Source organism: Gossypium hirsutum, chromosome A02 (genome assembly GCF_007990345.1).
Source record: "Gossypium hirsutum isolate 1008001.06 chromosome A02, Gossypium_hirsutum_v2.1, whole genome shotgun sequence".
NCBI classification, from domain to species: domain Eukaryota; kingdom Viridiplantae; phylum Streptophyta; class Magnoliopsida; order Malvales; family Malvaceae; genus Gossypium; species Gossypium hirsutum.
Window position 1 is genome coordinate 105,439,454 of NC_053425.1, and position 127,860 is coordinate 105,567,313.

At 31.4% G+C, this 127,860-nt stretch overlaps 12 protein-coding genes, 1 long non-coding RNA gene and 1 pseudogene across 19 annotated transcripts; 8 read left to right on the top strand and 6 right to left on the bottom strand.

Annotated features, from left to right (window-relative positions):
- Positions 1-820: 820 nt before the first annotated feature.
- Positions 821-4,683, bottom strand: LOC107931644 (aspartic proteinase 36). Its single transcript, XM_041084427.1, has 13 exons — positions 4,651-4,683; positions 4,497-4,558; positions 4,246-4,309; positions 3,752-4,171; positions 3,479-3,652; positions 3,120-3,202; positions 2,889-2,991; positions 2,631-2,703; positions 2,251-2,448; positions 1,916-2,040; positions 1,671-1,772; positions 1,493-1,590; positions 821-1,084 (listed from the first exon to the last, which is right to left on the bottom strand). Exons 1-13 carry the CDS (start codon positions 4,681-4,683, stop codon positions 907-909), a joined length of 1,713 nt encoding a protein of 570 aa, XP_040940361.1. The 3' UTR covers positions 821-906.
- Positions 4,684-26,468: 21,785 nt separating this feature from the next.
- Positions 26,469-27,910, top strand: LOC121209510 (uncharacterized). The gene is made up of 2 exons (XR_005904633.1): positions 26,469-27,145; positions 27,219-27,910. It is a non-coding gene; the product is annotated as an uncharacterized lncRNA (long non-coding RNA).
- A 4,308-nt stretch (positions 27,911-32,218) lies between these two features.
- LOC107931677 (metal transporter Nramp3) lies at positions 32,219-35,361 on the bottom strand. Its single transcript, XM_016863613.2, has 4 exons — positions 34,593-35,361; positions 34,318-34,454; positions 33,572-34,224; positions 32,219-32,784 (listed from the first exon to the last, which is right to left on the bottom strand). The coding sequence occupies exons 1-4, from the start codon at positions 35,114-35,116 to the stop codon at positions 32,584-32,586; spliced, it is 1,515 nt and encodes a 504-aa protein (XP_016719102.1). The 5' UTR covers positions 35,117-35,361; the 3' UTR covers positions 32,219-32,583.
- A 7,021-nt stretch (positions 35,362-42,382) lies between these two features.
- On the bottom strand, positions 42,383-45,791 carry LOC107931635 (E3 ubiquitin-protein ligase APD2). Its single transcript, XM_016863573.2, has 5 exons — positions 45,507-45,791; positions 44,131-44,259; positions 43,975-44,047; positions 43,249-43,543; positions 42,383-43,097 (listed from the first exon to the last, which is right to left on the bottom strand). Exons 2-5 carry the CDS (start codon positions 44,206-44,208, stop codon positions 43,019-43,021), a joined length of 525 nt encoding a protein of 174 aa, XP_016719062.2. The 5' UTR covers positions 44,209-44,259; positions 45,507-45,791; the 3' UTR covers positions 42,383-43,018.
- Positions 45,792-46,793: 1,002 nt separating this feature from the next.
- On the bottom strand, positions 46,794-53,771 carry LOC107931684 (WD40 repeat-containing protein HOS15). 2 transcript variants are annotated; one of them, XM_016863620.2, is made up of 14 exons: positions 53,505-53,771; positions 52,223-52,368; positions 51,718-52,099; positions 51,423-51,526; positions 51,277-51,323; positions 50,462-50,612; positions 49,556-49,619; positions 49,067-49,225; positions 48,861-48,982; positions 48,219-48,293; positions 47,976-48,029; positions 47,797-47,870; positions 47,481-47,555; positions 46,794-47,330 (listed from the first exon to the last, which is right to left on the bottom strand). In XM_016863620.2, exons 1-14 carry the CDS (start codon positions 53,563-53,565, stop codon positions 47,111-47,113), a joined length of 1,734 nt encoding a protein of 577 aa, XP_016719109.2. In that variant the 5' UTR covers positions 53,566-53,771; the 3' UTR covers positions 46,794-47,110. The 2 variants fall into 2 exon arrangements, with proteins under 2 accessions (XP_016719109.2, XP_016719110.1); XM_016863621.2 differs by lacking the exon at positions 53,505-53,771 and having other exon boundaries at positions 52,228-52,368.
- Positions 53,772-55,105: 1,334 nt separating this feature from the next.
- LOC107931645 (cytochrome P450 81Q32) lies at positions 55,106-58,537 on the top strand. Its single transcript, XM_016863583.2, has 2 exons — positions 55,106-56,014; positions 57,923-58,537. The coding sequence occupies exons 1-2, from the start codon at positions 55,106-55,108 to the stop codon at positions 58,535-58,537; spliced, it is 1,524 nt and encodes a 507-aa protein (XP_016719072.2).
- Positions 58,538-60,674: 2,137 nt separating this feature from the next.
- On the top strand, positions 60,675-63,290 carry LOC107931680 (probable receptor-like protein kinase At2g23200). Its single transcript, XM_016863616.2, has one exon. It carries the CDS (start codon positions 60,788-60,790, stop codon positions 63,197-63,199), a length of 2,412 nt encoding a protein of 803 aa, XP_016719105.2. The 5' UTR covers positions 60,675-60,787; the 3' UTR covers positions 63,200-63,290.
- A 4,253-nt stretch (positions 63,291-67,543) lies between these two features.
- On the top strand, positions 67,544-70,165 carry LOC107931681 (probable receptor-like protein kinase At2g23200; annotated as a pseudogene).
- An 11,858-nt stretch (positions 70,166-82,023) lies between these two features.
- On the top strand, positions 82,024-85,272 carry LOC107931691 (probable LRR receptor-like serine/threonine-protein kinase At4g37250). Its single transcript, XM_016863631.2, has 2 exons — positions 82,024-83,798; positions 84,423-85,272. Exons 1-2 carry the CDS (start codon positions 82,178-82,180, stop codon positions 85,097-85,099), a joined length of 2,298 nt encoding a protein of 765 aa, XP_016719120.2. The 5' UTR covers positions 82,024-82,177; the 3' UTR covers positions 85,100-85,272.
- Positions 85,273-87,113: 1,841 nt separating this feature from the next.
- On the top strand, positions 87,114-89,382 carry LOC107931631 (microtubule-associated protein RP/EB family member 1C). The gene is made up of 6 exons (XM_041080316.1): positions 87,114-87,396; positions 87,493-87,648; positions 87,751-87,857; positions 88,225-88,450; positions 88,537-88,650; positions 88,756-89,382. Exons 1-6 carry the CDS (start codon positions 87,289-87,291, stop codon positions 89,032-89,034), a joined length of 990 nt encoding a protein of 329 aa, XP_040936250.1. The 5' UTR covers positions 87,114-87,288; the 3' UTR covers positions 89,035-89,382.
- Positions 89,383-94,511: 5,129 nt separating this feature from the next.
- On the bottom strand, positions 94,512-96,403 carry LOC107931636 (cyclin-D3-2). Its single transcript, XM_016863574.2, has 4 exons — positions 95,653-96,403; positions 95,353-95,554; positions 95,146-95,276; positions 94,512-95,067 (listed from the first exon to the last, which is right to left on the bottom strand). Exons 1-4 carry the CDS (start codon positions 96,127-96,129, stop codon positions 94,792-94,794), a joined length of 1,086 nt encoding a protein of 361 aa, XP_016719063.1. The 5' UTR covers positions 96,130-96,403; the 3' UTR covers positions 94,512-94,791.
- Positions 96,404-109,472: 13,069 nt separating this feature from the next.
- On the top strand, positions 109,473-112,159 carry LOC107931670 (F-box protein SKIP2). 5 transcript variants are annotated; one of them, XM_016863605.2, is made up of 3 exons: positions 109,473-111,124; positions 111,744-111,873; positions 111,952-112,159. In XM_016863605.2, exons 1-2 carry the CDS (start codon positions 109,603-109,605, stop codon positions 111,755-111,757), a joined length of 1,536 nt encoding a protein of 511 aa, XP_016719094.1. In that variant the 5' UTR covers positions 109,473-109,602; the 3' UTR covers positions 111,758-111,873; positions 111,952-112,159. The 5 variants fall into 5 exon arrangements, with proteins under 5 accessions (XP_016719094.1, XP_016719095.1, XP_016719090.1 ...); XM_016863606.2 differs by having other exon boundaries at positions 112,002-112,159; XM_016863601.2 differs by lacking the exon at positions 111,952-112,159 and adding an exon at positions 111,605-111,665 and having other exon boundaries at positions 109,473-111,197; positions 111,744-111,871.
- Positions 112,160-112,888: 729 nt separating this feature from the next.
- Positions 112,889-115,884, top strand: LOC107931673 (protein RER1A). The gene is made up of 4 exons (XM_016863608.2): positions 112,889-113,419; positions 114,668-114,848; positions 114,951-115,016; positions 115,609-115,884. Exons 1-3 carry the CDS (start codon positions 112,902-112,904, stop codon positions 115,005-115,007), a joined length of 756 nt encoding a protein of 251 aa, XP_016719097.2. The 5' UTR covers positions 112,889-112,901; the 3' UTR covers positions 115,008-115,016; positions 115,609-115,884.
- A 1,133-nt stretch (positions 115,885-117,017) lies between these two features.
- LOC107931672 (beta-1,4-xylosyltransferase IRX14) lies at positions 117,018-119,951 on the bottom strand. Of its 2 annotated transcripts, XR_001693283.2 has the most exons (4): positions 118,853-119,902; positions 118,216-118,755; positions 117,364-117,698; positions 117,018-117,239 (listed from the first exon to the last, which is right to left on the bottom strand). XR_001693283.2 is itself a non-coding variant. In XM_016863607.2 (3 exons), the coding sequence occupies exons 1-3, from the start codon at positions 119,581-119,583 to the stop codon at positions 117,464-117,466; spliced, it is 1,506 nt and encodes a 501-aa protein (XP_016719096.1). In that variant the 5' UTR covers positions 119,584-119,951; the 3' UTR covers positions 117,018-117,463. The 2 variants fall into 2 exon arrangements, 1 of the variants encoding a protein (XP_016719096.1); XM_016863607.2 differs by having other exon boundaries at positions 117,018-117,698; positions 118,853-119,951.
- Between the last annotated feature and the right edge of the window lie 7,909 nt (positions 119,952-127,860).

The window sequence follows — 127,860 nt, forward strand, 5'->3', positions numbered from 1 at the left end:
TCAGGTGTATAGTGGTATACACAACAAATCAGACATGAACCTAAATGCATATATCAAAATTAAAAGTGAAATGAACTCAGTAGTAAGCAAATATTCCACAGTAAAGAAAAAATGAAAAAGTAAACATAAAGCAAAGAAGAAAGGGTACCTAAATGCAGCTTTGAATTCTGGGATTTTGGATGTTTTTCTTTTTGGTCTCTAAATCTAAATAAGAAGAAAAATAAATAAATAATAACCAGTGTTGACTATTCTGAGGCTGGGACTTACCGTCTTTTTATTCGAGTGTTCCTTTTTTTTTCTTAGTTTTTTATTTGACTACTCTGATGCTGGGTCCCTTTTTTTTTTTTGCCTTTTAGGATTAAATATTTGGGGATTTAGTTAAATAAATTTGTTATTTTATTGTTTGCTGAGGATGTTGCTTAGTAGGAGAGCGGAAATTTCTCGTCATCTTGGAATTTGTTCTACAGAAGTAAATGTCTATACATTTTCATTTATCCACTAAAAAAATTCAATAAAATATTCAAAGACAAATTTCATTTGAACATGATATAACACTAAACCGCTTATAACAATGCATTTAACAACTATAAGTTTATAAATAATAAACAATATTCAGAAAAATATATATGAATTTAAAGCAAAATTGGCTAAAACTTTTAACTTAAAAAGTACCCAAATTTCATTTTTAACTATAACCAAGACTATAATTACTGAATGGGGAGTTTTTTTTTTTTTGTTCACTTTGCATGTTAGAATATTATTAACATGCGAACTTTTCAATGCAGAACTTCCCTGTAATCGAACAAAACTTCAGACCAATGAATTATGCTGCTGCAGAACACAGAGCTTAAACCTGTCTGAAAAAAAAATCTTATTTCAGAATAAAAACCAAGCAAAAATGGGTTTTCAAGACTCTAGTGGCTGGAGTTCTTGCTCTGGAACAGCTACATGAACAGGTTTATATGAATTGATATTTCGTTGTCTGTGTCTCCAGATAACCCATGCTGCAGAAGCTGATAATCCGACAATTATTACGATGATAATAGATAAAATAACCGTTGAATAATGTTTCTGCCGCCATGGTCTGTATCATTTCAGACGAAAAAATCACGTTAGAGCTTATAACATGTCATGAAATGCTAAGTTTTTTAATAAAAGTTCACCAAAGACATCACAGTAAAATGAAATTCTCAACAAATACGACATTTGAGGTAGCACAGGCCGTGGCTATGACTGTAGTAACTCAAAAGAGAGATTGGATCATGAAGTGGATTAGACGTTCGTATTTAGTCTTTATTTATGTATCTTGCATGCATATACTGTAACAAAGTGTTCTTAGAGAACGGCATTCTCAGTTCAACAATGTTAGAATAGACCATTTTTATGAGTAACATTTTGTTACAAAAGACTCTTCATTTTTTCAATGATATTTATGCTCATCTTATACCACGAGACAAAGTAAGAACCAGGCCTCTAGAAAACGGAAACTTACTGTTGAGAATTTGGCTTAACTTTCCATTGCACCAACTTATAATTTCCAAAGGTAACAGGAAACTTCACACGATGTTCAGCAAGCAGGGAAATTATACTCTGTAAGCAGAAACTCGTCAAGAAAACAACTATACTTTTGTATGTTAGAAGGAATTGCAATTATCTAAACAAACACTTACGATTGCAGTAACATTAGAAATGTAGGTTGATGATTCTGAAGGGACTATAGCCCATCTGACGAGAGAACTGTTTCCTTCTGATGTAAAATTCAATAAACGAACCTGAAATCATCCAAAACATTTCCTTAAGTCCATGAAGGTAGAAAACTTAAAAATTCTTTCAGTAGTTAACATGTTCTGCATTAATAGTTCACCAATGACTGCCATCAAATGCTTCTGAATTTTGAGTCGGCATTAGTTTTAACCTGTGAAGCATTAATTTCTAGCTCTATAGCAATGAAGTCAGTAAGTTCGTTGATGCGAGGCTTTAGATATGAATTGTTGATGCTCAGTGACATATCCAATCTAATTTCACCAATTTGAATTTCCCCTGTTCAATAATAAAGAAATGTCATCAGAAATACATGATAAATCCTGATTTTACACCAGAATGTCGATTAGAAAGCACAATTAATAAAAGCATTGATCATACGTGTTATTTTTTCAGTAAAATAAACAGAGGGAATGGAGTCGTAATCCTATAATGAGTTCAAATACAACGAGACCAAATAAGGTCCTCTGATAACCATGGTTACTGTACCTGGAAGAGCATAGCGTGATGATCCACCAGCAGCTGATGTAGTTGGCGATTCTACAGTTGAATTATCCTTCCCACTAGAAGAAGAAGATCCACCGGTTCTGTGAAGCCTTTCCGATATCTCAGAACAATTAGTCTTCCAAAATCCAATCTTTGAATGCTCACGGTCGTATGTAACAAGAGTATTACGAACAATGATTCCTATTAGAGAACCAATTACAAACAAGAAAATAACAAAATCAATCCCACATTTTTTATGGCATCACACTGAAACTTTTGAATTGAAATCGGAGATATCTGCCAATGTTTGCGAAAGAGTCATGTTAAAGCTTAAAAGGAATGACATCAAAACACAAGTTATCTGAAACTTAAGCTTAACATACCTCCCAGAAGGGTAGTCAGGTCCTTTTCATTTTGGAAGATCCCAAGGCAATATGAGCCACGAACCTTTGAATGCTTTATCAATAGAACATGTAGAAAATTGCTAGTCACATAGTGAACATTGAGGACAGAACAAAATTCTCAGTTGAACTCAAACCTAATGCTTCCTAAACTAACTTCAAGTACAACCTCAAGAAGGAGCTGTTTAGAAATAAAGTTGTTCAATCAACAGAAAAGCAATCGCAGAGTGAAAAGCTTACCCGAAATAAATAATTCTCAGGTGATAGCAATAACTTTTTCTGATCGCCAAATACCAATTCAACCGTTGGAAATATTTTTGAGAGCTCTGACACATTGACATTACTGAAAGCAGAAAACAGATTCTAACAGTTAAAAGTTAATAGCATTGCAAAGATAATCAATCAATTTTCACAATAAGTTAACTAAAAACCGCTCAATTTTTGTGTTGTGGAACTTAGTACATGTAATACCTGCTACCAGTGGAAAAGCATATATCAATGTAATTTGGATCAGGGCCGCGGATCTGCTTTAAGCTATCAAGTTCCTTTATAATCTGAAGAAAAAAAGGTTGCAAATATGAGATACAAGGCAAGAAGAATCAACACAATAAAATGCCAAGTTTTAAGGTTTGACTGTTAAAAGGTCAACCTGTAAGCATTTTCACGCCTTTAAAACCTTGCATTTCAGTTGAATATGTAGAATTGTTAGAATAAAACTCCAAAGATCCCCCATAAATTAATGCAAGGAGATAAAGAGGGTCCAGTAAGAACACACATAGGCCGAGCTACAACTTTAACAACTATAATTATTTATGGGAGTTGAATCTTACAGCATTCTTGAATGCCACAAATGCTGCTTCCGGTAGATATGCATATGTTGTACCACTATCCAAAACAGTTCCGTGTTTTTCATCAAAGATGCTAGGGTCCAAAGGTAGCTGCTTCCCGGCAACATGTATCTCTTTCAAATCAATGTTGTAATATGGACTGTTGCCATCCCGAAACTAGAGTAAATGCGTCAGACATATCGAATATATTTGTTAGGAAGTTGATGACGTATTCTATCTCTAAGATAAATTGTTTACAAAAACATACCTACGTACAGGATCTGAATGAGTAAAGAACATGTCCGACGGGGCAGATATACCACCAAGAACCATAGCACCCACGCCAATATCCATCCCACCATAACATAATGAGAACGAATCACTAATCACACCTTTTTCAACAAGTTGGTCAACTACACTGAGATCGCCACGGCCCAATCCCATAATGCCATCAGCACGTTGACTGTAAAGGTCACCGGTTTCCTCATTTTCACAACCAAAAACTGCACGCTGGGGCACAAGTTCACTTTGATTCCCAAACGACAAGATATCCTCCCCAAGGACACCTCTACTGCTACTCATTTCAGCATACTGTCTCTCGTATATGCATTGCACCCTGCTCTTGTCACAATTGCAATCCGAATTGCACTTTACAGATTGGTAAGTAATGGACGACTCGGGCTGGAACTTTGGATCCTGATTAAAAGAAATCAGGGAACCTATTAGCTTAACCACCTATAAGTTTTTAAAGAATCAACATAATGAAAAACCATTCCACTGAAAACTGCTACGAGTATCCTGAAAAAGGCTGCATAGCTACTTGCTTCTTGTATCCTAAAACAAAATTGCTATAAAACAAATAGTATAATATTTAACTAAAAAGCAAACAGCTGACTAACATGTAAGCAAATTCAAAAGGTAATTATTATATAACTAAAAAAAAATCCATGCAATGTTCCATCATATTAGTGAAGTAACTTTTTACATTTAAATTCTTTTAAATGCATCATTTGCTTTTTACATCTTAACAAAACTTTCAATTTTGCTACTGAAAGCAGAAGCAACCACCGGGTAAAGCCTAAACTATTTCAAAGAGTAGAGTAATGCTTAAGAAACCAAAGAGGAGCTTTCTAGTAAGATCTAATCTAGTATGTTTCGAATATGCTAAAAAGCACATAAAATGTTGAAAAAAGAGAAGCAATATCCATTAATGTAATTCGAATGGGAAGAAGAGGCAAAGCGAATGAAATGATCACATCACATCACAAGAGATCACCTGGTGTCTACCACATTGTTCGCACGTAGCACAAGGAACGTAAGTAACAGTACTTCCAGTATCCACTATAAGCGCAAATCTCTGCGGAGGTGTCCCGATCCATAGCCGAGTAGTGTAATACCTTTGGGAATTTCAGTCCTCGAAAATCTCGGTTAAAAAGAAAAGAGGAAACAAAACGATTTAAAATGAAATACTAGTATTGATGATAATCATAACATTATATAATAATACTAGTACCCGTTGAGGAGGAGATCATCGTAGAGTCGCATGCGAGCGTTTGGATTGGAAGACTTAGAGTCGGATCTCAGGAGGTGGCGACGAGTGTTCTGAAATGAGCTAGAGTGATACGGGGTTGCGCGCGGGGACCAAGATCGAGTTGCCAAGTCACGGGAAACTCCTACGAAAACCCTAAACAATCAGATCCGAAACGAAACAGAAAAATTAAAAGATTAGAACTTTGAATTTCCAGATCTGAAATAAAATCCCCAAATCAGCAAAGAATCAAATTGAGAATAGAAATAAGTGTTAGGGTTCTTGAAACCCTCAAGGAGATTGTGATTCTGCCCAATTGAACACCAAGATAGTTTTCCCCAAATTTCGACAATCTAATTTCACCCAAAAAGAGTATGGAAAAACCCTAGAAATTGGGGATTTTTGGGCTGATTCCTTAAGATAGAAAAAGGCTGAAAACACAATAAGAACAGAAAATAGATTAGATAATGATTCAACACAAGTAGAAATAAAGAAAGAATTGACAGTAAGAAATTAAAAGATAAGTCCTAAGAAGCCTTAAAATCTCGAAAGATCTCACAACTCCCTTCAAACGGCTCTAATCTCCCCTCCAAAGAATATCAATGGCAAGAAGAAGGTTGAAGATGGCTCCCACAATCACAAGATTGTTAAAACAACTTCTAAAGAAAACTCAAGAGAGAAATCTTGGAGAAAACTCAAAGAAAATTTTGCTCTCAACAAATCTGAAATTTTAATAATAATGATAAGTGTTTAACAAGGTGGACAGCCATGTCTTTAAATAGGCCTTATAACTAGTCCTAATCTAATTAGAAAACTAAAATAAAAAAAACTCCTAATTATTTTAATATGGAAATTCGGTCAAAGGTCATTTTATCTGGGACTCTTGGACTGAATATTGACATAAAAATTTAAACTAAGTAAATAAATAAATAAATAAATAAAAATAAAACTTTACAACTTGGGCCACTTTGACAATTTGGCCTGATTTTCAACTAAGTATGGATGGATTTCTTGATTGGGCTGGGAATTTGCTTATTGGGCCTCGCCTTCAAGAATTTGGGCTTTTGTGACTCGTATCATTCCCCCCTTCCTCAAAAAGATTCGTCCTCGAATCTGAAAAATCAAATGAACTCGACTTTCCTCTATCGAACGGGACTAATGGCAATTGAGTCCACTGAGAAGAATAGCCATGAGATAGTAAATAGCAACGGAAATAAGCTTGTAGTCCAATCATAAGCATAATAGAACAGGTATAACGCATGTGAATGGACAGATTCAGATTACCATGCAAACAATCTAATTTACTCACCACTACCTCGTCAAATATTTGAAACAAAGATGGACATGTTTTAAGGCATTCAGTCGTCTCACATTGTTCCCACAAACCATTAATAAATTGCGAGTAATAAATCAAATGGTAAACATAATCGTCACAAGTAGGTATTTGAAAAGATTCACATGGTTCACAGAGTTGCATAATCATACCATGCATTAATCGACGGTCTATAGATTCACTCACACATGCATTATCAAAAACAAGAATCTTTTTATCAACCATCAAAACAGATAGATCATCAATAAATAAAATAGGACAGTCAAGCACGTTTCGATCTAAGTGTTCATCAACACGATCTTTATCACTATCCGAGGAGTACAAAAGTGTTTCAAAGGTTTCAAGCATCTTACCTCGATAAGCAGAAGAATAAGGATCGATTTTACCTTTTTCATTTAAAACAAACCTTCGCTCATCGGGGGCATAGTGTAGTCGAATATTCGTTGTTGAGTTAACGTTTGTCAAATGGAACTCAAACTTCATGTACAACCACATAAATTGTTTAAGGCACGAATATAAATTGAAAATAAATTTGGAAAATTTCGTTACCTTATTCTCCAAAACAGATTTGGACAAATTCAAGGATTTTACACAAGGTAAATCAAGAGAATAACAAATCACGCTTCTTTTCGTAATGACTTTATCAACCACAATCGAAGAGTAACAATTAATCGGATCAAAATGAGAGGATCTTTTAAGAACTAAGTCACCAAAATTTTTATCAATAATTTTCAAATCTGCACTGGACTCGGTTTCTAAAATTTCCTTACCTCGCTTACCTTCGGGATCATGTAGTGTGATTTCATCTTTGCCTAAGTTGATCGTATGAAAGCGTCTTTCATTTGAGAGGTATTGAAGTTGAAAGTTATCTTTCGATCTTTCGGGAACCTGAAAAGTAGCAACACAAGAAAAATTCATATCTTGGTTAGTGGAAACATTCCTCACTACCCTTTCCACGTCTTTTTCTTTTGTTTCTTTTTCTAATTCATTTTCTCTTCTTTCTTCAATTTCTTTTTCACTCTCAATCTCTTTTTGCTCTTTTTCATTCTCTTTTTCTTTTTCCTCACTTGTTTTAACAGAATTTTTCAGTTTGATTTGGTCCTCATGGACTTGTTCCGGAGTGAGCGGCACTAAGGTGAGTTTCTTTCCTTGATGCTTGAAAGAATACCTATTGGTACGACCATCGTGAGTGACTTTTCGATCCAGTTGCCATGGTTCTCCTAGCAACAAATGGCAGGCTTGAATAGGCATTACGTCGCACACAACTTCGTCTTGATACTTACCGAAAGAAAAGGCGATGCGCACTTGTTGAGTGACCCTAAATTGGCCTTTGTTGCTAAGCCCTTGTAGTTGATAAGGTTGTGGATGCTTGGTAGTGGTTAAGCAAAGCCTTTCCACCATCGTCGTGCTGGCTATGTTCGAGCAACTTTCACCATCAATAATAACTCTACAAAGCTTACCTTGTACATGGCAGCGAGTATGAAAGAGATGTTCTCGTTGCTGCTCGCTCTTTGGTTTTACCAAAGATGATTGTCCACGATCATGAAAATCATCATCCATTCTAGGGACACGTTGAGGGCTGCACCTATAGGGCTGGTTATCCCTATCTTCCTTAATTGGATCTCGATATTGATGTTTTTGATTCACTCGTACCTCATTCAAAGTAGTATTCAATGCTTGAAGTGTAGCATTTATTTGTGTGATTGCAGCAGTATGTTCGTCTAACTGTTGTTGGACTTTCATAAGTGCATCATTATTATCACCTTTAGACATCTTCAAAACCTGTAAAAAATAAACACTCAACACTCAAAAATAAAAGTTAGCAAACCTCACCATTAATCACTCAAAAAGAAAAATCAAATTCTCAATGAGGTCGAATTCAATCTTGTGAGTTCTTTATCAGAGTTTATATCAACCAATTAGAGAGTGTGAACCAAACTACCAAAGAATCCTAATTTGCACTAGGATGCCAAAAACTGACGAGACACCAATTGATTCGTGTTGCACCGAGGAAGAAGTTGTGCACACGTTTAAATCCTACTAACACAAGAAACAAGAAGGTGTTAGATAACGTAAAAGAAGAATAAAGGTAAACAAATGAAAACCTACAGCTAAGAATCAATAAAAATTGCTGAAAACAGAAAACCCGAAAAACTGCGGAGTAACTTGACAACTTCGTTCGAGGTGTTCCCGATCTCCAAAAATCACAAAATTAAATCTGGAGTGTCCTTATATATTGAATTTTTGATCTGGAAATTTTGGGCACCAAATTCAACCCGCTGAATCTTTTTTAAAATTTTTATTGAATTTCATCTTTTTTGATTTTTTTGACTTTTTTGACTGATTTTTTTGCTGGAATAATTTTTTTATATTCAATCGCAGTGCCAAAAACATGTATGTAAAATTTCAGATCAATCGGACAACGTTTACCCACTCAAATGAATTTTTTTTGAACAATTTTTCTGGGTAAAACTGCTGTTTATGCTTTAAAAAATAAAGATCAGTTTAGAAATCAACCAAGAACACCCAAAACTCCCAAAATCTGATACCAAATGATACGGGGTTGCGCGCGGACCAAGATCGAGTTGCCAAGTCACGAGAAACTCCTACGAAAACCCTAAACAATCAGATCCGAAATGAAACAGAAAAATTGAAAGATTAGAACTTTGAATTTCCAGATCTGAAATAAAATCCTCAAATCAGCAAAGAATCAAATTGAGAATAGAAATAAGTGTTAGGGTTCTTGAAACCCTCAAGGAGATTGTGATTCTGTCCAATTGAACACCAAGATAGTTTTCCCTAAATTTCGACAATCTAATTTCACCCAAAAAGAGTATGGAAAAATCCTAGAAATTGGGGATTTTTGGGCTGATTCCTTAAGATAGAAAAATGCTGAAAACACAATAAGAATAGAAAATAGATTAGATAATGATTCAGCACAAGTAGAAATAAAGAAAGAATTGACAGTAAGAAATTAAAAGATAAGTCCTAAGAAGCCTTGAAATCTCGAAAGATCTCACAACTCCCTTCAAACGGCTCTAATCTCCCCTCCAAAGAATATCAATGGCAAGAAGAAGGTTGAAGATGGCTCCCACAATCACAAGATTGTTAAAACAACTTCTAAAGAAAACTCAAGAGAGAAATCTTGGAGAAAACTCAAAGAAAATTTTGCTCTCAACAAATCTGAAATTTTAATAATAATGATAAGTGTTTAACAAGGTGGACAGCCATGCCTTTAAATAGGCCTTATAATTAGTCCTAATCTAATTAGAAAACTAAAATAAAAAAACTCCTAATTATTTTAATATGGAAATTCGGTCAAAGGTCATTTTATCTGGGACTCTTGGACTGAATATTGACATAAAAATTTAAACTAAGTAAATAAATAAATAAATAAATAAAAATAAAAATAAAACTTTACAACTTGGGCCACTTTGACAATTTGACCTGATTTTCAACTAAGTATGGATGGATTTCTTGATTGGGCTGGGAATTTGCTTATTGGGCCTCGCCTTCAAGAATTTGGGCTTTTGTGACTCGTATCATAGAGGGATTCTTGGGAGAAGGAAATAGGGGGAGGATCATGGAAGGACGGGCGCCGCGGTGAGGAGAAAGGAGGAGGAGTGGTGGTGGTGGTGGTGGTGAAGTGGGAGGATTCGATTGGGAGAGAAGAAAGAGGAGGGAGAAAGCGACGGTGGCGGCGGTGAGGTTAACGAGCGCTGGTTCCATGACAGCGAGTACAGTGGCTCGTGGCTGAGGAGAAAGGATTTGAATTTGAAGGAAGATCGAGAGCGGAAAAGAGAAGATGGGAAGAGTCAGTGTGGTTCGTACCAAAAATAAAGTTTGTAACTTCGCTCCGAAATGATAAAGTAGCCAAAAAGAAAATGTTAAAATATTCAATAAGTCCTTAATACTTTTCATAAATTAAAATTGTAGTTTTTATACTTTTATTTTTAGGAATTTAATTTCTCCACTTTTCAAAGATGTTGTAATAAATTTAAATCTAAAAAAATAAATTTAACAGTGCTAAAAATTTAATCTGAATTTTGAAATTTGAAAAATAATACTAAATTACTATGAATAGAAGTACAGAGAATAATTTACAACAAAAAAAAGTACAGAGAATAATTCCTAAAATACAGGGACTCCTAGCATATTTTAACCAAAAGAAAATGTGTGCATAGATCATAATAACGATGTCGTTTATTTATTTGGTTTATAAAAAGTGAAGTTCAATTTTGATCCGTTTTGGGATCCGGGTCTATTTGTTATGTAATATTGGACTCTAACTTTTCCTAAACTCCTAAGCCTATTTTTCATTTTCTTTGTTTCTTTTCACTTTATTATTTATTTATTTAGGTTCTTGTGTTACATGCTAGAACTTTAGTCTAGCAAATCACACGACTTTATGTGAGAACTTAACTTTATGTGAGAACTTAACTTTAAATTCGTCTAAGTTAGCTTTACTCTTAGAAAAATGAGAATTCATAAAAGAAATTCTCTAAGACACTGAAACTTAGCGAAAGCAAACAAAAAGAGAAGAAGCAACAAACGAACAAAAAAGGCCACAAAAAGTAATGCACAAAGTTTTTGAGTAAATGCTCTCAAAAGTATTTGATTACTCAGTAATTGGATGATTATGAATGAGCGGGAAAATCTCTACTTATAATTAAGTTCCCCCATATACAATGGTACGATTTAAATTACATCGACGACTAAGATCAATTCCTATCTACAAGATAAGAGTCTTAAGGGATTTAAACTTTATACAATCTTATCTAAGTAGAAGGGTTTTTCCATTTGTTCTAAGAATTGGACTAGTTCAAGTGGGTTAAATGAACCTTGTTTAACCAATTGACCTCCAAGGGTTGTTTTGTATGCTTTGGTGTAACGGCCTAATTTTCAGTGGTGTTTGAAATGGTGATTTGAGATCACTAAATCCGACAAGTAAGATTGAACAAGATAGTAATTTAACATTTATGAGTCAAGCAAGAATTTAGAAGAATTTTTGAATTGATGAATTTAGTGAATTAAAAGAATTTATTAGGTCAAACGGGTCAAAAAAAGAGGTATCAAGACCTTGAATTTGAAAACCGAGTATGGAGTGTCATTTAGTTAGTATTAAAGTTTGGTTGAGAAATTTTAACGTTTGGGTACTCAATTAATTAAAAAAGACTAAATTGTAACAAATGCAAAATTTGCCAGAAGAATTAAATAGCTCAAGTGTTAAAATAAAGAGGATTTAAAGGGCAATTAAGCCTAAAAGTAAATAGGCTGGACGGCAAGGGCAAGAAAATCAGCAGAAAAATAAGGGAAATAAGGGTAAAATTGGAAATTTTACAATTTTAACATATAAAATAAGGACAAAATTGAAAAATCTAGAGATCTCTTCATATTTTCTCAGCCAAAACGCAATATAAGGTCTGGAGAAAGCTGGTTTTAAGGTCTGGAGAAAGCTTGTTTTTCATATTTTTAAATCATGTGAGTTTAATTCTTGCTTTTTCTTGATAATTTTTATGTTTTTATGACTTTTACAATTAGGTCCACTTATAGAATTCATTAGTTTTTGATTTTATGGGTGAAATTGGAAGTTACCCTGGATGGGTAAGGGAATTTTATGATGAATATTATGAAATTTAAGTTCTAATTTCATATTAAGGTGGTTTTATTAAGTGATTTTGATAGAAAATGGTATTTAGGACCTAATTGTGAAAAAGTTGTGAATTGAAGGTTGGTGTTGAAATTCAGAATATCAAAGGTTTTGAAATAGTTTATAATGATAAAATAAAGTGTTAATTGATAAAAATTAGTTCAATTGATAGGTGAATTGAGTAGGGACTAAATTGTAAAAATTATAAATTTTGGGGCAAAAGTGCAATTTCAAAATTTGAAGAGCATAAATTGTGAAGTGAAATAGAAATCAAATAAATGCTAATGAGTCGAAATATTTTATATTATAGATCAAGAATCCAAAGAAGAACGTGGAAAAGAAAAAGTTGCGGAATAGTCCCTAATTTCAATATATTCTACAAATCAGCCGAGTAAGTTCATATGATTGAATTTAGATGTTTATTTGTGAATGATTGAATGATATAATGTGTTATTAAATATGAATTTGATGTGGGATTGTGAAAATTTTGTTAATGAAAGAATAAATGTGGAAATGCAAATTAGAAAAAACGCAGGATTGAGTACGTTCATATCGTGACATGTGATGAATTGACGGATAAGACCATGGTTGTTTCATGACACAGTGTGAAATGTAGGTATGGTATCATCCATACTGAGTTGTGAAATGTAGGTATGGTATTATCAAATCTATACTGAGTTAAGAAACGTAGGTATGGCATTTCCCATACCGAGTTGTAAAATGTAGGTATGGCATTTCAATGAGAAAAACCATACTGAGTTATGAATCGTGGCACTGAAGAACGGCGTACTCAATTTCGTAAGTCGTTTCCTAATTTGATAATAAGTAATACAAGAGAAGTGAACCAAATGAAAGAGATTGAGTAGTTGTTAATGTTGAGCTCAACTATGTGAAGTATTATAACAGTGGTTGTGAATGGAAGGAAACTTAGTAAATGTTTCGGTATTGTTTGGAAATATTATGTTTGGTAAACATTACTTTTAAACCTATGAACTTACTAAGCTTCAGTAAGCTTACTTGTATGTGTTTGATATTTTTATGTAGATTGAATTGAAGTGAAGTTGGTAGATCGGATCAACACAACAAGGCACACTATCCAGATCAATTCCGGTAGCTTTGTTTTATGTTAAAGATTTATATGGCATGTATACAGTTTAAATGAATTGAAGTAAAGATGTTATAAACTAGTTAACAATATTTTGTACTAAAACAGTTTTTGGTTAGTAACAGTAGTTTGATTTTGAAAATTCACCATAAATTATGAAAATCTAATTATAGGTTTAATAAGATATGAAATTAAAGCCTATTGAATCTAGCTTCACATAGAAGAAACGGTGTAAGCAAAAGACGTTCATATCAGGAGATATTTGAATTTTTGTGAGATAAGGTCAGAGTGATTTTGAGCTCCCCTGTTCTGACTTGTAAAAATCATTAAAAATTGTAAAAAAATAATTATGGGACATAATTTATATGGTTAGATTACTTAATGAGTCTATTTTTAGGAGAAACAACCAATAACATTGTTTGAATTCTATACAGAAATATAATTAAAATTTAGTGAAGAGTGGTCAGAACTGTCAAGCAGTGAAACAGGGGAGATTTTAAAGAATAAACTGTACTTATTTGCTATACCAAAAATTTTGAAAATTTTATGGTAGGAAGATACGTGAGTCTAGTTTCAGGTAAAATTAACGGATCTTAATTTGGAGTTTCGTAGCTCTAGATATAAATAATTTAGTGACTATAACTTGAGTGGACAACTTTGATGTGAATATAGGTAAATAATGAGATTTTTGTATAATTATTTCGTAAACTTTGGTAACATCTTATAACCCTATTCCGATGACGGATGAGGTTTAGGGGTGTTACATTTGGTCACGGGCTTTAATATGTTACCTGTGACATTTTGCCCCACCCATTCTCATAACATGCTCATTGCGTCCTTGGAATGTCATTGGTCTAACTTGTCTCGAAACTAGCACAACACCTTGATCTATTCCCAACTGGTTTCTTTATCGAGTAATTCCCTCCCTTGGAACGCTTATCTTGGTTTATGTCTCCATCATCGTCTCATTCAAACTATATTACCTTCTTGAACATCTCAATTGTAAAAGACCACGGATTTTACTTGTCCTTATTCCGACTTACCTAAATGGAATCCCCCGGTCCTCACAAATAGGCTTTGACATGCCCACGTTGAACATTAGGTTAATCTTGAGTATTGTCGCCAACTTAGGTTTGTAAGCTCCTCGGCTTACCCATTTTAGAACTCTAAAAGAGCCTTTGTGTCATTGTCAAGTCACTGGTAAGTCATAATGTAAAACACTAGAAAAGTGTTTGTGGTGTACCTCACTTGTAGCATTCACTCAATTTGCACCACTTATTTACTCACAAAGTTAGATGTACAACCCACCTCTCTCGTAGATGATATCCCTACTAATAATGCAACAGGCTTTATGTTGATTTAATGTACCTTTAGCACAACGGGGTCTCTTTAGCACTCTGATTTACCAAATCAATGTTCCCACCATACAGAACATCCTTGGCTAGCTAGATTATTGACAATACCTTGGTTCCACTCATCATGTCTCAACTCACCAACACAATGCATTATTTTTGTCGAGTATCCAAGATACATATACAATCGAAAAAAGGAATCAACAGAGCATTATGTTGGAAAAAATCAAGTTTGAAAACAGTTGTACAAAAAAAATTAAAAACCAAGCTAGTTTGTGATATTTGCAACAATAAACTTTTCCCAAAATCGCACTTACGTTTTGAGCTAGACATGTGAGACCCAGACGTAGCGGGTTCTGGATCTGACGGATTCTAATATTGGTAAGTAAACTAACAAGTACACCGAAAGGTGTAGTATTATCTGCCCAACTGAGTACTCTTGGCGGGTAAGAGTGAACACATAGCTAACATTGGAATTTTGTGAGTTATTGTCTTAGGGAATGATGAAATGTTAAGAAGAGGAGTTTGGTAATATATTAAGGGATTTTAGGTAATTAGGTTATCGTCGAAAAGTATTGTATGTCGAATTCGATTAGTTATGGTACTGGTTACGTTCTAATGTAATGGTTAGGAACGAACGATGGAATTTCTTATATATATATAATGTTGGATGTTTGTACACGTTTCCTCACAGTTGTAAACCACTTATCTGGAAGATTAAAGAAGATTATGACACATGTCAAATGTTCATAAGGACAAAGATGTATATATAGATAGTTAGGTTAAGAAAGGGAGAGTTTTTCTTCGTTCTTCAAAAAGTATTTTCTAGTTTAGATCAAAAGAAACCTAGAGTATTTCCCCTTTTTCACTGAAGCTAAGTTGTAGATCTGGATCTCTACTTGTGAATGCTCCATGACAAGGGAAGATGTATACCTTTATAAATTATGTTGCGAAAGAGAAAATATGTTTAATCGGGTAAGGTGGGTGATATAAGGCCTTTTGGGATTTCTAATGCTAGAGATAACAAAAAGAAAAAGTATATGAATAGATCTTGATGAGTTTCTATGTCTTGTAGCAGTAATTGTTGTTGATTATTCGATGGAGGCCTAGATCTAGAGTTTGGAGCTACAGAATGTGTAATACCTCCTAACCCCTATCCGTAGCCGGAATAGTATTACGGAGCATTACTGAGCTTTTCAAATCAAATACGAATATTACATAATTATCCACACGTAAACATCATAATTCAATCATATCGTCCCTTTTATGAGCCATCGAAACCCAAAATACGTGTTAGAAACAAAACGAGACTTAATCTGGTACTTCGAAAATTTTTCATGAAATTTTAAAAATTTTCCTAGATGCAAGGCACACACGCCTGTGTGGTCAAAGGATACGCCCGTGTGACCATAGGATACTCCCGTGCCGCAAGCCGTGCCCGACCTCGTGTAACTCTCTGACTTAGAACACACGGCCAACCACACGCCTATGTACTAGGTCGTGTGCCTCACACAGTTAAGAAACACGCCCGCGTCTCTGTTTGTGTGAAATTACTTAGGCATTATATTTTGAAATTTTAAAGTTGCAGGGAACACATGGATAAACCACACTAGCCTTGTGTCTCACACGGTCTAGTCAGAAGCCCGTGTGCCTGGCCGTGTGGACTCACAACGAACCTTAAGTATCAAGTATACCATACCTTGCAATCTTTAGCAATAAGCAACTCGAAAACCAATCATGCAATCAATCCAAAACACATTTAAATACATATAAAACATATAAAAACAATCAATCTAATAACCTAACCAATTTACCCTCATAGGTACTTCACATATATTATCTAATACAATTCAATAAAATACCATTCAAGCCAATTCTATTTGTATACCAATTTCAACTAAAAACACACCACTTAATAGATTCAACACATTACATATGTTCATGTATTCAACCAACCAATATCAACTTATTATTTTACAATCACTCCATAAAACAGTATACAATTAGACATCCTAGGTACATGCCATTACCAAAAAGAAATATACATCACCACGTTTTGAGATCGGGATTGTTGTGCATGCCGAATCGACTATCAACTTTAGCACCTAACCTCTGAACAGAAAGTAAACCATACGCTAAGTATGAACTCAATGGTATTTCTATAATCTGAATGCTTAAAAGTAAATTAATATAACATATACATTAAATCATACAATAACCATAGTTATATAATTAATCAATTCATAGAGATGCATTTATAACATATTCAATTCTTATCAATTGATATCCCAGATATCTTTTCACAATGTAAACTCAATTCATTTGAACAACAATGTTGTTCATTTGTGACCAATTCATAATTTCACAATTCATATGTTTCTATCCATATCTCAATTCATCATTCAATATCAATCATGTCGCCGTTTAATTCAATTACCCCTATTAACACGACTTGGACTCGGACGGATACACGGATCTAACCAAAACACACCAATTTGGCACCCGTGCCTTATCGGATAATTCGAAGTAATAGTTGACACCCAGTGTCTCAACAGCCTTACCGAAGTAAAATGGTACCCACTACCTCATCTAATTTATCTGAAGTAATATTGTGACACCCAGTGTCTCATCGACTCAAATTCGAAGTATCCCTGAACTCTTTCAATCCTATGGCATGCCATCTATATCTGACTCAGCGCGATATAGTTAATGGGGTTTCAATTTTACAATTCAATAACAATCAATATCAAATATCAATTTTCCATATAATCACATGTATAATGAATTCAATTCAATTCAATATCAAAATGTCATATACTCACCTCAATCACTTACCATAAACAATAAATCAAAATACAACAATTAGTAATCAGATTCAAATTATAGAAATACAAACCGTAATTTCCGAGTTACTCCTCGTTGACCTTTTCTGTTCCCTTCTTAGCCAAGATTTCCAGCACAATGTTAGCTACGGAAATTAAACAATTAAAAATCATCAATACAACACAAATTTCACATTGAATGTCTTAATTTTTACTCAACTTTTTCCTAATTTCCAATTTAGTCCCTAAACCGAGACTAACTTTATTTCTCTAAACAAATTTCATATTTTCATTCAATTTCCACTTTAGACTAAATTCAACTCTCTAATTTCACTTAAATCTCTAAATTTCAAAATTTTCTCAATTTAGTCCCTATAACTCAAAACTTATACTTTATTTTACAATTCAATCCCTTTTTCATTTCTAACTTAAAATTCTATTAATTGAACCCCAAATACTTAAATTATCCAACATGAACATCATCTAAAAAATCAATATTTTCTAAAATTTCAACATAGATTAAGTAATATTTAACTCTAGAATTCTAAAAACATAAAAATTACAAGAAAATGGACTAAATTGACTTACCAGTTAAGCTTTGAACCTTAAAACCCTAATTTTCTCCTTCTTTTCTTTCTCTTTTTCTTTTCTCCCTTTTTCTCCCCTATTTCGTTTTCTATTCTACTTGTTCTTTCCTTTTCTTTTGTTTCTTTTATTTCATTTCTTTTATTTACTTTATAATATAATATAATATAATAATATTAATATTAATATATTTACTTAAATAATAAGTAAGTGCAATGGCCTAAATTCAAGGTTATCGGAATAGTGAAATTCGATTTAAAGAGAAATTTATTTCAATATTTTTGCATGAAAATTGATATGATAGGAAAATTGTATGAAAATATTGATAGAAAAATTTTACCAATTTAGTGGTTAATTAGAAAAGGAAATTATTGAAGAAATTGGGTAAAAACAAGGTATCGAGACCTCTATCTTGTAAAACCGAGTTGAAAATAATTTTATAAATTTTATGAAATGTTAGTAATATGGTATTAAAATTTCGTTAGGAAATTTTAATGTTTGGGTAGTTAATTAAATGAAAAGGACTAAATTGTAAAAGGTGTAAAAGTGGATGGGATGATTAAATAGCTTAAGTGTCTAATGGGAGAGGATTTAAAAGGTAATTAGACCCAAAATTTATTTGAGCTGGACGGCAAGGGCATTAAATCAGTAGGAAAATTGATAAATTAAGGGAAAAATTAGAATATTGCAAAATTAACTAAATAAAGCTAGGACTAAATAGGAAATATCTAGATTTCTCTTCATTTCTCTTCAATTCCAGCAGCTAAAAACGCCATAGGAGGGTTCTCTAAGCTGGTATTCCATAATTTTTTCACCAAGTGAGTTATTGCTTGCCTTTTCTTGTAATTTTTACAACTAGGTCCTACTATTAAATTCATTAGTTTTTGATTTCATGGATGAAATTGAAAGTCACCATGGTTGAGTGCTGTAAGTTTATGATGAAATAGAATGAAATTAAAGCTTTAATTTGTTTATGATATGATTTTATTAGGTAATTTCAATGGAAATTGATTTTTTGGACCAAATTATGAAAATATTTGGAATTAAAGTCTATTGCTGAAATTTTGATTCCTAAAGGCTATAAACTAGTTTAAGGTGATATAATAAAGTGTTAATTGAGAAAAAAACAGCTCAATTGAGAGGCTAATTGAGTAGGGACGAAATTATTATTTATTAAAAGCTTAGGGGAAAAATGGTAATAAACAGCTTGCACTAAAACAATATTGGACAGCAGCAGTAGACTAACTTTGAAAAATCACCATATATTTTAGGAATCAAATTATAAGATGAAAAAAATATGAAATTAAAGCTTATTGAGTCTAGTTTCTCATAAAAGAAACGGTGTAAGCAATGGATCTGTAAATCATGAGATATAATAAATTTTGTGAGATAAGGTCAGAATGAATTCGAGTTCCCCTGTTCTGACTTTGAAAAAATCATAAAAAATTGAATAAAAATAATTTGGGGCTTAAATTTATATTTCTAGAATCATTAATGAGTATACTTTCAAGAGAAATAAATGATAACATCATCTAAATCTTGTATGAAGAGATAATTAATTTTTAGTGAAGAAGGGTCAGAACTGTCAGACAACAGAACAGGGGTGAATTTAAAGAATAAACTGTACTTATTGGCTAAACTAAAAATTCTGAAAATTTTATGGTAATAATATATGTGAGTCTAGTTTTAGAGAAAATTAGATCCTAATTTGGGGTTCTGTAGCTTAAGATAAAAATAATTTAGCGACTATGACTCAAGTAGACAGCTTTGAATAAACTATAAATAATAATAATGAAATTATAGAAAATGTTGCATATGACATGAAATGTATTAAATTGATAATTAAATTTATTTATTTAGATCCAGAAGATTCAAATAAGAAGCTAGATCAAGGAAAGGAAAAAGTTCGGGATTAATAAATTTTTGTACACGAACAAGTATCAAGGTAAGTTCATGTAGCTTGAATTATATTCTTAAATGCTTGAAATGTTTGTTATTGATGTGAATATGATTTGACTATTTATTGTATGAAAATTGATAAAACATTGATATATTTGATAAAAAGAAGAAGAAATCCCAGTTGAATAAAAGGAAATTTCGATGGATCTCTGAGAAGGAATTGACGGTAAAAAGGATTTAGCCCAGACGGGTGATCCTATCCTGATATAGCCCTCCCGAAGAATATGTGTAAAACGGATTTAGCCCGGATGGGTAATCCGAATTAGGGTCTAAATTTAGCCTGGACTGGTAATTCAGATCCAAGCTCATTAGAGTAATTGTCGTTGCAGGGGATTTAGCTTGGACTGGTAATCCCGACAATACTCTATGAGTTTAGATTTCAGGGGATTTATCCTGGACTGGTAATCCCGCTGTAAGGATGAGGTTCGCGGGAGTGTGCTCTCTGAAATGGAAATGTGCGCACACGAATATGAATTGACGGACCCGGAAATGTACACTGAAAGTGTACCTTTGAAAAATCCATCGAAATTCTGATAAATTCAACAGGATAAATATGGAAAAATAACAAGGAAATGGAAATCATGGTATTGATGAGCTCATCAATCATGGTATATATTATTGGTACATGGAAATTATTGTACTAACTTGAATGTTGAGTTTGTGCATGTTAGGGTAATAATGCATTGGATGGATATAGGAATGTTTATTGTATTGTCTTGAAAATATTAGGTAAGTAAAATTCCTGTTACATGAGCTTACTAAGCACAAAGTGCTTACCCTGTTTCCTTTTCCCCAGTTTTGTAGTGTTAAGAGCTTAGAGGTCGGATTTGGTCGGAGACACATCACACTATCAACCTCAAGATTTCAGTATATAAAGAAACTTTATTTTGAAAATCAATGGCATGTATAAGCTAATAAAGTAAATGATTCTGTGAAATAAATGTAAGGTCAGCCAATGGTATGGCTAACAAATCTTGGTTTTGATGTGTGATGAGGTTATCATATAAATATGCATGAATCAATCTTGAAAATATGTTGAATTGGATTGGTTTATTTGGATGAGTCTCGGTTTAATATTGCAAGGAAGGTTAGATATTTATAAAGGGGCTATATTGAATATAAAAAAGAAAATCGTAAACTCCGATAATGCCTCGCACCCTATTCCGGCAATGAGTACGGGTAGGGGGTGTTACAGTAAGTTTATTATTATTAAATATATGTATATTATTTACACACATAGATTTATATTTTACCATACACTTGTTATATAATGATTAATTACTTATTTAATCCTTCACTTTTTCTTTAATTAATAATTAAACTTTCACATTTTATTCAATTTAATCCTTATAGCTAATTACCCTTAACTCAAGCTAATTCATCTAATCAAAACCTAATTAACCACACAACTAACTTTGTGAATATTTTTAATAAATATTTACGAATCCGTTTTACAAAAATGGAGACCTGAAAACACACTTTCCAATGTCCGTGACTATCGGGTCGTTACAAAAGGTGAAAGTCAAGTGAGTTATTAAGTTGACTCTTGCATGTGACTTGTGCATTCTAGAAACTTCTGTGCAAGGTGGCTAAAACTAGAGAAATATGACTTGACGATTCTATTGTGAAATAAATGTTTGAAGAACCTTGTACGTTAGTCTGTATAAGATCTGATGGCCTAAGCATGTGATGTGAATCTTAAGGATGAAGAATGCTCGTATGTGAATGATTGAAATGTATATGCGTATCTTGAAAGCATGTTAGGCATCATGTTTGCTAAGAGTAAGTCAATCTATGATAAGTCTGTGTTTGTCTCTGTGGAGTCGTCTAAAGGGGTTCATCGGGACTACAAACACAATTTTTTAAAAGAAAAAGCTCATGACTATCGCACCATATTGTGTAAGACCATAGCTGGTGGGCTATGGCATCATATGGAAAGACCATATTGTATAAGACCACAACTGGTAGGTTATGACATAATATGGAAAGGACTAAAGGAAGGTTATTACCTAATGGGTTTTTTGCGCAACCCAAAACGACAAGGGGCAAACTTCACAAAAGGTGAGTCTAGGCAAATCCCTATCGTGAGAATGCTAGAGATGAAAGCCTTTGTAGAAATCTAACAAAAGGAAGCCTTTGTGGCAATCTAAAGAACAGAAGTTTTTGTGGATATCTATGAAAAGGAAGCATTTGTAGTGGTCTATGAAAAGGAACACCTTCATGGCATATTCTAAAGAAAAACCCTTCTGGCAATCTTCTGAAGAAAATGGCTTTGTAGACGACCCTGAAGGAAAGAAATTGTGAAAATAAAAAATCCTGAAAGAATGATATGAATGGCGAACTTTGAAGAAATTGTGTAAAGGGAAATATCTAGAATTAAGGTTGTAATAACATCATGGGAAGGAAATGCCCTTGCGGCAGATTGTGAAGAAACAGCCTCTATGGCGAATCTTACAAGGAAAACATTATGGCGTATACATGATGAGCTACTCTTATGGCGTAATCTAGAAAGGCTCCCAATGGTGAACCATGAAAGACGCTCTTAAGGTAGACTTTGTGTTGTGTAACCAGGTATTTTATAATATCTTTACATGAAAACAGCGGGATTAGTAAGTATGTGTCGTATTTACGAATCGTATTTACGAATACAATGGTGAAGTATTTGATATGAGTGATACTTTTACCAAGATAGAGAATCACGGAAACACAGTGAAGAATTGAAAATGTATTCTGAAGATGAATGCAAGTATCGTTCACCGAGATGTAGTATCAATGACCTGTGTATAGGGCTCTTTTCAAAACTTAATGGAGTTATGTTTTAGAGATTGAGGAATGTAGGTAAGGTTTCGAATGTACTAAAGAAAGGGAAAAAGACTTTGGGGTGAGGTATGGAAATGAAAACGAGTTAAAGAATGGAAACTAAGGAAATAACCGTTAGAGGCAAACGAAGAATAAACAGTGATGAGATGCTCATTGAAACATTAAAAGCAATATATAAGTATGATTCAGGTAAATGAGGGTTGACTCACTAAGTTCTTTCGAACTTACCTTTGTATGTTATGTTTTAGGTGGGTCCTTAAAGGTCTTCGCTTGGAGGGACGATGCTAGGGCTACGGCAAAGGAGTGGCAAGATGGGTTAGTATTCATATAGAGCGGGCATTAGATGCGAAATCAAGTATGGTTAATACATAGAGATCCTTAATTGGGCGAAATTGTGTTAGATTAAGACTTCAATTCAAATAAATTTGTTACTTAGCCTTTCTGTAATGTATTTTTCCTTACGTATTATGTTTATGTATCTTAAATTAAGGGTTTCGTAATTAAGTAAGCTATAATTGATTGAAAGTTGTATAAACAGATTAAGTTCACATTTGCTTTAGTATAGTAATACCCAAGATTTGGATCCGACGTATCGGATCGGGTTAAAGGCATGAGAAGACAAATCCTTGTCATTCTTGACTTTCAATCGAACGACATTCTTCGTTATTCTCGCACCACGAATTGCTTCGAGTGTGGGCTCAAATGAATTTGAATCAAACACAGAACCAGAAATTATTTATTTTACTTTTATTGGGAAAGTAAAATTTTCTCTCAAATAGAAACTGGTAGAATTGTTATTCCCGAAAAATAGAATTTATACTTTGAAATAAAATCTTACTATTTTCGGGTAGAATAACAATATCTCAAAGTTGTGTATAACTAATTGTATCTTTAGCTTTACAAATGCTATCTATCTGTAAGGAGAAGAAATGGAAGCCTTGTTGAATTAGTAGAAGTCTATTTAATAGAAAAACTTCCTAGTGAAGGGCTTTTTAGGTCTCTTTCTTATTGGGTCCAATTATAAATGCTTCTTGGACCTTTAACCCAACAATTTATAATTCAATCCAACCCAATACATTTTCTTTTATTTTCCGAAATAAACATAATAAATTCATTTCTCACTTAAATGATTTTCTCAACCCAATTTTGATTATGTTAAAATCATCACAACTTTACCATAAAAAATCTATGATAAAACATATTTAATTTTTCTACATTCAATGAATTCACAACTACATTCAATGAAAATAAACTTTTAATGAAATAAATTTAATTTGGGCTACGATGTAGGACATCCAAGTTGGCATTTAAAACCCTTTTGGACTATCACATAGGACTATCATTAGTAACAGAGCTTCCTGATAGAGTGACTACTTCGTAACAAAACAATAACGTAAGTAACTAAAACACAACATTTCGAGCATAAGTGATGTCGAAACCATCCTTCGAATTAAAAATTTTATATTTTTTTTAAAAAAATGGGGGGAAATCGACTTTTGAAAAACAAAACATATGGAGTCGCCACCGATCTTTTTGTTTTGGGTGTGATCGGATCACCTAAAAATTTAGTTATTTTAATAAAGGATTTGCAATTTACTAAAACAATGACTCTGGTCTTACGAAAATTTTAGAAAAATGGACTCGGGAGTCGGTTACGCATGAGGAAGGATTAGCACCCTCACTACGTCCAAAATTGGTACCAAATCAATTAAATACTGTCCTTATGTATGAAAAATGTTTTTTGGAATGTGGCTCTTTTTAATAAAAGTTGAATAACCCGAGTTGATTGTCAAAAATCTTTTTGTTTCGATGTCCGAAAAATTTATAATTTGAAAATCACAAAAGGATGCTCAACTATTTAGTCCAACGAAAAATCGAAACCCAGCACAGTAGGGTACGATTTCTCGAATTTCCAAACATTGACCATTGCCTTACCTTATAAAATACGTACGAAATTCCGATGAGATATTCGATTATTTTGGACAAATGAAAAAGCGCAACCCAGCACGATAGGGCACGATTCTCAAATCGCCAAACATTGAACATCGTCTTCGTTTTTAAGAATGTTTTCAAAAAGTGAGTGAAAACCTAAAGGAATATTCTATTGTTTTGACTAAACGAGAAATCACAACCCAGCGCGATAGAGCATGATTCCCGAATCGTCAAACACCGAGTATTGCCTTCGTTTTAAAGGATTTTTAGAAGAGCCAAGTGAAATTTTGAAGGGATATTTGATTATTTTAAACAATCGGGAAATTGCTACCCAACACGTTAGGGCACGATCCCGCGAATTGCCAAATATCACATATCGCCTTCGTTTTAGAGATTTTAAAAGACACGCAAAATTTTAAAATGATATTCGATTATTTTGAACAAATGCGAAATTGCAACCCAACACGTTAGGGCACAATTCCGCGAATTGCCAAACATCAAATCTCATCTTCATTTAAGGAACTTTAAAAATATGAATGAAGTTACGAAGGGAAATTTGATTATTTTGAGCAAATACGAAATTGCAACCCAACACGTTAGGGTACGATTCCGCGAATCGCCGAACATCAAATTTCGCCTTCATTTTGAAGAATTTTTGGATGAATACTTAAAAACATATTAGTTTGATTTGAAATAAGATGACATTAGTCGTAGAAATTGGATTTTATAAAACCACATTTCGAAAAACGAAATGAAAACGATGAGACGGGATAATAGGTGTATATGAGATACCATACTTGATGAATAATAATATTAATGGACTAGTAGAATATGCAATTAAGTATAATTAATCTAAAAATCGTGATCAAATCTCAATCACAAAGAGCAATTAACAAATCATTAAAGCGAACACCAAGCAATGATTATATATTCATGCCATAAGATATAAAGAAAACAACAAGATATGTGCGAAGCAAATGGAATGTGGAAATCAAAATGGTATAAGATTAATACGCTTGAGATATATATGGGTTGACAAGCTTAAATAAAAAATAGGGATATATATATTTTTGAAGTAGATATTAAGGAATGAAAATTTGAATCAAGTTATATATATAAAATGTTTTTTAAACAGAAGCACATTTAAAAGTTGACAAACTACGTGATGATTTAAAAAATATATAATACAAAAGAATAACGAAGATATATGACAAAACATAATATTCAAAATACATTCATAAAACATATGTACATATAAATAATTTTGAAAATAATCATTAGATTAATAATAATATATAAAAACTTTAAGTTAGTCTAAAATTATATACGTACCTTTTTATCAAAACATTTAAATGAGGGGCTATATAAAACACGAAGTAATTTAATATAAAGAAACATTCAAAAATAATAATTTTATAATTACAAGAAGGAGGTTTCTAAAAATAATTTCATATATGTATAGAGAAAGTACATGATAAACCACAAGGCAGAGAGCGTTTTAAATAAATAAAAAAAACTATTAAAGCGACAATTGTATTAATATATATATGGCGATTTTAAAAGCAAGTACATGCAAGATAACATTGAAATATGCATAGGGCTAAATTAATTTAGTATATTTAAGAACATATTTGAATATGTAAGAAAAGTATACGTAAGAAATGTATAGATTTAATATCATATATATATCAAGGATATGTACTAATATAAGTAAGTATAAAAATAATTTAAATTTTACACGAAATATATAAAACATATTAGGATAACAAAATATAGGTTAAAATGCATGGATAAAGTCAACACATCATTAGGTGTATGAAATAATATTAACTTTATTATAATAATACAAAGGAAGTAAATGTTTAAAATGTACAAAATGTGATAATAATATTACAAAAAAACCCTTTAAAATAATGAAGAAACAATTGTTAAAGTGATTTAAAAAGTAAAAATAATTGATTAAGAATCAAAAATGGGTATAAAACAAAGAAAAACTTAATTAAAATTAAACTAAAACAGCAGGGACAATCCGAAAATAAAACAATAGCAATAGAAGGACCAATAACCAATACGCGAAGACAGCTAGGGGCTAAAACCGGTAAAATACCAGATCCTAAAATGCAGTGCTCAAGTGCGGATCCATTTGTAAACGAGTGTAAATTACAAGGCCAAATTAAAAGAGTAAATAAGACGAATGGAATGTAATTGACTGCGCATACGAAAGGGGGAGGGTCTGGCGAGCAAATATCCCCTCACCCCGAAAACACGCGGATCCCAGAGGCACTCGGGCCGGATCCAATCGGGCATAAACACAAGGCACCGTTTTGGAGCCATTGGAACGGGCCCAAACGGTGCCGTTTTTGGTTCTATAAAAGCCTCAAACAAGGCCACATTCGGCCGATTCAAGAACCCCAGCCCCGTTTTGCTTCTCCAACCGACCTATAACCCTCCTTCTCAGGCACCGATTCGTCTCCCTAAACGGCGATCGGTACCTTCATGCCTTGAGGGACATTTCTTAGCCTCATGACTCCATTTTGACTCCGATATCGACGAAACCAAAAGAAGTCTATGGCATATTCGCAAGGTATTTTCTTATCCTTATGCTTTTATACCCTTTTTTGTGACGATGATGGATTTGAATCAATGCTAAATAACAGGAAGAAGGAAGAAAAAAAGAAGAAAGGTATATAAAAACGAGAGCCAAAATCACCTCTCTGTTTTCTGATCGATCCTTGTTATCTCTTTGCTTGTACACTATGCTTTTTTTGTATTTTTTCTGTGAACCCCCATACAATATCAAATCATCGGCTTTATAGCCGAATGTTCAAAAAAAGGAAATAAAGAATACAATTTTGTTCTTTTTTCATATTGGCCACTATTACTGTTGTCGTTTTGTCCATTTTTTTGCAGGTACAACTGCGTGGCGTGTACGAGGGCGTGTGCTGGCGTACGAGGGCTGTGGCGTGGCCGCTGGAGGGTACGGAGGCCAGGGCTGCCGAAACGCTGGAAGTTGTACGGTGCTGGACCTAGGGTTTCAACTTTCGAAGCTGAAATTTGGGCCATCTGGGCCATTTCAGGATTGGACCATATTGTAAAATGAGTTTAAAATTTGGGCTTCGATTTGTATTTGGATTAATTGGGTATTCTATTAGGCTAAAACTGGGTTTGGGTCTGATAGGGTTATTTAATGGACTGAGGTTTATTTATTTATTTATTTATTGTATATTTGGATTTCTAGTGGGTCTAGGTAAATTTGGCCCACTACAAGTGACTAAAATGTAGTCTAAGGCAAACAAAAGTGATTATTTTTGTTTACCCATTAATTTGAAAAACCACAAATTAATTCTCATGTCATTTTCATATTTAGTGAGAAAACCACGTTCATTTCCTAATGTTTTCCATTTCTTTAACTCTATCATTTCTATCCATAAATGTTCATTTGATTTAACATATAATTAAGTTATGGTTTCCATGAGCTTGCAGAGAGATCAATTGAACATGCGTGATTAGGACTCAAATGATTTATAATTAAGTATAACATCTCTCACTCGAACCGGTCACTAAACCCAAAGTCACAGGGCATTACCAACATTATCGGAACCATTTTTTTACACACGTTGGCACCACTCATACTTTAAGGTGAACAGATAAAGTAAAAATACGAATAGTCACCGTGAACAGTTACGTGGCAAACTATCATGCAGACTGTCCTATAGCAGGCTAAACAGTGGACTGTCCTACAAACACCTATTTTACGGAATGTCCCGCAAACACCTATATGGTGGACTGTCCCACGAAACTTATAATTCGAAACATAACAGAAATCGAGTCCATTTTATTTACATACATCAAGAGAGTCCAAGGTAACCACCTTTAAATTTTAACATACTTGTTTACAAAATAAACAACCGTCTATTTACATGCCACTTAAATCTGATCAAACAAAGTCAAAGTCTATCGCAACTTTGGGCGGATAGTTTGAACTTCTTGCTGATCTGATAAACACGTTCTAAACGTTCAAAATCTACAAGATAAAAGCAATTGAGGCGTAAGTATTAAGAATACTTAGTAAGATTATACAAATTCAATAATTAACCTATCTCACATAATAATTATGTGTTAATTTAATATGAGAACATAATTTGCCTATCAACCAACACGATTTGTCAACAAAGTAAGCGCGTATACTTCATCAACATACAATATATCAAGTACACAACATGATATGTTAACACTTAGGGCTGTAAATGAATCGAACTTGAATGAACAAACATCTATTCATGTTCATTTGTTTATTTTTAAGCTTATTCGTGTTCAGTTTGTGTTTATTAAGAATTTTAATTTTCTATTCATGTTCGTTTATTTAAAATTATATGTGTTCATGTTCACGAACAATGTTAATAAATAATAAACAAACAATAGATAAATACATATACACACATATATTGTTTAGATATAAAAAAGTCAAATATAAATAATAATAATTATATTATAAATGAAAAAATACAGAGCAAGATAATTTTATTAATATATACTAATGTAACAATAAATAAGTTTTAAGATAATGTTATTAATATATAATAATAGAATTTTATAAGAAAATATCATTAATAAATAAACGAGCCAATAAACAAGCTTTTAAATGAGTTTGTTCGTGAACATAAACGAACCAAACACACCTCTGTTCATGTTCGTTCGTTTATTAAACGAACATGAAAATTTTATTCATACTCATTTATTTAGCTTAATAAACGAACATAATTGAACGTTATACGAAAGGGTTACGAATAGTTCATCAAACATTCTGTTCATTTATACCCCTATTAACGCTTTTCAAATATGATTCGTTCTCATTCCTTTCACTGGTGCTAACTTCAAATTTAATAGTCAAGTCTTTCATTACTCATTCTTTAATTCACCAATTTCACATCTCACATGTTTTATATTACTCGAAGAAACATCGTAAAAGAACTCAAAATACAGATATCTTTCGCATCAAATAACTCCCCATTCTTCTTTTATGTGTATAAACCTGTTCATACCAGAGATTAAATTATTTAGACTCTGATATAATTAGTTGAATACATATAAAAGGAGAACTGAGAAAGGGAATTTTTTTCATAACAGACTTTTTCATAATTTTTTATTGTAAGTATTACAAATAAACGGGCTAATAGCAGAAAAACAGTATATATAGATGGTATTGAATGCTTATTTTCTACTCACATTTTCCTTTCTCTCACTAGTTACCAAGATCACCACCAAACACTATAACCTCAACTACCAAATCACTCCCAATTTTCTTTCTCTTCTTTGAAAGATATCATTCTCATTCCACCCGCATTCTACTTTTCACCCTTCACCAATATTTCATATTTATTATAATAGGTTGTGCAGACGGTTGGTAAAGATGCTGCTTATAGTCGTCTCCTCTTACCTTCTATAGATCAACTCTATAAAATGTAATTACCCCTAAAGAAGATAAGAACAAATGACTAAAACAAAGATTTTTACCAGCAATCTCCACAACCTCTTACAACAAACACGAAGCATTGATGAAAGGTGAAAAGTTAAATGTGGAGTGGAATCAGAGTGACGTCCTTCAAAGAAGAGGAAAATAAATGCATGGGAGGGTGATTAGGGAGTGAAGGTTGCAGAGTTTGGCGATCTTAGTAGCCACTTTGAGAATGAAGAATATGAGTAGAAAAGAAGCTTGCATGACAATCTATATATAATGTTGTTCTGCAATTAACTTCTTTATTTATAATACTTAATATGAAAAATTATGAAAAAAAAAAAGCCCTTTCTAAGTTTTTTTATATGTATCGACCTATTTATATATAGATTGTCATGCATGCTTATTTTCTACTCACATCGCCCATTTTCTCACTGGCTACTAAGATCACCACCAAACACTATAACCTCAACTACCAAATCACCCTCCCATTTATCTCCCTCTTCTTTGAAGGACATCACTCTAATTCCACCCCACATTCTACTTTTCACCTTTCACAAATGTTTAATATTTACTGTAAGACCTTGAAAATCTTAAAATTCAGATTCTAAACTGAAAACAATTGTCAAATTTAGAAATTAATTTGAACAAAAAATCATTCTAAGTCTCAATATAGGAAAAATTGTCAAGTTCATGTCCAAATAGTGATCTAACTAACATATTTAAAGGAACCAGTAAATTTAAGACAATAATACACTTGAATTGAATTTCCTAAATTGTACAAAATTATCTCCGCTTAGATTTCACACCCGAAAATTAAGTGAGAGTGGAATAGATCCCATTGATTTAACCATATCAATGATTTGATTTGCCATTATATCTTTTAGTTTTGAACCCCCAAAGAAATAAACACACATGAAAGAAACTCGAAACACTGTGCTCAAAAGTTTCTCGTTGCAATGGAACTGTTGCCACAGCTTCTGGTTTAAAACCATAGAATAACTTTGGTTAGTGAAACCAGAGAGGTTTTGATGTGAGGTTTTTAGCCTTTAAAAAAAAACAAAAACCATCTACAGAATTAGTGTCTGCTTCATAACTAAAAATCACCAAAGAATCATCTTTGAGTCCTCTGCACAAGGAACTTTTAATTCAAGAAAGGGGCTTTACCACTTGTGCTCTTTTTTACTCCCATTTCAATACAAATCCCAGACTTCCAGTCTAACATTCATTCACATTATTCACAATCAAACTTGGTGCTTTATCACTTTGACCTAATAGTCATTGAAACAAACACAAAATACATTATGTCAACTGATAAGTCGAAAAGTTACCTGATTTATTTTTCTGTTGTTCTTCAGACGTCTTCAAAGTGTGCAAGCACTACCTTATATCCATGGAGTGAACCCCACTCCTCCAAACCTCGGTTTCCTTATCTTCGATTGCCCTTAACTTTATCAACCTTTCATTCAACTCCTGCAATGAAAACCCACCCTCCTTCTCCGGCGGCCGTAATTCCTTCAACCTCTGCCCTAACTCTGCATAACCATACATCCTAACAAACTCTGTCTTCATTGCAGTCTCTTCTCCTTTAGCCGTACCTTTCATCTCCCTCCCGAAAACCGAGGTCAGTAGTTCACTCGAAGACCACTCTGTCAGCTGAAGGCTTCAACTTTAAATGATTCTTAAATGCCGATGAAGACATTAACTTATTTACTTTTTAAATCATTTGCTTGTTTTTCCGAAAAATTGTAGTGAGTTTCTCTGCGTTATGACTTAACCAGTTTTATGGATAATACGTGCAAAATACTAAAATAACTCAAATATCGAAACCATGCCACAATCCGTATAAAAATTATTACAGTCCCGAATAATAATAATAATAATATTTATAATATTAAATTAAAAATTCGAGACGTGCCAAATCCGATCCTAGGCTCAAGTACCAATAATTGGGTGATTAATAGTTTTCATCAATTTTTTGTTACTCCACTTTCAATAGACAAACTTTTTTTTCATTTTTAATTCAAACTCGAGTACAAATAATCATGTTTAAAATCAAGTTTAGTTTGAAACTCCTTACAACTTAAGCTTAACTCAGCTCAATTACACCCTAAGGATAAAATTCAAGACTAGAAGAATGGCAAAACAGCAAAACAATTGAATTACATATTTGTTCAAAGCTGGTTCACATATATAGCTAGCTTGAACCAAAATTATGGCTGCATTATTTATAATAATAAAAAGAGTTACATAGTTTTGGTACCTTCAAATATTTTCAAATGAATGTTTAGTGTTATAGCATTGAGCAGGATATGATCAGTACATTCTTTAACACCATAACATGGAACCTACAAGCTTTTTTTTTTTTAAGAATACTCCAGAAAAATGCAAAGCTTACTAAACTGAACTTTGTACATAAAAGTCCCTATATGAGTATGCATTTCCAAAAAGGAACATACGCTTTTAACTGGAGAAATTCATCTATGAAAGCGAAGTTTGATTGATCCTAACTCGATAGGCTGATCTCGTGGCTTGAGAAGGGTAAGATTGATCACTGGATTCCCTGCCTATTTCGAGGGTGACAAGCGGCGCCAAGCGGATGAAGCAAAACCCCAAGAAACAAGGTAGAAAATAAATGCGATATATGCGCCGGTAAATGCAAACACTATACTTGTGAACATTACGCCAGTGACTTCGTTAGAGAAGAAGTCAAATAAAAGGTACCCGTTGATCACTATCACCAGTACAGCCACGAGCCATGCAATTGTCTGCAAAGGAGACAGGAAAGTTAAAGGAATATGTTGGTACATCATTGAAAATGGTGGCATGATATAATATGATGGAAACCGAATGATAGGCATCGTTTTTGGTTTTAAAAGAGGTTAAGGCTTGTAAATCAACAATAACAAGAATCGATATACTATAGAAGTAAAAATACCCACTAATCGACATAGCTTCAATGTTGGTATGCCAATGGTTTCACTGTATTTCCTTTTCTACATTACCCTAAATCTCTAGGAAAGCAGAAAAGACCGAGTACAAGCCCAAATCTTAGACATGGGCTCATTGGAAGCTCGAGAATAGGGAAATCAACCAGCCAAAATATTGGAAAATCGATGAAATCGAAGATCATGCATGGACCGTATAAACTAAGCATAAATCAATAGTGTGCAAAATTGGGTACAGTCACCTAGTTCATATGACTAATATATAAAAACCAGATACACACTCGTGCACACACAAAAACAAATTTTCGAAGTTCTAACTACTATCATGTTGCCATACCAATATCAGTGAAATAACTTAACATTTTTATCAATAAACAAGCAATAAGCTATTCTTAAATACGAGCTGATTATGACCTCTAGATCGGAAAGACAAACACGAAGCCCATCGCACAGTCGATGCAAGTACAAAAGCAAAATCACTTAAGGCAGCATGTGGAGACAAATGCATTCAAATCAAACTCATCGTTTAGTGTGTACATTAGAATTCCGATATGCAAGATATGTTAATATATCAGCAAGGCACAAAACATGGAGATTAGCAGCTTACCTTGAGCACAGAGCCAATCTTGAAAGTACCCATGATTTGCTCCTTAGAAACCAAACAAAGTAGTGGGATAAGAGCAAAAGGGATTTGAATCGATTGAAGCACATTAAGCCATTCATTTAAGACATCTAGCGCTGCCTCAGAAGTATCGAAAACAAGAGCAACTATCATAGTAGGAACAATAGCAAAACTCCTAGTGATCAATGCTCTTAGCCATTTTTTCAACTTCAAGTTCAAGAACCCTCCCATGATAAACTGCCCAGCATAAGTGCCGGTAATGGTGCTACTTTGACCGGCTGCTAACAACCCGATAGCCCAAATGTATAAAATCGGGAACAACCCGCCTCCATATTTGTCTTGAAGATACTGCCCTGCATTCACAAGACCAATAGTACTGGCTACTTCGGTGCCATAAAATGCCTTGGCAAAGACAGTAGTGACAAACAGATTGATTATAAACGAAATTAAAAGCGCAGCAGCAGATTCTATCGAGTAATAATTGAGAGCTTCTTGAACTCGGCCTTTCTTCGTGTGATCGATTTCTCGTGATTGGACAAGAGCAGAGTGCAAGAACACATTGTGAGGCATAATAATGCAACCCACAACTCCCACAGCTTGTTTGATTGTTTTGGAGCTGAGTTTTGGAATCAAAACACCTGCAAATACACCAAAACCATTTATAATCAATCAAATCCAATACAGAACATGAAAGAAATTGCTACAGCCAACAATGGAGGTCAGTGCCTTACCAAGAAGAAGCTCAGTGCCACTGGGCTTTGTTTCACCAAACATCCAAGCAAATGAGACTGCCATAGTTGCAATAAGCACTGCAAAAAATGCTTCCAGCTTCCTTACTCCATAGTTTTCCAGGAACAAGAAGATGAAACTGTAACAAAGCAAAGAAAACTCATTTTCACCATTTGCTCAGATAAACAGAGATCATAAATCAAAAAATAAATAAATAAAGTTTAGGGAACACAAAATCCCAGAAAATTTATTAATAAAAAAGAACAAAGATACTGACCAATCACAAGCTGTAATAATAACACCAGCCCATAAAGGTATGGCACCATTACTCAAAATCTTAATAGCAATAGCACTTCCAATAACTTCTTGTATATCAGCTCCAATTAAAGCCAACTCCGCCATTACCCACAAAACCATCCTAGCCCAAGTCGGATACTCTTCCCTACAAAGCTCAGCCAAGTGTCTCCCCGTCGCTACACCAAGTCTAGCCGACAACAACTGAACCAACAAACCAATAACCGTAGCCCACATCAACAACCACAGCAAAGAGTAACCGGCTATAGCTCCGGCTTGAAGATCCCCTTCCAAATTCCCAGGATCCAAAAACGCTATCGACATTAAAAAACCGGGTCCGGTGAAAAGCCATAGCTTTTTCCAAGAAAAAGGTGGGGTACCCAACAAGCCTTCATCCTCCGGTTCGTCGATTCCTACGATGTGAACCTTTTCGCCTGACTCGTACGCTACATCTTGGTCCGATTCCTCGTCGGACAATAGTGGAACCTGGTTGTCTTCCGGTGGCATGTTCCCGGTCCCGTTAGCGTCCACCGATGATTTGCTTTTGGATTTAGTTTTTACCTACGAAAACAAGGAAAAATTGCCAGTCTTTCCCACTCTCTTTGCTCAATGTTCCTATCTTTGCTGTTTTATCTTATCCGTGGCCTTTTTCATTTCCATTTTTTATAGTAATTTATAGCAAATTTTCCGAATTTTTCGCCACGTGATGGTGCTCCGGCACGTGTGAACTTTGTATTGGGATTATTTGAGAGTTACTAATGGGATTATTTTGAGTTTTTTCTTAGAATCTAGAGTCAATTTTGAGTTCAACCAACATATAGGTTAAAATTTGTTATGGGTCCTTGTACTTTTCACAGATTTGGAATTTAGTTCTTATACTTTTATTTTCCAAAATTTAGTCTTTTTACTTCTCATTTTTTAAAATTTAAATCTAACTATTAGCACCTTTAAATTTATTTTGTTAAATTAGTTTGTGCAACATTTTGAAATATTTTTTTCACTTGATTACAATGTAACTAAAAATAATATTATAATCAACTTAGATTTAACAAAATAATTATAACAATATAAATAATTAAACCTAAAATTTAAAACCTAAAAATAGAAAAATTGAATTCCTAAAAATAAAAATGCACAAACTAAATTGATTGGGAAAATCACTGGGAATGATAGCATATAATAATAATAATAATAATAATTCAGAACTTCATTCTCTTTGGTATATATATATATATTTCTTATATTTCTAAAAAGCATTAACAAAATATAAAAGAATTAACTAAGCTCCTATATTAAATTCACACTTAATTAAGTTCCTGTTGTTAGTTAAAATAATTTGTTAAGCCTCTTCGTTAATAGTTTTCATACATTGATTGTTAAAATAAGTTGATGGACCAATCAGATGGTGACACATGGTAACCCATGATTTAATTTAATCTTTTTTTGGGGAAAATATTAGATTAAATCAAAAGCTGCTACATGTCACTGTCTGATTAGTCTATCAATTTATTTTGATGGTAAATATAGTCAATAACAAAAACTGTTAACGAAGGGACTTAATTAGTTATTTTAGTTAATAACAGAGATTCAATTGGGTGTGAATTTAATACAATGACTTAATTGAATTTTTTGCATTTTCTTAAGGGCTTTCTTGACATATAAACCTATTTTCTTTACCATCTTATTTATCAGTCAAATAAAAAACTAAAAAAAAAAGACTTTTATGAACAAATACAAGTGGTGATATTTATGATAACTAGATAATGTTATGACAGACTATCTATTAGATTCTAATAAAATATCATGGAACACTACTTTTTACTTGTATAACTCCAAATTCTTATTCAATTTTGTCAAATATTGTTCAATTTAAACATTCATGCCGTCATAAAATATATATATATTTAATTTCCTATCAATTTTCTTAGCTTGATTAGCATCGATATTATTGTCAATGTAAGAGAACGTGGGTTCAAGTACGCTAAAATACAGTATCCTCTTATTTAAGGGTTAGAGATGGGCTATGGATAGAGGGGCTATAGATAGTTCCAGACATTATATAAAAAAACTCATATATGATAAGAACCTATAACGAGATTAATATTCGAAAGAAATCAATTTCTGAACAATTTAAATTTCTCACCGTTGTATTTGTTCTTTTTTATATAATGCCTAGAGCTATCCATAGCCTTTTCCCAACCCACAAATAGGAGGATAATGTGCTTCAGCATACTCGAACTCATATCCTCCTACATTGATAATAATATACATGCCAATTGAGCTAAGATTCAATCGACATATTTATTAAATAGTTAACATTTCTATATCATGTCGAAATTATAAGATTAAAAGTTATTGATTGGACTATCAGATTTTTATTGAAGTGGGATTTGAGTACAAGGAGGAGAGTGATAATTTCCCCATTTTACAATGTTATCTAAAAGCTAGAAGGTAAAAACAAAAAAAAATGTGGCAAAACGACGTGGCATTAATAAAATTATAAAGAGATGGCGGCTAGTAAAGGGTAACGAGTAGAGGGACGAAAGCACGACGAATGACGAGTGGAGATACCGCCAAGTGTGTGGCGACGACAATCGAGCGTAGGTTTGGCCGTGGATGGCTTGTGGTTGCACGAGTTTTCGTCATGCTTATTGGCAACCTATTTTAAATTTCCTTCTTCAACATTTCTCTACGAACTTTTTTTTTATCCTGTGGCATAATTAGAAAATAAAAATAAGATGCATAAATAATAAGTTTAGCCCTTAACTTTTAACTCTTTTATCAATTTGGTCTTAATTATTTTTCTATCCTTTGGCCTTCCCCTTTTTATATAAATTATTGACACTATTATACATAATTTTAATACATTAGATGAAAATACTAATGAGGTTACCGATCATACGATTAAATGTGTTGTAATCGAAAATTCAAGTTTATAGTTATTTAAAAAATCCCTAATTTTAGTACAAAATGTATTACTTGTTGATCGTAATGTGTCGATACCGGAATAATTTTAACCGATTGATATTTTTTTTTTGTTTTTTTACGGAAAAAAGAATAATGATTAAATGATATAAATGTGATGGTTATGGTAGGTTTTTGTCTGTTCTTTATTAATTTCCTTTAAATGTTCAGAGGTCCATTTTTCATATATTTTGATATGGATTGATAGAAAAAAAAAGTTCACTCAAACACTAGTCGTTTGTGGAATTTGAAGACTACACGTTTTTACAACTTATAATGTCAAATTTTCATTAATAATATCTTCTTTCTTTTCGTGTTTATACACGATTAAAACTTAAACTTGAGATATTCGAAGTCTTCAATACCTTCAATCAATAATTTAATAAAATAAATTTACTAATGTTAATAATTGGACTGAATTTTAAAATTTAAAAAATAGAGATTAAATTTTAAAATTAGGAAAAGTATTGGGAGTGATGGTGTATTTTAAAATAATAATAAAAATTTATTAATTTATAAGAGTTGTGAATATGCATAATTAAAATTTATAAAAAATAATATTATTTTTTGGTGAAAAAATTCCCCAAGTCTCTATATTTGTAGTTACTTTATTTTTATATCGAGGAATTTAATTTCTCTATTATGGAAATAATTTTCAAATTTAGAATTTAATTTGGTTGAAAAAAAATTCAGATCCTAAAATGAGAATATTTGTCAAATTCGGACCTTTAAAGAGTTATTTAACCCTTTTTGAAAGTAACTACTGAAAATTACGAAAACGTCAAAGTCGTGGTTTTTGAAAATTACCAAAATTGTTGAGAATTTTTCTTTGGATTATCCACAATGTCGACATAGTTTTTCGTCGTATATTGCAAAATGTCGACATTAAGATTCCAACAAAAAATGGGATTTTTTTTTACTGTGTTTTCTTTTTCTAAAAGTAAATTGCTTAGAGTTCACAGATTGACTACGTAATAAAACAATAGTTGTAAATTATGGTTTATATTTTAAAATTATTATTAAACCGTGAATTGAGTCTCACCTTGATTAATATGGATGTTATTGTCAATATAAGAGGACGTGAATTCGAGTACACTAAAACACATAGGTTGGAGAGAAGTTATACGTAATTTTAAGTATTATATAAAAAAACAGATATGGTTGCATACTTATTTCATGAACAATTTAGATTTGATATGTTAAAAAAAATCCAAATTATTCAATGTGGATTAATTTGTAACTTTGTGTGTAGTTAATACATGAATAACTTGAATTTGATATGTTAAATAAAAAAGAAATAGTCATTTGGATTTTACCGTGACTTCCTTTTCTTTTTTAACATGTTGTATCAAGATATCCATATGATAGGTATATACATATTTACAGTTTAATCCACGCGTTTGTAAATATGCTTCACTCCATATTTGAATTGAGATTTAATGCCTAATTTGACAACAAAATTAATATAAGAACTTGATTAATATAATTATGATATTTTAAAAAAACTCAATAAGAACATTTTGAAATTTAGAGATCATTTGAGAATATGGATGAGTTTGGGAGTTTTATTGCAATTAACCCGATAATATTTAAATAAAATAAGGGATAAATACCAAAATTATACATAAATTTTGATACAATTTACAAAATTATACATCAAACTTTAATTTTGGTTCATTTTTCACATTCACTAACTCCATTATTTATATAAAATAATTTTTCGTCAAATCATGTGTAAATTGCTAACATTGCTTTTTATTAAGTTAAAAAACAGACAAACAAATTTAAATTATTTTCACCTAGATTAAAAAAAATAAACACACTCAGAATAAGTTATTTTCTAATAAATATTTTTTTAATCTAAGTTGAAATAATTTAAATTAAAATAGTGAAAATTATGCCCAATTAATAAAATTTAAAAATTAAATTAAAATTAAACTTTATACAAATATACTAAATTAAAATTAATATAACCATTTTAAATTATATCAAAATTCATATATTTATTCAATAAATAAACATGCACATTTCTTTTATTGTAATAGGAATATCACATGACAAAGATTGCTCTGTTTGGTCGTGGTGGTTGGTTGCCCAAATTTCAAGAAATGGGTAACGTTTGAATTTAAAAAACAAAATACTTGTTTAAATAAATATAATAAACATTAAAGAAAGAAAGAAATTATTAAAATAATGATGTTTACAATGAGAAGCAAAAGCTAAAAAAAATAAAAAAAAATAAATTTATTAACTAAATTCAATTGAAAAATATACAAAAAAAAAAAATAGAAACACCCAAAAATCTAAAATAACAATTGTTATATTTTCTCATTCTTTTAAAATTAACTCTCAATGTCACAAAAAAATTCCAAAAAAAAGAGACTAAATTACATAATATATAAATGTTGAGGGTTAATTTAAAAAAAATCAAAACTAATTTGACATAATTTATAAATGTTGAAGACTAAAATTGGTATTATACTAATTTTAAAAGTTATCAAAAGAAGATAATTAAATAATTAGATAACCAATTTTATAATTTTTAATAATTTAACAACTAAATTTTTTTATTAATAATTAAATACCTATCAATATAATTTACTCTTAAGATTTGAAGTATCCTTGTGGGTTAATCAAAAGATGATAAAAGAAAAGAGAAAAGGCCTGGTGGACCTATGATAAACTAAAGAGAAAAAATGGGAAAGATGGCAGGAGTGGTGACCATCCATGGTGCTTGTCTCCATCACATTCCTCCTCGAGGCTGCTTATCATTTTTCATTTTCTTTTTTTCCGTATCCACGTGATAACATTCATCTTTTCAAAACTTTAACAGTTTTATTGTACGAAGAATTCAATTCAAAATGTTAATAATTATAATTATTTTTTAAAAAATAGATTACTAAAATTTTATAAATTTAAACATAATTATAAAAGAATATTAATGATATTAAAAATAAATAATAAAAATCGATTCAACCTTAGCTTGATTAATATGGACATTGTTATCAATACAAAAAAATATGAGTTTAAATACACTAAAACGCATTATACTCTTATTTATGCGTTGGAGTGAATTAATCACCTATTTAAATAAAACCTTAGTATAATTGAAATTTCCTTTTGAATTTTAGGGACTGTTAAAAAACAAATAACCCTGAATCTATATGTATATATCGTTTTCAAATAATGCAGGCATTGCATGGATGGATGGTGCTGGCAGCAGCTTTATTGTTTAGGTGGTACCATTTCTTTGGCATAATAATAAATAATAGTGCATGTCGGGTTTGGCCAAGAGACACACGCAGCCTGGAAAAGGAAATTTATCAATATTCCACCCATGTTCTTTCTTATACATATATTCCGTTCATATTTGTTTTCTATGATTATTAGAACAATGTTTGGGGCCATTACAACTGATTATGAGTTGGTTCGTTCAGTTCGAAGATTCGTTCGAAAAGTGAAAAAATTTGAATAAAAATATATGTTTAAAAAATAGATTTTGGACAAAAATAGACCTGTTTTAAAAATGAGTTGGGCTTCGGGTAAGTTTCTTTGGTCCGAGCTTGAGCCCGGCCCAAATTTACAAAAAAAATATTGTTGTTTTCCCACTATTTTGTCACTATTTCACTATTATATTACTATTATTTTATTATTATTATTTGAATATTATATAAATATTATTTTATTGTTAATTTTATTATTATTTGCTTGTTAAGTTGCAACTATCTTAGTGTTATTTAAGTATAAAGACTTTTTTAATTTATTTTTAATTTTTTGGGAAATATTTATTTTAATGTTTTTAGTGTATTTGATGTATTATTATTTTTTAAATTTATTTTTATATAAAAAATAATATAAAAAACTTTAATGTGGGTGGCCAAGCCGGCTTGGGTTTTAATTTCTATTTGCGTCGAGTTTGAATAAAATTTTAAGCCCATTTTCAGGTCCGGCCCAGACCTATCAAACAAGCCTAAAATTTAATTATGACCCGACCCGACACATAATCATCTCTAGGCATCACTTAGCATGGTAAAATGGATTTTGAATTTAGTGTTTTTTTTTAATTGAAAAGTAGATGTAAGGGAGCTTAATTATAGTAATTGTTTGTATCACTCTTATTACTATTAGATTTATCTATGGATCAAGTCAAGTCATGGCCCGATTTCAAAAAATTCAAGTCTAAATTTATTTTGGGCTTGATTTGTCCCGTTCAAAAAGTTTGTTTCATTATTTAAAGTTATTATAACTTTAAAATATTTTTATATTAATATTTTATATTTTTTTATAATTAAATCTAAAATTTAAAAATATTTTATTATTTAAATTGAATTTGCGTTGAGTCGGGTCAGTTTAAGATTTAAAATATCCTATTCAAACATAGCCTAAGTCAAGCTGGGCCTATCAAGCTTCTCAACCCATGAATAGGTTTACTTACTAGTTACTATATGAAATTATCATTTTATCTTTAAGTAAATATATATGTGTGTAAGTATTAAAAGAGTAAAAATGTGTTGTAGAAAAAAAAGGTTAAATTATGATATTGGTTCTTGTATTATGCGTAAGATGTAGATTTAATTTTTATATTTTAACTTAGTCATTTTTAAGTATTGTACTTTTCAATTTTTAAAATTCCATTCATGACCAAATGGTAGTTGTTAAATTTATTAGATTAAGTTTTGTTATTTCCAAAATCTGATGTCGTAAACATATTATTACATGTGTAATGCTATGCCAACTTACTATCTTCACATATTACTAAAAAAAAAATAACTAATGGATTTAACGGTTGTCGTTGCATCAAGACTGAAATTTCGAAATTTGAAAAGTACAAGAACTAAGAATGATCCACTTGAAGAATATAGATTAAATTTACAACTTTACTCATTACAATATAATACAATACAAGTTCAAACTCACTCACCTACACACGCTCACATAGACAAATCTGCAGATTGAACTTTAATATCGGACATGGATGAACTCACTTCAGCTGATTGGTCTACTGTTTAATTTCCTTAAGTCTTTTTAATCCTAATTTTAATAGCAAAAGTAATTTTATTTTTTAAAAAAGAATATTTGGTTTTGGGGTTTTGCAATGAGAAAACAATTTTTTTTTTATATTTCTCAATGAATTTATCGGAGCTAGTTCAGTAATTAATCTTTTGCATTCTCTAGGCCTATTAAGGAGGTATATGCGGTATATGCTAGTCACGAGTTTTAAAGTTGCTCTATACCCAAAGTAAGAACCAAACTCTCAATTAATATTATCAATTAATACAACTATTAGAGCTATTAGGCTGGGAAAATTTTGAACTTCATTTTTTATAAATTTACTTTGCCATGGATGCAGTCAAAAATCACTTAATAAAAAAAAATCTTGCTGAAAATAAATTTCTTCAACATGGAAAATTTTAAAATGAAAAAAAAAGGCAATAATTAATGGGATTATGGAGCAAAAAGTTTTCTAACTTTGCCAATAATCCTTCTGCATACTGGGCACACCTTATTTTCCTCATCATAAATCCTGCAAAACATACATACATACACACATACATATATACATTCATAGATGCATATATATATATGATGTATGTATATCACTTTATTAGATTTCTAAAGCCATAATTGAGTAATGAAAAAAAGGGGTTTAAAAAATAAATTGTTTTAAAGGGTACCTTAGAGCACATTCATAGCATGTAGCACAATGTCCACATGGAACAAAGAAACAATTCCTTTGTTCATCATAGCAAATCACACAAATCCTTGCGTCATATAAATCCTCACCACTACTACAACTTCCTGTTTCTATGTCGTCTTCGCACGTACCGTACGTTATCGATTCTGTCTTTTCGGGCCATAAACGATCCGTTTCAGAGACAGTCACCGATCTAATAACCTCTAAATTACCACTTTCATTATCGAGCTCAGTTATGTACTTAAGTATCATCAAAACTACCAACACCATCACAGCTGCAATAACATAAAAGAATTTGAATACATGAAGATTTTAGGTAAAAGTATTATGGAGGCCATCGTATTAAGAGTTGGATAGCATTTTATCTCCTTTACTCAAAAAATGGGTAAATTAGTCTTTATATATCATATTAAAGAGCAAAATTTCATCCAATTCTACGGTTAAAAATTGCCTTGGCTGACAGAATAGCCAAACGATTACACGTGATGTGCCACGTATACCTCATTTTGACATATGGAGACCTATTTTTAATAGTAGAAATGAATAAAATTCTTAACAAGATTAGTTTGTTCTTTGTTCTAATGTACAGGGACTAACTTGCACATGTTTTAAATAGAGAAGACAAAATACAATCCAACTCTTACTACACGGGGTCTCCATGATATTTTTATCGATATTTTACAATCTTATTATTAAGAGAACTCACCTAAAATTGCAATATATGCTGCTAAACGTGCAAAGAAATTAAGAGCATCACACCATTCAACTAGATCTTCGTCCTGTGTGATCGGTGTCATCGAGTCATACATTGTTTTAATCGTAAGATTATCGAATCGATCGAAAACTGGGGATCGGGACTCACCTTGCTCGATAAAGATATGGATTGAGAGTTGTCATGGTGGAGATTGAGTTGACTCATTGCATTTAGAATGGAGCACATGGTTATGGATTTTTTTGCCTGTTGGCTACTTGTCTTTGTTCCTATTAGTATCTGTAGATTAAAAACTTCGAAGCTTAGAATTGAACATAAATTTATGGAAGCTTTAGAGTTTTTGTTTAATGTAATGCAGCTTAAGACCTATGATTTGGTAGGTGTTGTTAAGGTTGAGCAAGAAAAATTGAAAATCGACCTAATTTGAGGTGTTCGGACAATTCATGAAATGTAAATTTAAAAAAGGCAACTATTTAAAATTAAATTGAATTCTATATTCATTTAATATATAATTAATTTCAATTTTTTATGATATAAAAATAAGTATTTTATATTTAAAATAGTGAAAATAATTAAAAAGTTACTAAAAATTATTATTTTTTAGAAATATTTATGAAAAAAGCTTAAAGTTATAAAATAAAATTTATTTTGTCAAAATAAATTAGAACCCAAAAAAATTTAATATGAAAAAATCGAGAACCAAACGAGTAAAATTGAATTGTTATGACAGTTCAGAAAATCTAAAAAACTCAATCGAATTGAACCAATATCAGCCTAGGTATTCTCTGAAGGAAAAGAAAAAAAAAAGAAACTTTCATTATAAAAAGTTTAAAAAAGCATCTTTAAAGTACGATAAATTACAGTCGATGTCTTTTAACTATGATACAAATACTAAACTAATCTCTAAATTTCAAAATGTTCTAATTGAGTTTTAAAAATATATCGTATCAATAAGTTCGTTTTATCAAGCTAGTCATTAAATGCTAGCTCAAATATAACGTAAAGCATATTTAAAACACATGAATCGAATTGTAAACATATGTATATCTACTGCACTAATAGCTCGAGTTTGACAAAAATACTAAATTTTAAATATTTTTCTTAAGTGATAAAACACACCAATCTAAGCTATCTATATAGTAGGTATAGACATGTTTACAATTCAATCTACTTGTTTTAAATATACTTTACACCAGATACAAGTTGACATTTAATAGCTATATAGTTGATACGATACTAATATTTCAAGAAATTTAAATTTAAGGACTAATTTAAAATTTGGGGTATAGTTTGAAAACTTTCAGCTAATTAACCCTTAAAAGTATTAAAAGACCGATACTTAATATTTCTAACATTTCCATAGAATTCAAAATGTTCCTTGAACAGGAAAAGAAAAAAAAAGAAGTGCATGCTGCTGATTGCTCAATGATGAATCATCAATGAACATAAATAAATAAATAAATGAAGTGGTCAAAAATGGTGTAAAAAGCATTATCTCATTGACAGAGAAAATGTTGGTACGTTACCTCAAAAACACCATTAAAACAGAGCTCAAAAACTCCAGCTTTTGCTCCTTTTTTTAGCAGAGGATGTCTCCAAGCAAGTGAAAGAACATAATTTCAATGTAAAAGAGTGAGGAAGAAACTGTGGGGAAATTTACTACAAAAAAGCACCTCCATTTTCCATATTCATCTATAAAAGCCGGTACAAGTCCTGGAAGAAGAAGAAGAACAATGGGACTGCGCTTTTCTTTGATAACTGATATATTTAGACAGTTAAATTTAATGAATGAAAGAATGGTAGTTGTTCAAAACCCAAGCTTAAGGGCATAGCTACCACACCTTCTGAGAGATCATAGCTATTAGCAGGTGACTGTACTACCAAGTCTTTTAAGCTTTGACCGGTAGGTTTTAGGGTTGAACTTTGAATACCAAGACATGAATGGTAGATTGAAGTTTTTACGTATTTTTGAATTGAATTCAGGTGTTTGTTTTTTTTTTATCAACTTGAAAAATGCTTGTCAATGAATGTTATTGTGTCCTTTGTGCAATTTTCCCATTGGCAAAAAAATAAAAAGGGGCTTTTGAGTTATTGGAAAATAAATGGAATGGGAAGTTTGGAAATTTTCTTTTGGTGTCCAACAAAAATGTTAGATGAGAAAGGATTGTAAAGATTAGGTAGCCAATAAATAGACTAAATAAATCTTAATGATTGTGACTTACAATTAAGACATTGATTATACCAATAATTAATTCCCCATGAGGATTGAAAAGACTAAAGAAAATTCTAATTTTACTTTTAAGGTACAAACAATCATAATTTCGGAATGTTATAACTGTTAATATGAATATAAATTTGGGACATATCTATAAACATTTGCTTTATTTGTTATTGTTTTAAATATTGCATGTTTAAAAATTATAATTTCAATCCGCAAATAAATTCAAAGTACATGCAAATATTAATCATCAAATATCAGTTTTACAAACAATGAATTTGGCAAATAACGAGTTTTAGATATAGGTTCTGAATATATCTATTTTTTTTAACACAATATTTAAAATTACTCATAGCACCACCTCAACCCATAAATAGGAGGATAATACACTTTTAACGCACTCAAACTTACGTCCTTCTACATTAATAACAATACCGATACCAATCGAATTAAGACTCAACCGACTCAACAAGCAATTTAAATATTTTAATGAATAATTTAATTAATTCAACTTCAAATAATAGCACCAGAATTTAATGCAAAGAATAAAGGAAGACAAAATTTAAAACAAATTTACAAATCCAAAAATTGCAGATATCCAACTAACTGCCATCCTATTATAAAGATCAATGATTAGGTGCAAAATTATGCTATACATCATTTGGTTGCTTACCTCACAAAGCAGAGACCCATAGTTCACAATCACAAATTACAAATTAGTACCAAATTCAGTTAGGAATCCCTAATTCACGAAATACAAAACCCTAATCTATAGTTACAGTTTTTCCCTTTTAAACACTACAACAATGCAAAATACCTAATTTTAAGTGATTATTTAGGAGCTTGCAAAGAGCTATCTTCCCCACACAAGGCTCCAATTCATTGAATAGAGAGGGAAGTTTCTAGGTTTTCTTACATTCTAAAGTCCAAGACGCATAGAGTGTTGTTTGCGAAACATGCTGCGATCTTGTCACCTTCCTTGTTCCAACAGACTTCAAATATTCCACCGTTGCCAGTATATGTTTTTACGATCTTCCCTTCCTTTAAGGACCAGACATGCATGGATTTATCAAGAGACCCACTGGCTAGATACTCTCCGTTTGGGCTAAATGCAACCGAGTATACGGGATCCCTAGGAGAAAAAACACAATGCATCTTGTGTTACTTACGGAACTGCCTAAATCATGCTTGATTGATTGCTCATTTCACCATCAACACGGCTAAATATTAAAGTATATTAGTACTGCAAGAAACAAATAGAGAACAGATTTGAGGACGATACCTGTGTCCATTCAAGCTGTAGAGAAGTTTCCCTTGTTCCACATCCCATAGCTTCACCGTGGAGTCAAATGATGCACTACATAAAAGCATAAAGAACAGAATGTTAATGAAAAACTTAAACCGAGTTTCATAGCAGCTCCGGCAGCACAGTCTACATGAATTCCAGTTACTTAAAGGAGTATTTGTCTTGGAACTGAAATGGGATTTACTTTTCACACCAAAAAGCACGATAGTGAACATAGAATGTATTATACACATGTTATCCTTCTCTTTTTATCACTGTTACATCGCGTGATGTGTACCCAACTAGTTTTTACCTTGCAAGAACTAACTGTTGGTTAGGATTGTTTGTCCCCGGCCCAGTAGGACTCCATCTGATGGCATATATCTCCTGCAGAACAGTTGTTCATATTTTCTTTCCCAAAAATTATGAATAAATGCACCCATGCATGTGCACAAAGAGATTATATAGAAAAAGTTGAGAGCCAAAAAGTACCTTTGAATGCTCCCTCAGATCATGAACATACTTGTCCTGCTTCATACACCATATCTGCATCAAGACTTTCTATTAGTTAAAACAAAATTAATGAAAATTAATTGCAGCAACAAAAGAAAAATGGACACCATCAGAAACAAAGGTATAACAATCCAAAATGAAAAAAAAAATCAGACAGAAATTTATATTTCATTGTCGTGAAGGATGTCTGCTAAGTAATGATAAAAAGATAGAATATACAACCTTTGCAGTAATATCGTCAGAACAAGAGGCCAATAGTGAACCAGTAGGATCCCATTTGACACAATTTACTTCCCCCTGAAAAGCACAAAGTTCAATATATGAAAAGCAGAGTAGAGATAAAATTTAATTAAAAAGTTCTACTTATCAAACTCAAACTCAAAATCAAAATCAAAATCCAAATCTAAAACAAAACATTGTTTTTAGTTGCTAATTAAAGCCCATTACTGGAAAGTTATTGAAGCCATAAGGCTTGTTTCATTGTTGTAAAATGTTTCTTAGAAAATGGTATAGCAGAAAAATGTAGAGAGAGGTAAATGCAAAATATTTAACTCTTAAAACATTCCCCTTTGAAGGTAACAAAAATTTAAACACGATATAGAAGGAAAAGAAAAAAAAGTGAGCTGGGAATAGAGATGAAGTTATGGGGGACATTATAGGCAGTAGAAGACATGCATATCATTCAGCCTACGAGTTTCATCAAGATCAGTATTAGTTAAAAAATAGAGGAGTCAAGGTTAGGCATTTCCTGGTCAGTTTGAATCTTATTTGGATCAAACAGGTAGCCCATCATATTGAATAAAAATGAAAAAATCCACTAAGAAAGTTAATGAGATTGTTTGACCATTAAGACCGGAAACAAACCTGATGCCCCGCAAAGGTTTTAATAGGGCGAGTTTCTCCAATCTTGCAAACATATATCATATGGTCTGTTGAACTTGTTGCGAATGAAACATTGTTCCGCCAATCAACATCAAGGGTTGGACCTAAAAGGAAAAAATGAAGAAACTCAGGACAATGACTATTATGTAACTAAAAGCCAAAGATTAAAGTTTAGTCTAATGGTCCACCTGTATGAAATTCAAACTGCTGTTTCCATTCCTCTGCCTTCACATCCCACACAATTGCCGTTTTATCACAGCTTCCTGTTAGAAGATAATCACCCTTCTTGTTCCACTTCAGAGAAAATATAGGTCCTTTGTGTTTACTCAAAGTAGTCCTTAGATCACCTAAACCAAGAAAGAATTGAGTGACGGAAAGAAAAAGGGGTTGGGAGAGATGAGGTTTAGAATTCTCACAATCAGTCCAAAATAGTAATGTAATTAAAAATAGCTAAAAGAGTAACAAGTTCAGTTAAAAACAAAAATAAACCTCTTATTTTAACTGGGTAACCAGCTATTAATTTAATGAAAAGATTGTTATGAGCACCAAAAAACACATGGAAAAACCAAGTTGGTATGTCTGAACACCATCTAAAAGTCTGGTTTAACAAAATAGATTCCTGGCCTTTAATTTCAGGATATAGAATGGCACAAATAAAATAACCCATAAGGCCTTACCAGTTGTATTCCAAATTCTTGCTTGGCCATCATATGAACCTGTTGCAAGTAATGTCCCCTCACCCTGAATACAGGCAGGAAAAAGGAATCATACTTTTTCCGTATTGAAAAGAATGACTAATTTATAGAATTTCCATTAAGTTCACTTACAGAACAAGAACAATTAAAAAGACACTTTAAACAGCAATCTAGAATGACAACCAAATGGGCAAGAATTACATACCGCAATAGGACAATTAAAAGTACATACTTTAGATAGAATTGACTCCTTCTTACAGGAAAAGAAACCATTGCAGAGCAAAAGCATTTGCATTCAATCGTGGTCCTTAGGAACCAAACATTCATTAGAAAACAAACTGGCACAATTACATGGGTCAACTTCCATTCTGCTTGAACAAACAAAGCCATCTAAGGAAATACAAACACCACCTTAGCTACATCAACACCAGAATGCCCAAAAAGATGGCTGGCACTCCAAATCCATTGCTCAAAGAACTAATTATATATTACCATAACAACTAAACTAATCAGGTTCATTATATGATCTCAAGAAAACTGGATCAAGTTTAACTGAAGAGGATTACTCCCAATCCAACCTGATTACTTCAGCCAAGGATTCTACGAAAACTAAAGCAGGAAGTGTATCATAAAAAAAATTACCTACAGCTTATTCTTGTAGCTTCGCCTATGTGATATCTCTAGTCATTTCTTTTATTACATTAATGCTGATTAATTCTCCTGTCTAGTGTCTGTTCTAAACCATAGCATGTCATATAGAGTGGCAAACCATAACATCAAATTAAATGAATGAAAGAAGATAAAAGTGTTGGGCACGATAGGTGATCTATACTGAAAGGAACCAAAAATTAGTCAGAAATTTAAGCCTCCAACAGTAACAGGACTCACATTCCAATCAAGTGTTGTCACATCTTTGCTCTTCTCATTTGTTCTTCCTTTTACATGCTTCAGAACTAGAACATTTAAAGGACTGTTTTTTCCACCAGATTTGAAAAGCCCATCAGATATTGTCCAAATGCGAGCTGTTGAATCTCCAGACCTAGAAATTAATGCAATGAGAGTTAAGTGAAAATGATAATGAAACAAAGAAACTTTGTGAATGCATATACTGATAAATGACACTCCACTATTCAGTAGCAGAGACTAAAACCCAGTGCTACACACTTATCAATTACTTGGATGACATGTAAACCAATAGAAATCAGAAAACAGCAAGAGACCTAGTCTTATATAATGGAACTCTTAGCATAGAGCAGCATGATCTCAGTTTGGTTTTCTGAAAGACCTCAATCAGTGCCAATAACAGCTTAAGTAGGCATCTCTGCTAGACAAGGAGAACTTCAACTGTCCAGCCCTACAATACATTACAAACGACAATACGCATGACCACAAGTCCTATAGTCACATAACTGGAGAGTCCACAAATTTCATTTTTGTTTACAAACCACTTAGCCAATGGGCAGGACTGTAAAATGGTTTTGCTACCAACAGGGCTTAACTTGTGTCATTCAAATGGTTAGAACTTCTAAACTTTGCCATTGATCTAACACACAAGGTACATCTCATGAAGCAACAGAAATCAGCAAGTTCTGACCAAAAAAGGGGGGGGGATGACTGGAAATCCATAAAGAAGTGGAGAAAATACACATGTAAAAGACCAAACCATCAATATAAGAGACATCTCATTACAGAAAAATACTCACCCTGATGCAAGAAGTGAACCAGTCGGGCTCCAGGCACACGCACAAACCTGCAATAATAAATGCTCAGAGAGAGAGAGAGAGAGAGAATATATGTTCACATGTGCAAGTCCATCTTGGTAAATAAGAAGATTCGAAAAGGCTCAAACCTCAGAGGTGTGCCCTTCCAAAATTGTAACCTCAGAGCTATGAATTTCACAAGCATCCTGAGATGCTAGGGTCGACGTAGTAGCAATATCCATAGGTTCCGGTCCTACATAATGCAAAAATGCAATATAAATGAAAATGAAAGATCCAGCACACTGGATAAAAGAGCTATTTTTGCAAATCTATATGCAGACAAATTTCAGGTGAATTGTCAATGTTCATTTAAACAAAAGGTCAAGGCCAAGAGAAAAAAACTGATATCAAACTAGGAAATAATATAAAAAGGAGTTAACTAACCTGCAAGAGTTCCATTTTCTTCATGCCTGGCAACATCCTTGTCTTCTTGATCCAAAACCATATCTCTATAAGCAAGTTCCTCCGGTTGCTTTTCCCTCTCCTTATTGCTTTCAGCCTTCTCCCTTTCCTTCTCGCGTTCCTTCTCCCTTTCCTTTTCACGTTCCTTCTCCTTTTCAGTTCTTTCTTTCTCTCTTATTCGTCCACGCTCTCCTTCATGCTCCCGCTCAACTTCTTTATCTTTATCTTTATCCCTATCTTTGTTTCTATCCTTTTGGATATTCTTCCTTTTCTCTTTCACCATTTGCCGCAATTGGTTTACATCCTTTGTTATGATATCCAATGGTTGCAAGAATGAGAAATCTTCATCCATTTCTGCATCATTCTGCAAACTCAAAACAAATCATGATGAATATATACATATACTCTTAGCTATCACCTGATTCCCCCCATGCACCAGAATATTATCAATAATAATAACAAAGACAACAACGATAAGCATCCTAACATTACTCAGGTTGGCTTCCATCTCCAAGTACTGAAGTCCTTTTTGAACGAATGTAATAAGTGCACCAGGTGGAACCAAACTTCCATCGATAGTACATTTATTAATCCCTGCTTCATATCCTAAAGTAAATGCTGAATGCGTAAAACCTGCAGGCATTTGATAAGCAGAAGATGGTTCATTCGAATCTTGAGAAACAATAACGTATAACAAAGAAGTCCTCCCCTAGCTTTTCCCTAAGTAAACAAAAAAGACAATTAAAATTACCAAAATTTGTTTCTTAATTCATTAGACTATGTTTGCTATGAAGAAAGTGGAGGGAAGAGAAAAGGCGAGGGAAAAAACGAAACTAATTCAAGTCAAATAAGTGTTTTCCTCCCACTTTGAGGATGATTTGTATTGACACCCAAACAAAGTCTTAAAGTTGCCGCATCTTACAAAGCAACGAAAGATAACGTCTTTACATTTAATGATCCAACATACAAAAAGCTAGAACATGCAAAACACATTAGTAAAGGAACTTAACCACCCATTTTCCTTCCCTCCTATCTTCCTTCTCCCAAAGAAAAAGGAAAAAAAGAAACTAGTTTCCTTTCAAATCTTTCTTTTCCTTCCCTCTTATTTTCCTTCTACCCAAAAAAAGAGCAAAAATGAAACTAGGTTCCTTTCAAACCTTTCTTTTCCTTCCTCTAAACCCATTTTCATTTCTTCCCTCCTAAAAGGAAAAAAATAAACTAGTTTCCTTTCAAACCTTTCTTTTCCTTCCTCTAATCCTACCAAACAGTGATAATTAATAAACAAAATCTGTGTAGTAAGTGTATATTTTCAATTCAATACCACCGGTATGCAAAAGTTGAACCAGGAGATGCCTGCCTCAAGCAGTGCAATTATTATAAAATAAGTGTAGATACCTAATGCCCTAGCCAGCGCATTGGTAATAAAAGCTACGAAATTCAAAACCCTAACCACAATAATACTCAATATCAACCATCCATTTTTACGGATCTAGAGCGAAAATATACTTCCGACATTTACAGTGCCAAAAATTAATCCTAAAATTACAATTCATACGCTCTATTTTTTTTTCTTTCATTTAAACAAACAATGAAACAACTGCTTAAATTACAAGTTAAAAATTACAAATACAGCAAAAAAAAAATCAACTGGACAGAAAATTAAAACGAAATTTTAAAAAAATAAAACAAAGAAAGAAAATATTCAAAAATAAAGATCACTGTAATGAGAGATTACAAAAAGAAAAAAGGAAAAAAAATTGGAACTGCACCTGATTCTTGAAGGTAACGGAAGACGAGGTAATTCAATTCGACGGAGGTGATGGAGGTCATAGTTACGAAAGCCGTCTAATCTAACGGCTGAGATTGAAAGCTCAAACTATCATTAGCTATAAGCGAACGCCACAACGCCTGAGAGAGAGAAAAAAAGACAGAGAACGAGAAGATGTAATAATAAGCTTTTTATTTAGTTTTTGCAGAAAGACAGAGATAAAAGAGGGACGGAGAGAGAAAAAAAAACAGAATATTTATTATTTTCTAGCTTCCTTTTTTTTCAAAATATAATTTTAATTTTTGCTTTGTTTCATTGGGCTGGGCCTAATCCATTTAGATTTCGCATCTCACTTATGGATTAATCAAGGTATATTTATTTAGGCCCGATGTGATTACGGCTCAATTAGTCAATCCATGCTTATTGTATTAAATTAGTCATAATGGTCCATAAAAATAGACTTCTCCATGGATAAATGTCCCACCCGAAAAATTAGATATAAATTATAGTAGTTAAAGGCAATTTTGCTAAAAATTAATTTGACTAAATTTTGAAAATTGGAGGTCAAAGCGGAGTAAAAAAAATTGGGGGTAGAATTAAATTGTATATTTTTACGATAGTAAAAATAAAATTTCACCATTTCAATAGACTATATATTTATAATTTTTAAAGGATTAAATCAAATTTTTATTATTTTTTTGGGGTCCAAAGTATAATTTTACCATTACAAATTTAAATTTTTATAAATTATAAAGGCCTAAACGTAATTTTTTTCATTTTAGGGGGGTTGGGCCCCTGCCAGTCCCCTTTGGCCCTGCCATTAGGTCAATGTGATCTAAAAGAAAAGGAATTAAGGTTAGAGTGACAAAAAGAGGTAAATGTTAGGGTTAAAATTATCATTATGACTATTTTATACAATTAATAAATTATTTGTAAATCTCTTAAACCCTTAAATTGAAGGATAAAGAATTGAAGCATGCTCAAACTCACATTCTCTTGATTGTTACAACAATAATGATGTCAATTGATATAAGATTCGGTGAATAAATTTTATAATTTCAAAATGAGGTGAAAAAATTAAATAAGTCACAATCAAGTGTAGAAATGTTCACGAATAGGACCAAGTTGAAGTATGATTATTAAAAAATTTCGAGCCGAAGCTAAATCCAAACAGCCTAAAAGAACTTATATTATTATTATTTGAACAATCTAATTATAGGTTATCACACATGTTCTTTTTGATACAAAACTTAGAACTACCCATAGCCCATTCTGAACTCATAAATAAGAGGATAATGCGTTTCAAGAATTCAAATCCATGTCCTCCTGCATTGACAACAACTTTCATACAAATAAATTAAAGACTCAATCCACAAAAACTTATATTATTATTATTTTAAAATAATTAAAAATATTTACAATTTTATTCAGGCGGAATGCTTCATGCACTGCAAGGCATGCATGCTGTTGTTCCGCTAAATAAGAAGTTAGAGTTAAATTATTCATTCAATAAATTAATAAGAATTTAGCTAAGCATATATTAATTTGTGTTATAAAAATAAAATCCAATTAATTTCACTTCACTGCATTGAATCCAAAGCAATGTATGAAACCTTGTTCTATTCCTTGCTTTTATCTCCATTTCTCCTTTTAGCCATCACCAAGCTCTTAAAACATGCAATATTAACAAGCCACATAAACCTTCCACCAAGCCCTTTGGCTCTCCCAATTCTAGGCCATCTCCATCTCCTCAAACAACCCCTTCACCGAACCCTTTATAATCTCTCGAAATGCCACGGCCCGATCTTCTCTCTCCGATTCGGTTCCCACCCTGTCGTCGTCCTATCATCTCCCTCCGCGGTCGAAGACTGTTTCGGCAAAAACGATTTAGTTTTAGCCAACCGACCTCGTCTCGCATTAGGCAAGTACGTTGGCTACAATTCAACCGGTCTCGGCTTGTCACCCTATGGTCCTCATTGGCGCAACCTCCGCCGCCTCGTCACCCTCGACTTATTCTCATCGAGCAGCTTGAACGCTTCAACGGGCATTCGGAGGGACGAGGTAAAGCTCTCATTACGGAAACTTTACCAAGTTTCGGCCTGTGGTAATTTCATCAAAGTAGAGATGAAATCGATGTTCTCGGAGCTGGTTTTCAACATCGTTATGAGGTTGGTCGCGGGCAAACGTTACTACGGTGGCGGGGATGAAGCGAGCGGGATTGAAGAAGCGAAGGAGTTTCGAGAGTTGATCGAAGAGCTTTGCGAATTGGCGGTTTCATCGTACCCGGGAGATTTCTTGCCTGTTTTACAGTGGATTGATTATAATGGACACATCAAGAGATTAAAGAAAGCTGGCCGTAAAGCAGACAAGTTCCTTCAAGGTTTGGTCGATGAACATCGAAGTAACAAAGATGCTTTCAAAAAGAAGAACACAATGCTCTGTCATTTGCTCACTTTGCAAGAATCCGAACCTGAATATTACACCGATGAAACCATCAAAGCTCTCATACTGGTTAGTGAAAACAATCCATATATATATGCTAATAAAATATTATATACATATACACAAAAGGTTAATTGCATTAGACATCTAAACTATAGTTCGTTGGTCTCGATTCTAATTGAGTTCTCAAAGTTAGTCAAGTTAGTCAAATCCTTCTTTCAGTCATCCATTAGCTAGCTTAGGTGTTATGCCATTTTTCAAATCTTGTGTAGAGCAAGCATATTTAATACACATAGGTCAAACTATAAATACATATGTGCCTATTGTACAAATTGTTTGGACTTGACGGGTTAAAAAAAAAATAGTTAACATGTTAGATCTAAGTGTAAGATAAAACTGGTACACATTATAATTACAAATTGATTCACGTTAGATTCAAACGAGCTATATGGTGTAATTGGAATTTTGTGGTTGGAGAATCGAGATAAAATTATAAATTTTGGGAGGTCAAAGTTAGAAGTTTTGTGTTAAAAAGGCTTAAATTGAATTATTAATTTTTGAGAGGAGGCAAAAATGATTTTTTTTTTAAATTTTAATTAAGAGGCTAAAAGGACTTAAATTAAATTATTAATTTTTGAAAGATATCAAAAATGTAATTTTCTATTTAACCAAGGGGTTAGAAAGGCTGAAGTTAATGTATTAATTTTATGGAGGAGTCGAAAAATATATATTTCCATATAATCAAGGGGTCAAGGCTTTGCGTCCCTTGGGTCCGGCGAACTTAAATTAATGACATTAATATTATATTGATATTTTGATGATTTAATTAAAATATTTTAAAATTGGATGAATAATTTAAAATTAATTTAATAATTTAGAGTTTTTCATTCGAGATGTTTATGGGCCAGATTAGTTCAGTTTAGGCTTTAACAAAATTTTAGGCTCGATTGATAGGTTTAGGCCTGATTTGGTTCAAAAAATGAGTTTAAATTTTTGTCCAAACTCAGCTAAGATAAAAATGTTAAAACCCAGGTATGATCTGATTGTATTATTTTTTTATTTTTATATAAAAATATTTTTAAAATATAATACATTAATTACACTAAAAACATTAAAATAAATGTTTCCTAATAAATTGAAAATAAATAAGTCTTTATACTTAAACTATACTAAGATAGGTGTAACTTAACAAGTAAATACCTCTAAAATAATAATAAAATTAAGAGTTGTATAATATCTAAATAATAACAACAAAATAGTAATAACATAATAGTAAAATGGTAGAAAAACAGTGGGAAAATAACAACAAAACAACAATAAAAAATTACAAATTCAAGCTGGGCCTGGACAAAATGATTTTACTCAAGGCTTAACTCATTTTCTAAACGAGCTTTAATTTTTGCCTAGACCCATTTTTCGAGTTTATATTTTTATTCAAATTATCTTACATTCTAGACAAACCTTTGAACTGAGTCGGTTACACAGGCCATGAACAACTTTATGTTTTATGCAATTAACCCCTATATATATATATATACACACGTATATAGAAAGACGAAATCCAGGATAGGTCATTCGTTCTTGGTCCCTTGGTGAAATAGAAATTTTAGTATTGTGTTCTCCCAAATATTAATAATTTAATTTAAGTATTATTAACACAGGTTTTTTTACTTTTACTTTCAAATTTTTATAATTTTATTTCGGCCCTAACATAAATTTGCTAGTTAATTCTCTTTTGCACGTATACTTATGGACATGGTTTGGGTTCTTAAAAAGATTGGTCATTTCGGAGTTTATTTTGGGATTTAAGTTAGATTGAAAATTTTTCAATTTAAGTTAGATTAAAAATTTTTCAATTTAAATTCGAATTTTGACTTTTTATATTAAAATGAAGCTAGATTGAATCTAGACTTAAAAAGATTCGAATTTTATATATATATGCTCACAAATCTATTTAATATTATTTTTATTGTGCAGGTAATGTTAAATGCAGGAACTGATACAACAGCTGTAACACTCGAATGGGCAATGTCGAATTTATTAAATCATCATGAGATTTTACAAAAAGCTAGAAATGAATTAGACACTCAAGTCGGCCAAGAGCATCTAATTGAAGAAATTGATTTGCCCAAACTACAATACTTAAAAAACATAATTTCAGAAACCTTAAGGTTGTATCCAGCAACTCCACTTCTAGTCCCTCATTTTTCATCTAACCATTGCACTTTAGGTGGTTACGACATTAGTCCCAACACTATCGTATTCGTCAATGCATGGGCCATTCAAAGGGACTCCAGTTTATGGGAAGACTCGACAAGTTTTAAGCCTGAGAAATTCGAAAGTGATGATAAAGAAGGGGATGCTTTCCCAAAGCTATTGCCATTCGGGATGGGGAGAAGGGCTTGTCCGGGAATGGGATTGGCGAACCGTGTGTTAGGGTTGGTGTTAGGGTCATTGATTCAATGCTTTGAATGGAAAAGAGTGAGTGAGAAACGAATTGATATGAATGAAGGGAAAGGGCTCACTATGCCTGAAGTTGAACCATTAGAAGCTATGTGCAAACCACGCTCTATTACTAGTAAGGTATTTTGAGAAAGGTTAAAATATGTCATAAGTCCTTATATTTGTTGTGAATTTAAAATTTAATCATTGTACTTTTATTTTTAAAAATTTAATCTCTCTATTTTAAGGTTTTAAATTTCAGGTCCAACTATTAACACCATTAAATTTTTTTGTTAAAGTTATTGTGTGACATTTTGAAAATAAAAAAAAACTCACTTAGTAGCCATATAACTAAAAAATGGTGTTTGTAAAGAAATTGAATTTAACAAAAAAATTTAACAATATTAACAGTTGAAAATTTTGAAATATAAAAAGTAGAGGAACTAAATTCATATGAATAAAAATACATGGACTAAATTTCAAATTTTCAAAAAGTATAAAGACTTATGGCATATTTTAACTTCTGAGAAACTATTAAAGTAATGTTTTTAATGGTCTAATTGTGTTTTTAATCCTTTTATTATGCTAATAAAGTGTTTTGAGAAACTATTTAAGGCAAGATTTGGTATGTGTTTTATTATTGTGGTGTGATAATTTTATTACTGAAGCCTCTTATTAATAGGACAGTTTTATTACTCATAGTTTGTAATCAATGTGTTTAGTATTAATTTGGTTAAATTATAGATTTGGTCTTTCTACTGTGTTTACATTTTATATTTGATCTATATACTTTAATTTAACATAAATTGATCATTCTATTTTTTATAATGTCATTACTTTTTCTTGATAGTTAACATTGTTAATTAATCAAATTGAATACTTAACACGGATTTTTTTTTTAAAATACTTATTCCAACTTATCACACAAGGGTGAAGTCAAGAGATTATTTTAGGGGTAGAAATGAATATAAATTTTTAAGAGGATAAAGTGCAATTTTATCGTTATATTAACTTGTGATTTCCTAAAAACTAAAGGAGTTATATAAAAGAATTTCAATAATTTCAAAGTAACTTCAAAAAATTTGGAGTAGAATCCATACATTCAATGGTGGATTTTGGGACTAAATTTTGGGGCTAATAAAATTTTTAAATTTTTTTTGAGTTTAATTATTTTTTTAAATTGGGGTCTAATTAAAAATATTAGAATTGATGTAAAATTAATGAGAATTTTTAAAAATTTAGGAACTTAATTAAAATTTTTAAGGGAAAAATAAAAACTTTCCAATTTTTCAAAGGGCCTTAGACCCCTAAATCTCTTTTAGAATCTGTTTTTACATATGTAAAGGTGAGATTTAAACATGCGAAACTACTATTTTAAAGTTCTCGAGATCTCAACCTTAATATATATATTTTTTGAAAATATTAACTGAAATTTTATTCAAATAACCAAAAAAAAATCCAAGTAACAATCGGACATAACAAAATAATTGGCCAAAACAATAGTCCAAGATCTAGCCAATAAAGAACTTGCTCTATTAGCATCCAAGTCCCCGGCCTAAGTTATTAATGCGACATAGACTGGTTTGTAACCCCTCAGTCATTAACCTTTTTTTCCAGTTACTTTAGACCATCCATCTTCACTTCATCTCTCTTCTCCAGACTCATCACCCAACTTAGCTTTGCCAAAATTGAGCAACGATTAGATCAAAAGCAGTATCCCCCTCCAAATCCAATCCCTTTCCATTTCTCCTCTAACATATTTAGGAAACTCGTTTAAAGACTTTTCAAATTAAAGTGATAAACCATACTTTTTAGATTCCCCACACCAATAATTCATTATTTCTTTAATATCTCCTTAAATATTTATAATCATGTAAGTGAATTTGAATAGATATAGTTACGATTAGCGTAAAAATAACAATAATAATAAGATTAAATATTATAATAATATTGTAAAGTGAGACAAAAAATAAAATAAACGCTTTATATTCAATTATCTATCCAAACCTACAAATTTACACGAATATATTTTATTAATATATAATTTTAAAAAATAAAGATAATGATTACTCTACTACGTATAAAATTACCTTAATGTAACACATGGATTATATCCATTTATTTATTATAATATGAATGCTATCATATCAATCAATCATGTGTTTCACATTTCACCTTTCAATAATTTTCCCACTAAAAAGAATCCAAAGTCCAACAACAACCACTGACTTTAACTTTCTTTTTTTTTAAATATTTTTTATAATTTTCTAAATTAATTATGCATATCATCAATTGACCCTTCACCACCTTTATGCTCTTTCAAAGTGTTCATCGAACATGTCTTCCACTGAAAACAAAATTGGCCTGAAAAAATTATAAAAGAGCTCATAATCCTCTCCTATGGAAAACCTTATAATTATTTTCCTTATTTTTCTGCCATTCTCATCAGCTTATACACTTCCTAACGAGCACTTCATCAACTGTGGGTCAGATAACAACTTCACCGGAAACGACGGTCGGAACTTCGTCGGTGACCGCTACGCCGGCGTTTCTTTCTTTAAAGGAAAAACCGGCACTAAGCGAGGAACCACCTCCACCGTATCCCAACTTTATTGGACGGTGAGAATCTATTCACAGCCATCGTTTTACGAGTTCATAATCAAAACAAGCGGCACTTACTTTGTACGTCTCCATTTCTTTGTTCCTTCATCTTCTGATAATCTGTACAACGCTAAGTTCACCGTTTTAGCTTCAGGGTTCGAGCTTTTATCGAATTTCTCCGTCAAAAATAGCCCTGTCGGTTCGCCGGTCATCAAGGAATTTTTAGTCGATATTAATGAAGGAAGATTCAAAATCAACTTCATACCTTCTCAAGGTTCAAACATAGCTTTTGTAAACGCCATTGAAGTGTTTCTAACACCGGAAAGCTTCGTCCCCGACACCGCTCCCCTCGCCGGACGTCGTCGAGGCTCGTTCGACGGTTTACGGTCTCGGGTTTTACATACAGTCTATAGGATCAATGTCGGAGGGGCTACTATTACAACAGATGAAGATACACTGTGGAGGAACTGGATACCTGATGATCAGTTCTTGTCTGATCCGAAAAGTGCTAAGAACAGTTCGTTTTTCAATGGTGAACCTGCATACACATCTGGTCGTGCCGATGAATACACTGCCCCAAGCCTTGTTTATAAGACTGCAAAGCAATTGAATGTAGAAGATAACACTAGCAGGCAATTTTTCAATATAACATGGAGTTTCAATGTGAGTAAAAGTTCAAGACACTTTGTTAGGTTCCATTTCTGTGACATTGTTAGTCCATCAATTGATTCTGTCATGTTTGATCTTTACATTTACGATAAGTTTGACAAGGTGGTTTATCCGTATAACGAAACCGGACAGTTAGAGGTTCCGTTTTACTTCGATTTCGTGGTGGATTCGGACAAATCCGGGGTCATGAACGTAAGTGTCGGCCCTCGGAATGATTCCGAGGATCAAAGGGCGTTTTTGAATGGGATTGAAATAATGGAGTTCATGAAGGAATCCAGCTTTGTTGTGCGCCAAGAGAGGTCTAAAAAAAGGACTAATTTAGTTCCTATAGTTGGCTCTGTTGTTGGGACTGTTGTATTTGTTGTTGTTTTTATAGTGGCAATGGTTATGTTCTCGAAATTCAGGAAAAGAAAGCCTTTGTCTGAAAAAACATCCAACATGTCTCCTTTGGATCTTGCTCTTAGAATATCTTATTACGAAATCGAGCAAGCAACGAAGAATTTCGATTCTGGTTTATTGATCGGAGAAGGTGGATTTGGGAGAGTGTACGAAGGTTTGTTTCGTGGTAAGAAAGTGGCTGTTAAAAGGAGCGAACCAGGGCATGGCCAAGGCCTATTGGAATTCCAGACAGAGATTGTTGTCTTGTCCCGAATCCGGCATCGGCATCTCGTTTCTTTGATTGGTTACTGCGACGAAAGATCGGAAATGATATTGGTTTATGAGTTTATGGAGAAGGGTACTCTTAGAGATCATCTATATAATCAAAGTTCCGATGTTGAGAAACCGTATATTGCTCGGTCCGACTTGTCTTGGAAGCAAAGGCTTGAAATCTGTATTGGTGCAGCAAAAGGGCTTAATTATTTACACACTGGTTCAGATGGTGGAATCATTCACCGCGATGTTAAGTCCACGAACATCCTACTCGATGAACAGTTAGTAGCCAAAGTTGCCGATTTTGGGGTCTCGAAATTTAACCTTCCGGACGAAGAACATAGTGTTGATGTCAAAGGAACGTTTGGTTATCTCGACCCCGAATACTTCTTATCGCTGCAATTGACGAATAAATCCGACGTGTACTCTTTCGGGGTCGTACTTCTCGAAGTACTTTGTGCGAGGCCAGCGGTTATGGCATCGAATAGGAGGGAAGAAGTGAACTTAGCTGAATGGGGAATGCTTTGGTTGAGGAAAGGTCAACTCGAGAAGATTATCGATCCGATGCTAGTTGATACAATCAACCCCAACTCGTTAAGGAAGTTCGTCGAGACAACCGAGAAGTGTTTAAGACCGTCCGGTAACGAAAGACCGATGATGCGAGACGTGTTGTGGGATTTAGAATACGCATTGCAGCTTCAGTTAATTCCGATGAACAATGGAACATTCGAAGACAGTACGACTAATGTTTCCTTAGAATTCTCAATGACGCCTGTCCTCCATCGGTTACCTTCAAATAGCTTCCCGGCCGTTGAGGAAGAAGGTGCGGCCTTACTATCCGTTGATGCTTCCGATGTATTCTCATTATTGAGTGTTGGTGAGGCTAGATAGTCTCCACTGGTTTAAATGTTGATAAGCGCTACATTTTGTAAGTACTATTCTTTTGGTAAAATGACCTCTCCGGTCCCTCTCAATTCCAATATCAAGTAAATTAGTCCCTCTAAAAAAATTGAACAATTTCATTTTTGTGAAATTTGAAATTGAACAACTAAGCGTCATTAATCACATCATTAATTTTTTCATCAAATCTACCTATATTAATTTATAATTTTATTATTTTAGAACGCACTAAACAAATATTTTTTATCCAAAAGAAAACCAAACATTTTTAATTTCTAGGACCAAAACTTCTGCCTAACCTTATATTCGTCCCTGCCATTTTTCTGAATTATTTTACCATCCCACCTTTTTCTTTTGGTTTGTTGTCAATGAAGAATACATGCGATGGAGACATTTGGGATTTGAGAAAAATTGAAGAAAAAAAAAGGTAAAAGCTGCTCAACTGAAGCAACTTCAAGAAGTGGAGATGTTTGTTGACCTTTATATACAAAATAGTTAAAAACGAGATTAAATTTTCTGACAATTTACTTTAATTAATATAAATGTGACTTATAATAATTTAAAACCTGAACTTGACACTTTTTCTTAATTTGATATTTAAATTTAATTTTTTTTAAGTTGGTACTTAATCTTTTTCGGGGTCTAATTTGGTACATGAAATTGACTCTTTTTCTTAATTTGTTATCTAATTTTTTTGTTTAATTTAATACTTAAATTTGTCAAACATTCTACAAATTACTTCAATATACTAACAATGTTTTATGAGGTAAAAAAAATATCAAATTTAAGTACCAAATGTTATATTAAGCCTAATTATATGTATAATAATTTTTTGTTCTTTTGTTATATCAATACTTTTTTTCTTATGCGATTTTCATCTAAAGCATAAATAATTAATAATAATAAAATGGAAAGTGAAAGTGTAGAACAATGATGCCAATTACTGCTAAATTCTATCACGTAAGCTGTCCTTTTTTTAGTAAATAATTAAAATAATTAGCAAAGCTGCTAAAAAAAAAAACTTGACTTAAGGGGCATGGTGGATCCAATTTTACCTTTTCAAAAGTATCTTTTTTATCAAGAAAAAGCAGCCATGGAGCCAACTAAGAGCACACCTGCAAGCTCTTAAGAGATTTATTAAAAGTTAAAATGTTAGTCCTTGTATTTTGATAAAATTTATAATTTAGTCTCTATTTTTGTTTTTTATTTTAAAAATTTGAGTCCGATGGTTAGTATTTTCTGTCAAAATTTATTAAGTTGATATATGTTGATGTTCTCATATGATATGATATATAATTCACATAATTGTTAATAATAGGATTAAAACTTTTGAACGACCATGATGAGTACAAAATATGCAAAAAAAAAAATTATGATAATCCTATAATCTTTTATATATCAAATGTACTAAAAATTAAACCCTTAAAACGACGTTATAGAGACCAACAACCACAAATCCTAAATACAGGGGAAATCTAAAGGGGCATGCAAGGCCTTGGCCCCCCTCAAATGAATAAATTACTATTCAAGTCTCATATAAAATGATTAAATTAAAAATAAAGTTATGATAAATTTGCACTTTGCCTCTCAAAATGAAGAAATTATAAATTAATACCTTCAAAAATTATGTTTTGATTTCTCAAAAGTTTATTATTCGATTTTGATCCTCCTTAAAAAAGATTTATGGATTCGTCTCTACCCAAACATAAACCGCAAAACAAACAGAGTTGATAAAAATAATAATTAAGATTGTAATCGCTATTAAAACCTTAATTATTGCAATTAGGCTTTTTAAGGTAAAAAGAAAAAGTTGAATGAATTTAGATCTTTTCCCATACATTCTTTTCCTTTTAATTATATATCAATGGGGGAAAGAGAGGTTATGAAGAAAAAGGAGTTGCATTGTTTAGTAATTACTACAAAGTAAAGGGACCACATTAAACAATGTACAAAAAAATCTTTTTAATCTTGTATTTATTAACACTTTTGTTTATTTCCCTTAATTCTATTATCACGAGATCTGTAAATCTGCCATAATAAATATTTAAAAATATTATAAAAAAAAAAAGAGAAAAAGATGATAATGATTATGATGATGGATTACATAATGCAAGTCCCATATGTGAACAAGATTACATATTTAGATCTTAAAATTCTGGGATGGAAAAGGGGAACAAAATCCCAAGCTTCCTACAGTGTTATCAAACTTAAATGGGTTAATATAATTTTAGTCCCTAAACTTGGTAATTAAGGTCACTTTAGCACTTTTATTTTTTTATTCATTTTGATATCTGAATTGGCAATGAGGTTCGTTTTGATTTTTGAATTTGAGATACGTAAAGATTTGATGACGAGATACTTTGAGATTATGGCACGTCATTAAATCTTTATAAAATTCAAGTTCATTGATTAAAATGAACCAAACAAAAAGTACATGTACCAAAACAGAATTAATTGACAATTCTGGGGACTTAAAGCTATATTAACCGACTTAAATGTGGCTTTCTTCCTACAAAGGTTCAATTATGCCTTCAGTCCTATGCTTCTGGACTTTTGAAATTTGATCCCTTTGCTTTGAAAATTAAAGCGTTATGGATTTCTATTAAATTTGAATTGTTGTATTATAATATTTAAAAGTTTTTATTTAAAATTTAAACTATTAAATTTAATAGAATTCAGCTAACAGTACTCAGTCGGACTATAATTTTTAAACTAGATAAATAAAAAAATTAGACAATGTTAGATCTATATCCTAATAAAACAACAAATTATAGGGACCAAATATATCATTATGTAATAAAACATAGCTATGGAACTCTTTATCAGCTTGTCTAGTGCCAAAATGAGGACAATTTATAGGGGAATCAATTATTGAAAATTTCTCTTAAAACACTCTTACGTAGATCCGTTTTATCAAAAGCAGTTCTTTTCGGTAAATAATACAGAAATTAACCTATTTTCATAAATATATTTAGAAATAGGACTTTTTAAGTAAATCAATTATTTTTATGCCTAAAAAAGATTCAATTTAAAGTGATAAACCATACTATTTGGACTGCCCCACGAATAATTCATCATTCCTTTAATATCCCCTTAAATATTTGCAATCATGTAAAGATGAGTTTGAATAGGTGCTAAGTTTAGTTACGATTAATGTAAAAATAATAGTAATGATGAAATTAAATACTATAATAATAATATAACGTGAGACAAAAAAATAAATTAAACACACCACCCTTAATCATTCATTTAAACCCAAACTAAGGGCTCTTTTGGTTTGGCTTTTAACATCAGTGAGGTGCAGTTGGGGTAGCAACCTCACTGATATGTTGTTTGGTTCAGCAATACTGTGCAGTGAAAGTTGATTTCAACCACACTGCTACGATGAAAAGGAGTTGGAGGTTTCAGCAACAATTGAAGGCAGTGGGATAGTAGGTATTTTTAACAGACAAAAACACTATTACTTTTATTTATTATTTTACCATTTTATCCTTGAAAGTTAAACTAATTTATTTCCCAACCTTATTTGTATCACATTACAAAAACAAAAATTTAAATACTTATACCTAATAAAACGTCTTTCTCATTACAATAATAGTTATTTTCCAAATAACATATTGTTTTATAATTTTATTTCTTAATTAATATTTTAATTTAATTTTAATAATGCATACATATAATCATATTAGTGAATCTGCTAACACATACTTCATCCGGGTAAAGTATGCATTTTAATAACACATGAAAAATAATGTTACTATTTGTGAAAATAATATTTATCATTGTTATAAAAGAGTATTTAACTATAAAAAATTAAAAATAATTATCATTTTATCTAAAAAATAATTTAAATTGATTATATAATTAATTAAAATATTTATAATAAAATATTAAAAAATACATTTTAATATTTTATTAAACGAATTTTTTATTCTCACCTCACCGCTACAGCTGCGTTTGAATCCAAACACACACTCTACCATTGTTTCTAATCTCACCACTACAATATTTAATCTCAAGTAACTAATATTACCGCCACTACTATTTTTTATTCCACCGGAAGTAAACACATCGCCTATCTAAACTAAGTCTAATACATTTTATTGATATATAATTTTAAAAAAGAACGAAAATGATTACTCTACAACATATAAATTACCTTAATGCAATCCATTTATTTATTATAATATGAACGCTATCATATCAATCAATCGTGTGTTTTATATTCCACCTTTTAATAAATTTCCCACTTAAAAGGAATCCAAAGTCCAACAGCTGCCACTATCTTTAACCTTTTTTAAAAAAAATATTTTTTATAATTTTATAGTTTAATTATGCATATCCTCAATTGACCCTTCACCACCTTTATTCTCTTTTAAAGTGTTCATCGAAATTGGCCTGCAAAAATTAAAAAAGAGCTCATAATCCTCTTCTATGGAAAACCTTATAATTATTTTCCTTTTTCTTCTGCCATTCTCATCAGCTTATACACGCCCTAACGAGCACTTCATCAACTGTGGGTCAGATTTCAACTTCACCGGAAACGGCAGTCGGAACTTCGTCGGTGACCGCTACGCCGGCGTTTCTTTCTTTAAAGGAAAAACCGGCACTAAACGAGAAACCACCTCCTCCGTATCCCAACTTTATTGGACGGTGAGAATCTATTCACAGCCATCGTTTTACGAGTTCATAATCAAAACAAGCGGCACTTACTTTGTACGTCTCCATTTCTTTGTTCCTTCATCTTCTGATAATCTGTACAACGCTAAATTCACCGTTTTAGCTTCAGGGTTTGAGCTTTTATCGAATTTCTCCGTCAAAAATAGCCCTGCCGGTTCGCCCGTCATAAAGGAATTTTTAGTCAATATCGATGAAGGAAGATTCAAAATCAATTTCATACCTTCTCAAGGTTCAAACATAGCTTTTGTAAACGCCATTGAAGTGTTTCTAACACCGGAAAGCTTCGTCCCCGACACCGCTCCCCTTGCCGGACGCCTTCGAGGCTCGTTCGACGGTTTACGGTCTCGGGTTTTACATACAGTCTATAGGATCAATGTCGGAGGGGATAATATTACAACAGATGAAGATACACTGTGGAGGAACTGGATACCTGATAATCAGTTCTTGTCTGATCCGTCAAGTGCTATGAAGAACAGTTTGTTTTTCAAAGGTGAACCTGCATACACATCTGGTCGTGCCAATGAATACACTGCCCCAAACCTTGTTTATAAGACTGCAAGGATATCGATTGTACAAGATCAATTCAATAGAGGGCAATCTTTCAATATAACATGGAGTTCCAATATTACATGGAGTTTCAAATGTGAGTAAAAGTTCAAGACACTTTGTTAGGTTCCATTTTTGGGAAATTGTTAGTCCATCAATTGATTCTGTCATGTTTGATCTTTACATTTACAATAAATTTGAGAAGGTGGTTTATCCGTATAACGAAACCGGACAGTTTGCGGTTCCGTTTTACTTCGATTTCGTGGTGGATTCGGACAAATCCGGGGTCATGAACGTACGTGTCGGCTCTCGGAATGATTCCGAGAATCAAATGGCGTTTTTGAATGGGATTGAAATAATGGAGTTTGTGCCCCAAGACCAAGAGAGGTCTAAAAAAGGGACTAATTTAGTTCCTATAGTTGGCTCTGTTGTTGGGGCTGTTGTATTTGTTTTTGTTTTTATAGTGGCAATGGTTATGTTCTTGAAATGCAGGAAAAGAAAGCCTTTGTCTGAAAAAACATCCAACATGTCTCCTTTGGATCTTGCTCTTAGAATATCTTATTACGAAATCGAGCAAGCAACGAAGAATTTTGATTCCGGTTTATTGATCGGAGAAGGTGGATTTGGGAGAGTGTACGAAGGTTTATTTCGTGGTAAGAAAGTGGCTGTTAAAAGGAGCGAACCAGGACATGGCCAAGGCCTACTGGAATTCCGGACAGAGATTATTGTCTTGTCCCGAATCCGGCATCGGCATCTCGTTTCTTTGATTGGTTACTGACGAAAGATCGGAAATGATATTGGTTTATGAGTTTATGGAGAAGGGTACTCTTAGAGATCATCTATATAAACGGAGTTCCGATGTTGAGAAACCGTATTTTGCTCGGTCCGACTTGTCTTGGAAGCAAAGGCTTGAAATTTGTATTGGTGCAGCAAAAGGGCTTAATTATTTGCACACCGGTTCGGATGGTGGAATCATTCACCGCGATGTTAAGTCCACGAACATCCTACTCGATGAACGGTTAGTAGCCAAAGTTGCCGATTTTGGGGTCTCGAAATTTAACCTTCCGGATGCCGAACATAGTGCTAATGTCAAAGGAACGTTTGGTTATCTCGACCCCGAATACTTCTCATCGCTGCCATTGACGGATAAATCCGACGTGTACTCTTTTGGGGTCGTACTTCTCGAAGTACTTTGTGCGAGGCCAGCGGTTTTGGCATCGAATAGGAGGGAAGAAGTGAACTTAGCTGAATGGGGAATGCTTTGGTTGAGGAAAGGTCAACTCGAGAAGATTATCGATCCGATGCTAGTTGATACAATCAACCCCAACTCGTTGAGGAAGTTCGTCGAGACAACCGAGAAGTGTTTAAGACCGTCTGGTAACGAAAGACCAGTGATGCGGGACGTGTTGTGGGATTTAGAATACGCATTGCAGCTTCAGTTAATTCCGATGAACAATGGAACATTCGAAGACAGTACGACCAATGTTTCCTTAGAATTCTCAATGATGCCGGTCCTCCATCGGTTACCTTCAAATAGCTTCCCGGCCGTTGAGGAAGAAGGTGCGGCCTTACTATCCGTTGATGCTTCCGATGTAACTGCTAGCCAAGTACTCTCATTATTGAGTGTTGGTGAGGCTAGATAGTCTCCACTGGTTTAAATGTTGATAAACGCTACACTTTGTATGTACTATTTTTTGGTAAAATGTCCTCTCCGGTCCCTCTCAATTCCAATATCAAGCAAATTAGTCCCTCTCAAAAAAACTTAAGCAATTTTATTTTTGTGAATTTTGAAAATGAGCAACTAAGCACCATTAATCACATCATTAACTTTTTATCAATTCTACATAATTTTTATTTGTATAATAACAAATTTAGCACCTAAAGTTTACACGTTCTAATAAATTTGTCCTGATTAACAAATGTAGCCGATAACATTTAAGTAAATATGTAAATATTGAGATTAAATTTTGTTTTTTAGAGCGATGGCTCGCTTCACCCAAATTGTTGGTTTAAAATTAATAAAAATATTTTTATTTAATTTTAATCATAAAAACATATAAATATTAATATAAAATTATGAAATGAGCCGATCCGAAGTCCAAAATACTTGATCTAAAGCGGGCCGAGGAGCCCGGCCATAAACACCTCTATGAGTGGACAGTAGCAGATTCGGGTTTAAGTGACCCATAAGTTTTTGGGTTGTAATAAACGGCCTATTAAGAAAAAAAGGAGAACCACCGACCGAGGCTTAGGAAAATCAAGGCGCACGTAAAACCACGTGCCCACACGCAGAGCAAGAGCGATCCCCTTGTAGTCTACATAGTGACTTGAACTTTCACACTTTCCACAAACCATTGCTCCATTGGTTTGATTATTATTTAATAGGGGCAATTTTCAAACTTATACTTAAACTTTGATTTAATTTATAATTTGATACATAAATGTTGATTTGGTGTAAATTATACAAATCAAATTTTGATTATAGTTCAAATATATACATGAAACTTTAATTTTGATTCAATCATAGATATTTAAAGAAATAAATACATCAGTTTATTTTTATATTAGATAAATATAATTATTTGTGTATGTAATATATAAACATAAAATGATGTTATATTAATAATTGTATTAATAATTTGTAAAAATTGAATTAAATCAAAATTTCATGCAAAAAATTGCACAAAATTGAAACTCATGTATAAAATTACATATTAAACCAAAATTCAAATATAGTTTTAAGATTTATCCTTGTTTATTGGTTAATGATTTTTTTTTATTTTGTAAATATTTTTTTAAATTAAATATTTTTTAGAATAGTAATTAAGAATACATTAATTTCACTTAATTAAACAACATTTATTGTCAATATATATTATAATTAAGCAATGTAAGAAATAATTTTTCTATAATAAATCTTGTATATTAGTGAGGGTGAAGCAAGAAATAAATTTTAGGAAATTTATAATTTTTTGTAGGCTAAAAAGTAAGTTTATTATTATATTATTTTATAATAAGTTTATTATTATATTATTTTATAATCTTTCAATGGATTTAAAAACAATGTTGTTTAAATTGAAATAGGCTAATCAAGGTACTATTTTGAAGAGGAACTAGATAAGTGGTCCAACGGTTCGATTGGTTTAATTAAATAGATCGTTAAAAGTTTAGAAAATTTTAAAAAAATAGAAAAAATCATTGGGTCAGGTTGGTACAAAATTCTAGGCTCGTTTTCTATCAAATTCAGGCTCAGCCCGAAAATGAGCATAAAATTTTGCCAAAGCTTGACCTAGATAAAAAATACTAACTCGAACTCAGCCTGCTCATATTAAATTTTTTTATATTATTTTTTATATAAAAAAATTTAAAAAGTATAATACGTCAAATACACTAAAAATATTAAAATAAAATTTTCTCAACAAAGTGAAAATACATTAAAAAAATTTTATACTTAAATAACACTAAAATAGTTGCAAATTGGCAAACAAATATTTCTAAAATAATAGCAAAATTAATAATAAAACAATAATTATACAATATCCAAAAAATAATAATAAAATAGTAGTAATAAAATACTAACATGACAACAAAACAATAGTAAACAACAATAGGTACAAAAAATTTAGGCAAATTCAGAGCCAAGTCAATCCAAAAAATTTTACCCAAAGTCCGACCCATTTTAAAAATAGGTCTTATTTTTTTATTTAAGTCTATTTTTCGAACAAGCCTTTGGACCTAAACGGATGGTCTAGCCCATGATCAAGTCTAGGCTGAAGTCGTTATCTGTCCCTTTAATTTTGTCTTACCTATAATATCAATATTTGATATAGTAACAACACATCTTTACCTTCCCAAATAAAATTAAAAAATTATCGTATAATATTCCTTTTACATAATTTAATTTTTTTACTATACACTAATCATCCTAACTATTTTATTTATATATTTTTTTAAATTCCAATGTATGAAATAATTAGATATATAGGGAGAGAGAGACGGAGTTTCTCATTGATTAGTGAGCTAGAGTGAGTTGTACAAGCAAAGTTACTCGACCCCCTCATCAAAATCAAAGCACATTTAATAATTTTTGGAATGTTCAAACCGAAGACATGATCTGTCTGGTTTTTTTTTTTAATAAAAATTTCTGTCATGCTCTATAAAAAAATCAATTTGGGATTTTTAAGATTATTTTAGAACATTGTATTAATGGCATTCACATTACCACTCACAAGATCATAACTTTATTCCCTCCAATGAGATGGAATAATAAACCGTAAAGCAATATTCCATCTTCATTAAAAAAAAACTCAGATTCTCTAATAATGTAGTCCCATATTTTCATAATCATAGTTTAGGGGTTAGGACACCACTGAAGACAAAACACTAAAGCTGCTGGAAAATCCAACCATGGCTTTGACGAGTTGCCGGAAGATATTGGGCAACGAGCTTTATGGAAGAAACTACCAAATCCTCGCCGAATGACCCGGTTGTATTTTAGGGGTTCATTGGTTTGAACCCTGACCGGATCAAAAACCGCAACTGTTCACGGGCGGCTAATTGAATTTCTCATGTTCTCAAAATATAAATCGTTGAAATACCATCCGCTTGGATTTTTTATTCGTTTTTCAATAACCCTAACTATTAAATCTCATGTATCGATTTGGGTTTGAGCCATATTCATGTATGATTAATAATGAATGTAGTTGTTTAACCTAGAGTTAGTTAGAATTATGAGTCGAAGTTTTCCTTAACTTGCTCATTTTACGTGAATGGCTAATTTAAAAGTTGTTTGGGTTAGAATTGTTCATGCATCAGAGTAAGGGTGAGTTTGGATAAGTGGTGGATTGCGGTGTGGTGCGTTTAATTTACTTTTTATCTCAAGCTATAGTATCTAATATCACCGTCATCCAAACCCATCCAAACCCATTCTAAGTTAGTTCAAGTAGTGATATTATTCCAAAAAAGAAGGAGCTTCAAGCTGTGCCTGTTTTTGGAGTAGCCCGAGCCCAAAATTGATTAATAAACAATAGCTAAACATCTGCATTTTTTTCTCAATATGAGATTTCAGTGTCCATAGTTACATTGATTTTTTTATTAAATTACGAGTTAAGTTGGATCATACTCCTGAATTGAGGGCAAGTTGTTTTATCATTTTTTTCAATTACAAAATTCGAATATAAAATCTTATTTAAAGAATATAAAAAAATCATTATCACTCGATCCAACAAACATTCTCATTAATCATACAATATTAAAAGATTAGATTTAACTTTAAATTAATTCCATGAGACAAAAACTAGTTACCATTTATAAAGCAACATTTAATTCTTGATCCATGAACTTTACAACATTTTTCAACTTAGTTTCTTTTTTTTTTGTCCATTTTATTCTTGGAATTTAGAAAAAAAATTCCAATTTAACCCTTGATTTTAAATTCTATTGAGGTGTAATTATGTGACACTTTAAAATTATCATCTATTTTTTAAATATATATAATCTAAAAAGCAAAAAAGAAATTATAGTTTTCTTAATTATAAAAACTTAAAAAAAATCAGATGATGGTTTGGCACAATTTCATAATGTCATATTGTCATTTCTTAACATCGAATTTAAGGATCAAAATTAATAAAAATTGTTAAATTCTAAATTTAATATAGGCAAAAAATTTCAAAGATAAATAAAAAAATCACTAAACTCAGACTAAATATTACTTTAACCCGATAATATAAAAAGAAAAATTTACTAGGGCTTAGTTTGGATGGACGGTGTGTTTATTTACAGTTAGTATAAAAACAATAATAGCTAACGGTAAAATTGAATACTATAACATAAGACAAAAAATAAATTAAACGCATCACACCATACCCAACCACTTATTCAAACCCTACCTAGGAATCAAAATAAAGCAATCCCATTGTCCCACCAGGAACTTGGCAGCCTATTCATATTAGCACAATATAGTCGTCACCCGAATATCAACCATCAATTATTTGTTGCACCGCAATAGTTAAGTCATGCTAGGTTTTTCTTGTTTTTAACAAATCCTTATTTTATACCCAAAAAATTAAGGGTCTACAAAATTTTAAGGCCAACCAAATTTCACCTAAAAGGAGCAGATTGGCTGCTTTCATATATATATATCCCACCATATTTCAAATCAAATAATTAGGTTGGCTAATGGTTTCCTAAGTTGGCATATCTAAAAGCTAGGTTTGCAACCTTTAGGCCAAGAAATTCCTAAATACCATATATCTATCTTGGATTATTTAGGGTAATAATGTTAGGGTTGCATGAAAATAGGTTAAATTATAGTTTTGGTCCCTTTATTATACTGAAATTTGATTTCGTACTTTAACTTTACATAATTTAATCTTTCTATTTTTATAATGCCATTACCTGATTTAGAAAAAAACAAATTAGGGTATTTAAAAAGAGTTTAAGGATAAAAAAAAATTTAATTAAAAAAAAAACAATTAAGCCCTTAGGGAAAAGGTTCATCCTATATCGAGCTATTAATAATTACCAAAAAAATCAACTAAGTCATTTCGTTAATGAAAACCATCAATTGACTGATTTAATTGTTAACGGTGCTAATGTGATATGTCATGTTAACAAAAAATAAAAAAATTATTAAAAATTTAAATTGGGTTGGATCGATCTGAAGTAATAAAATAAAATTTATCCACTCACAATCTAAAGGAGGTCGAGCCAACCTAACTGCCGTAAACCACCTAACACGTGAACAAGTCTATTTAACTCAAATAATTTGCATTGTTAATTAATACAATTAAAGAATAGATGTGAAATATTTTTTAATAAAAAAATACTTATCTCATCACGCATTAAATTAACAATAATTTAATGTCGTTAATTTGATCGTAATAGATAACAATGTTAACTATTTAAATTAACTAATGACATAAGTGGAATGATGAAATTATGTCAAATTAAAATATAATAGAAATATCGAAACCCGAGATTGACCATGAAAATATTAGAAAGTTCAAGCCTTTATTTTCACTTAAACCCCTATTATTATAATAATTATAGTTAGATACAAGTTGGCTGTCAAACAAAATCTTCATCTTTCCTTTAATGGTAGAATTTCAACTAATACAAAGAATTATTATATTAAAAGGCAAAAGAGGTAAAAAAAAAAAATCTTAGTCGTTTCAACTGAAAGTAATTACAATTTTTCTCGTTAGAAAAGCTTTATTAACGTTCTTGGTGGTTGTATTTTGGCCATCAAAACTAGGGATTTTCGACATTCTTTGTATCTATAAAAAAGAAGAAAATAAAAATTGATTATCGACGTCGGTTTGGTTTGGCAAGATTTTTTTAGTTATCCATCATAATTCGATTAAGTGTGATTCGATTTTTCCATATTAATTTATGGTTGCGTTATGGCTTTTAAATATTATTTGACAAAATTTAAAGTTAGGTATTTTTAAAAATTAAGAACTTTAATTTATTTTTGCTATTTTAAATATAAAATATTTAATTTTTATATCATAAAATTAAAAAATCATCCAAATACCTCTATTCGGATCAGTTTTTAATTTTTCAGTTTTTCTTATTTAGCCTTAATGCTTTGTATCTATAAATTGATAGAATCTTGTTAGAGATGGCAATTGGGTGGGACGAGTTGATTTTTGTTTGTTTTAATCTTGACCCGATTTTTTTACACCTTTTTATTCCCATTTTGTTTCGAATATGATTTTTTTTTTGTGATACAAGAAAACCAAAAGGACTTAAGTTAGGCTTACAATATCAAAACACCATTAGTTTTATCACTATTAAGGGCTTTAACACATTTACTCCCTCCACGTCGGCAGAAGCCATTTTGGCAATGCTATTAACCACATGATTGGCTTCCTTAGGAATATGTCTTACCACCCAAAATTCTTTATATTGTAACAACCTTTGAATTCACCTAACTCGTGCAGAGATTGAGTTTGTTGAAGAATCCCTTTTTATTGCTTGGACCACCTCAAGATTATTTGTATGAATTCAAATTCTTCCCAACCCCCGTTCTTGTAGTAGAGTTAGGCCATTCAAAATGCCCCATAACTCGGCATATTAAATAATTTATTTAATTAAATAGTTTTTACAAAAGTTAAATGACATACAAATTATGAAATCTTATTAAAATTTTATTAAAGATAAAAAATTATAATTAAAAAATATATAAAACTAGTTATAAAATTAAAATAAATATATATTTGTAAAATTTATCAAGATAAGATGGTGAGGCAATGATCAAAACTTGACTTAACTTGACTTGAATTCTAATATTTTAATCAAAAAGTTGCATCATCCTACTTCAAAACTCGATTTTTCAAAAAATAATCCATCTCTCAGAAATAAATTTAGAAATTTTTTAAGGGGTTAAAATTTAATTATAATTTTTTGAGAGATCAAAATATAATTTTATCATTTTTAAAGAATTAAAAATATTTTTTTTATTTTTGGAGTTAAAATGTAACTTTTTCATATATTAATTTATAATTTTATTATTTCAGAGTGCACTAAACAAATATTTTTTATTCAAAAAAAAAACTAAACATTTTTAATTTTTAGGACCAAAACTTCTGCCTAACCTTAATTCGTCCCTGCCATTTTTCTGAATTATTTTACCATCCCACCTTTTCTTTTGGTTTCTTGTCAATGAAGAATACATGCGATGGAGACATTTGGGATTTGAGAAAAACTGGAGAAAAAAAAGGTAAAAGCTGCTCAACTGAAGCAACTTCAAGAAGTGGAGATGTTTATTGACCTTTATATACATTAAAAACGAGATTAAATTTTCTGACAATTTACTTTAATTAATATAAATGTGACTTATAATAATTTAGAACCTGAACTTGACACTTTTTCTTAATTTGATATTTAAATTTGATTTTTTTAAGTTGGTACTTAATCTTTTTCGGGGTCTAATTTGGTACATGAAATTGACTCTTTTTCCTAATTTGATACTTAATCTTTTTTTTTGTTTAACTTGATACTTGAATTTATCAAATATTTTACAAATTACTCTAATACACTAACAATATTTTATGAGGTAGAAAAAATAAGTAATATATGACCGACATATGAAATTACTTTTAATTTTATTTATTTATTTTATTAATTGAGAACAATGGATTTCTTTTGATTTCAATTTTTAAAACTATTTTTTTCTTATTCAACATTAATTCGTTAAGCATAGCTTAATACCTATTTTTTTAACATAAAATTCCTCTAATACTGACAATATTTTGTAGCATAACAAAATTTTTTTAACACCATTACTGTTTTGCGTAATTTGTATAACATTTAATAAATTTAGGTGCACAATTGAACCTAAAAAAGCTTAGGTACCAAATTAAGCCGAAAAAGTTTATGTGCTAAATTAGAAAAAAATACTAAATTTAAGTATCAAATGTTATATTAAGTCTAATTATATGTATAAATAATTTTTTTTCTTTTGTTATATATCAATATTTTTTTTCTTATGGGATTTTCATCTAAAGCATAAATAATTAATAATAATAAAATGGAAAGTGAAAGTATAGAACAATGATGCCAATTACTGCTAAATTCTATCATGTAAGCTTTCCTTTTTTTTTCTTTTTCCTTTTTTTGGTAAATAATTAAAATAATTAGCAAAGCTGCTAGAGAAAAAAAAAACTTTGACTTAAGGGGCATGGTGGATCCAAATTTACCTTTTCAAAAGTATCTTTTTTCTCTTCAAGAAAAAGCAGCCATGGAGCCAACTAAGAGCACACTTGCAAACTCTTAAAGAGATTTATTAAAAGTTAAAATATGATGTTAGTCCTTGTATTTTGATAAAATTTATAATTTAGTCTCTATTTTTGTTTTTTATTCTAAAAATTTGAGTCTGATCGTTAATATTTTTTGTCAAAATTTACTAAGTTAATATATGTTGATGTTTTCATATGATATGATATATAATTCACATAGTTGTTAATAATAGGATTAAAACTTTTGAACGAGTACAATGAGTACAAAATATGAAAAAAAAATGATAGTCCTATAATCTTTTATATATGAAATGTACTAAAAATTGAAATCACAAAATAACAAGTATTGGTGTGATAATAAGGCATATTATATTTTTAGATAGAAAACTCAAATTTGAACCCTTAAAACAACATTATTAAACCAACAACCACGAACCCTAAGTACAAGCGGCAAATCTGAAGGGGCATGGAAGGCCTTGGCCCCCCTCAAATGAATAAATTGCTACTTAAGTCTCATATAAAATGATCAAATTAAGAATAACTGTATGATAGAATTGCACTTTGCCTCTCAAAATGAAGAAATTATAAATTAATACCTTATAAAATTATGTTTTGATCTCTCAAAAGTTTATTATTCGGTTTCAATCCTCCCTGAAAAAGATTTATGAATTCGTCTCTGCCCAAACATAAACCGCAAAACAAACATAGTTGATAAAAATAATAATTGAGATTGTAATCGCTATTAAAACCTTAATTATTGCCATAATAGGCTTTTTAAGGTAAAAAGAAAAAGTTGAATGCATTTAGATCTTTTCCCATACATTCTTTTCCTTTTCATTATATATCAATGGGGGAAAGAGGGGTTAAGAAGAAAAAGGAGCTGCATTGTTTAGTAATTATTACAAAGTAAAGGGACCACATTAAACAATGTACAAAAATATCTTTTTAATCTTGTATTTATTAACACTTTTGTTTATTTCCCTTAATTCTATTATAACGAGGTCTGTAAAGCTGCCATAATAAATATTTAAAAATATAAAGATGATAATGATTATGATGATGGATTACATAATGCAAGTCCCATGTGTGAACAAGATTACATTTTTAGATCTTAAAATTCTGGGATGGAAAAGGGGAACAAAATCCCAAGCTTCCTACAGTGTTATCAAACTTAAATGGGTTAATATAATTTTAGTCCCTGAACTTGGTAATTAAGGTCACTTTAGCACTTTTATTTTTTTATTCATTTTGATATCTGAACTTGGCAATGAGGTTCGTTTTGGTTTTTAAACTTGAGATATGTAAAGGTTTGATGATGAGATACTTTGAGATTATGGCACGTCATTAAATCTTTATAAAATTCAAGTTCATTGATTAAAATGAACCAAACAAAAAGTACATGTACCAAAACAGAATTAATTGACAATTCTGGGGACTTAAAGTTATATTAACCTACTTAAATGTGGCTTTCTTCCTACAAAGGTTCAATTATGCCTTCAGTCCTATGCTTCTGGACTTTTGAAATTTGATCCCTTTGCTTTGAAAATTAAAGCCTTATGGATTTCTATTAAATTTGAATTGTTGTATTATAATATTTAAAAGTTTTTATTTAAAAATTAAAGTTTAATTAAATTTAATAGAATTCAGCTAACAGTACTCAGTCGGACTATAATTTTTAAACTAGATAAATAGAGGGATTAAACTTCTAAAATTAAAACAAAATAACTAAATTTTAAAAATATGAAAAAATATAAAAACTAAAACCTTTAAAAAATTAGACAATGTTAGATCTATATCTTAATAAAACAACAAATTATAGGGACCAAATATATCATTATGTAATAAAACATAGCTATGGAGCTCTTTATCAGCTTGTCTAGTGCCAAAATGAGGACAATTTATAGGGGAATCAATTATCATGGCCAGGTTATTGGTGGAAAGTAAGAGTAAACTTAGAATATCAATATTTCAAACTACATTTTTCATTTAAAAATATAATTTTTTTTGTCGATTGAATCTTACCTCGTATGAGCATTGATGTCAGTGTAGGAGAACGTAAGTTTAAGTGCGTTGAAACATTTCATCCTCTTATTTAAGGGTTGAGGAGGGATTATGAGTAGTTTTAGGCATTATATCAAAAAATAAAGACTAAGAATTGTGATCCTACATTTATATGAAAGAAAGTAAATAAAAAAATAATTTTTAATAACTATAGAATTAATAGATAATTTTTTTACAGATAAAACTTTAAGCAAGAGCAATCGAACTATCCAATTTCAAACCAACAAAAAAAAGTTGTAAACAAGCCGCTAAACATTAATTTTGAATTGGAATTTTAACTTAAATTTCGAAAAAGTGCTTGTCAATTAAATTATTTTTCCATCCTCTCATTAAATCTTTTACTTTACAAAATCATGTTTAAAGTTGACATTTATTTTTCTCGAAAACACCTTTTAGCAGTAATAATAAATCACTATCAAATTTTTTAAAAGCATGCACTTTTCAACCTCAATGATAAACTAGTATTAAATAAGATCGAGTTTGAGTTGGATTTAAATTAATATTTTTATAATATATACATTTAAAAATAAAAAATTATATATTAAAACTCAATTAAATCATTATTTTGATTACGATTTCATAAACTAATAACCTATTAACATAATTTATTTTAACTGCACACAAAATTATTTTAATAATCATAATTAATTTAATCAAACCATCTCGATCAAAATTCATCGAATGAAATTATTTGAACCGATTTTTTACCACCCACCAAAATTTTTCTTTTTGAGTTGCAATCATGTATAAGTAGCTTCTCCACTAACATGACAGTGTTATATTTTGGGGGGTCATTTTCAACCTTTTTATTTTCCCTCTTTGTTTTCTTGTCTTCCATTATCACTTTCCCCCTCTTCTTTTTTAATTTTGTCTCGATATATCAACATCCTTTAATTCAAAGAGCAGTAACAGAGGGGAAAAGAAAAAAAAGATCATTTAAACATTGATTGCACGCACTGTCTGATGTAGTTAAGAAGGACAAGTCTTGCCAGTTCATTGTTGGGGCCATTAGTAAATTCATGTATTATTTAACAATTTTCATCTTAGGCAGAATAGTTTTTAGTTGGATTGATATAATTATTGTTACTAACGCAGAAGGATGCGGATTTTGAGTATGTTGAAATATGTTATTTTTTTATTTATGGACGGTTGAGGGAGCTATAAGTAATTTAAGATATTATGTAAAAAACAGATATGATCAGAATATTTTATTATTTCCCTGAATATGTTAAGAAGTTAGACTATATTTATTGAGCCAGGGACCTTGATCTAATGAGTTTTTGAGTTTAATATAAGGTTTTGACTATTGATTTCATGAGATCGATTTATTAACTCCTGTTAATGTCGAGTTTAGTTTAACATTTTCAACATTTATTAATGTTGAGGTCATGGTTTATGGAATTGGATCAATGATTGAATCAATTAAGTCATTGATTCCCGATTTGATTGTCGATCTGGTTTTAATTAAGTAAATTATTAAAAAATTAGAAAACTTAATTCAAATGTTGTCTCAACTAGTTTTTTTTTGTCCAATTAGTTCGTACTGATTCATGAGTAAATCGATTTTTTCTCTTATTCCATATAAGAGTACTAATTAGTTCCCAGTTTGATTGATCGATGGATCCAATTTTCGACACCTTTAGACGAGTTCCAAAGTCAAACTTGTTAATTGAAATTCATTTTTTTTCGTCCCAATCTAAAAAATAAAAATAAAAATTTTCAGAACAACAAAATAAAAGAAGCCTTAATTTTTAATTTATACACATTTGGTCATATCTTTATAGATTTTATTATTTTCCTTTTTAACGAAACTTGGAATAAATTATAAAAATCTCAGTCACTGCCTTACTTGCTTACTCATAATCTCTTCTCCTTTTTATATCACCATTTCTCTCTCTCTCCTTACAGAAGAAATGTGGGATCATCAGTTCCACAAATCATGACTTCCTTCTTCAGCCTTAAACTCCATTTACACTCCACAATTTTCATCGTTCTTACTTTTCTTGCAGTTCAAGGTTCCGGCATAAACGTCGACGGTCTTCTTTTACTGTCTTTCAAAAAATCCATTCTCAGCGACCCTTTACAAGCACTACGAAACTGGAACTCCACCGACCAGACACCGTGTTCTTGGACCGGCGTCTTTTGTAGCAACACCAATGGCAGCGGTGGCGAGGGCGAGTCTCGTGTTACAGCTTTTTCTCTTCCTAGTTCTCAGCTCGTCGGTTCGATACCGTCAGATCTGGGTTCCATTCAACACCTCGAAAGCCTTGATTTGTCCAACAATTCACTTAATGGGTCGGTTTTAGAATCGGTTTTCAATGCGACCGAGCTTCGGTTTCTTGATTTGTCGAATAATTTGATGTCCGGTGTGATGCCGGAAACTATCGGACGGTTGCAAAGTTTGCGGTTTCTTAACCTTTCCGACAATGAGTTAGGTGGGACTTTGCCTAAAACTCTTACTACTATCCAGAATCTAACTGTTGTTTCTTTGAAGAACAATTATTTTTCCGGTGATCTTCCGGCAGGGTTTCGATCTCTTCAAGTTTTAGACCTTTCTTCGAATCTTATCGATGGTTCTTTGCCTAAGAATTTCGGCGGTGACAGTTTAACGTACTTGAACGTGTCTTACAACAGGCTTTCCGGGAAAATTCCGTCGCAATTCGCCGAGAAAATCCCTACCAATGCCACCATCGATCTTTCCTTCAACAATCTCACCGGAGAAATCCCGGATTCCGACGTGTTTAACAACCAAGAACCCAAATCTTTCTCCGGGAATCCTCATCTATGCGGCGAAATAACCGGCCGTAGCTGTCCTATAACTTCTTCACCGTCATCTTCTCCTCCGGCGATCGCAGCTTTTCCGAAAACAACAGAGTTCGCCGACACTCCTGGTCCGTCACCCGTCGGTGAAAAACCACGACGAAACAGGCTTAAACCAGGAACCATAGTAGCAATCATCATCGGAGACACAGCAGGGATTGGATTTTTCCTCATGGTTTTCTTCATCATCCACAAATTAAAGAACAAAAGAAGAGTTGAAACCACCACAGTAACACAAACAGCTAACGACACAGTCAACGACAACTGGTCAACGACATCATCGTCGTCGGAATCCAGAGGGTTTACAAGATGGTCGTGTTTGAGGAACACAAAAGAAGAGTACGATGAAGAATCTGAAACCCCTTCTGAAGAAGATCAAAGTCAAGCTAGTCAACGGCAAGGAATGCATGAACATGATAAAAAAGGTGCATTAGTGACCGTGGATGGCGAAAACCAGCTCGAACTCGAAACTTTACTTAAAGCGTCAGCTTACATTTTAGGTGCCACGGGGTCGAGTATTATGTACAAGGCGGTGCTCGAAGACGGGACTTGTTTAGCGGTTCGAAGGATCGGGGAGAATAGTGTGGTTCGATTTAAAGACTTTGACACTCAAGTTCGAGTTATCGCCAAAATGGTGCACCCTAATTTGGTCAAGATTCGTGGGTTCTATTGGGGAGTCGATGAAAAGCTTGTTATTTACGATTTCGTCCCAAATGGCAGCCTCGCCAACTCGCGTTACAGTAAGTTACTCCGTTCCGTTTTATAATTTATATTAATTAATTTTCATTACAATTTATATTATTATTATTTTTTAAAAAAATTGACCCATTTTTTCAGTAATATCGTTACAAAATTCGAACCCGACTCCTAAGAAATTAACGTGACATTTGTTTTACCCATTCGTTGCTTTCTCTTTTTTCAATTTTCTCACATTTTCCAAGGGAAACATATGCGCACGATAGCACAACTAACGTGGGTATTTGCTAAATTGCGCACGATTACTCGAGCCGTGACGGTGGAGTAGTTGAAAAACTGAGCATTGTTGTTTAATGCATGGGAAAGTCAAACTAAAGTGTCAATATCCAATTGGTATAAAGTAATTTTTAATCCCTGAATTTCATCATTTTTTTCAATTTGATCCTTAAATTTTTTGTCCATATCAGTTTCGAAATTTGGCCCTAATCTTAAATTACTTTTATGTATGATAATTTTCATATAAAATCTAAAACAAAAAAAAAAGTTACGTATTTTTGGGAAAAATTTCAATTGACTGGCATAAGTTTTAGGTGAAAACTATTTTTTACGATAATTTTATTTTAAACATTTTAAATGTTTTTCTTACAATCATTCTTTTTTTTTTTCAGGAAAAGTTGGCTCGTCACCTTGTCATCTTCCATGGGAGGCTCGGCTAAAGATAGCCAAAGGTGTTGCACGAGGGCTAGCTTATCTCCATGACAAGAAACACGTACATGCCAATTTGAAGCCGAGCAATATCTTGTTAGGCCCCGACATGGAACCGAAGATCGGAGACTTCGGTCTCGAAAGGCTTGTAACATGCGACACAAGTACCAAAGTCGGGGTCTCGGCTCGAAACTTCGGTAGCAAAAGGTCGACGGCATCGAGAGACAGCTTCCAAGACCTAACTGGACCAAGTCCGAGTCCAAGCCCAAGCTCATTCGGATTATCACCGTACCGAGCCCCTGAATCTCTCAGGAGCCTCAAGCCTAACCCCAAGTGGGACGTTTACGCGTTTGGTGTCATTCTGCTAGAGCTTCTAACGGGGAAAGTCATAGTCGTGGACGAGTCGGGTCAAGGGAATGGGATCGTGATCGAAGATAAAATCAAGGCGTTGAGGATGGCCGATGCGCCGATCCGGGGCGAATTAGAAGGCAAAGAAGAGGGATTGTTGGCTTGTTTTACGTTGGGGTACAATTGTGCTTCTCCAGTACCACAAAAGAGACCTTCAATGAAAGAAGCCGTACAAATTCTTGATAAAATCCCTTCTTCAACTTCATTTTCACAACACTATTTTGGATACTGATTTGAAAAAAAAAAAGTCAACACAAAATTGGAGATTACATTTGTAGACAACAGTGTATGTAATGATTGATGATTGACTTATAGGGTTTTCATTTTTAATTTTTTCATTTTAACTTTTTTTGTTTCAAAGTTTGTGTTTAGTTGGAAATTGCATAACATCATGTGTTGAACCTTTCTCCATGTGGCACTAATATTTATTGCTAACTTTAAGATCAAATCCTTCTTGTTATTCGGTTAAATTTTGTACACATATTATGTCTACAATTGTATATTTAATTTATATTCTATAATTTAATCATTCTAAGTTACTATGTTTTTCAAATTTTAAAATTTCAGTCTTAATATAAATTACAGTTATTAATCCATTAATTAAATTTTTAGCTAATGATATGTGTTATGTGATGACAAACTGACATGACATTACACATATGATAATATGTTTGCTGCATTAAAATTTAAAAATAGTAGAACTTAGTGAATTTAATAGTCATTGTTTGGTGAAGAATGAAATTTTAAAATTTAAAAAGTGCAGTGACTAAAAATAACCCAATTAAAGGATATGGATTAAATATATAATTTTAATAAAGCACAAGAATTAATAGTAAATTTGAACCTTAGGTTTTTGACCTAACTTTTCTAATTGGTTAAACTTAGTCCTTATATTTTTTTTGAAATTTTAATTTCCGATCTTGGCCTAAAATAATAGTTAAATTCATTTGATTATATTTTACTATTTGTCTTGATCATTTGGTTAAATTCTATGATATGGGGTAATTAGTAATAAAGGTTAGTTGCTATTGTATTTTTGTTAATTTCAGTATTGTAACCAAACGCAGCGTTTTACATTAGCATTTTAATGAAAACGGTGCGTGTAAGGGGGGATTAGATCAGTGCTTAAAATGGGGAGTTTAGGGCAAGTTTTGAGGATTATTTCTGTTATTGCTAGGTTGTTAATTTTTGTCCGTTACCCACCCTTTTATTGACCAATCAGAAAGAGGTGAGGCAGTTATGAAAATACTCATGGTTTTCTACTTCACTCTTGCTCTTTGAAATCTCGTTTTTCTTTCTCTCTGTTTCTCTTCACATTCTTTCATTTTTCCTACTTAAATATTCTTCCATCGTCATCCTACTATTAGTTTTCTACCATGTGTGAAGTTATAAATTTAGTATATATTTTTCAATCGTATCAATCTTAATCCTTATACTTTTTAAATTTCAAATTTTTAAATTTCCAATGATAATCTATTAGTTGATTTTCTTACATTTAAATAATACGTGAAAATAATAAATTGACATAATATTATATACATAATAATATGCTTACGCAATCAAATTTTGAAAATAATAGAATTTAATAAATTTCACAATTCACGTTTAGCAAGTATTAAAATTTTAAATTTTAAAATTTTAAAATTAAAACTGCCAAATTAATGTACCTACATATAATGCATAAAAAATGATTTTTTTTACTACATAGATCTAAATCTATTTGTTTTATTTTATTTCCAAAATCTTAAAATATTTTATATCTAAAAAAATAAAAAAATAGGCTAGGATTGAGATAGTCCGATGAATTTGGGCATTAGCGTGAATTAAGCAACCCATGCATATTGGGTAAAATTGGGCTTTACCCTTAACCCTTTTCGGAATCCTTTAATCCAACGACCTGACTCGAATGTTATTATGATTGTAATTGTAAGTATATCGATTGAGTTAGGCTAAATCAACAAAGTATATTACAATTATAATTACATATACGAAAATTTGATTTTGATTCAAATCTATACACGAAACTTTGATTATGGATATAATTATTCATATAGTACCACTTGCAATTAAAATTGTGATATCTTAATATTTGTATTAACTTAAATTTAATAATTATATATTTTTCACTTAAAAAAATTTTCATTTATTAAAATTTTATATATAAACAACTTAATAAAAAATTAATATTTATTTTATAGTATTATATATTACTATAAATTAAATTTAAAGATATCAAATTTAGATTTGGTCTGGTTTTCCATTTTTAGCCCTTATGTTTTTTGAATTGGAAAAGATCCCGCCCATTCTCTCATTTTAAAAACCTTTTCAAACGTCTCTCTCTGTTACACCAATAGCAGCGTCATAAAGAAAAAGAAAAAGACATAGCGCTTCGATTGTCATCCTACCTGAAGGAGAAAAGCAATGGCGACGAACATCGGAATGATGGACGGTGCTTACTTCGTCGGCAGATCTGAGATCCTTGCTTGGATCAACACCACTCTCCATCTCAATCTCTCCAAAGTCGAAGAGGTTCTTTTTTTTAATCATTAAATCTTTCTAATTTCTAATGTAAATCAAGAAAATTTCGATTTATTGATGATTTTTTTTTGGATCTGGTTTCTTCAGGCATGTTCTGGTGCCGTTCACTGTCAGTTGATGGATTCGGTTCATCCAGGGATGGTGCCGATGCACAAAGTCAATTTCGATGCCAAGAGCGAATACGAGATGATCCAGAATTACAAAGTGCTTCAAGATGTCTTTAACAAACTCAAAATCACCAAGGTCTTTTATGTTTTGTTTTAATCTTTTTTGAGGATTTATTGTTATTTTTCTTCTGGTTTTTGATTTTTTTTTTGTTTTGAATTCTTTTTTTAATTGCTTTAGCATATTGAGGTGAGCAAGCTGGTGAAAGGAAGACCGCTTGATAATCTGGAGTTCATGCAATGGATGAAAAGATACTGTGATTCGGTTAATGGAGGCGGTCTTCATAGGTAAATTTCTTTTAAACGTTGCTTTACTTTTAATCAGATCATGCAAATGGTTTCTTTTGCCTAATTCAATTTTAAATAAATTTTAGTATTAAATTTTAGGAAACTTGGCTAACTTTAATTGTTCTATATGACTTTAGAACCAATTTCTTTGTTAGAATTGAGCATTATTGTTTTAATATTTATACCATCACCAGTATGACAGATTGCAATAGTTTTACTCATATTTGAGAGTTTCAATATGCTTGAATTTAAGGTTTTTCAGAATTTGACACTTGCATTTAGGCCTGGTCTTTAGCTGTTTGTATATCATATGAATTAAAAGAAATGAGAAGATCTATGGGTGAGTTTCTGCTGTTGTCACATGTAGTTACAATCCAGTAGAAAGGAGAGAGGCTTCTAAGGGAGGAAAAGAAGCAAGCAAGAAATCAGCACCACAACCATCCTCAACCAAGGGTTCAACTGCTGCTCCTAGACCTACATCTTCCCATGCTCGAAGGAACAGCAACGATGTTGCTTCAACCGTGAACCCTTTTAATCAATCAGCAAAGGCACCATCCAAACCATCTACATCAATGGCTGCGTATGATGAACAGGTACTTTATATTCATGGAACAAATTGATAATTTCATTAGTTTAAAGAAAGTTCAGATGAATTTATGTTTTCTGCTTTACAATGTAGATTACTGAGTTGAAGCTATCTGTGGATAGTCTTGAGAAAGAGAGGGATTTTTACTTTGCAAAGTTGAGAGACATTGAGATTCTCTGCCAGACACCCGAAATCGAAGACTCCCCGGTATTTTCTCTTTTGACATTCAGATTTAGATTAGAGAAATGTTATATGGAGTAAAAAGGGTCATTAAAATTGATTTTTTTGATGTTTTACTATATGTTATTGCAGATTGTTGCAGCTATCAAAAGGATTTTATATGCTACAGATGGCGACGCATCAGTAGTGACTGAAGCTCAAGCCATGCTGTCACTTGACCCCAAGGAAGCAGAGGCATTGAGTCCAATTGCTGAGGCATCGGAAGAGAAATCCGGTTCTGAGACCCAGAAGAGGAAAAACATTTTGAACACTGATGTAGATGCTGCCGGAATCATTACCTTGTCTCCAAGGCAAAGGCTAACTGATGCATCTGATGTTCACTGCAGTGGGTCACCTCTAATGACTTATTAACCTGCAACCAACTAAAAGACTTCTCAAGACCTGCTTGACAATACAGTATTGTCAAATCTCTTAGCCGTATATTTTGCAATTCTATCTGTTGTTTCTGTAGTCCAACCAAGGGTGTCTAGGAAGGTTTAGGACATGACATGATATAATCCTTCATCCGAATTTGTTTGCAATGTCTAATTGGATCATGTTGTGCACTAGGAGATGTAAGAATAACATGCTACTCTATGCATATCCATTCTGCTTCAGTTCATTTTTAGCTAGACACCTCTCCTTTTTTAGATGTTTCTTTGTTATGGAATTATATAGGCTTTTAAATTTTAAATACAAGGTGTGATACATGGGAATGAATCATAGTTTCTTTTGAGATTGCCCAATGCTTTTGCAGTTTACAATATTGTTTTTACTGTCTATAATGTCTTTGTTGTACAGATTGGTATTTATATGATTAATATAGGCATTGTGCTTAATTCTTGTTGAAGGCTTGGAAAAACAGGTCATGAGGAAAAGCTAATAAAAGCTCTGGCTTTTGCCATAAGGCCAAGGTGAGATCAAAAACTATTGTCATTGGCTTTATATTGTACATTATCCAGACATAAATTTACCTTTAGTTTCCCTCTTATTCCTCATCATTTATAGTCTCCTAACTTTGAACAGGTTAAAGCTTTTTGCTAACTATTTGTGTCTAATACTTATATTTGTCGTATGCGAACATAGCTAGAGAGACATAACCCTAAACCAAGAAAAAATTTACTTATTGGATAATTGTTTATGTGACATATTTTTGTGGGTCATGGTTTGTAAAATTTTTTACACTAAAACAAGTGAATGAATCCAAATCCTGAAAAGCATTACTTCTTGTTGTAAGAAAGCCATATAACCATTACAAAGTCAAAAGAGCCATATACTAGATTTTGATGTGATCTAACACCCGAATGAGCTCAGGTTAAGCTGTGAAAAATGAAAAGGGAAAAAAAATCCCGATTTCTAAACAGCAGACACCAGTTTCCACCATGTTTTGATAGGGTTAAAGTTTGTAATTAGTTTTTTATTATGCGGTGTGAATTTTAGTTTTTGTACTTTAGGTTAATATACTATTAAATATCTAAAGTTAATTTAGTGTTTAATTTAGTACATTAAGTTTAACTTTAATATTAGTTTAGGTATTTAAATTTAATGTTGGTTTAAGTACAAACATTCATTGCCCTAGATATTTTGTTTTGTTTGGGTACCAAAAACTTCAAAGTCATTCAAATACTAAATGATACATTAACTCATTCTTTAATTTAATAATTTTTAATTTTTATACTTTTTATATTTGTATTAATAGATATTTTATATCAAAATTAAAATTTAAAATCTTGAAATAATCTGACAACATTTATTAAATTTATTAAATTTACTCACAAGACTCAAGAGGGCCATACACTAGATTTGATGTGATCTGACACTTGAATGTGCTCAGGTTAAGCTATGGAAAAAAGGGGAAAAAGTTACCCCGTTTCTAAAAAGCAGTCACCAGTTCTCTATGTCTATTCGTTAGTAGAGATTTAACTTAGTTATCCAAATAGTTGCATTCGATTATTACTGTCATGGTAAAAAAGACAGGAGGGTATAGTTTTCTCTTTTACATGGTCCAAAATTCTCTTTCGGCTTTTATGGCGTAACAGAGATTTGAGCACTGTTTGGATGAATCAGTTGTGTGAAATTAACACCGATTGTACTGTTTTTTAGTGTTAGGTAGATGTGGAGGGGAGAACTCTGTTTGACTTCTAAGTTCTGGTGTCATCAATTCAGTTGTTTTTTTTGCCGGTAGGTACAATTTATTGCTGCTTGCAAAAAATGTCTATGAAAGTATTAAAGGAGAGAGAAATTATTGAAATGTTGTATGTATGGAGTTGATAAATCTTTTAACAGATCAGTGTTTTTAAAGATTTTGGGTAAAACAGTTAGCTTTAGTAAAGTTATTTGTGTAATAAGAAAATCAAATTATGGTTTTATTCGACTACAAAGTTTAGATTTGAAATTTAGTCCCTATATTTTAAATTTTGTATAATCTGATCATTATTTTTTATAATATTATTTTTGTTCTAATAGTTGCCACTATTAGTTATTTATAACAATGGACTAATTAAGAACATTACACATATACAAGAATCAGGTTATGTTAATTTAAAATATAAGATTAAATTTTGAATTGGAGTATAGTAGAGAGACCAAAATTGTAATTTAACCTAAAATAATAAAAATAAATAAAAGCCATGAAGAATGTTATTTTTCAAATTGATGTTTGTGTTGAACCGAGTGGTTGTAATGTAGTGTCTTTTTAGGTCATAAAATTTTAAAAGCAAGGACCAAATTGATTAAAAACCTAAACATGTATCCTTAGAGTAAATGAGACAAAATATTGAATCCAAAAGGACAACCCATGAATTCCTACCAAACTATAAGAAAATGACCTTGTTTTTCATGTTTGAAGTTATGCCCAAGAAAATTAAGTGACTTGAGCTGCCACATTTATAAAGTTGCAATAAGTTCACTAATTTAAATCTCTCTTCCATTTTTCATTTTTCTAAATATTAATATTTGTTACATATACACAAGAAGGATCACCATCTATTAATGACCTCTTACTAGGAATACTTCTAACATCTAATTTTTCTAAATTAATGCCAAGATTTTCGGTACTTAATTAGTAGTTAAATTGATTCGATTAAATAAATCATTAAAAATTATAAAATAAAAAACAAAATTGGTTCAACCATTTGATTCAACTTGTTCCATTAGTCAATTTGATTTGTTCAAACAACCATGGCTACTACTACCTCTATTGTCTAACCTAGTTTGCCAATGTTGTTTCCCAAGGGAACTATTTTACTAGATTGTTAGTTACTCTTGATAATCTAGCCATTTCAACAAGATATCTATTACTTGTTATTTACATACTTTACAATTCAATAATGTCACATCACTTTCTCGAATTAACAAGAGATTAATGAATGAAAAACCGATTAATTGACATATCAAAAAAGGCTCGTGACTTGATGTCAATCTATTTAAATAACCAAAATCATCTCCTTCCTTCTCTTCTTGCTTTATCCAACTCCATCATCTCCAACTTACAACTTTCCACCTTCATCATGTAAATTTATTATTACGTTCACGCCACTTTTTTGTATCAACAATATTCAACATATATTTGATCATAATACTTGTAATTATACAAGTATTATTACTTAAATTTATATTAAAATAGAATGTCGATAATGACAATGTATCGCAAAAAAATGAAAGAAAAATCAAATACAAATTTTACGTAAAAATCCTTTCGAGGAAAAAATCATGGACAAAGGAGAAGAAAATTTACTATGTCAAATTTAAATAATTATAAGGAGTATAGACTGTGTCTATTTATAGGCTTAGAACCTTATTCTAATCAACATCTAATAAAAATAATGTAGTAAGGTTGAAACAACCTGTTCAAATCAATATCAAACAGAGAAAATAAACTTCTATATGGATTCTTTTTATGTAGCGTGGATCTTTCTATCTTGCCACTTGTATTTTATTTTAATAAGAATTTGGATCACAACTCTAACAATTTGAAATGATAACAATTTCATTTTGTTTGTTTGTTATTTTTTTTATTTTTTATTTTTGTAAAAACTTCAGTTTATCATTTATATAATTTTATAGCTATTACTTTCAAAAATAAAATTTGAGTTTTTTTGGTGTTATATATGATTTTATAGCAATTAAAACTATCTCACTGTTAAATACATGCTATTTACAAAAAAAAAAATCAACAAAATTTGAAGTACATTTTGTTAACAATTCTATAACAATTTAAATATTTTAAAATAGTTATTTTAGTTATTTCTTTCACCATTATAATTCCTTTTCTTAATCTTATTTGCTAAGAAGATTTTGAAATCTTACAAATTAAATAACTTCAATGATTTTTTTTATTTAAAAAAAGTTAAATATTCTATAAATCACTATATTCTTCGTAAATTGAGAAATTAATCTATATACTTTTATTTTTAAGAATTTAGTCTTTTCTAATTTTTAAGTTTCACAATTCATGTCCAACTATTAATAATGATAAAATTATTTCGTAAAATTCAAATTCATTACAATACCACTTTTTAGTTATATTGTTATTAAGTAAGAGTTTTTTTTTTAATTCTAAAATATCACACAAATTTGCAATTGAATCTAAAGTTAAAAATATAAATATAAATCAATTAAATTCATAAAAAATTATATAACATATTTTAACCTATTAAAAATATTAAAGGAAATATATATATCTATATTTAACCTATATATGAGGCAGTATTTTGACTTTTCAGCAAAGGTTGAAGTGTCAAAATCAGGTACAGGAAGGTGAAAGTGAAAGTGAAACCTCAAAAATTGGTAGTGGGCAAAAATTGTGTCACTTTCAAACTTACGAAAACCACTTAGTGTAGTCGCACAATCATATTTGTTTCCCTGCCACTTAGGTAACCTCAAAAAATAATAATTGACTTCCATAGGGATTGATTTGAAATTTCTCATAATTATTTGTTTCAATTTAAATTTAATAAAAATTAATGTTTTAAAAATATATAATAATTGATATAATCATCAGTTCAATAATAATTAATTAGTTTAAAATATATAAAAATTAATAAAAAAATTTAAAAATTAGTTGGATCATTGATTTTGTATTGATTTCAAACGATTTATTTAAAATTTATTTGATTTCTTTATCAAACTGGTATACCGATCAATTCCAAGCTCAATTCAAAAAACACTGAAAGAAATCTCATAATCTATATAGTCTGCAATTAACTTGAATTATTATTGTATGAATTAATTTTGATGACATTTGATAATTAATATAGATTGACATTATAGTTTTGCTTTTAAGATGAAAAATGATCTCGAATTCGAGATTCACAAATACATGAAAGATACTACGCGATGGGAAAAAGATTACTTGGCATTTTCGTAGCGTATCACATTAAAATAAAGGGTTTTCAAGCTCAAAAATGAAAACCTATTGTAAAATATATGATCATAAATGGTAAAAATATCATGGAAATCCTTTTACTAAGAGTATAATTGCATTTTGTCTCATTTATTTAAAAAATAAAAAAATTTAATCATGATATGTTAGATAAAATAGCAAACCGGTCCTTCTATTAAAACTTTCATCTATTTCTACTGTTAAAAACTAGTCTTTATACATTAGTATGAGGTACATGTGGCATTTCATATGTCACTATATGATTATTTCATTAGTCACGCCAGTTTTTAATAGTATGAATAAATGGAATTTTAACATAAAAGACTAATTTACTCTTTGCTTTAATATATCAGAATTAATTTACCCATCTTTTGAATAAAGAGACCAAAATATAATTTGACTCCTAAGAAATTAACGTCCCTTATACTTCTTCTAATAAAAAACTGAAAGTAGGAAAACAGAGATATTTGCAGATGCAGAGAATGTCATTGATGCATGTTTTGTTCAACAATCATACATTGGAGGAATCATAAAAGAACATGCATTTCGTTCCATCGGAAAACAGAGAAACCTACTACGACGGTCCAACGAACGATATCGATCAATTTCCGGCCCATGTTATAGCCAATTTTTGGAAAGGCAATAAATAACTAAACACATACAGATCATACATTAAGAACAATAACCAACAATATAAGCAAAAGGAATCCTACAAATGACATGTCTAATAGTACTACTTATTACTATTAACGGGGACTACTAACCGGATCGACAAACATACGGTTTACTGACGGCAGCCGCATTTGCTGGTCCGGTGCTCTACTCCTTTTGAATTGTGGATACGACGATGACGAAACCGAAGACGTTGTCACAGCCCACGAATCAACCAAGTTATCACTGCTGAAAGATGCATCAATGACACCATTAGGACTACTCGGGCTCGGAACCAATCTACGCTTACGTTTGTGGCCTCGGCTTTCCAGTAACTCCGAGATGAGCTCGTAGCACGAATTTACTTCATCCTGTCGGAAAACGAAACCGGGGATTAGCCGAAAAACAATCAGGATCCAATGATAAAGAACCCCAAAGTAATTATATACCTCACATATCTTGAGTACACCAATGAGTTGTTTTTGATATTCAACGTAATGACATGGTTCAATATCTTTAATAACATGTAGCATTGTTGCAGCAGCTAAGATTGAAGGTATATAAAGCATGAACCTTGAATCTGGGATCAAGTTGAATAATTTTAGAATAAAATGCACAAGTTGTATAATTAAAGATGAAATTTTGGACTAAATTACCAGTAATGACAAGAAGAAGCAAATGTTCACAGCTATGAAGGAATTGAAAATGTAAATGAGACTTCAATCCAAGTCTACTTGTAATGTGATTAAAGAAGGAAATCGGTGTTATAGGGTTCATCCTCCATTGAAGAGTTGATAACACTAAAAGCTCCATTCTTTGTATAGTTTTTGAATCAAAAACATAGTCTGATTCTTCCACCTAAAGAAAAATGAAAAAGAAAACCCAAAAAAGAAGATGAAAAACCCATCTTTCATAACCAAATAACAAGCTTTTTGAAACACAAAATTGTAACGTACTTGAAGGTCTAAAAGGAGTGGTACTTGAGCTTCTTCAACTTTAGCAGCTAAAGATAAACAAGCAACAGCAGCTAATTGACTCATCCATGGGTTGTCTTGTTGAAGTTTCAAGCTTGAAATGAACCTATCGAAGTAATTCACAGCAAGAACCATGGTTAAAGCATTGAACCCATAGTGTTCTTTGACCTTGAAAAACAACCCCAAAGCTTGCTTTCTAGCTAAAACCAGTGGCTTGTTTAAGTTAACATCAATGTACCCATGGTGGGTCTGTTTCTCTTTAGACATTAAAACAAACAACTCATCGTCTTGTTCAAAGAAACAATCATTTTCAATGAAGAATGAAGGTAAAAATGTCTCTTTTTTCACTGTTTCAACACAAATTTCACTTCCATTGTCGTCTTCAAAGCTTTCTTCTTCTTTTTCACAATACAGCTTTTGGAGTATCAATGGTGATGAGATTTGAATCTGCTGAGCCATGGGTTTTCAAAGAAGAAGAACTTAAATACTCTCCTTTCATTATAATATCATAAAAAACAAAGCTAATCTCAATCTCATTTTTTTTTCTGTTTCACTCTTCCAACAATTTCTACAATAGTTTTGAATCTGGGTATGTATATATATATATTTACTATGTGATACTAATAAGAGAAAAAAAATTCTTTAAAATGGAAATAAAAAGAAGGATACGATGAATGAAAAAAGGCGTAATTTACGGTCTAATATTGAAAATTCATAATAAATGTTTTTTTTTTATGAAAATGATTTATAATAAATGTTTGGGTCTATTTTATAGATTTAGATATGTTTAATAAATGTTTTTAAATAAAATGTGCAAAAAAGAAATCAAAATAATAAAAGTAGATAGTACTTATTTGTCTTATTGTCTAAGGGTTTATAATTATAAGGGTAAACTATCGAAATAGTCGTTTATGTTTGAAATGTTACGTTTTAATCACTTACACGTGTTGTAACATTTTAGTCACTGAGTCATTAATTATCGTTAACGGTATAATGGTAAGCTGGCGTGACATGTTAAATCATCATTTCAAACAAAAATTTTAAGTTAAATTATATAATTGATTCTCATATTTTTTTTGTTTTAAACAATTTAATATTTTTTCTTTTTTATGTTCTTTTAACTTTCTTTCTTTTTTTCCATTCTATTTTTCCCTTTGTTTTCCTCCATTCTTCATCTCTGTTTTCCACATAATTAATTCAAAGAAATGAGATTTTAAACATGAGGCATATGCAAAGTTATTTCACTTCAATGATCTAATAATTAATTCAAAAAATTGAGATTTTAAACATGAGGTATCTGTAAATCATGTCAAACAGTCAACTAAAGGTTGTTAATATGTAGCATTTAACCACATGATGGATTTAAGGGTCTAGTTGCACGGAAATCAATTGAGGTAGCTCTTAAACCGTTATTAGAATATGGAGAAGGGAGAAGGGAGAAAGGAGGAAAACAGAGGGAGAAGTAGAAGAGAATGTAAAATATAGGGATCAATTGTAAAATTTAACCAAAAATTTTTGTTATAAAAAAAATCATTAGTTTTATTTATTAAAAAAGAATATTAAACTTTAAATTTTATTATTTCAGCTTTTTTTCCCTTTAATAATATATACTTTATATTTTCAAATTTTTTTGAAGTTATTGGAGTTAATAAAAGTAATATTGATATTTTAAGGGTGTTCTTGATATTCCAAATATATTAATTAAATTATAAAAATTTCTTATATAACTAAGTATTATTTGATTGTATTATATATTTTAATTAATATTATTTTATTGTTAAGTAAATTATTTTTAATATTTAATATTTAAATAAAAAGGAAAAGGAAAAGGAAGCGATTAGTATCGCGAATTTTTCTTACATCATACCAAAAAGGTATCATGGATTTCCCAATTCTGTCACTTTGTTATACAACCACTTTCACAGAAATTTTCGTGAACCACACGCTCTGAATATCTAAAGTATTCCACTCAATGTGAGGAAGACGCGCTTAAGAGGGATGCTATTTTTAAAAAAAAAGTTTTACGGGGGTATGCGTTGACCGTTTAAAAACGGAAGTCTGTCATTTTGGGAGTTGAAAAAGGCATGGTTTTTTTTATTCTTTTTTGGTCCTCAAGTTAAATAAAAAATAAAAAAAATCAGTACAAGTACTTATGTAGATGAAAATTTTACATTTTTTACATGGTTAAAATATACCAAAAACTTACGTTAATTCAAAATAATTTTAATAATGTTAATAATTTAACCTGAATTTTTAAATCTAAAAAGTAGAAGGGTTAAATTTTAAATTTACGAAGAGTACCCAGACTTATGGTATATTTTAACTAATAATTTTTTTTATGAATTGATATACCATCAAGCAATGATTCGAATGCTAAATTGATTTTTAAATTTCTAAATGTTTTAATTGAGAATTGTGTTATTAAGGTTTTTCTACTAACCCGATCATTAATTTAAGCATTAAATGTTATTTCAAATTTTAACGCGGAGCATATATCAAATATGTGGATCGAATTATAAATATATGTATATTTATTGAATACATAACTTAGATCTAACATGTTATGAAATGAAATAATTCTCGTAAATTTATTAACATTGTCTTAATTTTAGCATGTTACAATGTGTACACGTATTCATAATTTAATTCATGAATTGTAAATACGCGCTTTTCATTATATTTAAATTGACATTTAACGTTTAAATTTACAACTGAATTCACAGAAAATAATATTTTAATTCATGTGTAGTTTATTATGAATGTTAATAATAAATATTTTAAAATATTTTTTTCATATTATTATATGTGCATATGTATGTCATATGTCAACAAGGTTAACAAATCTTTAACTTTTTCATCTATTTTGAGTGATTAAATTTAAAGGCTAGAAGATAGTTTTTTTAAAAAAATTTGAAGGGCCAAATAAGTTATTATACCTAATAAAACTGTACTAAATACAAATAAGATTTCGGTGTTGTTGGTTAAAGTTGAAATTTTGAATATTTCGACATATAATTGTAATTTTATGTCCTATGAAAAAAAAGGCAAAATGCATTAAATTTATTACTTAAATTAAAATCAAATTGAATCGAATAATATTATAGTTATTTTTAAGTTTTTTTTATGGCCGCTATTTGGTATGTTGATAATGTATTTTTTTATTCCACAAATAATCTTAAAAAATTGATATGTATTTTTTTATATTCGTATAAATATTTATCACCCACTAACATTATTTATAGAATTTAAAAACTCCAATGATAATATAAAAAATATTTTTTTATATATTTTCTTCCTCACCATTAATCAACATTTCACAATGGAATAATAAAATAATAATTATATAATAGTTAATATCCACTTTAAATAGTACTGTTGCAAATTTAATTACTTTCACAACTATTTTAAGCAATTCTTAGTACATCATGTCACTGTTACCATTATAGGTTCATAAATCAATGTTGTTGGATGAATCTAAATAAATCAATGAAATATATACATACATACATACATATATATATATTTCACTTAATACATTTTTAATGACTATGTTTAGTTAGTTATAGGGATGAATATCAGAAAACTTTTTTAGGATGGAAAATAAATTTTAATTTTTATTATTTTAATAGTTTATATTTTTATATTTTTTTAAAAAATTAAATCAAATTTTTATCATTTTCAAGAGGTCAAAGTGTAATTTTAGGAAGACTCAAAACCTTGCAAGCTCCCCTAACTACGCCTTGGTTAGTTACATATATCTACACGCAATTGTAGCTTTTAAATTAATTGAACAAAATTAATCAAATCGATTTAATGTGGCTTGAGCTGAATATTTACAAATCGAAAAATTAATTAATGTAAATACTCTAAGTTCATTTAAATTCGAAAATGAATAAATTAATCTATCGTAAACAAAAAATTACAAAAAGTTTATTGATAAATTAATAAACATATGGAGATATAAATAAATTAATATTTAAAATTTAATTGTGAATTTAATCTTTGTACTTTATCAGAATCGAATCTCTCAATTTTAATTTATTAAAATTTCGACTTCATATTTAAATAAAAAATGAGAAATTAATGTAATTGAATAATATTATTAACTCTTATCATTAATTTGCTGACTTTAGAATCAGTAATTTATATGTAAGTAATTAACAAAATTTGACGAAAAAGTTCATGTGTTTATCAACAATTTAATAAACTTCTCAATCTCTTAATGGTCAAAGGACTAAATTTTAGCGATGTGACTGAATACATGAAAATCAAAATTAAACTTTTAATTTATTATGATTTGATATATGTATTTATGAAAAGTATTTAATTACTGTGGTAATTTCTTAAACGCTTTTATCAGCGAAGTAGATACATCAAACGTAAATCAATTAATGAAAAAAAGAAAATTCAATTTTATGACAAAATTCCTAACAACCCTTAAAAATGAAATATAGCTGTATTAATTTTCCTATTAATTCAAATAGAATAAGAAATGGGAAAAAAATAAATTGAAATCTAATTTAGTTGAAGCTAATTATTATCAATAAGAAAAATTTAAATTTGAATTTGAACCTCCTTCATCTAGTCAGGTGTGAATTAGGTTCGAGTTGCATTAATCGTGTTGTCGTTAGACTTTTATCTTCCTCTTTTTATTCATAAAAAAAAGGATCGTTTCTTTATATTATTTAACATGCAAAGCCAGAGGTGGATATAGGGGGCTGACAAGGGCCCGGCCCCCTTAAAATGGAAAATTTATCATTTTTGCCCTTACATTGTAGAGGTGTTCATGGGTCGGGCTACTCGGCTCGGCCCAAAGGCCAGCCTGAAATATGGGAGGGTTTGGGCAAAAATATAGGCCCGAAAAATGGGCTTGAACAAAAAAAGGCCCATTTAAAAAATGGGCCGGCCTCGGGTAAAGTATTTTTAGCCCTAGCCCGGCCCAAATTCATTAAATGACAAAAAAAAATCTGCATTTTTTTATTTTTGAATGCTATTTTTTGTTATTTTCTCTATTTTGCTACCATTTTACTATTATGTTGCTATTATTTTGTTGTTATTGTTTGGATATTGTATAAAATTTATTTTATTGTTAATTTTTTTATTATTTTAGAGGCATTTGCTTGTTAAGTTGCATTTATCTTAGTGTTATTTAAGTCTACATATTTTTTAAAATTTATTTTCAATTTGTTGGGAAATATTTATTTTGATATTTTTAGTATTTTGATATATTATATATATTTTTAAATAATATAAAAAATTAATACGGGAGGGCCGGGTTCGAGTTTTAGTATTTTTATCCGGGTTGGACTTGGGCAAAATTTTAGGCCCTTTTTTGGGCCCGGCCAGGCCTGAGCCCAATAAATGGGTATGATTTTTTAGTTGAGCCCGACCCGAACCGGCCCGACCTGGCCCATGAACACCTCTATTGCATTGTCCCCCCAAAAATTATAAAGATATAGACAATTTAATTTCGCCCCCTAAAATTTTTTCCTGGCTTCGCCCCTGTGCACAGCTAGATTTCATTTTGTTAGAAATTTTATCATAAAATTGATTTTTTTCATTAACATGTAAATTTTAAATTGTCCATGTGACGTATATTTAAAATTAGATCCGAATGTTTTTAAAAAGCTCAATATCGAACAACATTTAACGTTTAAACTGACGGCTAGGTTTATAAAAAGACCTACTTGATACAATGCTGATACTTCAATGATTCAATTAGAATGCCTTGAAGATTATGAGCGTTTTAAATTTTGAGTTATAGTTTGAGGACTTATTGTGGAATTAACAAGTTTATTTTCGGCCATGAAGGATTGCTTTGCTTTTACGTCATCCACTCCGGCAAGAACATAAATTTAGGTAATACTACATATTATATGGTTAAATATACTATTAGTCCCTGTACTTTGATAAAATTTTATATTTATTTTTATATTTAAAAAGCTAAAAATTAAGTCTTACATTTTTTTTATTTAAAAATCTTAGTCTAGTAATTAAAATCGTAAATATTTATTTTTCAATATTTGTCAACTTGGAATTTTGATTATATTGTTCTCATATGACATGACATATGATTGATGGGAAATAAATATGATAAATTAAAAAATTTTGATAGAAACTACTCATAATAATAATAAATAGACTAAGATTTTTAAATTGAAAAAGTAGAAGGACTAAATTTTTAACTTTTAAAGTATACGGACTAAATCTTAAATTCTGTACAAGTACATAGACTAACTGCAGATTTTAACCTATATATATTTGTTACACGAATGGTGTATAATTTATAGTCATAAACAGCAGTTAACAATATAATGACATATTTTAATAAATTTTAAAATTCAATTTATTTAAGTTCATGTTTAATAATGTGTAATCATCTTGTTCACCGACTCTACATAAAATTATATAGGAATAATTTCAAATTTAGCTTCTCAACTTTTATATATTTTTATCTTGATCCTCGTTCTTTTTTTTTTAATTAAATTTAACTTTCAACCTTTCAAGACTTTAAATCACTTTTTAAACAAAAATATTGACTAAAACATTAGTTATTTAACGATATTGGTGTGGCAACTCACATGATAGTCCATGTAGGGTTGAAGCAAGAAAATCCATTTAGAAGGCCAAAATTAAATTGTAACATTTTCGATGGTAAAAATGCAATTTTACCATTTTAATAGTCTATATCTTTATACTATTTTAAAGAATTAAATTAAATTTTTATTATCTTTAAAGGAGTCAAAATGTAATTTTACTTTTATTAATTTAAAATTTTAAAAATTTTAGAGGTAGTGAATGGAAAATTTTCCACTTTAGGGGGACGGGGCCCCTACCACTACCAGCCCCCTAGCTACACCCCTGAGTCTATGTATACTTTCATACTGACATAACACTATTTGTCTTGTATGTCACATCGACAAATAATTTTTAAAATATATAAAAATTAAAAAATAAAAAAAAGTTCATAAAAAATTAATAAAAAATTAAGAAAAATAATAGCATAAAATACACGCATATGGATTGCCATTCGACCTGCCATGTTTAAAAATATTAATGTTTTAGTCAGTATTTCCCTAAAAGAACAACAATTTAACTTTTTTCAAAAGGTCGAGGGCAAAAGTTAACTAAAAACATAAAGATCATTGACAAAAAAATGTAAACGTTTAGAGCTAAATTTTGAACTATGCAAATTATAAACCATCAATGCAACAAATACCAAGCCATATACATGGCATAACAACAAAATTAGCCATAATATTTACTTCTTTTTGTCACTTTAGCTCCTAATTTTTAAATTTTAATCAAATTAAATTTTTTTAAAGGATAAAACTGACTGAACTGTTAAAAATTTAACACAATAACTTAGATCGCAATCACTTAATAACTCAAAAAAACTTATATAAAAATTATTAAAAATTGTAAAATAATATGTTTTGACTATCCAATTCATGATGTTTCAAACATTAATATATATATATATATAAACTTGTAGGTGAAGAGTTGGAAAGTGATAAAAGAGAATTTATGATTGCCAGAGAGGTAAAATGATTTGTTTTGGGGACCAATGGTGGTAATGATACATATATATTTGGTGGGTGCATGCGTTGCACATTTGACATGTTGCATAAGGAAGCATCATTGACTTTTCCAAAAGGAATGCTCCCAATATTTTGTGGGTCTTCATTTTGTCATTTGTTGAAGGAACAATGTTAGCTAATGGTGAACAATTCATTTGACCATCCATTCTCATAAATATATAAACAAACATTAAAACCAATTTGGTTTTGTTAGATGAAAATGATATTAATTTTCAAATATAAATAGTTTAGTCCTTAAATGGAGCGGTCACAAATAAACTAAAATTATAAAAAAAAATTAAACTGCATATTTGAGGGTTAAATTCTTTTAGATTCGAGATTAAATTGACATAATTTATAAATGTTTAGGGTTAAAGTTTTTACTATGCCAATTTTAAAAGCTGTCATTGTTAGTTAGCTGGTGATAGTCCTGTTCATGGGTTGGGCTATCTACTCAGGCTCACTCGAAATTCAGGAGGTTTTGGACAAAAATACTAGTCCTAAAAAATGGGCTTGGACAAAAAAATTAGGCCTGAGCCTAGTCCGGCGCGACCTATTTTAAGTTTATAATATTTTATATTATGTAATTTAAAATACATTGAAAAAATAAACTTATACTAAATATATAATACTACTTTAATGTAAACATTAAAAAAATTGTTAAGATGACTATATAAAAATTTCAATAAATAAAAAATTGTATAAAATTATTAAATATTAAAATAAAAAAATATAAATATTTTTTTAAAAAATTAAAAATAATATGGGCGGGCCTAAAATAGGCTTGGGTTAATCTTTTGTAAATATGGACGGGTTTGGGCAAAGTTTTAGTCCCAGGTTTCGAGTCGGGCCGAGTTTGAACAAGCATAAAGTATGCTAATATCATACTTAGACCCGACCCAAACCTGGCCCGGCCCATTAATACCTCTAGCTGGTGACAAAAAAGAAAGACAAAATTGAGTAGTTGGGTGACCAAAAAAAATACTAATAATTGAGTGACTATTAATGTAGTTTACCCTTATTTTTTTATTAATATTTAAATGCTTTGTATTTAAAAAATATATATTTTGAGTTACATATTCAACATATTTAATTCCAATTAAATTCAAACTTAATTGAGTTAGATCCTAATGTGAGGTTAAACATTCTTAGAATGTTTTATTTTTCATTCAAAAGACTTAAATTCGAGAGTTCGAGACTTTACTAAGAGATATCGAGCTACGTTAGAACACTAGTTGTGTAACTTATAACGTCACAACAATTGTTGCAATATAACATGTGACCTTTTTATTCTCGTGAGGATATTGACAAATTTTTAATCGAACCATTTTCCATTTCTGTTTTAGTATTTATAAATATTAATCTTTTCAAGGTTCATGTCTTACCTTTCTGACAATGTCATTTCCCAAGTTTAAATTCGAATATGAATACAGTGTACTTTACTATTACGCTTAACATTTATTGGTTGTGTGAATAGTTTATGATATTTTTCTCTATTTACATTTTAATCCTATTATATGTTCCACTACGTTGTTATAACTCATTGTCACATCGGTAAAAGAAGAATTATCAAATTTCTTACCACTTGATCCAATCAGTTGACATCAATATGTTTTGAATAAATAAATCTGTTGCTAAATCTTAAGGGCCACCCAATAGTGCCTGTATGCTTGGCCCAATTCTGTTTATTGGAATAGTCCAATTGGTTGGATTTATAACTACAATGGTTGCCCAATTTATAGATTTCACATTTATTGGGCACATGAAGGAACTGATATATTTGTAGGACGAAGAAATGAAGGAAAAAAAATCATAAATATAAGAGTATTTGATACTTTAGTGGCAAAATTATCTATTTTGGAGATTGTTACATATTTCCAACTTGTTTGAATATATTTAATAAACATGAACATAATGTAAAAATATTATTGTTGGTATTGAGCATCAACGAGGAGGATACGAAAGAGATAAGGTCATGTTCTCTCGTATATTTGAGCTTATATAGAGGGTTGCTTTTTTTTGTCTTATAATGCTACGTGACCAACTGTATGGTTGTGCAAAAAAATTAGAGGTTATGTGCCAAATGTGCCTGTTGTTGCAGGTTGGTAGTTGTTATGGTACATTTGCATGGTCCTGCTTGTATCATAGATTATCGTGTTCTAACATTGTTGTCCATAGAGTATCAGGTGATAGGTGAGTTTTTCTTTGGGTAATGGGTGTTTTGTAAGGGATCACCTCAGACTGCTCGTTTTTATTTTTTTATTATTATCAATTTTAACTGCTCAAATAAAATAATAACTTTATGACAGAGCATTGCAAATGAAAAATGTAATTAAAAAAAGGGTGAAAGGTCCATGTAATGGTTGCTATATTCTCCATATTTCTTTTTCTAAAAAAAAGAGATAAAATAAAATAAAAAGAGATTAGAATATATGACATAAAAATGATTTTTTTATATGTAATAATTTTTTTTTTAAAAATCAATAAATTTTTTATTAATATTGTTTTCTTATACAAATACAAGTCTCATCTTTTGCATTTTCTTTATATTTATTTTTTCTTTATATTGTTTTTTTTATAGATTTTATATTTATTTAAAATTTATTTATTTATTTTTGTTAATTAAGTTAATTGGAATTTTTTGTGACTCTAATTACATGATTGAATAACAATAAAAAAAATTAAAGCAATCACTTTGATTATGATTATCAATTACACCTACTAATAATAGTATAAAATATCAAAAAAATAAATTATATCAAAATAAATTAAAATTTCTATATCTTATATTCTAACAAAATAGATGTTTTTTTGAAGAATTTCATTATAGATTTTGATCATATATATGTTTTGACAAATACCTAAAAATTACTGAAATTCTCCTTCCAACTCATAATTAAGAGAATAATGTATTCGAACTCATATTCTCATATCAAGATAGATTGATCTGAAATCTTATTCAAATGCAATATAACACCTATGGGTACATAAGAAATGTATTGAATCGATTTTTTTTAATGAATCAATGCGATTGTAACTTCGAATATGAGATTCAAAGAGATCAAATAAGAAATGATACTTGAATTATAAACTATAATGAAATATAAGATTAATCAACATTTATCGAATTTAAAAAAGAATAAGAAGAATGTTGTATTTTTGTTCTTGTTTTGTTTTTTCATTCTTGACCAAAAAAAAGTGGTAGTCGATAATCGTTAATAGATCACTGAGAACATTACAGTTCAACCCATCAAATTTGGTCATTGGCACGCGCTAACCTCATTGGTCAAATGGTATAATTTCTCTTTTTTGTCTCTCTTAAAATTAAGAGTTCAATTTTAATCATTTTTAGCTTTGTTCAAATGGAAAATTTTCATTTTTCACCCTTCCAAAAAGATATTTCTTCAATCTAGAGAGGAAGGGTAGAGGGAAAAAGTTCTAGAAATAGTAGGCACTGTTTTTGGAATGGGGCTGGACCGGTGGTATCGAGAATCAACTAATGTATTGGTTCGAAATAAGGAGTTGGATCAGTTGACTAATCGAATAGATTTTTTTTATTTAAAAATATTATTCATTTTAATAATTTATTCAATTGAACAGGATAAACTAATCGAACAAAGATAATAATCTGGCTGATTCGATCATCAATCCAATTTTAAAAACGTTGAAAGTAAGTACCCAATTTTTTTAACAGCCTTTTGGAAGTTTGTTTAAAACTACATGAAGTAGTCCTCAGGGACAGTTCAATAATTAGCGCATGCAAAACAAAGCAAGCTGCATGCTCAAAATAATCGTAAACGGGCGTGGTTTACTGAAGGCAATGAATATTCATATTTTTCCCCCCAAAAAATAATTATGAATAATTATATTGTCTAAAAAGAAGACACATAGCAGCCTTTTTTTAATATTTTAATATATATATGTATTATTAATATTATATTTCTAATGATTTTAATATTAATTATTAAGGTGATTTATTTGTTTATTTGGGTTAATTGCACATAGATCCTCAAACTATAACTCATAGTCTAAATTAATCTCTAAATTCTAAAACATTTCATTTTGAGGGTCAAAGTATTCATATTGTGCTAATCATACCTTTCTATCAATTTGGGCATTTAATGTTGGCTCAACATGTAAATCAAAATTTAAATATGGAATATTTTAAATTTGACATGTTAAAAATTACAAAACATTGACATTAAAATTTAGGGCAATTTCTTTTTTCCCCTAACACGTCATATTGAATTTGTTAATGCAAAACATATGTATGTATTTAGAAATTGATCAACAAATGAAAGGCAGATTGAATCTAACGTGTTAAAAATAAACAAAAAAATATTATTATATTAAATATGCTAGATTCAAGTTGTCTGTATGATAGGTACAAATGTGTTTACAAATTTATCTATGCATTTTTAATTAGTATTAAAATTTAGGGTAAACTACACCTGAAGTCATGAATCTATTAATAACTTTACGTTTTAATCACTCAACTTCTAAAAGTTACAAAATTGTTACTAAACTATTTGAAAGTTTTTATTTAAGTCACTAGGTTGTTAAGTTTTTTTTTAAATAAAGTCTGGCTAGCGAGCTCCTAGCGACGATTCAATGATTGGTATTGTGGATCAGTACCCATCGACAAGTAGAAGAACATACATTAAATCCAAATCAATCTAACAGTCAGTGTTAGAGATCGGAAAAAAGAGTTGTTTGGATTTTGGTTTACAAGTTTGTAACGTTCAAAGTTATTTCATGAAAAAAATTGAATTGTAGAAGAAAAAAGAAATGGGAACTTTTAATTGGTGTAGACAATGCGAACAAAGATGGCCATTCAACAATAGTTTAATAACCAATGACTTAAATAAAAACTTAAAAAAAGTTTAGTGACTATTTGTAACTTTTTAAAGTTAAGTGACCAAAACGTAAATTTACTAATAGTTTAGTGACTTTGGGTGTAATTTACTCTTAAAATTATACCAAACTAAAGGGCATGCTTGATACAATATTAGTACAATTAACATTATTTACAACAACCCCAATTATAGAGAAGTGATTGTTAATGTCATACACCTATAACAAAATTTGAGATTTAAATCGTGTTTGAATACCAAAGTGATGATGCGAAATAATACCATAGTGATACATTGTCATATATTAACGAAATCCAAATTAAAGAACCAAATTTAAAATTTTTTCCAAATTCAAGGATTAATTTAGAGAAAAAGTTTTGAGATACTAAATGTTCAAGGTTGGAAAATGAAAGTTGGTTAATTAAATGTGGGGCCCCACCATTGCCAACATCCCATCACACGCAAAAGCATGCACCATATAAAAAGAAGGGAAAAAAATGAAAAATTTGACCCTTTAAAAAAGGGTAAATTGCATTAAACGTAGTTTAATTATTAATAAATTTCTTTTTGGCCATTCAATTATGAAAAATTATAAAATAATTAGGTGATCATTTTGTAATTTTTACAGTGACAAAAAAAGAAACTTATAAATAATTGAGTGACTACAAGTATAGTTTATACAAATAATTTTGGTAAAAATAAATAATAAATGAACGATTGGGTGATTTAATGTTGGCAAAAATAAATAATAAATGAACGATTGGGTGATTTAATGTGGGGAATAAAATAAAAAAATAACACTGCAATGAACTTGGATTCAATGGTGAATCTAAAAAATTTTTTAGGAAGGGTCAAAATTGAATTATATTTTTTTGAGGGGGCAAATTATAATTTTAACATGTTAAGTTTATGATTTCATAGTTTTTTAAAAGAACTAAACAAAGTTTTTTTTTTTTATTTTGGAAGTTAAAAGTACAATTTTATCATATATAAATTTATAATTTAATAAATTTTAAAGGAATTGAAATACATTTTTCTATTTTGGGGACCTCTACCTGCCCCCTTTGCATTTACCACTGTTTGAATTTAACAAAATAATTTTATAATGTTAATAGTTGTACCTGAATTTTAAAATAGAGATTAAATTTTTAGAAATAAAAGTATAAAGACTAAATTTTAATTTTATAAAGAGTATAGGGATTTGTGACATATTTTAACCGAAAAATAAAATAAAAAATCGGCGATGATGGATGAGTCGACTCGTGGCAATTGCGACGAGGACACGCACTCGTCCCCCATTTGACGGGTCCAAAATTAAACGTACCTAAATTTCAACCACCCTTTTTCCGCCCTTATAATTCAACTGCCCACAAGGAACCTTTACCCCCACAAACTAATTGAAACATTACAGACAACCAAAACAAAGAAAAACCCATAAAAAGGAGAGGCTATTCTCAATTACTTTCCTTTCGGTGGCGCGTATTATCCACCCGCCGAAAATGGGCCAATCTCCTCCCGTCGTTTTGGGCAGAGTAAACTCCCCCTGCGATTCCTTTACCTTCTTATCCTCTTCTGCTTTCATTTCTGGGGAGGGATTTCGCGACCAAATCGCGGTGGAGATCGTGGATTATACCGCTGAGTTACCCGATGAGTGTTTGGCTTTCGTTTTCCAGTTCCTTGGACCCGGTGATCGGAACCGGTGTTCACTAGTCTGCAAGCGGTGGTTTCGCGTTGACGGTTGGAGCCGCCACCGTTTATCTCTCAACGCTCAATCTGAAATCGTTTCTTCTTTGCCTTCTTTGTTTACCCGTTTCGATTCCGTTACCAAGCTCGCTTTACGGTGTAGTCGTAAATCGATCAGCTTGACTGATGACTCTTTGCTTACGATCTCGATCCGTTGCCGTAACCTCACACGGTTGAAGCTCCGCGGTTGCCGCGAAATCACCGACGAAGGAATGTCGACATTTGCTAAGAATTCAAAAAAATTACGAAAACTCTCTTGTGGCTCTTGCATGTTCGGCGCTAAAGCTTTAAACGCCGTCCTTGATCATTGTGCGAATTTAGAAGAGTTATCGATAAAAAGGCTTAGAGGAATCCACGACGGAGCTGAGCCGATCGGACCTGGAGCCGCGGCTTCTTCGTTGAAAATGATTTGCTTGAAAGAGCTCGTTAACGGTCAGTCTTTTGCACCGCTTGTGGTTGGATCAAAAAACCTTAAAACTTTGAAAATTATTCATTGTTTAGGTGATTGGGATAGTGTTCTTCAATTAATTGGAAACCGAAATCAAAACTATAAAGAGAATTTAAACTGCGATATCAATTACGGCAGTAGTGATAGCAATAGCAATCCTTTAATGGAAATTCACCTTGAGAGGCTCCAAGTAAGTGATATAGGCTTATCAGCCATTTCAAAATGCACCAAAATTGAGAATTTGCATATTCTGAAAACCCCCGAGTGTTCGAATTATGGACTTGTTTGTGTAGCTGAGAATTGTAAGCTACTGAGGAAACTTCATATTGATGGATGGAGAACTAACAGGATTGGTGATGAGGGTTTGATTGCTGTAGCCAAGCATTGTTCTAATTTACAAGAACTTGTTTTGATTGGTGTTAATGCTACCCATGTGAGCTTATCGGCCATTGCATGTAATTGTTCAAAGCTCGAGAGGTTAGCTCTTTGTGGGAGTGGAACTATTGGTGATACAGAGATTGCATGCATTGCTGCAAAATGTATGGCCTTGAAGAAACTTTGTATCAAGGGATGTCCGATTTCAGATATAGCCATCGAAGCACTCGGTTCCGGTTGTCCCAATTTGGTAAAAATTAAGGTGAGGAAATGTAGAGGAGTGAGCAGTGATGCCGGCGAATGGTTGCGTGAACAAAGGGGATCGATGTTGATCAATATGGATGCTTGTGACACAGATTGTGGGTTCGAGGCTAGTGTCAGTGACATTGGAGTTCATGAAACCGGTGTGGAGGTTGGCCAAGTAACCGCTGTTGGTGCTTCCACGAGCAGCAATGGTAGGTTAGCTTTGTTGACGTCAAAGTTGGGGCATTTTGCTGGTAGGAATTTAGTAGCAGGCACGTTGAGAAGGTGGTCTAATTGTGATGATAATTTAAATATCAACTTGTGAAATGATCTAATTGTAGATGTTTGGGAAATTTACTCTTTGCTTTGATCTCATTGCAGCCTTTGAAAGTTTATTTTCTCGTGTCATTTCATTAATGCTTACTTATTGCTTTAGATTTTCTTTTTTCTTGGAAACTTGTAAACCTTGATGGAAAGGCAATGAGAATGTTTTGAATTATATGTTGTGTTGATGATTGCGTATAGGTGTTCGTATGGTACAGCAAGTTATCGTTGTTGGGTGTAATTCGGATCGTTGAATCCCTTTAATGTTCTTGGTTTCATGTGGCATATATATATATAATCTGCTTGGATCTTTGAATTCTGGGTTTAAGCACTCTTTTTAACAGTTTCTTTTTCCTTTCTTTTCCTAGGTGAGTTTCAGTTGCATTAAACCGAACCTTGGCGGATTACTTAACTCGGCTTCTGATACTGGTAGTCGAATTTGATACTTCACTTTCTCTAAAAAAACAACAATAGCATTGATTCAAGCTGTATTTGCTCTGAATGCAGAAATCAATATCTAGCTCAAACCCAGGTTTCATATAATCTTTCATCTCCAAAACCGAGGCATCAGCGGTGATTGACATGATGTCACTTGCCTGCGTCGAGCTTGTTCCGAGGATCTCAAGTCCAGAGGAAGGTTTGTCAACGCCGTTAATACTGCTAAAACGTCTTCGATAGCATTGTGTCCAATGAAGGCTCTTGACTTTTTTGACAGATAGTTGCTAAGTTCCATGCTTTGATGTCACCCTATTTGCTCGTCTGCAGGCCGGGGACCGTATCCTGACTACTTTTCCGACCCCTTGAATTATCTCTCCCATTGCTTTCGGAGAATACATCATCGTTGTCGTCTTCACTTTAAGAAGCTTAGACTTCATTGTTAGCAGAATCAGTTTTAGAATTTGTGGTCATATTTACCAATTGAATCTTGAATCTAAGGATAGCCCCCAACCCCCCCCCCCAAAAAAAAAAAAAAAAAAACTCTTGAATTACTTTCAGAAAAGAAAAATCACAATGCAAGTTAAATTTGTAAAAAAAAAAAACTTATTTGCACAAAATATTCTTAAATTACAACTTAAAATTATAATTATTAATATTGTATCAAATATATCTTTTGATTAACTTTTTAATATATCATTTAATAACCGAGTTTGACATTTTTTTTGATGTAATACTTGTGATAATTTTTCGAATTATGTATCTTGGTGTCAAAGGTAACCGTATTAATTTTTAATTAATTACGAATTTTTATTTAATCAACTCTAAAATCGAATTAAACATTTGATGCCTAACATATAATTTATTTGTTAAGTACGGACTAAAAAAGTACACATGTACCAAGTTAGAAAAAAGTGTCAAATTAAAATAAGAAATTATTTATTAAATCTTAATTCAAGGATTAAATATTTTTAATTATGTATTAATTCTTAGTTTAAAGTGAAGAAATTTGAAGATAATGAATTAAACTTATCATTTATATTTGAATAGATATTATTTTATTATTATATTTTAGTTAAAATTTTAAATTTAAATTTTTTTATCTTATCATTAAAATTTTAATTTCAAATTAAACTAAAAGCAATTCAAAGTAATTATAAATCACTTATTTTAAGAATTTGTTTATATTTACATTTAATCATTATTAAATTTAAAATAGGCCCGGTTTAAATGAACCGGTATAGGACGATGATCGAACCAAAAGGAAAATTCTATGTGTTAAAGCATAGCCGAAAATCAGAGAGGCTGTCGAAGAAGCTTTGTAATAGTTTCGTTATTGAAAAAGACAAAAACAAACAGAGACGTAAGGGTCCCCCGATGGAGACCGGACCAACCGGCGGTGCCCTTGGTGGCGACGATCTATCCCCGTCGTCTCCCGCGGCGGTCATATCGCGGTGGACTTTCGAGGTGTCGCGGCGATACCAGTACCTCCTGAACAAAACGGTTCCGCACGTTCTCAACCGTTGGATCGGATGTCTTGCGGTGGTGTTGATCTACGCCGTACGCGTGTACTTCGTGCAGGGGTTTTACATCGTCACCTACGGCCTCGGCATCTACTTGCTGAATTTGCTGATGGGGTTCCTTTCCCCTCAAGTGGACCCCGAGATGGAGGATGGTCCCTCGCTTCCCGTCAGTGGATCCGATGAGTTTCGCCCTTTCGTTCGTCGACTCCCCGAATTCAAATTCTGGTTCCCTCTCTTCACTGTTTGTTTTAACTGCTTTGATTTAGTCAAATGATCTGAATATTGTTATAGTTAAATTAGGTATCGTATTAGGATAATTTAATTTATTACTGATTTGAACCCGTTAAAATTTTAAGAAAGTTTAATTCGATCGAACAAATAAGCTTTTATTGCTTGATAATTCTAAGGCTTCGTTTGGGTGGGGCGGTGCGCTGCGTTTAGCTTAATTTTTTGTCTCACGCTACAGTATCTAATCTCACCACCACCGTTATTTTTACAGTAAAACTCACCCTAATTCACAGGGCATTATGAGAGAAGGATTTAATGTTGAAGTTTTTGATCATTGCTGATAAATGAAGAAATTGCGAATTTTTATTATAAAATGAAAGAAAAATTATGGATTCTAAATCAACCGTTTCCAATTAGTAGGGTTTCTTTTTTCCACGCTCCTGAATTTTGTTACCCAAAGTTAATTAAGCACTAACTGACATAAATATATTTGGTTTTTCTAAGCTTTTCCATATGTTCAGAGTATTCTACCTTTGTACTTATGTTCGAATATGTCATAATGTCGGACATGGTAACTTTGAGGGAAATTAAGAGTCTGTGTAACATAACTCTTGACTGCTCAATGCTCATACATTTGAAGTCCATGAGAATGATTAGAAATTTCTCTTTTCTTTCTATTTCCGAGGTACTTCTTTCTAATATAGGCTTTATCACATATTCTCACTTATTTGTTGGATGGTATCTTCTTTCCGGGTCTGTTTTACAGTCCATGAAGACTACTCATTTCAGGATTCATGGTTGCCCCTCCTAACAATTTCATCTCCAGGGCTTGAATCTGAGTTCTCTCCATAGGAATGCAATGTGTTTTACCATTTATACCCAATAATTGTTGGCCTATTGGATGGTATTGATATGTAGAGACTTATGCCCTAAAGTGTTCTCTTTAGGGAAACCTTACCAGGTTATAAAAACTATTGGCAAAATCCAGTTTATTAGTCCAATTTGATTCTTAGCTTTGAGGTTTTCGAATGCAATGTGAAACGAATATCATGAGCAGCAAGTAGCTTTTATTTCTGGCATGTACTGTTTTTCTGACTATTTTTCTTCGTCTATAGTTGTTTCGTAACTTAAGGATGCAAAGCATATACAGGGTGCCATGAAACTGACTTCTTTACCTTTCGGAAATTTTTATGCTCGATGCTAAGATATTCGTCTATCATGTGTTGGCCATTTTTCTGTGTGAAGGTACTCGATCACAAAGGCCTTTTGCATTGCTTTCGTGATGACATTCTTCAGTGTGTTTGATGTGCCTGTCTTTTGGCCAATACTCCTTTTCTATTGGATAATGTTATTCATCCTGACTATGAGGAAGCAGATTCTGCACATGATCAAGTACAAATACGTCCCTTTCTCGTTCGGGAAACAGGTATTTCCGAATCCATCTTCCTTTTGTGACTTGGGGTCCCTGTTTTTCCTTGGCATATTTGATTGTGTGATCGATTGTGTTGTACTTTGTTTCTTTTGTTAGCGATACGACAGCAAGAAGGCATCTCCAACGGAAAACACAAACCTTCCCAGGGATTAAGTTCCTCAGGTGAGTGTGTGTGTATATAAGGTTAATCGCACCAGACTTCCTTAAACTATGACCCAGATTTTGAACTGGTTTTCAAATTTTAAAATGTTCTATTGAGTCCTTAAAGTATTAGTATTATAAAAATCAAGTCAATTTGTATCTCAGATTTGATGTGAAGAATATTTAGAATACATGGATTAAATTGTAAACACATGTATGCCTACTGCGTTAACAGTTTGAATCCGACGTGTTAAAAAAAGAAGAAGAAACAAGCCTCCTAAATTCTGTTGACATTGTCTGTTTTTTTAAACATGTTAGACCAAAGTTGTCCGTACAGTAATTAAATGACCAGTTTAGAGTACTGATATTTTTAGAATTCAATTAGAATGTTTTTAGATCAAATAATCTCCAAAAAATGGTAAATTTCCCTTGTAGCCCTTTCAAGATTTTAAAAATTACATGTTAATCTAATGGTAAATTTGCACATTAACCCCTCCAAAAATTTATGATTCATTTCTATCTCCCCTAAAGCAATTTTTTTGCTTCGCCTCTAAGTCGGACATTGAATGTATGTCCATTTTCTAATGCTTTTTTTACTGGATTTAACTTTCAGGTGCATCTGGGAAAGTTTAGCCTAGATAAGAAAACCAAAGTTACCAGACAAAGAACAGTTTGTATTGATGGAACATGCAACATTTACCGTCGCCTGTAACTTCTGCCGGTAACATGTGTTTTTTACTTCTGATAATACTCAATCAAGTAGTGCAATTGGTTTATATTAAAATTTTTAGATGTGGATGGTACTTTTTAATCTTAAACAAATGTACCCTATTTATTAATTCATAACATTCACGTTGTTAAATAGATTAAAGAAGATTGTGAGATCTTATGTCAACCCTGTTATTATGATTTCATTAGCTGTTAACTTTGGAATGAAAGACAAAAAACCCAGCCTTGCAACTTACAAAAGTGGCCTTTGTCGACAGCATATAATAAATTTGTCTTTAGTTTCATTGGCTTTCAAGTGTCAACTGTCGATTGCTAACCACCAAGTTGTTATATGGGGGAATCGGATTTATTCGGGGTTTCGAGTTCAAGTTATTTTGAATTTGGATTGAGACTTGAGTTTTTCAAGTGAGGTTATTTTGAGTTGTTTAGATCATTAAGATTCATATTCTTTCGAATTCGAATTATTTCAAACTGTTTCGAGTTTGAGTCGGTTTGGGGTTTGGTTTGATGAGTTCAAATTGTTTACTTTTTATTATTAAATTAGCTTATGTGGAATTTGAGTTTGGAAATGAATTTTCAGATTTGAGGGGAATTGACGTTCTAGTTTTTACTGTCAAGGAACTAATTTACAAATGACTTGGAGGTAATAACTAAGATGAAAGAATTGATCAGACAATGTTGGTAACACCTATAGTATGATCTGATTTGAAAAAGTTAAATTTTTTTAATTCTAACTTAATTTAATTAAGTTATTCAATTTTTCCAATCAATTTAAATAAATAATTTAATTTTTTAAATTAAAGTTAAATTGAATTTTACAATTTAAATAAATTAGTGTAAATATCTTTTAAATCTTTGCCAATTTTAAAAACGAAAAAGCATTAATTCCTCTCAAAAAAAAAATCAAAATGAACTTCAAATTTTCAAATTGTTAAAATTATAATTTTAAAAAAAATTCAAAATAATAAATTTGAGACATTCAACTATGAATTTAGCCATCAATAATATTTTAAATCAGCTTGTCTATTTTCTTAAATTTACTAAAATTTAACTTGAATAACTTTCATTTTATTCGATTTAAAAATAAAAAATGTCAAATTAACTCAAAAATTTCACTTTATTTTACTTGATTTAAGTGAACAGCATGCAAATTTAAATTGAGGAGTTAGGATGAACAGGGACGTAAATACACAATTTGGAAATGTTTTGTAATTATTATTTTTTAAATCCTGTTCTTTACAAGTGAATAAAATTAAAAAAAAAGTATTGTAAGTTTATCAATAGATCCAGCAATTTGCAATAATCATGTGACTGAATTTTTATTATTCTTGGTGTTGTATCTACCAAAAACCAACTACTAAACACAGCTCTATAGTTCCCTATTACAAAGATTATATGTATAAATTTGTAAAAACTAAGCATGTCACAATCGAGTTTTTCTCGAGACACGAAAGAGAACGACTCGACGAACATACCTTCCTCGATGAAGCAGATATAATCCATCACTCCAAGAAACTATGGATTGAAAAAAAAAAGAGAGTAAAAGATAAAAAATACATAGTCGAAACTCGGAGAGGAACGTAAACGGAAATGCATGTATAAACTCGCCTACAGTAAAAGGGTGCATATCGATACATACCCAACGCCTGATAAGATCCATCTGCATTCCCCCCAACTCGGTCTTGGCACGGTGGTTTCAACTCGGTCGAGGTGTATACATTCCTGGGCTAATGATTTTTTTAGTTTTGTAATGTCTTGTCGAAACCTGTTGTGCCTCTGTCTGTTCTTGTGTCATCGTGCTTTCTTTTACTTCGACGTTTTGATCTGGATGTTCGTGTCTTTGTAGTATGCTTGATGATTGGTTCTTGGATTCTTATCACTGGCTTCTCGTGAGAAGGGAGTTCAGGGGGAGTATCAGGCCATGGAGTGCGTTTTGATGGGACCGTGATCTCCAAAGGTGGGTCAATTATCCATCTGCAAGATGTGTAAAACTAATGAGAAGATAACATGGAGAGGAGATCGAGCAAGAGAAACCAATCCTGAGTTATCAAAGTCCAAAAACAAAATACGCTGAAAAAAACAACTGTAATGCTATATTTAGTTACTAGAGTTATAACCACATGGTTCCAGCCTATGAGCAAAAATCATACTCGACACAATCGATTTCTCGAACATTTGTGGTTATTTATACCACAATACCATTTTAATTCTAAGAAACTATCGAGGTGACTTAGTTTCAGAAATGAATCAACAAGTGATGAATATTTGACCGTGACATCTGTAAGAACAGGTGCTCAATTCGGCATTTCTTGATGCTACTCCCTATATAAAGATGTATTATAAGTTGACACACCTAACAGTCGAGACACATTGATTCCGTTAGTGATCTGTTATTCGAGTTTCTTAGTTTACGATCAGTTCGATATCAAACTAGTTGAGTACCATTAGGCAACACAATAATATTATAAGGAGAATAGGATAAGATACTCACCTAGGAGGGAACTTGCTATCAGCACGAGCTTCAACTCGAAGCCACCAGAGCAAAACTCGACGTCCACAGCTTCCAAGAGGCTCCACCACCGACGGGTCTTTAACCAAATCCAATGGACTCTCGATATCCCCATCCAATGTATCAATATCTTTCATCCATTCCGGCTTATCTCCGTCTTTCCAAAGCAAACTAGAATTCAAAATGAATCCCGACCACTCCAACTTCCTAGGCAGCACGGTTGCTCTATCATCAATATAAACAGCAGTTTTCCCAGCAAATGGCAATGTGTTAAACGTATGCCACCCTGCCAACATATTAGACACGTTACAAGCCGGACCTTGAACCGGCATTCGAGGATTCTCCTCTTCCCCTCTCTTCTCAACCACCGTCTCATCGATATTAGCCGAGCTAGCAAGTATTCCGACAGAAACCGCACCGAACCATTTCACATTTTGGATCTCATCGAAAAGTTCCATACTATGCATATTACTATCATCAGCAAATATAACAATTCCATCCAATTTCTTCTCTCTTACAATTCTGTCCCCAAAAAATAAGCACAAGAAATCGAATCAATTTCTAAATTTTTTACAATCTAGTCCCTAATATTGCATAAAATCATATAAATTACCGTTACCTTAAACCACGAAGCCGCATTTTGGTTTCCAATTTATGGCGTCCGTCCCATGAATTCGGCATCCGTTGATTGAATCCCACGTGGATGGTTCTCAGACCGGATTTAGCGATAAGCGACGCCGTTTCATTGCTAACGCCGCCGGCTTCAACGACGATCCACACCAGATCGTAAGGGACCAGCATCAACGAATGCATCACACCGGTCAAATGCAGTGATTGGAATGTCCGTACATACGTCGGCGTGACCACGATAATTTTCCTGGGATCCTTCACACCAAATTGTAACCTCTGCTCCGTTTGGACCCTTTCGATGATCCGGTGTGCCTTCATGACCTCAACCGGATTCGGATGCGGCCACGGTCGGATCCGGATCCCGTGCCGCCCGACAACCACCCGGGAGTTCGTCGCCGTCTTGTTAGGAAATGGTAACGGGACGTTCCCGACGGGGTCAGCGGGAATAACTGAGCGGATATCTAGGGTTTTGGCAAGCTCGGTAGGGGAATGAAACGGCGACGTATAGGTAGAAGAAGTAGATAACAAAAGGAAAACCAAACGAGAAAAACGGAACCCAAGGAGTAAGCTAATTAAGCAAGACAGACCATGGAGGACAAGCCAAAAAACGGCCGCCGGCGATTTAAAAGCTCCATCGGAAGAAGAATCCAACGGTCCCGATGATCTGAAACTATTACTCCGACGACCTAGATAACTCTGTTGTAACGCCGAAAGCTTCATTTTTGGCCACAACCCAATCTCCGGCGACCGAAGCAACAACAAAAAAGCAAAAAAAAAAAGAAAGAAAGGAGAATAAAGATTAATTTTTTTCTGCTCAAATTATTGTGGTAGGTTCGATTTGGTGGTGAAGGATGGGCTTAATGAGTTGATTAAAAGAAAGGATTTTTTTTAAAGATTACTTTGGAATCAAGGGATGAATTGATCTTTGGGGTTATTTTTCAAATTTACTCCTAATTTGATTTTGTTGCTTTTATGTTCTTAATTTGTTCTTCATTGTATACGCTGAAAGTAAAGAGGGAAAGAACATGGAGGAGTTAGAGAGAGAAAGTGAGACAAAGACATTAGCCCATGATATAGGGGCCCAAGCCAGGTGGCAATACCAAAAGCTTAATTCTAATTTATTTTGGACATGATTAATTTTATCAAACAAAATGAATTTATTACTAAACTTCCACCAATCAATTACTCTCATTAAGAACAAAGAGAGCATAATTAACTTTTTAATTTTAATTTTTAATATTTGCCTCATATTTATTTTTTTCAATTTTAATTTAATAGAGTTAATTGCAACACACGTCTCGAATTGTTATCCATATTTTAAGTTGATCTATAAATTTTTGAAACGTTTGACTCGAGCTTCTAAAATATTAGTATTGTATTAATCAATTTATTCCATTCGTATAGAACCAACGGGTTGTTAAATGTTGGTTCGGATTTGAGGCAGAGCAAGTATAAAACAGGTTAAATTATGCCATCGGTCCTATACTCTTTGAAAAGTTGGAATTTAGTCACCGTACTTTTATTTTCAGGAATTTAGTTCTTTTACTTTTTAGTTTTCAAAATTTAAGTCTGACTATTAACATTGTTAATTTTTTTTTGTTAAATTTGTTGGTGTGAAATGTTGAAATAAGAAAAAGAACTCTTGGTAGTCATGTAATTAAAAAAAAAGTTGTATTGAACCTAAATTTAACCCAAAAAAATTTAACAGTATTAACAGTTAGACATGAATTTTGAAAAGTATTGTGGCTCATAGCATATTTTAACCTATAAAATATGTTGATCAAATTTTAAACATGTGTATACTATTATCTGGATGACTTGGATTTAATGTTAAAAATGAAGATAGTGTCATTAAAATTTAAAATGACTATTTTTTTTTAATACGTTAGACCCGAGTTGTTCATATGAAGGGACTATACGTTTTTAAAATTTGATCCACATATATTTAAATACGATTCATATTCTATTAGAGCTAAAATTTGAACCCAAATTGACAAAAAGACATGATTAATATGATATAGATATTTTGAAGACTAAATTATGTTACTTTAAAGTTTAGGACTAATTTAGAATATAATTTATCATTTAGGGATGTGTAATATAATTAACCACTTTTATATAAAATAAATTTGAGAAATTTATAATACTAGGGATTTTGCTAATTTAACACTTTAAGAGATTTATCAAGCAAGTTTTTTTTAAGTAAGTTATTGTTTTCAACAATATTTAATTTTTACAATTACTTATAAATAATAAAGTGAATTAAGGTTAATAAATATCCTAAAACATAAACACCCTCTAAAGAAACTATACCTAATATTAATTACAATAAGTTAGCTATGTTTCCAAATTATAGGATGTTTTAGATTTTCATCTAAGCATGTATCAAATTTGGCATTTTTCATATTTCTTTATTTTCTCTTTCCAAAAATAAAAAAAATAAACCCACCAACTTTTATTCTTTTTGAGGGAATTTTTGGGTAAATTACACCTAAAGTCACTAAACTGTTGATAAGTTTACGTTTTGGTCATTCAACTTCAAAAATTTGCAAAATGGTCATTGAATTATTTGAAACTTTTTATTTAAGTCATTGATTTATTTGAAAGTTTTTATTTAAGTCATTGGATTATTAAGTTTTTTTATATAAAAAAAAAGAGTCCGACTAGCAAGCTTTAAGCAACGATGACACTCAGTACAGTAGATCAGTGGCGGAGCCAGGGGGTTAATAGGGGCCCTGACCCCCTAAAATGAAAAATTTTCTATTTAGGCCCCATTATAATTTATTAAATTTCAAAATAGTAATGGTAAAATTGCACTTTGGCCACCAAAAAATGATGAAATTTTGATTTAATCCTTTAAAAATTATAAATATATAGACTATTAAAATAGTGAAATTGCATTTTTCCTATCGTAAAAATAGACAATTTAAGTTTGGCGCCCCGAATTTTTTTTTTTTGGTTTCGCCCCTATGATAGATCAATACTTAGAAGAACACACAATCTAAATCAATCTGATGGTTAGTGTCAGGGATCATAGAATAAAGTTATAAAGATTTTTGTTCATAGATTCGTGACATTCAAAGTTGTTTCATGAAAAAAATTGAACTATAAAAGATAAAGGAAATAAGAGCTTTCAATTGGTGTTGGCGAACAAGGAAGGCATACGATAATGATTTTAACAGTTGAATGACTTAATGAAAACTTTCGAATAGTTCAACGACCATTTTGTGACTTTTTGAAGTTGAGTGACTAAAACATAAACTTACTAATAATTTAGTGACCTTAAGTATGGTTTACCCAATTTTTGTGTTGGTTAAATCGCGTGTAAATTATTACCAAATTAGTTTATATTATTCAAACTCCATCAAATTTTAAAAAATGTAAATCGCAAGCAAAAACCAATCATTATTATGCCGTTAAGAGAAATACTTAAATATTTATAATAATTCATTAAACCATTCTAATTATTTTCTTTATTTATTAATAAAATAAATATGTAATATGAGATTATTGGTTCCTTAATTAGAAAAAAAAATTGGTAGAGTAGGAAAGAGAGAATCGGTTTGGTGGAATGGATCTATTGATGGTTGAGTCGAGCCATATTTGTGTAAGCTTGTCTCACATTATTGATTAATTAATTGATTAAATTATTAAACAAATATGGAGATGGGGTGATAATATAATATGACCTAATTGATAGGGACTTGAAATTTGACAAGGTTGGTCAATAATTTTAAGAATCTTTTTATGCATGCAAGAGTATTTGGTAAGTATGCTATACGTAGAGAAAATGGTACGTTATTGATGCGTGATTTGAGATTACTTAATTTAAAGTGGTTCACATTGTAAGAGTGTTGAAAGTTGATATAGAGTTGCTTTTGGAGAAAACGAAGAATTGTGATAACAGAGGTTAATAGCATTTGTGTGTCTTTTAAGGAAATGAGAAGAGTCTCCTTTATGAGTAAAGAGAAGTTCATGATATAGACTTCGTAAGTTGTCCAATAGAGTTATGGGTTAGGGGCGTAATCGAGCTGAGTTTGAATATTGACAAGCTCGAGCTCAACTCAAAATTCGAAGCTTGACACTCGACTCGAGCTTAATCGAATATCTATTTTTAAGCTCGATCACAACTTACGTATAATACATGGACTAATATCTATTTATATATTCGATACTCGACTCGAGATTGATCGAATATCTTCAAGTCATATCTATTTTGTCAAATATGCTTGTTAAATTTTGTTATTAGTCCATGTATTATACGTAAGTTGTGATTTAATCTTATACCCTAATTTGGTCAAATTCAGTCAATGTACTTCTCGAAAAGTCAAGTTTAGTCTATGTATTTTTCAATTTTCAATCCTGAACCAAATGTTAGTGGTTAAATTGTTAGGTCGAATTCAGCCCTTGGTCCAATTAGTTGTGGATTTAGTCTTTGTTCTCCATTTTAATAATGTTTAGTCCCTATGCTTTTTTAATTTTGAAATATTAATCTTAACTCAAACTATAATCATTAAATCCATTAAGTAAAATAACATTAATTTTCTATGAATATTATGTGAAAATAGCAAGCTGATATGACGTTGCACATATGGTTATATGTTTGCCACATAAAACTTTGAAAATAGTAGAATTTAATCACTACCGTTTGGTGAGTATCAAAATTTCAAATTTAATCACCAAATCAATTACTCAAGCATAGTATAGGGACTAATTGCAGAATTTGACCTATTATTTAAAAGCTTTTATTTCCTTGTTGTTGCCACTTTAGGCCATTTTCACGTTAAGGCTTAAACAATGTTTTTTTTTTTTTTGAAAGCCAGGCTTAAATAATGTTGATTTCAAATAAAGGCACAAACAAAGGAATATTAGATCACTAACATAATTCAAGCATGTTGAATAAAAAAAATCAATTTTAAAATTTTAAAATTTAAGTTAAACTATTAACATTAATAAAATTATTTTATTAAATTTAGGTTCATTATAATGTCATTTTAAAAAAATTAACAATGTGACCTAATTCTCGAATTTGGGAGCTAAATTGATTAAATCAATCGGTTTAATTTTACCTTTTGGTCACTAACTTAACCAATTAATCTCTCGATATCACTTAGACGGGATAGGAACAATTGAATATATATTTGACAAGGTCTCCTCTTGATTTCACTTATCTAATTATTCACCTAAAGTGTTAATTTTAGGATTCTATGTTTATTCAATCTAGTCCAAATCCTTTCAGTTTAGTCCCTAAACCTTAGATTAATTAATTAACATTTCAATTAATCAACTACAATAGAAAATTAGTTCATATCCATATTCAACAAACAAAACCCGTTCATTTTCATATTAATTTAAATATTTAAATCACACAAAAAATAATAGAGTTTAGAAATGCTTAGAAATCGAGATGAAATCCTCGATTTGATCATTGAAATGAAGCATAAACATGAAATCCACAGCCCCGATTATTCGATTGTAAGATTGGATTAAGAAATAACTAAAAACCTAATTAAGTTTGATGCAAAACTCAAAAGATACAAAAGGTCCTTGTACCTTTGAATGCAAAAAAAAATGCAAAAAAGTATATCTAAAACAAGTAGAAACTAAACCCTAAAATTTACTCTAATGAAAAAGCTCTCCTAAAACATTTCTTAAAGTAACTTAAATAGTCTGACATGTGTTGATCTAAAATGGCTAAAAAAAAACCTACTAAACAGCTGACTTAAGCTTGACTTGACTAAGAATTGCCCCTATAAACTTTGCCTCATCACGCTTTGATGTCGCGACACCTAGACCTTGGTGTCGTAACATCCTCAACATTCTACTCCCAGGGATGCTTACTAGCTTTAGTGCCATGGTTGTGATCTCTAATGTTGTGACTTGCACATTTGGATGACTTGGGCTCCTCAAACTTGGTGATTGCCCACAATGTCGAGACCTTGAAGGCTCAATGTAGCGATCCTAAAGGTTGCTGTCATGACATCACTCCCTTGATGTCATAACTCCATCAACATTCTACTACAATAAGTCCTTGTGGTGGTGGAAGGCTTCAGTGTTGCGACACCAGGGATCTGGTGTCGCAACCTTGACCACAATGGCAACATTTCTTCAAGTTTTGGCCTTTACCACTTCCTGTACAAGCTCAAGTTATCCATTAAATTCTCAAAGGCACGATTTTTCCACTTTGGTCCTAAAAAGTACTCAAAATGCATAAAAACTAAATTCTAAAATAAAATCTTATAATTACTAAAAAGTACTAAATAAAGTTATAAAATACTTGAGTATAAGCTCATTAAGTGTAAAAAAAAGTTTAATTTGACATATCAGTTTACAACATAACATTAGGCTTGTGATTGTCGCTATGAAAAATCTGTCATTATTTTGTTTTTCTCATTTAGTTTGAAAGAAGAAAAAATTGAGATTGTTCTTTTTTAAAATAAATTATTAAATCTACCTTTTTTATAGCTTCAAGAAAAAATATGAGATTTATTTTTTAAATTTATATTAAATCAACTCTTTGAATCATATCCATTAAAAAGTGTGGATGAAGCTTGAGAGAAGAAGTGTGCTTCAAAGATGATGAATTGGGAAAGACGAGAGAACACTAAAAAGAATGAACAGAATACGAAAAAACAAAGAAATAAGGGAAAAGGAAATAAAGTAAAAATAAAAATAAAAAAGGGTTATTTAAAAAAAAATGTATTTAAATTATGTGGTGATGACATGGATGACACGTCAATATTTAACGGCATGATTTGTACCACATCAGACTTCCATTACACCATTAACGCTGGATAACGACATAGTGACCAAAATATTACAAATTGGTAATGTTAGTAACCAAAACCTAAAAAATTAAAGTTTAGTGACCAAAACGTAATTTAAACCATACATAAATGACTATTTTTATAGTCCAAACCTCTATACATCTAATCACTAATCTCGACACACCCACCACCATCTGGTATCCACTGAGCCACTACCATTTGGCATCCATCAAGTGACCACCGTCGTTCGTTTGCCACAATGGTACATAATCAAATGTATAATCTTTTCGCCCTCCACATCTCCACCATCATCGTCTTTCATATCCTGACCTGACACACCTTTGACTTCAAGCTTTAGTTGTCTTTCGACGCACACACATTCAGTATAGGATCTCAGATTCTCATAAAGGTAACTTGCAAGTCAACAATATATAAGTCAGAATTAGAGCTTTCCATGGGTCGGATCAAGTCAAAGCCCGATTCTAAGAAAATTTTCATGCCTAGGCCTATTTTCAAGGCAGCCCGTCCCATCCAAAAAGCTTATTTTACTACTCAAAAATATTTTTTTAATTGATATTTTATGTTTTATAATTAAATTTAAATTTTAAAAATATTTTTATTATTGAAATTAAATTTGGGCCGAGCTGGGTTAACTCGAGACACAAAAATCTTTATCCAAGCTCAGCTCAAGTTGAGTCGAACCAATTACCCTATCCTTGGACAAGTCTAGTCAAAATCTTTGTTATTGACTGGTATTGATTCTCTGCTGTAATTGCTTTGGGTTAATGATAACAGTTATTTTTTATGAATCAAAATGGAAAAAATTGTTTTGTAATATTTGTGAAGATTTTAAGAGGAGTTCAAATAAGGGAATGAAAGTGTTGATGAGAATAAGAATAAGAAATAGATGAAGTATCATTGATGGAACTGTTTTTCAGCATGTTTTATGCTTAATTAAATGTCTTCCTAGATCATATGGTGAAATTTCAGTTTGAGTTTTGATTCTTTTGCATCAAAGACGTTCCAGGCAATATAACCTCATTAGTATGAGTTTTGACTGTTACACTCATCTTTATAGTTGGACTCACTCGTGGGTAAATCAAATTGATCCTATTCGATTATTTCAGTTACATTATTCCTTAAATCGATTTGATTATTTTGATTTGTATAAATTAATCGATTTATTTAATTATTATCATATAAGAACTGAATCCACCGTATGCACACCTTCACCTTCTGCTCACTTACTTCTCTTTCATTTTATTGAATTTTTTTAACAGATGTTGGAGCAATCCTTGCGGAGGACACCGCCTGCAGTTGAAAAAAATTGTGCCAGTGCCGGTGCGAAAGGATTTTGGATTCGATGTTACTGGAAATCATTGGGAATTTGCGTTTTAAAGTCTTGGAATTGTTCGAAACTCTTGAAGATGAACTCAAGGGAGAAGAGTCAAACCTTTTGCTTCGATTGTCCACTGCAGTAGTAAAGGCATACGTTAGTGTTGAGAAGTTGTAGAAGCATCTAACTTGTTCATGCAGATGAAGAATCATGGTCACAAGCCTGATACTGTTTCTTATAGGGTCCTTGCTGGTGGCCTAGCTAGAAATGCAGCTACCTTGGTTGATGGTTATAGTGAAGCAGGACTAACAGAAAAGGCATTTAACCTAGTTCTTAAGCTGCATAAGCAGGGATTTCTAGTGAGGAAGACTTCTTGCTCTCTTTGTAAAAGAGGATATGTAAAGAAGGCTGTAACTCTTTTTAATGAAATGCCAAAGAGGGGCATACAGCCAGATGAAATTACCTAGTCAGATTTGAAGCATGGTATCGTGAAAGCTAAGAGAGTTGTGAGACATAAGGACCTCTGAGATTCAAGTGGCTGATTTATCTTCTTTGAATGGGCTAGCAAGGCATTTGAAGAATTGTCTCTCTCTGTAGAAGAATTGCTTTAATGGCTGCGTTTTAGATAATAATATCATAGAAAAACTGAATTTTCTTATAAGCAACTATCAGTCAATACCTTGGATAATCACCTTCCCTTCCATTTTATTTCTAGGTTCTGCAAGTTGAGTCATTAATATCAAAGAATCAAAATTCTAGCTTGGACATACATATACCAGTTCCTAAAGTCTTCCAATCAGCATCTTCCTTATGAATTGAGTTCAGCATCTCTTGAGGTAATTTATAACCCAAAATCATTGAAGTCAAAGCTCGTATTTTGTTTTCATGTTTACA

What these genes read in the sequence shown, in the direction of transcription:
- LOC107931644 (XM_041084427.1), bottom strand. Translation starts at nt 4,683, where the DNA reads ATGGATATTGCTTCTCTTTTTTCAACATTTTAT. An exon ending in ATTGAAAGTTTTGTTAAGAT is followed by an intron (nt 4,310 to 4,496) that starts GTAAAAAGCAAA and finishes ATTTTGTTTTAG; the next exon opens with GATACAAGAAGCAAGTAGCT. An exon ending in CTGAGAATTATTTATTTCGG is followed by an intron (nt 2,704 to 2,888) that starts GTAAGCTTTTCA and finishes CTATTGATAAAG; the next exon opens with CATTCAAAGGTTCGTGGCTC.
- LOC107931677 (XM_016863613.2), bottom strand. Translation starts at nt 35,116, where the DNA reads ATGCCACCGGAAGACAACCAGGTTCCACTATTGTCCGACGAGGAATCG. An exon ending in ATTATTACAGCTTGTGATTG is followed by an intron (nt 34,455 to 34,592) that starts GTCAGTATCTTT and finishes GCTTTGTTACAG; the next exon opens with TTTCATCTTCTTGTTCCTGG. An exon ending in AGATTGGCTCTGTGCTCAAG is followed by an intron (nt 32,785 to 33,571) that starts GTAAGCTGCTAA and finishes TCTCCTTTGCAG; the next exon opens with ACAATTGCATGGCTCGTGGC.
- LOC107931635 (XM_016863573.2), bottom strand. Translation starts at nt 44,208, where the DNA reads ATGTGCTCCATTCTAAATGCAATGAGTCAACTCAATCTCCACCATGAC. An exon ending in CCATATCTTTATCGAGCAAG is followed by an intron (nt 44,048 to 44,130) that starts GTGAGTCCCGAT and finishes CCGATCACACAG; the next exon opens with GACGAAGATCTAGTTGAATG. An exon ending in AGCATATATTGCAATTTTAG is followed by an intron (nt 43,544 to 43,974) that starts GTGAGTTCTCTT and finishes ATGTTATTGCAG; the next exon opens with CTGTGATGGTGTTGGTAGTT.
- LOC107931684 (XM_016863620.2), bottom strand. Translation starts at nt 53,565, where the DNA reads ATGACCTCCATCACCTCCGTCGAATTGAATTACCTCGTCTTCCGTTAC. An exon ending in AGAAAATGGAACTCTTGCAG is followed by an intron (nt 51,527 to 51,717) that starts GTTAGTTAACTC and finishes TGCATTATGTAG; the next exon opens with GACCGGAACCTATGGATATT. An exon ending in TACAGCTTGAATGGACACAG is followed by an intron (nt 47,331 to 47,480) that starts GTATCGTCCTCA and finishes TTTTTCTCCTAG; the next exon opens with GGATCCCGTATACTCGGTTG.
- LOC107931645 (XM_016863583.2), top strand. Translation starts at nt 55,106, where the DNA reads ATGTATGAAACCTTGTTCTATTCCTTGCTTTTATCTCCATTTCTCCTT. An exon ending in CCATCAAAGCTCTCATACTG is followed by an intron (nt 56,015 to 57,922) that starts GTTAGTGAAAAC and finishes TTTATTGTGCAG; the next exon opens with GTAATGTTAAATGCAGGAAC.
- LOC107931680 (XM_016863616.2), top strand. Translation starts at nt 60,788, where the DNA reads ATGGAAAACCTTATAATTATTTTCCTTATTTTTCTGCCATTCTCATCA.
- LOC107931691 (XM_016863631.2), top strand. Translation starts at nt 82,178, where the DNA reads ATGACTTCCTTCTTCAGCCTTAAACTCCATTTACACTCCACAATTTTC. An exon ending in CCTCGCCAACTCGCGTTACA is followed by an intron (nt 83,799 to 84,422) that starts GTAAGTTACTCC and finishes TTTTTTTTTCAG; the next exon opens with GAAAAGTTGGCTCGTCACCT.
- LOC107931631 (XM_041080316.1), top strand. Translation starts at nt 87,289, where the DNA reads ATGGCGACGAACATCGGAATGATGGACGGTGCTTACTTCGTCGGCAGA. An exon ending in ACAAACTCAAAATCACCAAG is followed by an intron (nt 87,649 to 87,750) that starts GTCTTTTATGTT and finishes TAATTGCTTTAG; the next exon opens with CATATTGAGGTGAGCAAGCT. An exon ending in CCGAAATCGAAGACTCCCCG is followed by an intron (nt 88,651 to 88,755) that starts GTATTTTCTCTT and finishes ATGTTATTGCAG; the next exon opens with ATTGTTGCAGCTATCAAAAG.
- LOC107931636 (XM_016863574.2), bottom strand. Translation starts at nt 96,129, where the DNA reads ATGGCTCAGCAGATTCAAATCTCATCACCATTGATACTCCAAAAGCTG. An exon ending in GCTTCTTCTTGTCATTACTG is followed by an intron (nt 95,277 to 95,352) that starts GTAATTTAGTCC and finishes ACTTGATCCCAG; the next exon opens with ATTCAAGGTTCATGCTTTAT. An exon ending in GTGTACTCAAGATATGTGAG is followed by an intron (nt 95,068 to 95,145) that starts GTATATAATTAC and finishes GTTTTCCGACAG; the next exon opens with GATGAAGTAAATTCGTGCTA.
- LOC107931670 (XM_016863601.2), top strand. Translation starts at nt 109,603, where the DNA reads ATGGGCCAATCTCCTCCCGTCGTTTTGGGCAGAGTAAACTCCCCCTGC.
- LOC107931673 (XM_016863608.2), top strand. Translation starts at nt 112,902, where the DNA reads ATGAACCGGTATAGGACGATGATCGAACCAAAAGGAAAATTCTATGTG. An exon ending in CTCCCCGAATTCAAATTCTG is followed by an intron (nt 113,420 to 114,667) that starts GTTCCCTCTCTT and finishes TTCTGTGTGAAG; the next exon opens with GTACTCGATCACAAAGGCCT. An exon ending in CTTTCTCGTTCGGGAAACAG is followed by an intron (nt 114,849 to 114,950) that starts GTATTTCCGAAT and finishes TTCTTTTGTTAG; the next exon opens with CGATACGACAGCAAGAAGGC.
- LOC107931672 (XM_016863607.2), bottom strand. Translation starts at nt 119,583, where the DNA reads ATGAAGCTTTCGGCGTTACAACAGAGTTATCTAGGTCGTCGGAGTAAT. An exon ending in ATGCGGCTTCGTGGTTTAAG is followed by an intron (nt 118,756 to 118,852) that starts GTAACGGTAATT and finishes TTTTGGGGACAG; the next exon opens with AATTGTAAGAGAGAAGAAAT. An exon ending in GATAGCAAGTTCCCTCCTAG is followed by an intron (nt 117,699 to 118,215) that starts GTGAGTATCTTA and finishes CACATCTTGCAG; the next exon opens with ATGGATAATTGACCCACCTT.